The following is a 113,360-nucleotide window of genomic DNA, read 5'->3' on the forward strand; positions in this document are numbered from 1 at the left end:
TAAAGATCATATCGAAACCCTCAGCAGACTTGCCTGATTCACTAGCCATGAAATCTTGGTCTTATCCTTTGATCTTTCTTCAGATACTACTTCATGTAAGAATAAGGCAGAGTCCCTTGGCTTGCCTCCAGCAAGGAGAGACTGAGAGCGTTTCTCTGCTTCTCTAGGCTAATTAGCCACTTGCGGGACCCCAGAGAGGTATAATCCAGTTTTCCTTCACTACATCCATTCCTGTAAAAACCTGGATCCTGGTCTTTACTTCAACACTGTGATTTGTGGGGCTGTCAGAGATTTCTAATCTCCAAGTTAAAATAAACTTCTAGCAAGGCCCAGTTCTAGTAAATGCGCTGTACTATTGAGATAGGTAAGCAGTGTCTGAGGTTTGTAGATACTGAGGTATTAGATGCTATGGAGGTACAAAGGGTTAACTTCTTTCTGCCGCTCTTAACTGCACAGTCACTCCACAGGCTGCACATGGATGTCTCTGGAATGGAAGAGGGAAAGGCAGAGAAACTGTGGGAAAAGCTGCATTCCATACCCTGAATCTCCACAAAGCAAAGTTTTTCCTGCCACCTTCTAAGTTATTTTGCTTTCTTGCTGTATATCTAACTCCCAAGGAAAAGACCTTGCTGACTCAGCCTGTATCCTTTTCTGTTGAGTCACCTCCGTCAGCTTTCAAATTAAAAGGCCAATAATTGCCTGTATATGAGGATTTAGACAATTGCTGCCTTATAACCTCAGCATGAGCTGTATGTGAAATTTCTGCTGTTACATGTGAAAAGGCAAGCTTAAGTGAGATTGTAGTTAGAGATTGGATGAGCTGTTCTGCCCTCCCCAGTGGAACAAGGGCTCCAGACATCCAGGTCCCCTAGTGCAAGATAAACCCTGCTGGAATGCTGCATTCTGAACCAAAGACTGCTCAGGAAAGCTAAGATCTGACGCCAGATCCCAGCTGCAGTTAAGAGCAGGAATGTATCTAATACCAGGCAAAGGATAACCTGGCCCTTCTGCCATGAGCTCTTTGTGTCTCACATCTTCCACCCAGTGAGCGCTGAAGCCATTTGCGTTTCTCGGCTCCAAGTGCTAGAGCTACCCTAGTGCTATGTTGTAGCCCAACACAGATCTGCTCCCCATTAGCAGCATCTGCATCCTCTGCTTTCTCTACTGGGTACTCTAGCAGTGCTTCCCCTTACCAGGTCTCTGCCGTTCCTTCCCGTGTTCTTGAGCCCTCTGCTGTGATCCCTTCCTCCTGCTAAAACCTGATTCCCGTTACTTCTACTCTTATCAGACAAGATTTATTATTCTCAAGGGACACTGATGCGGAACATGAACCTCTTCATATAACCCCTTGAATATCTTTTGCTGCTAGTTTGCACTGGGGCAGGCAATACTGACATGTCCAATATGAAGTAGGAGGAAGGACATGCTTAAGAAGAGTTCCAGTTTGAGTTTGTTCCTTAATTTTTTACTGCCTCTGTTCCCTGGTCATATCAAAATACCTGTGGCATTTCTCTTCCTGCCCTTGGTGCTATGGAAATAAGTAAGGGAGGCAGAGTGGTCTATTAGGATAATGTCAGGGTGCAGCAAGAACCAGCTGCTCCCAAAGAGATGGGGAACTGGAGGTGATAATGTGGCTGCCAAGTTAGGGTCCTCACCAGCCAGAGGCCGTCAAGTGAGGCAAGCAGGGCAGGTCTGGGAGTGGTAGCCAGCTTCAACCAAGAGTCCAGATCATCAGGCAATTTTGTGGTGATGAGGCAGGTCTGACCTCAAGCCAAGAAGTCAATCCACAGGTCAGGATCAGGTCTAGTGAGGCTAACCAGGGTCAGACACAGCCCAGTGATCACCAGACAGGTCCATAGTGATGAGGTAGGTCTGAGGTCAAACTAGGAAATCAGTCAATGGGTCAGGATCAACAAGGTTCATGGTCAGTTACAGGCATGGCTGTGCATGAGCCGGAGAGAGGCACTCCTGACAGCTATGATCATACGGTGACTGAAGACCTGGAGTTGAGTCCTGGGCCCATGGGCAGAGGATGGAGGCTTCAGGTGGGACTGGTTAGGGCCATTAAGACTTATTAGTTCTCTGAGGGCCCTTATAGACAGATGTTATTTCTGGCTCTGCCACCAAATTCCAGCTGGTCTTGAAAAAATCCCCTCTCCTGTGTTTCTCCATCTTACCTGAGTTTCAATTGGAAGGAAGACCAGTACCATCTTCTTTGAAGCTTCGAATTAGTAGAAAGGAGCAGCGAAAGTAGCATTACTTTTCAGCATGCTTGTAATTGCAAGATGTGCACCTATTATGAGGATGGGACTCACAGTAGCTCCTCCACACAGGAATCTCTTATTGTTCACATGAGCAGATTGTCATATTTTCCTCTAAGAAGCTTCTGAGTATTTCTGGCAGAATTCTTGTGAGATTAAACATCATATAAAATGCATTTGTCTCACACAAGATCTGACTTGCTTTTAAACCATCAGCAATCATCCCAGCAATTGCTGGGATACAACTATATTTTTATATTGTTATTACTATTTTTCCGCTTTCTGTCCTGTATCTTGTAAGATACCAGTCCTATCACTAATTATGCTAACAAGGTCCTGAGGTTGATTTAGAGGCTCTGTTATAACGCCAGCCTCTCAGTTTACGTCTCAAGTATCGGCATGTTTATTGTAGATGTCTGCTAAAAGAAGCTACTTTTTCCATGCTTGTATGGAGGGTGAGAGCAGGAGCCAGAGCTGGAGGGGAGCAGTACAAAATAACACACAGAAATGAGAAAAAGCAAATATCTTTGCTGTATCTGCATCTTTCCAACAAAAGGACTGACATTTCCATGGGACACAGAGGTTTGCCTGTAGCTTCTTATGGACACATAACGTTTGATTCCATACAGTCTTTCCCCAAATACGAAACAGAATCATGAAAGACTAGTTCATTCCTGAGGGCCAGCACCCTGTTCAGTGTGTTGATAACTTTCCAGAGCTGATGTGTGTATTAGTCACCCTTGCTGGTTCATTGCTGATCTGAAAGACAGAGGTTAAATAATTGCAAAAGCAGGGCTGATGTCATCATGGCGCCTGACTGAAGCTGGTACTTGGGAACTGTTGAGAGAGATGTATTTGCTTTGCTTTTGCCCAGGAAAGGGGTCACACTGAGCAGTGGTTCTCAACCTTTTTTCTCAGACGTGCTGCCCAACGCACAATGTCTGTGTGGCTGAGTCACTCCCACCTTACTGACCCGCTCACCGAGGAGCATCGTGAAGAGATGGACTGTAGACAACATGTCCTCCCTCTGCAGTCTTCTTTTTTGCTGCTTCTCCCTGTTCTTCCCAGTCTGAAGGGATCATGGAGACTTTTAAAAATCAGATGCATGCATGTACCATTTACAAGGGCCTCCTTTATATGCTGTACCATGTGTGTTCGCCCCAGCACACAAGTCAGGATCTGTTTTGTTGTGTGTATAAGTAGAGAGGTTTCTTGTACAGGCCTGTTTTACTGACCATATCATGTGTATATCATACATAAGCTAGGCATATATCATATAACCTTGTATATCTGTATGGGCCTTTTCCACTTACTGTTTAACATTGAGAATTTGACTTGGCTCTGCATGAGGCATAAAAAATAAAGACAGACTCTGCCCTAAAGAGTTTGTACTCTAAATGTCAGACAGAGAAAAGACAGGATGCGCTGTGGTGAGGAAGATTTCTGATGTGTTTGTAATTTAAATAGGAAAAAACCTAAACTTGCTTCACAGGAAAAGAGTGTGTGCCTGTTTGCTTCTAAGAGGACTTTAGAAAAGAAAAAGTAACAGTTTTATGACAGTTTGCTGGGGGAAAGGTTTCTCTTAACACCTGCACGGAGGCTCGGGAGAAGGAAATGGGCGGACATGCCTGTGTGGTCTACAGTGTCTATGCCTATTGTTCCGCTGTTCTCTGAGTGAAATGCAGTTCTGGCTTCTGAGGGCGCAACTCGTAGCTGACACCGGGACCAGCTTTATTGGCACATGTGCTAACCCTTTTACTCCTTGAGTTCTTCCCTATGGCTCTGTTGCGTTTGCCTGCCTATGTCTAATCCCTATCTTGCATTGTGTTTTATGCTTTTAATGAGAAAGGATAGACAGCAAAGCAAAACTTCCATGCTGTGATCATAGAAGAGGAGCTATTTATTTCTGTGTTTCGTGTGATGCCATGAAAACAGTCAGCAGTCTTACAGTAGAGCTCTGCAGTATTCACAACACCTTTGCTGATGCCAGCTGACGTTATGTAGCACATGCCCCTTGCAGTGTTGTTCTGCATCACCACAGTGATGGCCAGGCTGCAGAATCAGAAATTAGTGCAAGGGGCACATTTTATCCTTTTTTTTGGGTGCACAGGTTTTCAAGTCTAAAGCTTCTTAAACTCTGACTAGGACTTGTCAACGTTTTTATTATACATGTGCGTGTTTGTATTTTAAGAAAATGAAGTGCTGGGTGTGGGTATGTGCTAATACTGATAAGGAAATGTAACCGTATGAAGCTTCCTAAAGCCTTATATTAAAATATTGGAAGCATTTGACTCCAAAGCATTGGGTTGAAGAGGTATGTGGCAAAGCTTTGGTCCACCTCACTGCTAAAGACAGAAACTTCTCACAGGTTTATTTCAAAGTGGTCAAGCCCACAGATGTAAGCAGGAAAGTTCTATGGGTCATGGCATCTAAATGAGAGACTGTCACAGCTGGAGAGCCCCTTGTGACATTGTGGGGGTATAATGCCACTCAGGGAACAGTTTCAAGGTACTGGAGCCTGTTAGATGTTTGAATTCCTTTAGCGATGTCTATCTTGTCAGCTCGAAACTTCAGGAGGCAGTTAAGGCTCAGATCCCAGCTTGTCCAAACTGTCTTCACACTGGCATTTTCTCTGGTTTTACTGCAGAGAGAGACTCCGTTTCCCTGGCTTAAATTTATATGACATCTCTAGAGGAAGTGTGAACACAACTAGGTCAGTTTCCGTGGCTCTGTGAACTCAGAATTCAGCACAGCGTCCAGAAGTGATGTGTGTATATAAGGTCTCCAGGCCAATCATAGTGCAAATTTAATAGTAATTACAGCAACAACATCCTTAGCACTTGAATGGAAGTAAAAAACAATTCAATGATAAGGCCAGAACACAAGGCAGGTCTCCTGACCCTTTGGTACTGGCCATTTCCAGCTGCCTGTAGCCAGCGTGCTGATTTGGTCTAGTTATGGCAGAGAACAGAGCAGCTGGTGGGAACAGTCTGAATTGCCTGAGGGAAGCTTATGGTTACAGTCCCTCTTCCAGCTGAGCTGTGATCTGCCCAGGACAGAGCAGAGGTTACGAAGGTGGAACTAAACTGTCCTTGTCTCCAGTTGTAACCTGGCAGTCGTACCTACTTTTTCACTCTCTGCTCATTCCTGAGAATAACCAAAGTAGGCTTTGCAGCTACAATTAGCTAGAAAACAATGCTGGTCTTACTGCTGCCTCTCTTCTGCATCCAAAGCAGGATGATCACCCGTCTTGGAAATAATCACATGATTAAGGGGAGAATGCCCTTTTTGAAGGGGCAGTTTAAAGAAATGTCATTTCCCTTAGCAAACCCTGTATTTTTTCTCCTTATGCTCACATCTACTACCCTTGAATATACAATCCAGTCCTGTAAATTTCAATTTGTTACTGAAAATAGTACTTAGGACCAGTTTTGATACTTTTTCAATACATTTTTAAAGCAATTCATAAGACTCTTTACATGAATAACTGAAATTAACCTTCATTTGTGCCTTAATTTGAAGTTCAAACTTAACATAATCAATATTTTGTGGTCTTCTGCAATCTGTTCAAGTCTGTTTATCCAAGGAAATTATTTGTTCCCCTTCTGTATTTGAGGTAGAAATGGACATAATTAATTCCACAAACTGTAAGAAATTGAAAGAACCGGGACTCTGAAGATAGAGAAATATACCATGTCCAAATTCAACACTTGTGAAGTACATGCACGCTCTGCTTAATCTTTTAGTGTATAATATATGCACTGTTTCTCAGCAAACTATCCCTATTCAGCTTTTTGTAAAATCTTAGCTCTTCAACAATGACTGTAAAGCCTGCTTTTCCCCCCCACTCACTGAAAGTGATTGTATAAGGTCAAAATAGTCATATTTGCTGAAATCAGATATGAGAGCAGACATATACTACTGAATAAAATGCATTGTTTTTGTCGTGATGTGCTTTTGGATGAGCTACATTTATAACCAAGTAATTTGCTATCAATGTTTCATTGTAATTTACTGTCTAAAGAATTCATCATGTCATAAACTTCAGTAGGTACAAGCTCAGTTCATTCTAATTTTAAGATTGTATCATAAGAAACATTTAGCACATTGTGAAATAAATTCAAGAAGCATTTAATCACTGGAAGTCTGTCATGCTCATCTTTGTCATCCTTAACAAACTTAAAAACTGCAACCGGGCAATTCTCAGCTAATGTAAAAAGTAACATCTAATGCTTTCAACTGCAAGTCAGACAGATAATCATCTTGTGGGGACATGCCTCAACATTTCCGTGCATTGAAGGTTGACAAAATGATACAGCTTCTGTAATTCTGAAACTCTTGGCAGCTAAAGAGAAGTGATTGAAAACTTTGGTTACACAACCCTCAAGATCAAATGATTATTTGATCAAACACTTATTTACAAAATAATTTTCTGTGTTTTACAGAAGATGAGGATGCTTATTTTGCTTCCAGCTAATTGCCCAGCTCATTTTCCTGTAATTTATGGACAGTGGTGCCTCCAAAAGCTAGCGTTAGTCTCATTAGCCGAATGTGAATAACAAAGCTCAGACTGTTTGGCTTTTTTAATACTTTTAACATTTTCAGATCTTCTCTTACGGTTTCACTGATGCCTTGCAATAACAATAAACCAGATTTGTTCGTTACTGTATGTCTGAGGGGAAAATGACTGTCAAGAACACTTCCTTATTTCCATGGTTTGAAAGTTTGTAAGTGCAGAGTAATGCTAGTGCAAATCATCTAGAATTATTCAAACTTATTTTTACATGTTTAGTTGCTATTTTCTGTTTAAAATTTGTAATTAAATTTTTGAGAAAACAGTTGTTCTTGCTTATGAGTGAGTGGATGGAATTTGATCTTGTAGAAAGTGGGCAGAAGATATAAAACAGTCTGCTTCAAATCTAGTTCCAGTTAAGTCAGTCAGCAGCATCCCTGTGGGAGTGAATACCTACATTAAGTCTCCAGGCTGTTCTCGGTTCTCTGCCTCGCTGTGGCAGAATCTCCAAGCAGTAAGCTCAGTGTGGGAGTTTACTCCATTCTCCTTCAGTTCTGCTGTGAAATTATAATTAGGTTTTTGTGCTAAACTCAAATGCAACCATTTCCCTTTTGGTTTCCACCATATACTTCTGATTCCACCTTCTATCATGCTTTTAGAAGCTCAGCGCACACCAGAAATGCAATATAGAAATTCTGTTTATTGAGTAACAGAGCAGCTGCTCTGCTCTAGAGCAAACTGTATACTGATAAGCTTGGATAAAAATGTCTAAAAAGCTCTGGGAAGACCTTTACCTAGAAACTTCCCCACATGTGCTCACTTTGTTTCAAGGCCTTGTGCTCTATGTAGCACTGTAACTTAGCTTTGCTTTGAGCAGGAGTTTGAAGAAGGGTCTCTGAGGTCCCTTCTAACCCAAGTGCTATGATTCTTTTCACTGATCTTCTGCAATAGAAGTCATTAGTACCTGTACATGGCTTAACAAAATGTCTATCTCTGTAGTGGCTTAACAGGGCTCTAGTTCAACGGAAAGTTGAGTCCTCTGCTTAGATTCCTCATTTACTTCCCAAGGGCTGAAGGTAAAATTGAAGCTGCGTATGCAAGACCTACCACAGCTGTGAGTCGGCCCAACAGCATCCCCTCTGGTTATCTGTGGAGAAGCTGGAAATAGGATCCAGAGGGACCTTCATTTGTTCTTTGCCTACTGGTTTCGGTTGCTGGACTGGCTTGATTTTGCTCAGACTTCTGATTTTTTGAGAAGAGTGAATCTGGGTAAACTCTGATGTACACTTAGGTGTAGCATTATGTGTCATGCACATTTAATCAGTTGCATTGTTTTGTGTATTTTTTTCTCTTGCAGCTGGTAAAAATCAAAGGATAGTAAAAAGAAACTGCAGGCAGGCAGCTGTGTGAACTCAAAGTGTTCGAAATGGGGCAAACTGGATGTGGGGAGAGATGTAAAATGGGGGCAAATGTGATCATTTCAAGAGCTGTGCAAGAGAGGCAGAGAAACCCCTTGGGGGCAGGGGTAAAGACATCATTGCATTGAGTAGTCTGTTGTGATTGTTCTCTGATGTGAAATAGAGTGAAAAATGATGGGGTTTTCTTCCTTTAATTTATTGGAAATGTGAATGATTCGGTCTTGCTTTAACTTATTTTGTATCTGCCTTATTTGGAGCGTGCTCTGAATAAACAGGGCTTTCTGTTTTCATACTCCTGTAGATTTTGCTTCTTGCCTCACTTTTTTTTTTTTTTTCCTTTTTTCTTTTTCTGAAAATAGAGGTTTGGGTGAAAATTAGCCGTAACATTTCTGGTATCAGAAACTTACTCAATTCATTCCTTTTAAGCCAGGGATAATGAAACTCTAAAACTCTTCCGAGTCACTCTAAAGGTTCTGCTGATGAGAATTGTACCCAAGCTTTTCTTCCCAGCCCCCTCCTGGATGTTCCCCAAAGGGCAAGACTTGAACCCAAGAACTCTTCCAGCAGCAAACCCACCGTTCCCTCTTGCTAGCCTTCTGTCCTCTTCCCCATCAAAGGACATAGCTGTTTGCAAACTAACATCTGAAACGGCTTGATTTGTGAATAAGCAGCACATTGTGGTCAGCTGTGAGCCAGACTACAGCATTCATGAAAGATGAGGAAGGTGGGTGACTCACGTGGTTCAAACAGATGGAAGGCGACCTCTGGGCCAGCCCTTGCTGACCAGTTAAATGTAATCTCAGAGCTGAACAAGCTGAACAACTCCAGCAAGTCTGTGTCCAGTTCTGATTTTTTGGGTAGAAATCAGATGACATGCAGCTTAAGGCTGAGTTTGTGTTTAATTAGGGGATTATCCCAAATCTGAAATGGAGCCGCTTTGAAGCGTGTGAACCAAAGCTAGATAGACTCCCACAAACCCCTGCAAACTGGGAATTTATAGGTTTCACCCTGTATTTATTTGCTGTGGCTCAGTTTGAGGTGAAAGGTACAGCTCAGCTGCCACAGCTGGACTGTTTTTCTGGTCCACGCTTCTTTCTGTAGGCTGCTCTAATTTGTTTGTCGAGCAGATCATCTGAAATCAGATTGGCTGGAGCTGGAATCGCTCTGCTCCGCTCCCTTAGCAAATACACGAGGTCTGAGAGGTGTCTGGCTGCGTGTAATGAAATGAGCTGACTGGCACTTTAGCATTCCCCTGTGTAGGAGCGTCTTAGGAGTAAGACACTTAATTATTATTAACATTCTAATTGGCCTGTGCGAGTGCGGATGTGTGTGCGTGGCTGCGCTGCCTGGCGCACTGTTGGTAGAGAAGCCACACCACATACTTCCCAAACTGGCTCCCTCCGAATCAAGCAGAGCCTGTACTTCTAAAATTCATATCTCAACCTTCAGCCGTTTCCAGTAGCAGAACCCTTAACAGACTAAGTGGGGGTGGGGAGGAAAAAAAAGTAACTATATTAAGGAAACATTAACAGGAAAAGAACATCTTGGTAAGGTCTGCAGATAAGAATGGTAAGAATTGTTCTCTCCAAGCAATGTCTGCAGTACAACCTGTCCTGTATGCTTTAGCCGCTGCTCTATGCCAGCATATAGGGAGGACATTAGCTCTTAATGGGGAACATTAGGTGCTTAAATCAAGAACATTTTTCCACAACGTGAAATTCTGTCAGGTGACTGCTGAAAGCCTTGGTTGAGGCTCTGCTCCCCGAAGTTACTTCTTGTTAGAGGCTTGCCACCTAGTGCTTTAATTCGGTACTGCTCTGCTCCTTCTGCCCGGCCTTGGTGCTGGAAAAGCCGTTTTTAAAAAAAATATTTATTTAAAGTAAGTAGCAGTTACCAAATGCATTGACTGTTTGGCTCTTAGCTTTTGCAAAGAACAATGTTTGCTCTGAGATGGCAGCAATACTTGCTGTTCCACTGAAACGTGCTGCTTACGCTGACGAACTACATCAGAACGGAGAGTTTATTGTAATAATGTCCTTTCACCCTGCTTTGGCAGAGTGAAGCAGCCTAAAAACGAATGACAATAGTTTATAGCAGGGTGCTTGCCTTAGTGTGTAACTGCAAATGGTGATCAGTATTGCAGGGTACAAAGATTTTTTTGATGCATCCATGATTGTCTGGCAGAGAACAAACACTATTCTTATAAACTCATACTTTGGAAAAACATAAAAGAAACTGGCAATTTTAAATAACTTCCTTTGTGTTCCGACTGTCTCTTTGAAAGACAAAATCTGACCATTCAACTGTATTTACAGCTCTCCCCTTCTGCTGAGTTATAATAAAACCAGAAGCAAGATCTTTAGCTTCCTGTATCTGCACTTAATTTAGCACTAACACTAAAATCATCTTACCCTTTCATACTACAGGAATGATTTCTACTACCTTTACCCTTGTTAAGAACAGCATCTCACACTGAGTTATTTTTACAGAAATCGGTGAGACTTAACTACCCTTGTAATCAAGTTTAGGTAGCCAGAGTCTGAGCTAAGGTTATCTTGCTAATGGAGTTATCTCTGCTTTGGCAGTGCCAGTTTTCTCCCTTCGTATTGCAGAGAATACTTGAACTCAGACTCTGAAAGGTGCTGAACAGCTGCAGTTCCCACCAAAGCCGGTGACTGTTGAATATGCTCTGCATCGGTCCAGGCTCTGCTCATCATGTTTATTTGACAGGCAATAACCTTTTTATTGAACCCAGCACATTACACTGATGATCCACCCTTCAGCAAATATGATTGTAATAATCACTTGGTATTTATTTAACAGCCAATTGATGTCTTTTGGGAAAGAGTCAATTTACATAGTTCCAAATTAAAATTAATACATTTTGTAATGGTTATTTAATAAAGGCCAACGTAGAGGAGCTGCCTACTGGTGAGAGGTGAGGATGGGAGATCAGGCATCTGTGTGTAATGTTTGATTCTGCCACTGACTTGCTTAATGGCCTTGGGCAAATCACTTAGCCGCCACATCCTTTTATTTATTCCCTTGTAAAACTGGTATAATAGTACCCTGGTGTCACGAAGCTTAATTACTGTTTGTAAATGATTTTGACCTTTCCAGCAAGGAACTGCCTGAATTATACTATAGCTAGCCTGTTGACCCTGCGTGAAGGAAATGTATGCAGTTGTTTATCTAGAGGAACGTCTAGTTAGAAATGTATTTTAGGCCAGTGAGGTATATTTCATTTAAGATAAAAGAACACATTCTTCCTCCTACGCTCTCCACCAAACGTCAGAGCTTCCTATTGCTTTTAAGTACAAAGTCTAATTTTCTCTGAATATATGTATTCAGAAGCCTGGCCAACTCCCCTTGATATCGATTTCATTGGCCAACTGATGAGGCGTATAAGAATTTTTTTCTCATGCCTAGCTTGGGCTTTCCTCATGTTATAGACTCTGACTCCTTGTCCTGTTTCCTTCCTCTCCCTCTCCCACTCCTCCTTAGGAATATCAAGCACTTCAGAAATGGAACTAGGCTTGTAATAAGTTACTTTAATTGGATTTTTTTTTTTTTGTATTGGTATGCACAGGTTATCTTTAAATGATTTACTGATGTACTGCCAAGCACTGCTCATTTAACCTCCTTCCTTCTCTCTTTGTGTATGGATTCCTCTAGTGATACTGGCAAACAGTCTTTTAGAGAGTGTGCAAGGCATTTCTGCAATGAAAATCCCAAATGGAAAGCTAGAAGACATTGCCATTTCAGAGATGTCATGTCCCAGTCTTGTAGGTTTTGGCACTCAGTCTCCAATGGCCTTCACGGGCACCCAGCGCCTTGCAGGGTGAGTTGCTTACCCACCCCCAGTCCCAGGAAGGTAAAGGGGAGCTTTTTTTCATTCTGCCTTTTTTCCCCTTCTTTTTCTTTTCTTTTATTTTCTTTTTTCTTTTTTTTTTCCTCCCTGTGATCGTTGAGCCACTCCGACGTGAATTTATGTGTGTAATCATCTGTGTTGTAATTGGCAGCCTGGCATATGAGTCACTAACCAAATTAACTGAAGTTTCCTTTGGGGAAAAATGTAATCAGTTACTACACTCAGATACATTGCAACAAATTAACTCTTACTGTTTGTATGGGTTTAGGCTGAGCTGGCTGATGGTTTCCTTCCCCAAAACAAATGGAGGAGTGGGCAATAACAGAAGGGTTAAAAGCCCTAGGGATGGAGGGAACCAGAAGCATCTTTCTCAATAGCTCCTGGAAAGTAATTTGCAATATTCTGTACCCTAAAAGTTCAAAAATCACAACTAATATCCATCCCATATTATGAGACTGACTTTAAAATTGGTAAGATGGAAAGCCTTTAATGCTCCACCATACGAGCTTTTGTTTGCGACACAAATTATTAGACCTCTACTTTCTGTGGGAAAGAAAGCTGAGATTTTTGTATAATCACATGATTCAAGAATCTAGGGCTTTAAGAAAAAAATCCACTATTGCAGAACTAAGAATTAATTGGTTGGAGTTAGCAATACAGCACTTGATTGTTTTTCTTCTGTACTGAAATCTATTCAGAGCCCAAATCTAAGCAGCACTGTGGAAATAATTGAAAATAATTTTTTTGTTTTCTGGCTGAATTGAAAAATTAGTAAAAACTTTGTTTTAAGTAAAATTAAATATTTTATTTGAGCTGAAATGAAACTTTAATTTTCAAATCTTTTCCACTTAAAAAAAAATTCAGATGCATTATTTTAAAATGTCTTCATCTCTGTAAGTGCTTCTTCCCCAAGTCTGGTAAATAGTTCCAGTTGAGCTTGATCTGCAATTGTCAGAAAATAAAACATTCTACTAAAGAGCTCACAATGACCTGAGAGGTCCTAGTCCGGTGGGTGGCTAAGCCATTGGAAGACTCATGCCTTTGAAGTAGTAATTGCTGGTAAATAGTCTCAGGGGCCCAGATATACAAACGTGGGGATGTCAGTCTTTTTAATTTTAATCTCTGAAGCTTTGGTATTTGGTATTTTTTGTCTTTTTTTCTACCTGAGCAGCATAGGACTTCTCCTTGCCAAAATGTTAGCTCTGTTAACCAGTATGAAGTGATACGCAGTAATGCAACAAGAAAGGAGATAAATGGTGACTGAGGGACCAAGACAGCTTTCAGGAGGGCCTTGCAGCTTGTGTCCTGGCAAGTCCAACCACAGCCTCCTGGACAATTAAGATTTTATAGTGTCTTCTGTGTAGGACTGAACTCAGTCAATTAAAGAAAAATGATGTATGGTCCCTAGTGGAAGAGAGAAGAGGAAGGCTGTTTGAAGAAGATAACCTTGATGGGCAAAGTCTGTAATTCAGGCATATAAAACCCCCATACTGACAGAGAATGCACTCAAACTGCTGGAGGTATAACCAGAAGATTAAAAACTTTTGGCCCATTCTTGCTCCCACTGAAGTCAATCAGCTGGTGCATTGCAGGTTAAGTTATGATATCTGCTTTTATTTATACCTTAAACTGCCCCCAAAAGGTCTCTCTCTGAAAAGGTGTGGAGTTTTTTTCCTTTTTTTTTTGTTTGTTTTGTTGGTTGGTTTTTTCCTTCTTCCTTGGTGCCCAGGCAAAGATATAGCAAAGCGTCTTAGTACCACTGTGATTCTTTGGCATGATTTTTTGACTTCTGACTACATTATTATTTCCTTTTTCTTTGATCTTTTCAATTTTTTTCTTCATATATTTATTTTAATAACTAGAACAATCTATTTTTGCAGTTGGAAGAATGCAAAATTCAATTTATCTCACAGAACACCTAAAATTAATTCATGCAGAAAGGGGGTGGTGGAAGATTTAGGTCCTGACTGTACACTTTTGACTGGAGTCATTTGTCATTTTGCTTCACGGATTGGAGCAATGAAGGTTTTATAGTGCGAGCCCTTAGAGTGACAGAGCTGCGTGTGATTTCACACTGCTGTGTCAGGGTTTCCTTTTCCAGGCCTTCATAAGTGGCCTATACAAATTCAGATCTGCTTGAGGCTGGTGTAGAGGGGAGCTGGATTGGACACGGTCCTACTGTCGTCTTTTATACTCTGTGTGAAATTAGCGCCTCTGTGCTGAGGATGAGCACAAGGCATGTGAATCACTTATGGTCTGCCAGTGGTTGTATGTGGATACAGACATCGTGCGCGTAGGATGTCCATGGGAACTTCTCAGTGGTCTAACTTGGTGCTACAAGATGGTCACTGAAATATTAGTGCTGCAGAAATCAGAGGAAATAGCTACCTGGAGGTGCGCTTGATGTGGGATTTTGATGAAGCCAAACTGGGGTTACATTCTGAACTTTGAAGGTACTGTCTGGGATCACATGGCTGAATAATCCTTTGAAGGAATTAGGTTACTCACTGCCTCCTGCTGCTCAGTTGCATTTTCAACTGGTGGGATCAGTTTGCTGTGGCAAAGTGGTACTGGGGCAAGAAACAACGGTAATGGAGTCTGTGGAGTCTGGCTTTAGTGATGAGGTGGAATCACAGGGCTGGGCATATCATAGTAGGTGCTACCAGAAATCCTCTTGGGCAGAAGCCTTGGAAGGACCACGTACCAAGGGGTAGTTGCCTATTTCAGCTGAAGCACAACTTCCCTGAAGTGGCTTTTCAGTGGAAAATGAAACACAGAGCACAGTGAAGGCTGTGATGTTTTGTGGCTGCTGAAAGAGTGGGGGGAGCTGGGTGTGCAGGTTCCTGATCCTTCCAGTCAGTTTCCACAAGTCCCTGCTTGTCAACACCCCCTTTCTCAAAGTTCTATATCTTCCTGTCTGTTGCTGAGAGCTCTTGGATCCAAATGAACTGAATTAGTTCACACCTGCCATATAAACCAGTAATACTGTAATAAGTGAGTGGGCTTCACTACCGAGAGCTGCGTGTTTCAGGTGGGATGCGAATCTGTGCTCTTCTCTGTCAGTGAAGGAGAAAGCAGGGTAGCAGGGCTGGGTCAGGCCTCCCTCCTGCCATGCTTTGTAGGTGGTGGGAGCTCCTGAGTGACTTCAGTGACACTCTTCTTCCTTGTCCCTTCACAAAAAGTGAGCGGTGACAGCAGGGGAGGCAGAACGGTCAGGTTTGCCTCCTAACATCCCACTAATGCACCTTCTTCCTCTAACAGTGACTGGTGGCCTGGCCCCCATCACGCCACTGTAAAACCAAGTAGCACCCAAACCTTCTCACTGCAAGTCAGTGCAGTGAAGGGAATGGAGGAAGAGCTTGGAAGCAACAAGAAGATGCTTGGGAAATGCTCCTTTACGAAGATAGCCTCTGTCGTGTTGCAACTTCCTGCCTGCTCTGGGTGTTTGATTATCAGGGTGTGTGTGATGCCTTGAAGTGTCGAGGGGAGAGGAATATGCCATTTGATCTTGCCCGAAGTGGCTGCCAGTAGCCCTGATTCCTCAGCCTTTCATTGTTGCTGCATTATTAGTATTATGCCAGAACTGCAGAAGGATCTTTGAAATGTGCATTATAATCAATGCAAGGCAAAATTTGCACTTGGAGTGGTATAAATAGTGCATAAATATCCTTCTTGCTGTCTGCACTGAGGTGAGTCTTGTCTCCAGAGCTTCCACTGTTTTTAGTGCTTTTTTTTTTCCCTTCACAGTACCGAATCGACTGACTTTATCTTGGCACTTTCTGTGTCTTGCCAAAAAAACAAACTCAAAATAGCTTTCTGGGGTGCATTTTGGATGGTTTTTCTGTGCCACTGAAAGAAGAGATGGTTCTTTTAAAGAATGCAATTTATTTTACCCACTTTCATCCTGAATTTGTACATGGGCCATTAGCTGCCAGCTGAGTGGTAAACACATAAATGGTGGTGGTACTGCCTACATCTCAGATCCACTTTCTCCCCTCCAGAAGCTTTTCCCTTCTCCCTAGCTGTGGTTATGAGCTAGCAAAACTCACTTAACCCTTTTTCACCAGCGGAATTAACTTCCATTAATGTTTTGAGCGCTTCAGGCAAAAGAGCATTAGCCTGTTACACCTCCTCTGAGATGCCTCCTCTACAGCGTTGAATGACAAAGCAGTCATTTAAAAACCTGTTTGAAGATCATTTACCAAGAAAGGGGAGTTTTGTAGCTAGCTTGTTTGGGAAGTGGAAAGTCTCCATTCAGCTCCCAGCTCTTTAGAAGTCTCTTGGCATGAACCTGGAATATGCAATCCCTGGTTTTCCTGACCATCCTTTTGTAGCAACTTTTTTCTCTGGGAAAGGCTGTTGGTGAGCTATGCTGGGGCCACGGCAATGGAAAATGTAGTCCTTTATCTCCTTGAGCTCTAACCCTTTGTGTATGAAGTGGGAGATGACACCGTTTCCTTGTTGTGCATTTTCTGCCCTTTATTTAGAGTGAGAGACCTGGTCTCAAACAGGAGCATGAAGTATAATACAAATATAAAATGTAAATGAACTTCAGTGTTTTATAATCCCTTGTCCATGTAATTTCAAGTTAACTAGTATTGGTGAAGTGACTATAATCACATACTCCGCCTTTGCAGGTCGTGTTTATATGCAGGTCTCACTGAACTTCTGCATAGTTATGAGATCTTGAGGAATAGCCAGAGCCCATTTTACTTAGTAATGGAGTAGGTTGTGAATAAGTCTGTTGTTGAAGCATTTATTGTTTTTCAACTTAAGTTATGGTTTCATATAAATAATATATGTAGCTAGCCAATGCTTGGGAAATGCATTCTTTTCCTTGTGAAATATTTATGGACGTCAGTGCCTACTAAGTACCCAGTCAATTTTGAGAATAGAGCTCTAGTAAGAAGGCTTGGTTGCCTTTAAAGTCTTGGCCAGATTGGCAGGGTGGGACAGACCTGTTAGCTGAAACATACTGGAAATCTGCCATTTTATCTATTGATTTCCCCACCACCCTTTCCCCCTCTGTGTGTGGTCCGTCTCTCCGCCCCGAGTTTTTGAAAATGTATTTTATGTTGGCAAAAGTTTCTGTACTGACAGCAAAGACAATGAAATCCTCTGCATCACTAGGGGACAGGTGCAGTGTGAACTGGTACAAAAGATAATTCATACTGCAATTGAAATCTGTTGGGATTTTCACTTGTCAATCACATAATCAAAATTATCTGAATGTTTTCTGTAACAAATTATAACCTCCAAAATGCTGTCACTATTCATATGCGGTGCAATTTTGCCCAGCGTGGAATTCCCATATGTGGCTTCTGCATTTCTCAAGTCTTCAGGGTGGAAATGAGAATTAATCTAGATAGGGGTTTACTGGTAGGATAATCCAATGTGACATGCATACTGGGGGTCATCTGAGACCTTCTTTGACTTTTCTAGCCTGGTAAGAGGTGTTTCTTTGTAAGGTCTGCTGTGATTGAAGACAAAGAAATGATATGCTCAGTCTTTCCCTCAGAATATATTTCAGTCTTCAGATTCACTGTTGGAGATCACATCCTTTTTGTCACAGGGCTCTGTCCTGCACCTTGTCTGGATGACAGGTCTTTGTAATGAATGAGACTTCAAAGAAGTGGACACCTGCAATTTTTTTTCAAGAAATCAGCATGCCAGTTCCTGAACTTGAAACAGGCACTTGGGGCATAGAGGTAGGTGAGCACTTTGAAGTATCAAGGTTTCATATAGGCAACCAGAAAGGAGCAGAGATGGCTGAAAATCTCCTGTGATGAAGTGCAGTCCTGAAAAACCCACCCTGAATTCAAGAATTTGCAAATCTGTTTGAACTGACTCAAGTCATCTTAATCATTTAAATAATAATTATTTTTTTCAACCCATTCTGACTCCTACAGGCTGCAAAGAGACAGCGCTTGCACAGACCAATGAAAAGCTGCCTTTGTAATGCTTACTGCAGTCTCCTGCTCTGCGGGCCCGTCAATGGAGGATTTTCTTATTTTTTTCTTAATAAACAGCCCTCATGTATCTGTCTGAAACTCACACCATTAAAGCCTTAAGTCAGCAATCTAAAATGGTGTATTTTTTCCCCTTACCTACATGTCAAATCATAAACATCAGCTTTAGTAATAAATATTTCTATTTTATATGTATATTTTTATGCCTTTGTCCCAGTTGTATTTTCAAGGCTAAGGGCTTCAGTGTGAGATTCTTGCTGCATGTTTAACAAACAAATAGTGAAAAATAAGATATGCTGATGTGGAGATTATTATACATAAATCATTGAAAAATGTTCTTTTTTAGAGAAGGGAATCACAAAAGGAGTCATTGACCTGAATAAAAGAAGCTCAGCTGTACTCCAGAGAATTTGCCATTTTCGATACATGTTAGTGCTTGCTAACAATTGTAATTTATTAATCCTGTTCTCTCTTCTTTTCCTATCTACTTGCACATTTGCTTTTTATTGTAAGCCAGAACCGTATTTATTTTCTAAGAGTGTAAATTGATCTTATGGTCACTGATAACCACTAAAAGCTACTTGATAGTCAAAATAATCTCTCAAAAGACCCATAAGCAAAGTAGGTAGAAAAGGCCTCCTCGCTAGATCATTCAATTTTAATATTTCTAAGAGAAAAAGCAGTATTTGCATCCTGAAACAGAGCCAAGGATATTCTGGCCTGATTTGCAGGTCATAACTCTCCTCATGGTCTGTTTGGAAACAGAAGCTCCCTGCCTAGTGCAAATTGATGTAGCTCTGCTGCTCCAAAGGAAATACAGTTAGCTATGCTGATAGGCTCCAGGATACAGAGCGGCGATAGGATTTTTCATAATCTCTGGAAAACCAGGATGTCTATTTGGCTATTGAAATGGGAGCTCTGAACTCTTAGAAATTGTGCTTCTCATGCAGAGAAGCTAGAAACAGAATTTAGAGAGCACAGGTAGATCACTATATGTTATCTTATTTTTATTTACATCTCAAGTATATCTTGTATAGAGCCTTTACTTGTTAAAGAGCTGTCAGACCCCTGCTTCCATCCTTGGCATCCCAAAGCTTCCATCTACATTCAGTATTTGCCAAACATATTCATATCCATGTACAGATACAGGTACATGCCCATCTGCACTAACAGATGCGATTTTCTTTTTCCTCATGTCTCTGTTTTCCAAACGAAGATGCAATAGTTCGGTATTTTATACCCCCAGCAACCAAAACTAAATTCTGCAAAGGAAGAGGCAAGAGATTAAAAATAGTCCAGGGTTAGGTAATCTTATCTCAGTAAATACCCAGTTCTGATTTGTAATCACCAGATGTCTGTCTGAAGTGTGAGTTTTCTCTCTCACAATATTTCTTCCAGTTACCTGCAAAATTGCCTGGCTTCACTTTGAATTGAGCTGTAGTCTCAGCACCATGTTTTGTTTTATTTAGCAAATGCTGACTTTTTTTGTAAGATCTGTTTTCTTCTTTTGTCAATGTATTCCGAATTTGTCTAAGGAGTCTTTTGTGCGTCTTCCCAGTGGTATGTTGTAAACTTACTGACAGAAGCAATTGAGTACTTAACTAATTATTAGTGCTTGAATTTTCCCTTCAGCTGCGGCCATTCTATTTCTGAGGGTAGACTGTGATGTGCCTGCTGTTTGTATTCAGGTTTCAAATCTTACTCAGATTCAGTAGGTGCTGTGCGTAGCTTAGCTCTCCTCGTGTCTGGAAATTATTATTTTGCCCCCAGTTGTGTTGGTGCTTGCCTGCTAGGACACTTGTTTCCCCCCCCCCCCCCCCGCCTCTTCAGTGTCTTTAAAAAATATTATTGGGGGAAAAAAAGATATGAAGTAAGCCAGCACGCAAAGAGAAATAACCAAGAAATATGTGGTATATTTGGGTCATACATTTTAGTAAATTCTTAATGTGGGCACAAGAGTATCTGAGTTTGTAGATAAATTTCCGTGTTCTTAGCATTTATTGAATCAGCAATGTACCCATCCATTATGTAATACGAGCAGCTGGTCGGCCTTTCATGTGATGTACAGTTTCCTTTTCTTCTTGTAGTAGTGATAGAATAATACTATTATTCTTCAGCACCTTTCAGCTAATGTTCCTGTAGATTGTCATCCAGCTACCAATTACCTTTATGTAAATACAGATCCTAATTTAGAAGAAGAATTAGCTTTGGGCAAAGCATTAGTTTATGCTGATAGGGTTAGAAAAGAACTTCTTTCCAAATGGAAACTGTTGGACAGGTTAAAACAACAATTGTCCGTATCACTCCTCCTATGTGCCTGAGTGGTTTCGGAAAGAGGGTTCTAATTATTGGCCTCAGCCAACGAGAGTATTTCACAATCCTTCTCCTACATCATAGGTACCTCTCTGAGAAAGCCTGTCACTGCCTCCCTCAATACTAGGAGGTCACAGAATTCTGTAGCACTTTGCAGCTTATGCCTTCCTCCTTTATCTCCCTTCTTTCACTTCTTCCTGAATTTATTTACTATCTGTGTTGGGGAAAATGAAACAAAACCAAAAATGGGGTGTTGGTGATTTGAAACCTTTCTTGATGACAGCTGCCTTATTTTCACTCACCTGATACATCCCACATTATTTTGCAATAACGAAGACCATAGTGAGGTCAGAAGCCGAAGGGAGTGGAAACGAGTTCTCCAGTAGCTACAGAGCTGCAGCAAAGAGATCATCTGATCTTAGCTATGCAAGGAGCTTGCGCAATTCCTGCCAGTTTCTCTCTGAGACTAGGAACAGAAAAATAAGACATTAAGAAACAGTAATGTACACAAGGCAAAACAGCAGACCACTGACCTTTCCAATGTGGTCTCCTGCCATGCTTCTCTAAATGATGGTTTATTGTAAAGAGCACATCTTTTATTTTCTGCTAAACAAACAAGCAAACAAATAAACAAAACCAACAATGCATTTTGGGGAATTGTCAAAGAATTCGGGGTCTGATGCACAGCCCACTAAGGTAATAGAAAATGCTTCTTATTATGTGTATATTGGTCACTTTTTAGAAATGGCTGCATTGGAAAACCTTAAGTTGGGCAGATGTTAAATGTCTGGTATCAGACCAAGGGCTCCCTTCTACAAAATGCTGAGTAAAGCTGACTAGAAAGCAAAACATCTGTTCTAGGGAAAAATTAGGATGTTTTATTATTTTTGTGTCATCAAAATAAAAATAAGACCTCTCGTTGAAGAGAGAGCAAGTGAACAGAAGAAGAGGTTCAGCTCACAGTATAGCCAAAGCATGGTTCTGATGGTATTCCTGCAAGATGTAGGAGACGAGGGCTCATGTTTATGATCGACAACACCTAGGATCAATCTGTTATACACAATTGGTCCTGCTGGATTGGTTCTCACTTCACAAAAATCCCATTCCTTGGGGCAGAGGAGAGACGATGACCCAGAGGTTGGGGTATTTACAGTGACTGTGGGAAGACTAGGTCAAATCCTTGCTCTGCTTTATTTGGAGCCAACTCAATTTTTCCTCTATCACATGGTATAAATCCACATCAGCAGGGAATGTGCTAACCACTGGGCTGCTGGCTATGCTGGGATCCTTTCCCAATCAAGTTTTCTCCATCAGTCTCAAGTTGGGCTGGAAGATTCTTCGCAGCAAGCATTTTGTTGAAGCTGGTGTGTTTCCCACAAAACATTTCAGTTCTGAGAGATCAGCATTTTCTGTCCCCCCCCCAAAAAAAAAATCTTGTTGGAAAATTCCTGACTAACACCAGCACTGAGCACTGATGAGGTCAATTGACCGCTTCCATCCTTCCAACGTTTATGTCTTTTTATTTCAAAACAGTTAGAGAGCGGCTCTTCTGGCAGGAAATTGCAAAAAAGCCAAGGCTGCATTTAAATAGTGCATTCAACTGTAACTTGCACTGAGTGCAATTTTGAAATAATCTTTATATAGAAGATGTTGTCTCAAATACCTGGTGAACACATTGAACCTCCCACGTGCCTAATCTTCCTGCTTTGCACAAAACATAAAATGTATCCCTTAAATACCAGAGACAATAGCATAAGAAAGAGGCCTGGGAAAAGAAACTTTAGTAATATAACCCATAAGTCCATCCCAAAGGGAATTTCACTGTCAGATGAAGAATAACTGGGAATGTGTATGTTGAGAAGGCAGGGGAAGAAGAAAAGGGGATCGGAGAGGTCTAAACAATTCTTGCATGAGTTTGTCCTTAGCTGAAAGACAAAGAATGCTAAACAAACATTTTATCGGCATTAGAAATGTGACAACTATAGGCAGCATGTACATGGGGCAGCTTTCCTAGTCAGCAGATTACTGTTTGTATTCCTACCTCTGCTGTTGGTCTACTGAAGCGTTCTCAGACAAATAATTTTCCCCTTTCTGCTCCTGTTTCCCTAGCTGTAAAGTGGTGTCAATGACATTTGTTGCCTTTGTAAAGCACTTTGAGATCCGTGGGCAAAAGGGACATGTTAGGGTTGTTATTAGTTCAGAAAGGGAAAAGGCTGTAATACTGAAGTTTGAAGCCATCCTTATCTTCCTATTTCTCTTTCTTTTAGGGATTTTTTTTTTTTCTGTTGGGAAGAAACAGAACTGCAAACCAGTGAACTTAGTGATTGCAAACTAGTGAACTTAGAAGTGGCCAACAGTCTTGACCTCTGAGCCAAGAATCAAACCTTCCTGTAGCTTAGTTGTAGCATGCAGATTATGTGCGCTGAAGGTCCATGCAAGTATTTGGAAAGTAATTTACAGGTGGCAGATGGTGACAATTCTCTGGGTGTCCCATTGCAAAATGTGTTGAGCTAGATGGAAAGCTGGGTCAGAGGCAAGCCAGTGATGCTGACCTGAGTGAGCGTCTTTGCCCTTCTGGAATTCAGATCAGCCAGCAGCCCTGCGCCAGAATTGCCCTATTGCTGGTCACGCAATTTATCCTGGCGTGAGGGCTGTCTTGAGCTACGTCTTAACTCCATGTATTTCAAAGCCCCAGGCTGGCCAACCATGGGCACGTACTTACATTACTCCCTCCTTCAGGTTATTGTTGCTTGTGCTTTTTTGCATGGCCATAACAATTAACTGTCCCAGTATGCAGTGACTGTCCTCAGAAGCTTCTAGTATGCATAGGCAGGGCAGGCACAAACAAGTAGCGTGTTTTGCTCATGAATAAAACAAGACTGAAGCAAAGATAATGTGCATTAAATAGAAATCATATAATATTAAAAAAAACATTGCCACGTTGCTATTTTCTATACGTGAATTGCCTGCGTTTTGGTCACAACAAAAAAATGTTTTAATGCCTTTGAACCCTTATCACCTATGGCCATGGGCCTGACAAGCAGTCAGTAATACAGCCAAAGCAGCTGTATTTAGAGGCTTTGTTCTGCCATTTGATTCCTGAGCAGATTTTTCATGACCAAGGTAGAGAATGGAATAACTGACTATTCAAGAAAACTTGTTATGGAATGAGATACCGTACTCCAGTCCCACAGCTTATTGCCCACATGGAAACCCAGCTGAGAAATCCAGCGTTGCTTTATCAGCAGAGTTACAAATATTTACTGAGGAACAGAAGTCAAACGGGACGACTGTCTAATCCAAACTGTGTATGCTTATAACTGCCCTGAGCATGAAAACAACTGGTTTTTCTCAATTTTTCTTGCTATATGGGTGGTCTCCACTGTTATCCATAAATAATTTTTTTTTCTTTTTTACTTTGTACAGGATGAAGAGGATAATAACCGTACCAGCCTCACCAGCCCATGGAGAAAACAGCTGAAGAGAGCATGTGAAATTGCTGTGATGAATAGCAGAAGAGGGGGAGGCTTCTTGCAGTGAGAGAGATCTAAGCAGCACTTCAGACCAGGAGGCAAACTGAGAAAAAACTTTTTTGGATGTGGCCAGGTAGGTTGCTAGGATCGTGTTAGGATTGGTGTGTGGTATTATAGACAGAAAGCCAACAGGTTCTCCATGCAAAAGAAAACCAAAGAAAAATGAATGCAGTAAAATATGTGATTCAAACCTTATCTAAATTAAGCAAGGCAAACTGAAGTGCTATTCCAAAGAAAGGGCTTGAACTCAAAGAAAAGAGATTCTAGAAAAGTAATCTGCAGCTTAACATGGGGAAAGCAATGAGGAGTTTACCTTGAAAAATCAATTGCAATTGCTGGAATAGCTTCCTTCTAGGTATATCACAGTATCTAAGATTCCAACCAGTATTACAGCCTGCTGTGCTAGGCACTGTCCGGTACGCCAGCATTACCTGCTGCCACCATTGCTATATTCAGTCTACTCAAAGACTTATGAAAAAGACAGCTCAAAAGACGTCAGTCTTCTGACCAACATGCACCAGACAAGTGCTGCACAACTAAAACACAGCCTTCTTTCTTAAGTTCCTAGTGGCTCTGAATCTTTTCTCCTAGACACAGTATGAGGTTAGCTTCAATAGGGGCACAGGAGCTAGGCTATTGTGAAACTGTCTCAAGGGAGAAGAGAACCTTCCTCCTTTTTAGAGACACTGAAAGAGAATATAGCGTGTATCATTCTATTAAAAATGTGTCTTGCCAAGGAGGAACAAGGCTTGAAACGAGTACATTTCAAAGATGTTAACCCCGCTGTGCTCATAGTTAACTGTTTCAGCTCAGTGTGCAGTCACGGGTAGCAATGGTGGTGGCAGAGTGCTTCTTGGGAGCTTGAAAAACAATGACCTAGAAGCCTCTGTTCCAGAGGCAAGATCAGGCTGTTCTGTCTGTCAAAGACATTGACCAAATTCATAACATATATGTAGGATAGATGCAAACCGCATCTATAGCATTCCAGCCTCCCACTGCCTTTAGTAGCTGGTAAAGAATCCAGATAGCTCAAACCAGAGAGATATAAGTTGGTTGACCCCTTTAGCTCCAGATGCCTTTGGATATTGGTATGAGGACTTGCTTAGCTTTAATCTGACCCTGGCCAGTCAAAACACTTACCTTGTGAAGGCCTCAGGTTGATTTGACTGTTTGCTACCAGCAGCAATCCAAATGTAAAAGATCAGCACATTAGATAAATATTAACAGAATTTCAGGCCAACAGTTCAGCAGTAAAATGCTGCCATGTGTTGAGATTTTTTTCCTGATCTATAGCTGTCACTGTTGTGAGTTTATGCTAGTGGTCCTCTTCTCCATTTCACTAATGACAGCTGTAAGCCTCCTTTATTAACAAGCTGGCTTAAGCTGTGACATGATTGGCTTTGCCTGTCTCTCTGCACATTTAGCAATCTCTTCCTTCTTCCCAAAGTGTTTTGGAAGCTCACATACATCATGGTAGGACACCAAATCTACTGCTGGTTTAATGATGAACAGATGTCAGGAAAAAAATGATAACAGGAGAAGGTTTGAAAAAAAGTATTCTTCTGTAAGGGCCTTCCACCTAGCAGAGGCATTACTAAAGTGCAGGGGAGTCTTTTTTCAGGTTGTTCAAAGGCAATTATTCTGATGTTGTTTACGTCATTCTTGAACTGGGTTTTCCTCAGGCAATAAATGTGGGAAGTTACTTTTCTGCTGGAGTGTTGGTGGCGCTTGTGTAGATGAGAGTGTGACCAACCTTGGACTAGCATTTAGGTACACTGAATCCACAGTGTTGCCTCCCTCTCTGAGGCAGGCCTAAAACTTCTGGGTAAGTATGTTACCAGAAGAGATAGCTGTATGCAATTCAAAAAAATAATTATGCATTTCAGAAGACACTTGATTTTTTAAAAAAAATACTTTTGAAAGTATTATCCTCTGTTTGTGAGTTATGTTCCTCTTCAAGCACTTAAGTGATTTTTAAAGGCGCTGATCACCCATAGATTGCTCTGAAGTTACTGACAGTTGTGAGCAGTCAGCACCTCTGGAGAAGCTGAGAAGTTTGGTGCCTCAGTTCATTTGCCTGTATTTTAAAACTGTGGCCTCTGCTTTTATTGACTTTTGAGACAGGTGAAGTTGATAAAGTGAATGAGTATAAAAAACTTAAGTGCAGCAGAACATTAAAAAGCAGGGAAGATGATGAGAAGAGAGATTGTGGCCAAGATTAAAAGGCAGGATTTCATTGGGATGTTTTCCTTATGTCAAGATCTCCTTTTTATTGCCTTTTTTTCTTTATATGGAGTTGCACTGAAAAAGCTGCATCCTGACTCTCCCACATCCCTGTATTTTATCATGGTCAATGATGCACATCCTTGTAAAAAGCAGGTTAAATATTTTTGTGGTTAAATGTCACCTGGCTTGGTGGAAGCAGAAGGCTCACATATAGGCCTGTGAGGAACGAGTCATTTTATAAGTTACCGTCTCTTTTGCTCCTCCTTGTCTGGATCTGTTCTCATCCTAAACCTAGCAAGGTCCTGTCACTGAAGTCACTTAAAACCTGTTATGGAGAATTCATGCTACAGCATACTGCCCTTGTATCCTTCAAGCAGCAGTTTTGAGCTGGGACTGTGTTCCCTGGCTGCAGTTCCTTATTCTCAGACTCCTCTGAGGCTTTGTGGTATGTTTCATACTTAATTTTGGAGGTCTGGACAATTCTGCTGCTTGGATCTCCTAAGTTAAACAGGGTCAAACCTGGTAGGTTCTTGGATAGGGTGACCTCCAAGGAAAACACAGGTGTTGGCCTGCAGGAAGTGTGATGGTGATTCAGTAGGTGGCTCGGTTCCCTTAGAGTCAAGATTCAACTGTTAAGTCTCCCATGGCCAGAGAGTGCAGTACTGGCAGAGATGACATCTTCCAATGGTCAGGGCAGGATGGAAAACTGGTGTCTATTTATTTTGTTTGCAAAGGCATGAGGAAAAGTTCCTGCCCTCGAAATGAGGCACCTCTGATATGATTAAAGAAGTCAACAAAACTCTGCTTCTTTAAAACTGGGAAATGACCTCTTGAAAAGATCATACCTGTGGTATTCTAGGAGGCCCCAAACCACCATTCCTTAGTGTACAAAAGCCAGTTCTCTTACAGCCCTGCTGTTAGTGGAGAGTCAGCCCTGCTGTCTGTGTGAAGAATGTTCCTCCTTTACATGCCAAAGACATCAGCTTGATCATCGTGGTGGGTCAGTACAGATTACACACAGAACAGGTTTACAGGTGTAACCCATCCAAAACGGTTAAAGTGTGCTGGCTACTAACAGCACCTCCATTTGTGTTCCTTCCTCCTTCAAGGGAAACAGCTTGAGCTAAACCAGTCCTTGGAATATTATGGGTCACAGGTAGCCTGAGACTTCCATGAATGAGCCTGTTGTTTTTGTTGGCACAGCATGAAAGCCTCGTCAGGGCAGAGCAAAGAAATGCTGTTTCTCTGGAGAAAACTTGCCTCAAGTCTTCTGATTTCTCTCCTCCACTATGGCCATGTAGTAACATCCTCTGCCCAGATGATCATGGTGTACAGTGCTAAAACCAGGAAAATGCAAGAGGCTTCAAATGGATGGGACAACTTCTACCTGCCTTCCTCGCTCTACTTATCTAGATATTGTTCTCTGCTGCATGCAAGGAAGAGAACAACTACTACAGCAACTGGATATTTCATCCCAACCAGGATTAAAGCGATTACTCCATGTGCATGGACAATGGTGTCCAAGTGTCTCTTACAAGAGGTCAAATTAAGTAGAAAAGTCCTTTGTAGACTTGATACAGTCCGTGGCTTGTCTCAGATTTTCACATAGTAAGTTATGTTAGAATGAAGTTCTCATTCTTATTTTATTAAGATGAGTTTGTACTTTAATCATTTTGGGTCAAACTTCCTTTTTGCTTAGCACTTTTCCTAAGTTTCTGAGTAGTAGTGAACAAGAATTCTTCTTGTGACATAAATCTTTCTACCTCTCTGCTCTGGACCCAGTCATGTGTATTACAGCTGGTTCAAAACTTGAGCTCTCTAAATGAGAAACGATGCTGTGGTTCAGCCCACTAAAACTGGACAGTGATCTTACTGACATCAGATTTACTCATGTGAAATACTTTTCTCAAATTAGTGTAAATGACTATGCCTTGTTACAATAAAGTGCCTTAAAATGAAATCTACCTTTAGGATAGATTTTTGCCTCATGAAGAGGGAACTTTTTCAGGACAATTATTGTTATTCCTCACTTGTATTGTTAGTCTATTGATCATGAATTTATTGCATCTTTATTTGGGACAGTGCCGAATGCATGCTTTGTTATAAGGTATTGAGTCACTATTCATTACTGATTTATTGAAGCCTGTAGTGGGAACAGAGTGAAACAGCGCTAAACTTTTTTGAAAGTGAAGTCAAATGAATGTAAATCATATGCTTAAATGTGCCTGGTTAAATGTTGTCCCAAAAGAAGGATGGATTTCTCATCCTTAAGCATTTTGCATTAAATCATAGGGGTTGAAATTTAGGATTTTTTTAATTGAAACAGTCCACAGTATAAATGAGCTATTTTCCGATCAGGCACTGGTGGTGCTTTCTGTGCAGACATGCTCTTGGATGCTCTATCATCTCATCTGCTGCTTGTTTTGGTTAGTCCTGGAGTTCTTTGTGTACATTTTTGCCAATTGCAGCTGGAATTGCCGCTTACTGTTAGAGAGGAGAAGGGGGGAGCAAGTACAATTTCTAGATTTTTGTGGGTTTAGGCATCTTCATGACAGCTTTACTGAGCTTGCTCATATTATGCTCTTCCTGGCATTTCCTCCTTTTGAAGTCATTAAAACCAATTTCATATTTATAAATAAAATGTCCTAATGCATCTAATATTTGATGAGGTCTGGCTGCTGCCTGCTTTTCTTTTTAATGTTTACACCAGGTGCCTCTTGCTATCAAGGAACCAAGAAATGAATAAATTTAACAGATATTTCTTTTAATTAGCCCCCAAAGAGCTAGCAATGAAAAACAGTATCAGAAACATTTTACTGCTTTAGAAAATATAAGACTTCTTCACAAAGCCACTACACAGAATTACAGAACAGCAATAAAATCATCACTTGCATGCAGAAATAGATTGTTTACACAGGGATCTTGTATGAACTGTGCATTTATTAGTACTAACTTCTAATCATGCAAACACTTCCACACATGCATCTGAGTAGAGCTATTGAATTCAGGGGGATGAATATGCTGCCTAACATTGAGTACATACATTACAGTTTGTAGGATTAGGGCTCCATTTGTGTATATCCCTAAGCGCTTGGCCTTCTCTCAGAAGGGGGGAGGAAAATTTATATTCCAGATTGGTGTAATTACTGTAGCACATACAGTATTGGCAAACTAGATTCTCTGGATGTCTGCAGTGTTTCAAAGCAGTTTAAGATACAGGCTAAAGGCTGACAGTTTCTTATTCTGACTTACATTCTGCCCCCTGTGCTTTTGATTCTGCATTCAGAGCTGCCACATGAATGTCAGCACTGCAATAAATATGCATTTATGTAGCACCTTTTTTTGAAGTTTTCTAAACACTTTACAGACAGCCCTTTATATTCACAGATCTCAAAGTATTTTAGAAATCTCTGTTAGTATTGTTATCCCTCTTTTATTGAGGGATAAATGAGTGTGTTTCAAGGGAAGTGACTGATCCAGGAACCATTGCTTTCAAATTAGATAAATCCAAATTCTCCTATGGAAAATTTTCTCCAGAAGATCTCGAGTGACTATGAGGGAAAACATAAAGTTTTTATTTCCATGTTGCAGTTAGCTGATATAGGCTACACAAGGCTAATAACCCTCATGTGTGATGATAGTCAGCCTAGAAAACTCCTATCAACCAGACACACAGTAATTATCTCCACTCTATGGCTAGGATATTGTGAAGAAAATCCAAGAATCCTGACTCCAGAGTTGTTTGTTGTAGGCAGTAGATCATGAGGGTGTGGGGGTGTGGTAATTCTGTACTGCGTCCCTTCCACAGGTCAGTTTTCCATGGGGCTTTAAGGGAGACTGAAATTACATCCTGGAGTCTATTTTTTGTGTATGGTTTATCTGGCTTGCAATTGAATTGTCCCCAGGATGTACAGATAATACGGCTGACTATGTGCCCATGCAGCCCTGCACTTGAAATAATATACCCAAAACCTGGAGCAATGGGCAGTGGAAAGCAAGCACGTCCACACAGACCTGAGAAAGCAGCCCGATCCGACGCAGGCAGAGTTAGCATATCCTTTGAGTGGCTGATGCATGGCTATCGAGTGTGTCTGTGCCACAGTCTCTCGCACATCCCATAGGATCTGTAATGTTTCATTGAGGAGTCATGATCCCTAGATAATGGAGTGTACAGGGTCATCCCATTGTATTGATCCAATCCCCAAAACAGCTAGTTGAGGAAAAAAAATACTCTCTTCTTTCTCCCAGCTATATAGAAGTTCCTTAATTAGAGAGCACTACAGAGCTACAGAAACATTCTCTGCCAGCAGAATATTTCCCATAATGTTGTTATGGGAAATGCCTTAAAAGTGGCAATCAATTCTTCTTTGAAGTCATTAACAAGCAAAAATGAATGCAGGAATTGGTGTGAGAGGGCTGGAAATATGAGAAGATTTAAAGTGTATCTCTTACATGTGCTCCAGCAGAGATCCAATGGCTTTTTTACCCTTGGAATTTCTCTGTTGGTTTTAATAGTGTGATGCCCTAATGACAAACTCCACATACACTCTGGGGTATGTTCTCAACTTAATCCGGGGGGATACATGTCTGTAATACTCATTAATGTCAAGGAGTGTTAGGACGAACATAAATCTTTGCTCACTAAGATGTGAATCTAGACTCTGATGTACACCATACAACATCAGCCGCTGACTGAAGAAAAAGAGGAATTCCAGCACCTAGAAAGTCTACTTGAGAGTTCCTAGACTAAACAATCGATCCAGCCAAAAAAATCAGGGATGAAGTTTCTACTCCACACTTCGCTTCAAAAACACCAGCTGCGATAGGGAAAGATGCATGCCCAATGGGCAGTCTCTGGCTCGCACAGGAAGTCCATAAAATCCCTACGAATCCCCAGTCGGCTAGACAAACTCTCTAGTTCCACCAGAAACCTTGAAAGATAGATAAGCAATGCCTTTCTCAGTCAATCTTCAGTGCCATGCAGCTAGGGAAAACATCACACTATGCGTATACATAAAGAGAAATTTTGATGCCAAGAAGTTGGAACTACTCTGTAACAGACTTCTGATTTGTGATTTCTTTGGCACTGAGCCTAACAAAAAATCACTGTGATTTCCAACTACAAATATTTTTGGAACCACCAGACTTGCTCCCATGTGTATGTTAAATGAAATGAATGTTCAAAACCCATAATAAAACCCCAGAGGGAAGACTCCAATCAGAATATTAACATTAATCTTAGGAAGTCAGTAGGAACCATTCAAGCTATAATAATAAATTGCAATAAAGAAGGAATATAAGGGCTTTTTTCTGTCTGTCCAGTAAGCAGGTGTTACTGTGAACACTCTAATCTACACAGCACAGAAGTGAAGTGGTTGCCCTTAAATTTTCCAGTTGCGTAAAATAAATAAATGACATTACCATAATATATACAACAATCCCTCTTATACTAGCTTAAGTGTAGTTTAGGGAATAGTGCAGATACTGAGATAACGTAATGCAGCTATCCGAGGCAAAGCTGGAAAGTTTTCAAAAGCAATTCTTCTATCAACAGCTTCAGAGTCAAAAGCAGGAGTCTGAGTTCACTCCAGATTTATGGTAAGAGCCATTGCCAGGCCACTTGCTTGCGACTGGGTCCCTGGTCATTCGGCCCAGGAAGTCACAGATGTCAGGACGCCATGCTATCACGCTGCTCCCGTACCAGAGCAAGTGCCTGGGCTGCGCTGTTCTGACCTGCCACCTATACTGAACTTTGCCTTTGATTTTATTTGGATCCAGACTGAAGTGCCTAAATTTAGGTAACTAAAATGGTAGCAAAGTACTGTATCAACAATGGCTCGATTTTCAAAACTAATGATCATTTTCAAAAACAACTTCCTTTGACTAGCAGCAGTTAATCAGGACTGCCCAGCGCTGTCATCTAGGTAACATGGATATATACGTTCAGTCTTAAACCATTGAGTTTAAATGCTTTGACCACAGTCTCTAACACTGAAATGAAATTGTGGTTCTCTGTGTATAATATTTGCCTGTAGAATTTAGCAAGAGGAATGATCAGGAGGTGCATCAAATGAAACCAAGCTTGCCCTTTTACTTTGGTTGGATTTTTTTGAAGTTTGGTGTTCTGAAATTTGAGTGGTGACAGAAAAAGTTTCTCGTTATCATTAGAAAGATAGACTCTACCACAACTAGCACAGGATTCTACTGGCAATGTCATAGTTTTTTCACAAATAGGTGGGGAATAAGGCGTACAGGAATTTCTTAATTCAGTAAAAGGTTGCTTTACAGTTCAGGCTCCCAATGGTGAACATATTTCTGTTGTCATGGAGAAGTCATTTTTCACACCTGGCTATTTTGTGGTGTTCACTGTATTTCTGGTGCAACTCAGATTCCAGGAAGTCTGGGAACTCCCACGGCAAAGCCTGCTCTGCAGAGATCTGTAGCTCAGTGGCAACAATAAGGAGCTGGAAGCTAATCCATGTTGAACTGTATCACTGAATCTTTTGGGATTCGCTCAGAGCTTGTTAGGAAACAGAGAGGTTATCTCTCAAATCCTGAAATGCAAAGCTTCAAGATGTACGATGCAAGTCACAAAGAAGTGCCTAAACATGAAGTGGCTTTAGTGTGTTTAGTGTGTCCCTGTTATGAGTTTTCTGTGTGCAGCCTCACAGAATAGCAGAATTATCCTTCCAGGTATGAACAGTGCTCTATTAATAGTCTATTAAGTACCGGGAGCGAATGAAAGACACTTCAGATGACTCTTGAAAAATGAATCAGTATCTACTCTGAAATTGGACCCCAAGTATGGAAACATAAAATAGGATGTGGCTGTGAGAGATTATTTTGGGGCCATATGGTTTCTTACTCTGCTCCACCCTCCTTTTCAGGAAGCAAACATGTCCCAGCACCCTGTATTCATTTGAGATTAATACGGGCATGTTTTGTGAGAACACTTTGTTGGGCTACTAGGAATTTTGTTCTCTCGTTACAGCAAACTGCTCTGGTAATGCCTCCTGACCTGTCTTTGTGGAAAGCACTTATGCAGGGCGGAGCTCTTCTGCACCGATTCTTGTCTTCATCCTACAAATAAGTTGCTGGTTTTTCTCTTCACCACTCTGCTTTTATCTCTCATCTCTCCTATTTGACACATCTCTCCTGCTGACTGCTGGTGGGGCAAGCCTGTGATTTGTTCCAAGCAAACCCATGTGTGCAGTTTCCACCATTGTGTGGTCTCATGTTATGAACTTACCTGTGGGTGTTTACTTTGGTGGCATGACCTGGTATTTTGTAGTGCTGTATCTTTTTTTCTCCTTCCTTGATATTTTTTTCCCCTCAGCCACGATAACTCTTCGTCAGAAGCTGCTGCATTTCTGCTTTGATCATATAGAACGTACCGTATAGCCTCGGGTAACGCAGTGCTGCCTAATACAGATGAAATAGCTACAAACCCTCTTAGAAGTAGGGTTTAAAAAGGGATACCAGTGAAATCAGATCCCTCTAGCTGGACAGCAGTCTGATAGGAGAACAAGGGCTGTTGTGGTATTTGGCAGCCAGACAGTCTTTATTGTTATTAGATGAAACAAAGCTTGTGATCTTTAGTCCTTGACCTTAACTGCAGCAGCACACTCTTAATCAGACCTTAATTTAACACCTAACATGGTCACAAAAAGGATCGGACATGGGCTGCTGGTTTAATTACATATAGCTGATATCATCCGAACCAATTTAACCTCATTGCTGTGTGTTGGGCCCTGGGTGGGAATCGCCCTTTAGACAGAACAAAACCGTTTCCAACAGAAAAAAACAGCAACATACTGTTCAAAGTTTTGTGCATTCACTTAAAAAAAAAAAGAAATAACTACTCTTTTGGATATTTTGCAGATGATGTTGCAACCTTTCAGAGAGAGTTGGAATCAGCGTGATTTGCTAAATCTGTTTGCCCTTTATGCTTTCACTCTGGCATTTTAAGTATTTCTAATATTTAAAGATCAAGCACCTTTCTGATGGGATTCTCCCATCCACATTCATTGAATCTGTTGCTCTGTGGTAGCATCTGGTGACTGAACTGTGTAACTGGGTAAAAAGTAGTATTTATGTGTTTCATGATAAGAATTTCACATTTTCTACTGCTTACTTGGTGCTCAGTTCTTCACAAACTGACACAATATTTATTTTTGACATATAAATATGAACAGTCGTATTTTTCCATGTTTTGACACATAATTTGGTCTCTTTCTGAGTTAGTCTGGAAATACGAAAACACCCAAAGTCTTCCTTCAGAAACAGGATTGTTTTTGTTAATCAGATTTCACTCAAACAATTTTTTTTTCACCAAAAACACCATCAGCAAACCAAATCCACAACAAGCATTGTAAATATTCTGCAGTTTTTTAGTGAAATCACAATTTTTTTCATGAAATCCCAGTTAAATACAAAAAGATTGTTGTGAACATCACAGGTTTACTTGAAAGAGACAGCCAGAGCCCTTACATCAAAATACTAACGACTAAAAGTAACGTAAGATATGAGCAGGCAGCCAGAGCTTGGTCTCTGGGACTCAGAAGACAAAGATTCCACTGTCAGCGTGTGTCACTGCCTTTTGCTGGGACCTTGGGCGGGTCATGTTGCTTCTACAGCTGAACTCTGATTGCTCCAACTGAAGTGGTGTGAGCCATTACCGTTCTGCGCCGTCTGTCCTACCTGTCTGCAAGAGGTTATATGCAGGGATGGCAGAACAGGACACGTGCCAGCACATTAGCCATTCCTGCTCACAGTATGGCATATTAGCCTGCGTTGCTGATGAAGGTGGATTTACGCTGGGACGCTGGGCAGTAACATGCAGGCACTGGGATATCCACCTTGTAGAATCATGGGGCTCATGTAAAGGTGAATGCAGATTACCCGCCACTCTCAGCGGGAAGCTTCTTACTTCCACTCCGCACAGACATAAATGACTTCACAAGCTGTAAGAATCAAGCCCAAAGATTCTAGGTTGAAACAAATTTGAAAGCAAAATGGATCCAAAACCTCCATGTGAAGCTCTGAATAAAATCTATATTTTTCAGACGAGAGACAAACCTTGTCCATGTAAATGCTTTTGCACTTTAAAAGCCAGATCACCAAAAATCTTATCTGGTGCTTTCAGTGCAGAGGCCACTTGAATGTCAAGTTAAACTGAACTGGTTAATAGGCATTGCTTCCCAAAGTGCAAGCTTTGGAAGTGGAGTAGGCTATTGTATGTTTAGTTCTCATTTTGAGCTTCTACATGATGACTGCTGTGTATTTATGCTGGTTTACTTTGCACAAACTCCATTGTAGACCCCTTACGCGGACTGAGCTTTGGCTGAGACAGAAGAAAGAAGTGTAGTGGTCGAGCTACAGTGGTGCAAGGTTTAATCTCTAGCTGACGCTGTACTTATGCAAAATCAATATGAACAGCAGGTTGTCACTGGAACTGGAAGGAGAATCTCTATGACAGGCTGATGCGTTTTTTTAGTATTTCAGTTTATCTTGTAGAGTTCTTTTGTATTGGTAATTCTTTCTGTTGGGGGTCTGCTGAAATTTTCCCAGGCCTGGCTAGAGGATCAGTGTTGCTTTAAAACCTGAATAAACAGTTATACGCCTTGGTAGCTTCAGATCCAGTAGCCAGAACAAATGACATTTTGCATTAATTCTTCCAAACGAATTGCTCTGTAACCACTGTAGACTTCTGAGTTTTTGAATCATGATAGTAGAATACTGTTAAGGCTTTTCGTGAAGAGCTCTGAAATACCCTTCTTTCACTACCCCTGATGGTTTCCAAAGTTCCTGCAGTTAGCTCAAAGCCCAGTATGATTTCACATGCTCCTGTGAATTATGTTTTGACTCGGGGTTTGGACTTTTTTGTGATTGAATGTTTTTACATGGCTCTTTGTGACCTCACGCTAGGGCAATCACTGTGTTGATTTGAAGGAATGTAGATGGGTCTGCAGAAATGTCAGGGTCTCCCATTAAGATGTTTCTTTCACCTCAGCAGGAGTACTCAGCATTACTGTGAGTGTTGTTACTGAGATGCCCTGTAGTAACACAGCACTAGAGCACAATTGCTCTGATGTATTCCAGTAACATGGTGTTAATGTGCCATTGCTTCTCTGTGTTTCAGCACCAAGGCATCACTTCTCTGGATTACAATAACGCGGGCCAGTGGACTTCTGCTTTAAGAAAACAGAGTAAGTCAGTCTATGCAGTAGTGTTATGCAGTGGGTTGGTGGGATGCAATCAGCACTTTTCACATTGTGCCTGAGTGCAAGACTTGCTCTCAAAAGGCTTCTGAGTCCTGCAAAGCCTTTTCCATATGCTTATCTTTACACTCCGTGGACTTGATCCAAGGTTCCGTGGAAGTCAGTGGCACACTGTTTCCTTGCTTCTGGGTAGCTTTGGATCAAGCTGGGTCAATACTCCATTTCAAAGATGCTTCTCTTTCACAATGTCTAAATGTAAGTATTTGCAGTACCAGAGTACAGTATACATGGTAACTCATATAATATGTTTTGACTAAAGTTTTCTATTTATTATGCTGGCATTTGTCTGTACCGTCTAAGGAGTATTTGCTCTACAAAGGCACTCAGCACCTAAAAGTGCAAGTATGTTTTTCAGAAAGCTCTTGTCTTAGAAGTTCACTTTATGAGTAGGTATTTGTTATGCTGAGGATTGAACTCTTGCAAAGAAAGCAAAGTTTGAGCTTTCTTGATAAAGAAAAACAACACACCTTATTCATAGTTCTCCTGACTTCTTTCTTTTTTTGTGATTCTTATCGTGCTTAGTGTTCTTCTTAAGTCTAGAGTCCCTGAAGCTAGATGATTAGAGAATCTTAGTCTGTGTGAAACTCAAAATAGGAATTTTTGGGCTTTCGGTATTGTAGAGAAGTCTGGAAATAAATGCACATGGAAAGCAAATACCAAAATGCTAAAAAAAGGAACCCAAAGTCATAAGCTAAATTGTTGCAATATTGTGGCATAGAGAATACTTTATTCTCATGCTCTCACTGAAAACTGCTGCTTATTAAGCAAAATAAAAATATTATTAATTTTATTGCCTTAAGGATGTTTAATTGGACACCAAAATGTTTTTGTTTATAAGATTGATTTCGATGTCACAAATATCACATCCTATGTGAAAATATAATAGAGTAAATTTACATCAAGAGTGAATTTGATAGAACATTAAACATTCGCTTTATTCAGAGCTACCTGTGTATCCATGTGGGTATATGGGTGTGAGTTTGTGTTTATGTCTTCTTATTTTAAGTTAATATTGGTATTTTCATGCCTGCGTCATGATTTTTGAATGCCCGAGCTTGGCAGCACTGAACATCTGCCTTAGTTGTGGGTACTAAGCTTCTTTGAAATTCCAACCCAAATTTAAAATTTCTGCCATTAAAAAAATTAATCCTCGACCAGACAAGCCACTTGCCAAATGCTGGGCTATAAATTACAGCCATTTCTTTTTATTACACTGTTATACACTAAAAAAATAAACCCCAAACACCTAAACCCACAAATCTAATTACACCAAATGTGCTCTTCATCCAAAGCCGAGCTGCTGAGCTTAGCCTCAGCTCCAAGTAGACTGTATGGTTTAGCTGCAAACTAAACTTTTGGAAAAACAGGAGCTGAAATAGTGACACGACAGTAACTCTGTATTAGCCCTTTAGGGAAATATCTAAATAAGCAATAAAATTAATGAAATACTATTTATAGCCATTGTGTCACACATGTATTATTTATAAATAAAAGCAAAGCAGGTTAGCTGTGGTAAACTGCCACAGCTCTGCTCACAGCTCGGCAAGGCCCTGCACCTGGGTCGGGGCAACCCCCGGTATCAATACAGGCTGGGGGATGAAGGGGTTGAGAGCAGCCCTGACGAGAACCACCGGGGGTCCTGGTGGGTGAAAAGCTGGACCTGAGCCAACAGTGTGCACTCACAGCCCAGAAGGCCGCCCGCATCCTGGGCTGCATCCCCAGCAGCGTGGCCAGCGGGGCGAGGGAGGGGATTCTGCCCCTCTGCTCCGCTCTGGGGAGTCCCCACCTGGAGTACTGCGTCCAGCTCTGGAGCCCTCAGCGGGAGGGAAAGACATGGACCTGTTGGAGAGGGTCCAGAGGAGGCCACAAAAATGATCAGAGGAATAGAACACCTCTCCTATGAGGACAGGCTGAGGGAGTTGGGGTTGTTCAGCCTGGAGAAGAGAAGGCTCTGGGGAGACCTTATAGCGGCCTTTCAGTATTTAAAGGGGGCTTACGAGAAAGATGGGGACAAACTTTTTAGCAGCGCCTGTTGCAATAGGACCAGGGGTAATGGCTTTAAACTAAAAGAGGGTAGATTCAGACAGGAATAAGGAAGAAACTTCTTACACTGAGGGTGGTGAAACACTAGCCTGGGCTGCCCAGAGAGGTGGGAGATGCCTCATCCCTGGAAACATTCCAGGCCAGGTTGGACGGGGCTCTGAGCAACCTGATCTAGTTGAAGATGTCCCTGCACATTGCAGGTGGGTTGGACTAGTTGACCTTTAAAGATCCCTTATAACCCAAACTATTCTATGATTCTACTGATTGTAAAAGTGACTTACACTAACAGTGGATCTGGCCCAGCCTTTTCCAGTATGGCTGTCACTGTTGTGTTGGAGGTGAATATGAGCAAAAGACATGCCTGTAAATTATTGCACTGGTTCTCTGACTTTCAGCCTGGAACATCCTCTCACCTCTGAGGCTTCAGGCTTGGTCAGCAATACCTGAGCGTTACAACCAAAGCAGAATCAGACTAGCTAACATTTAGCAAAACCCTTCAAATTCCACACCTTCTCTGGACAGTCTTCTGCTTGTCTATCCTTCCAGACAGGAATTGTTCCTGGTACCTAATTTAAAATCTCCCAGGCTGCAGTTTGAGCCTATTACTTCTTATCTGTCACCAATAATCCCCATGGAATAAGAGATAACCATCTGTTCTCTATGTCACAGCCTTGTTACTGAGTTTTCTCCTGATTTCTTTTGATTTTTTTTTCTTGCTGGTTATGCTTCTAGACTTGCTCACTTCAGGGGCATTACCCATTCCCAGTAGAACTGCGGATTGACTTGATAGCTCCCATTTATACCCTCTGAAACAGGGTGCACTACTTGGGTATCATTAGGTGCAAATAAGTATTATTGGCCAGCACCATTGGACATAGATTTATGAACATAGAAAGGAAACATTCCTGTTCACATCAGGAGCACCCACAAACCTCAGAGCAGAGTTGTTCTTTCAGATCCATGTCAGATTTTGAATAAAGCTGAACAGGACCTACTGACTATTTCTCCAGGACACCTCCTGATATCAAAACACCTTTTGATGTTGTTGCTAATACAGAATTCTGAGAAGGCAGCTCGTGACATCAAGTGGTAGGTAGTCTCCAGGACCTTTAGAGATGATCTCTTATATAAGCTTAGCTCGGTTAAAGAGGAAAAACATTGTCAGAGCAGTGTTCTGGAGCAGGTTTTCTAAAATGTTGAGTAGAGGGTCTGTGTAAATATTTGAGGCCTTCTAGGCAATGTTGGACATTTCTGTTCAGGACTGCACCTGAAGATATGCTTTCACCAGAACAGCTGGCCCTGAGTGACACACCGAGGGGCTTTGCAAAAAACCAAGGGCCAGCCACGAGAGCTGTGCCTCATGCTTTTATCACCCCTCGAGGACAGGGAGAAGGGAATTTGACTTTTCTAGCACAGGAAGATGAAGCTGTGCAGATTTGCATGTGCTTTTTCATTTTCCTGTTAAATGCCCCTACATTTTGAAAAGTTTAGCCCAGAAAGTTACATAAAAAAATCAATTGCTATTGAATTTATACTTAGTGGGTGAATCCTATTACAGAAGGCTTTTTAGAGATGGTCATTTCAACGCATTTGCTTGCTTTGGTTCATAGCATTAGGCAGGAATTGTGTCTTGTCTACTGACTGTTGACCTGGCATAGCCACAGGGTTAGTTTTTTAGGCAGAGAAAAAAAAGGTGGAGGCATTAATTGTTCATTACAAAGAGCAAAAAATTGTAACTAATCACGGCACAGTGCTGCTGCTAATGCATTTGAAACCTCCCTCTACCTCACCAAACCATATGGGGGTTTAAAATGTAAATACGATTTGTAATTGAGAGCAGCATTTTATTACTTGCTTTTAAGAGGCACAGGACGCCTGTAACCCTCAATATGAAATTTCCGTTGGCTAGAAATAAATTCAGCTCCATGTTTTGTTTTTATTCCCGCTGCAGCACCCGCACGAGAAAGGTAACGGCCAGTCTGCAAGCTCTCACTCTCTCACTCAACACTGAGGGGAGAAGTGGCTGGGAGCTGTGGTTTTCAGTCACACTGCTGGCTTCCTTACATTGCACACTGGAGGCAAAAGCAAACATGCTGCAGAATAAATCCTCAGAGATGCTGAGAGCTGCTGAGCTACCACAGCCTGGGCTGGAGTCAATGAGAACTGCAGGCACTCAGCCCTTCCCTGAATTCTGCTCTCATTTTCAGCAGTATGCTGCCTAAAAGCAGCTTTTACTGATGATTGCAGTTATTTATTTATCAACCTTGCAACAGCACCTAGAAATTGTGGTCATGGGCTCAGATTCCATTGTACTAGGTGCTGTACAACTACAGAACAGTTCCTGCCACACTGAGCTGCAAAGGTACGTGTAAGACAAGTGACAAGAAAAATATACAGAAAAAAGAGTGTGGGACGTTTTTGCTTCTTCTGTGATATGGGAGATGTCACAAGTATGTATGATTTATAGTTAGATCCTTTAGGGAACGAAGTAGACTGTATTTGACTTAAAGAGTAACTCCTGAAAGTAACTGTAACAGGATTCAACTTCAAACTTTCAGGATTTTAGCTGATTTAGGGATGCAAAGTTCCTATATGGAGCTGGCAGCCTTAGAGTGCCACCACCAAAGAGGTTACTTGTGGGTACCTCTGTCAGCATGAAAATAATCCCCCTCACCCTTTCTGTCTTCCTTCTCTTCCTTTTCTGTCAGCTCTAGAGATGGGAAGCAGCGTGAAAAGAGATCCTCATAAACAGCAGAATAATCCTGCCCCGCAGTCCTTGCAGGATGTCAGTAAGGAAAGAAGAAAACGAAGTTATTCATATTTTGGCTGGAAAGACTAGTGACCCCCACCTGCGCAGAAGTCAGGAATGTCTAGAAAACTAAAGAACGGTGAAGATGCAGGGATTTAAAGAAAGACAGAGAAAGACCTCCAGATTTTAAGGTAAACCATTACAGCAGTCCTTGTGCTGGTCGCTCACCAGCAAAATGGACAGTTCAGGGCAAAGTGGACGGTTCCAGGAGAACTGTAGGGGAAGGTTTAAGAAACTGTCCAGCCATGGGTGTTCCTGGGCTGAAGAGTTCACAGCTCTGCTAGAATTATTGGAGCTTATTTTTCAAGAAGTTAAATCCTGTCCCACAATTCTAGTAAAAATAAAGAAAATAATCAAAATAAAACTGAAAGTTAAATAAGTTCTGCTTTGAGTGGACCAGACTGAAATATTTGCCTCCAGTGCAAGTTTTGAGACCTTGCTAGGTACCCAGTGCCCCACAGGGTTTAACTCATCATATAATTCTTCAGTGAGGAATCAGGAAAGTATTAACTGTAAGACTTGAAATGAAGGCAACCGTGCCAGTGCCTGCCACTTTAGTGAATAGAAGCTCATTCTGCTACTTCAAGACTCCTCGGCTGAATTAATGTGTAGGACATAATAATAACCATGCTGAGAGTGAAATTTTCCCTCTCTCATTAGAAACCACTTCTGTTCTCGTTGAGCTGTATCCTCCTACCTTCATCTGCTCTGGGTTCTATCCAACATTATTTACAATAATTGTATCCACCTTCGCTGTTGGATTTCTCAAAGGAATTGTGGCTAAGAGGGATAAAAGACATCTACACACTCAGTGGCTTTTTCCTCAAACAAATCAGGAAGTCAAGCATGGTTTACAATGAGAAAGAGCTACTTGAAGAGCTCTGGGGTGTTTTTTTTTAGCCTCTTAACATTGCAGGACACCTAGACATCCTGTCTTATACATGAGAAACTTAAATTGTGCATTCTGTCAAGTAGATAAGTGAGTTGATTAAAAAGCCCTGAATATCCAAGAGCTCCTACTGAAATCTCAGGATACATAACACATCCTTGACCTAAAGGCTGGAGTAGGGTAACATCATAGGAATAATCTATCCATAGTTTGTCTTCAGGGAGTCCTTATCTTCCAAGGTCTGTCAGCTTACTGGTAAGAAGCAGGCAAACTGTCCAGGACTAAGCCTGAAGTCAGGGGTGATGACGGGAATCGCTGAAGTTACTCTATTAGCCTTGAATATTTGTGTGCCTCCTTATACAAAAAAATTCCAAATACTAAAGGCAAAACACAGAATGACGTGGAGCTGATGCCTCCTTGCACATTACCTGTTCACATGTCACACTGACAAATAGCAAAATGCAAATGACCTTCACTAACCCGCATTTATCTACGTGAGTTTTTGCACAGTGCACAGCTACAATGGCTAAATGAGCGAAGAGGACTTGATCAAACATAAACACAGTAAACAGATGAAAATAGGGTTTAAACAGACTATACATTTACCTGCCTCACTGAAGTATGCACTCAGCAGACAAAAGAGTGTCTGGCTTAATGAGGTTAATGAAAATTGGATTTCCTTCTGCCTGGCATATTTGAGAGAAACCTTAGGCTGGGAGTTCGCAGCAGAATCTTCCCTGAGGGACTTTTTTTTCTCCTGCGCTCTCTCTGACTGATACACACTTGTGATCTATGAGTTCTGAATGGCATCCTTGTGTCTGAACACGAACACTGAGAATTTCCTGGGTTATTTTGCAATTTTGCTTCTAATACAGCATGAATTCAATGTCTGTCATTGGTGAGGGAGCATTACTTGCTCCCCATAAGAAAATTAAAAGTAGAAAATAAGTGGCTATGCCTTGCTTCTTCTGAAGAGCTTGTTAAGTTTTTGGCTTGCTGTAGAGTGTCATGGTAACCCTACCTCTGCAGTCACTACTACTACCTATTTGTGATTTGTTCTTGGAGGTTAGGCTGAAGGTTGGCTGGGAGCCACAGTTATCAACAATAAGTGTCCTCCAGTTTAGATTCTCCATGTTTTTTCCTTCTTCACTGCATTTTTCTGTACTTTTTCGATGAGGTGGTGTGTGATGAACACCCACAATTATGCTGAACAGTATCATGGAAGTGTCTCACCCAAGTTAATTTTGAGGATAGATTTCATGCTTAGTTTCACCCCTTTGTAGGAACCTGGCCTGAGCTGACAGTGCAGCTGCCGGAGTTTCAGTGGAAGGGATAAGCCAACAGCAATTCTCTCCTCCATTTGTTTTCTTCACCAGGGAGCAGCTTTCATGCCTGCAGAGGGTACAACAGACAGTCTGTAGAGCAGTATCACGACATGCCTACTCTGACCTGCAACTAACATGAACAGTTTGCTGTTCTTCCTTTCAGGAGAGATTTTGGCTTCTAGAAGCCTTTATCTTGACTTCTACTGAAAGGCGTACTGTGGGTCAAATTTGTTTCTTACAGAAGTTCAACTCTGTGCATCCAGAGCATTTCATTTTTGTCTGTTGTCATGGTTTGACATCTGACTTTGTGCTTTTGTGAGTCTCTCTGTATGGTCAAGATGTTGGGTTCATGGCCCAGATTTCTTGGTTTAATATATTATTAAACCAAAAAGCTCAAGTTAAAGATATTTCCTTCACAGACAAGGGAGGAAGACTAGTACCTCAAGGGGTGATTCAGCCCACCTGAGATGCAATTCTTACAATTTATTATTATCTTTCAAATATGTGTCCTCTAAAACATGGCTTTTGGGACATTGGCTCATAATTTTGTAGTAGTTGTATGGAGTATATTGGAATATGACAATATTCCTGAATGTGGCATCTGCGTTTCCTCCTGTTTGAGTAACTGTAGTGTGTATTTTCAAACTACCATGGGATTTTGTGTTGCATTTCTGAGTACGTTGGGGTTGGCTCGCATGCATACATAACTAATGTCTGTGTTTTGAAGTGCCAGGAATGTAAAATGGGTTAGCTAGCTAACTGAGTCGAACGGCAGGTCGAGACATGTGACAACAGTATAATTCAGCCAACAGAATGAGGATAGCTTGGGGGGTCTTAAGTTAAAAGACCTCGATTAGTTTCAGCTCAGAGTAAAGATTACCACAGACTGGCAAAGACAGGAGCAAAGACATTCAGACGTGTCTTAGGCTCTGGTTCTGTAAGGTTGTATCCACAGTCACCAAAATGTTTAGGAACTAAGTTTCAAGTGAGTCAATCTGAGGATTCAAGTTGCTTAACCATCATTGTGAATGTGTCACTTTGCTTGTTTTCAGAAGGTTGGTAGATGAGGTGCTCAGCTTGTCTCAGGTGTTCACTGGCCAGGCTGGCTCCCTCCCTGACTTCTTTGCGGGCAGGATGCGCTGTCACTCACTGTCAGTACAATCCACCCTCCTGCACGTTTCACTTGCAGCTCCTGGGCTACACTGGAACCACAGTTTCCACCATTCTGGACAAGATGATCTTCAAAGGACGTTTCCGACCCAAACCATTCTATGATTCTATGAATGCTACAAAGGAAAATTATATTGGGTCAGATTCTCTACTCAGCCACATGATGGTCAATCCCAGATAATCCCACTCATCCTAAGAGGTGCTGATGGATTTATGCTATTGTATGTGAGGTCAGAATACGACATCTTGCTTATGTGCTGTCCTCCCTTTCATGATTTTAAGCCATGTTTATGAGCGTGGGTTGTTTCTTTAGCACAGGCAGGAGAGTTTGTTGCTATGCCATGTGATGATTCTCCCATTTTTTAGAAAAGTGCCAAAGGATTGAATTAGGAATTTGTGACATTTACGAAGAGTTGTTAAATCCCATGTGTGTGTTTGTGTTGTTGTAACCTGCAACGGAACATAAGTGACTCCAAATCTCAGTATTGATGTGATCCAACATATTCTGGGATTCACCTGCAATTACACCACAAATACCTGGCATGAATTTAGCCACTGGGTCAATATTTAGATATTATTTTCTGTAAACAAAATTGGCTTTTGATATGCTGGATTTTTGACAGAGGAGGTAGAACTTTATATTTTAGCACATCCTGATGTAGTTAGATTTTAGGTGAAGAGTTCCAACTGTTTATCCTGAAATTTTAGGAAGCTCCATGCCATACATATTCCAAATATTTTCAGAAATTATGCATGTATGTGTGTTCAAACAGAAATTACAAATACATCAGATTGATTTAGAAAAGTAGATTTTAGCCTAGCAGAAAAAGGCATGTAGACCCCATGAAAAGCTAAATAAAAGATAGAAACATTCAGGCAAAATTTCTGACAGGGAGAACCATTTGTCAAGTGGTGGGCTGTTCCTCCATGCTTTGAAAATGTTAAGTGAATATAGCCTGTCCTTCTGCGAAGATACTTGGCCAAAATATTAGCAGATGTCTAAACCTCACCTGCTTTCCCAGAGCTCTTTAGCTTTTCTCCAGCCTCTCTCAATTCCTGACTTCTGGTTTGTTAATCCCTAACTTCTCAGCAGGGTATCTTGCTGCCAGAAAGAAGGGGCATTGTCAGCAGAAACTAATTACTTTCTCATCAAATCCTATCTTGCAGCAAAAATGTGATCTGTCCCACTGCTTCCAGTGCCTCCCAAATCATTCATGTACAGATGACACCTCTTGCGTGGCCAGCAGTCTAAGGTAGGTGTGGAGGGCAAGCTAAACTGCAGACGTGACAAAGCATGGAACAGGGAGGACAAGTCCACTGACCAGAGTGGCTCGAAGTCAATGGGGTCTGAATTCTGTTACTGAGGATGCCATGGCTTGAGTTGGCTTGGCCAGCTACTATCAGCATAAGATGATGATGATGACAATAATAATAATAGCAACAACAACAATGCTTAAAAATATATTCTAGAGACACGGGCCTGATACATAAACTGATATATAAAATGCTAAGGCCTGTGTTAGACAGGAGAAGAGGCTAGAGATGGTTCTTTGATTGTTTCATGTGTAAATCTCTAGTGAAGATTATGGTAGATTTCATTATAAACCATCAGCTCAATAATTCTGGTTACTGTTGGGCCTTCTGTTTTGGTTCTGCTGGATGGAGAACAAGGCAGAGCAGTTCCATAGGGATTCATACCATCACCAGAGCATTCCATATTCATTTATGATTATTGTTCGAGGTTTTCACAAGTAAGGCTCATGTCGGCTTTTTTCCACTGGGGAACTGGGCAGTATAAAGTAGCCAGGGAATGAAAAATAAAAGAATTAATGCAAAAGGCTGTGATTTTGCTGCCTTGCATTTTAGCCGTGCCTATGACGGACTTCCCTTTAGTAGGGCCTTTAGTAGGTTACAGTTTTGTGCTTCTGCTCTCCGCCTATGGAACAAGGAAAGAGTAACAGTGTGTTTCAACCTTGCGGGTGTGTTAAGAAGACACGTTCAGCCTTGGTTTTGAAATACACATATACTGCGGTAATTAGAACAATAGAAAAGCAAATAAAAACAGGAAGAAGAAAAGTACCTAACCCACAAAAGGATTTGGTTGATGTGCAGCAAATGAGATATGGGACCACAGACTGCGTGATGAAGTTAAGAGAAATATTGAACAGCTGCTTTGCTACACACTTTTACAAAATGAAATGACATCCTGCAGGAAAAATAGTACGGGCTCATTTACTACCCAAGAGGGCAGAGCTAAGGTTACAGGGACTAGAAGAGTGTTGTAATTTCCTTACTCCCAGGAGCTGCGTTTTCCAACTTGATGGCTTTCCTAATGTAATTGCATTTTATGTGATGATTTTTTAGAGCCTGATTCTTGCTAGAGTAAATCAGGAGGAATCCTGGCAAAGCCAACAAAGTGATCTCGGCGAAAAAATGATGGGAGCCACAGCAGAATCGGGCATGCTCAGTCTGTAACCTTCTCCAAATCCTCCAACAAATGCCCCATGCTGGCATAGCAAGTAAGTATCGGATGAAAACACAAAACAATTACAACAGTGCATCTTGCAGTAACCACATCATTTTATGTCATTGATGTCAGGTTGAGTTATATTACTCTGCTTTTCATTATGTTGTGTTAAGCCTTTTGACATAAAGCACTACACTGTAAGTAACATAAAGTGACCTCCAAGTATAAAAGAGAACACAGTTTTTGTCAGATTAGATAGTGGCTATGAATTCTCAGAGAGGGAGAGGTAAGTCAGAGAAGGAGATTTGGATTCAGTGTCCTGAACAACAAATGCACAGAACTTAATTAACAGTTACAGCAGCCCTGGCAGTTTCCAAATAGGTGTATGTGTCTCCGCTCAACAGAGAGAGAAGATTCGCAGTGGGATTTGCACTGTTTAATTTACTTAAAATTATGCAGAGGTATCTGTATTTTTCTGCACCTGAACTGTAGGAACTCAATAAACAGTGAACATAAGACTAACTTTCCTGAGACTCGCCTTGTTGCCAGGTTCCAAAATACAGTAGTCAGACCAAGCTTAGCAAATGGGCTTTCTAAGTAACCTGTCCTCTGGATCGAGAATTTAATCAGCTGCTAAGAAGACTACTGTAGGGAGAAAGGAAAAGAGAATCATGATGGCTCTGAAAAGAAGGGGAGCCCCTCATTAATTTAAGGTGATTCAGGAAAAGTGTGTGGTTAAGGGAAGTTGCTAATTTTCTCTGGAGTGCTTGAAATCTACCTCTACTTGGTAGTTCTTGCTGGTGGCTATGCTGGAATAAGCTGGTGTTCTCACTTTAGTGCCTGCCTGAGAGGCACTTGGTCTACGCTCCTGGTTCACAGTTTGCACACTTGCCAGGACTTGCAAGACAGTGCTTCAGTTTGCTGCTTTGCTTTTAATTCCTATTTACATTTGGATAACACTGGGTATATCTGTTCCTTACCTGTAGAATCAATGAACATCTGTGACTTAGAGCACATAGCAAGGAGGAAACAGATGATGTGGCCAGAGAACAGTAGGTGTGGGCAATTCCACAAGGTACATTTTGCCAGAGTGCGGAGTGCCAGGATGGGCCTCACATGAGTCCTAGTTTTAGACAAGGACTGGCCTTGTCTTTACGCTCAGCACCAAATTAGATATCAGACATAGAGATCGAGCCTGGTCAGTGCATAGAAAGTGGAGTCCTTTAGTATGAAGGCTGGGATACATCTCTTCTAAAGGTTTGGGGATTCTCCCTACACATTGGAAGGATATGGAAGGTTTCAGTTCCCAAATATGATTAACTGTCACATGTCTTCTTTTGAAGGCATGCCACTCAAAGACATGAAGGAAAACTACCTGTGTACAGAAGTGTAATGTCGTGGTATGAAGTTGGTCTCAAAACTCAGTCCATAATAGCCGGAATACTTACAAAGGTACTTACACATTTCCTAGGTAACATTTTCAGCATTAGTGGCTTTTTTTCTGTCCCCACTGAATTAGGAGAAGAGGCCGCGTTCCATTTGGCATCCCATCTCACTACAGTAGTTGTCACTAAAAGTCCTGTGCTCTGCATCTTTTCGGATAGTGAATGTTGTATGGATCAGAAACATGTTCACAATCAGTCTCAAAGATGGAAGTTGCAAAGGCACCTGAATACATTTGATTGATCTTCCTGAGCTTAAAAAGGTGTTTTAAGTTTAAAATTTAGTATTGCTAACAGGAATAGAGTATAGCATTTTATGTGAAAATGGTGCACGGATGAACAGTTAGAACAGTAAATGACGCCAGAATCCAATGTGTCTCACATGCATTTTCTTTAGTATTTCTCCATCTATAAATGTAGTTTAAATTAGTACCTACTTCATTTCCAGGCATGCAGTATTCCTTTAAGATGTGTATGAGACACTGTCCTTGTTTATAAGGCTATGAAATATTAGAGAATTAGCAGTTACTTCTCCTGAACAGTGTGCAATGGACCAGCTCTGCTCTCCGTCCTGCAGAGAGAGCTGTGCAATCAGACCCCTGGGACAGTGACACCCACAGTGCTCTGCAGGAGTGCAGAGACCTACCTTTAAGTATCTTTTGTAGCATCAGAGAGTCCAGAATTAAACATGAAACATTCCGGTAACTAGTGTTAAGTTCATAAAGCAAGTTGTTACCCTGTACTTGATAAGCTCATTAAGAGAGCTGTTACTCTTGGTAGGACATCAAACCTTGCTTATGGCCAGAGAGACACAGAGACTCAACACTGCAAAAGCTCACTGAGGTTTGCAGACAGGCTGGATCTCAGGAGACTTCCTATTATTATTTTCTTTACTAATAAATCATTATGTTGTCTCCTTCACAGCACAGAGAGTTCAAATAAACCTGTCCCTGTGACAATCTGATTCTCTGAAGGAGTGTCCTGTTCTGTTGAGTCATGTGAGAGGAAAATACAAAGAAGCAGAAAGACAGATCAAAAAGGGGTAGCAGAAAGGGCCCTGGAGGCAGACTTAAGTTTGGTATTTAATATTTCAGGTAAAATATTCACTTAGCATCAATTATCTTGTTGGATTCTTTTTTTTTTTTTCCCCCCAAATGAAATTGCCTTCTGAATCAGCCAGCTCTCTAATTACCAGATTGAATGATTGAAATTTTTAGGGCAATTAAATTCAAGCCTTTCTTTTTCAGTCCTTATGTTATTCCCCCCTTCTCTCCCTCCCCTCTCCAGTCTGGAGCCTTTCTATAATTTGGAGGCAGTTGCAGAAGCAAGCAGACCTTTAAAGCAAAGATGTATGTCTCCCTGAATTCCTCTGTGGATTCGTTTTATAGACTAAGCAGAGAGGGTTCTGGTCTCTCAGGACATGTGCATTACAAACACACAGTATTGTGTGGGTTTTATCCTAACATGTCATGTCGTTTAAAAACAACTTGGAAGAATTCATTTAATATAGAAATTCTGTGAAAAGACAAAGATCAATGTAGAAAATACATGTAGTATTGGAAAATGCCTGCAGATCAAGCTAGAAAAGTAAGGAGCAAATTGATGATAATAATGATGATTGGTGATATACAAGGTAAGAGAAAACAAAACTCCTGAAGAAACAGTACAAGGCATCTGTTAAGAGAGCTGTTAGGACAAACTCGTGAAATGGCTGGATGAAAAGATAAGTATTCTTCCAAAAATGGACACAGAATTCACAGGATGGAATCCTGGGCCCGGTGACCTCAATGACAAAGCTGCTGCTCATTTGGCTGTCTTGTTAGGATTAGAGCACTCGCCCTGCAAAACAAGTAGCCATATTCTTAAATGTAAGTATGTGAGCTATTACACTGATTTCAATGGAAATATTCCTTCCTTAACGTTAAGTGGTTGCTCAACAGCTTTGCTGAATCAGGACCTAACCCAGTGAATGCGGTAAGTCTTTACCATAATGAACCTTTGAAATTATGTAGGATTTTCCCCAAAACCCTTGTTTTGAGTTTTTCATGTTACTAAACTCAGTCTAGTGTACAAACCTGGGTCTGCTGTCTGGCAGGCGGCTGCAGACGAATGGACCGAGGGATTTATTTTTATGCTGCGTTACACTAGGTATTGCTATAATGTCACTGAATTCAGAACGATGAACACTGGGCTAACTTCCAACTTGTAGCCACAACAATTTCGCTAAAGCCAGATGAATTGTATTGTGCTTATTTATTACTTAATTATCCCTGTAGGTGTTCGAGGTACTTCAGAACAGCTAAAACAGTCCTTGCCCTGAAGAGCATGCAGTCAAATCTAAGATTAGAGATGACAGCACTGCAAGGGGCCGGACCTGGAGAAAGAACAAGGTCCTTGTTCAACTAGATACTTAAACGTATGCCCGTCTCAAAGTTCGGCTGATTGATTAAGCACTTTTGTGACTCAAGGTTAGTGTGAGTGATGTAAAAAAGTATTTCAGATGCTAGTGTAAGTTCCTGAAAAACCTATTGTTTTTGCTATTTTTAATGCACTGATTGTCCTGTATAGATACTCTCACAGATACAGATTAGACCTTTAGGAAATAACGATTTCATGTCCGTGGAACGATGCCATTTTGTACTGGTTAATGTTTTGGCCCATTGTGATAATGCCAAACATGATTTATGAATCAAATGGAATGTGTATGCATTAATGTCCATGAGCATTCCCCAGGAGACGCAGCCCTTGTGGTTCCCATGCTGCCTTCTGTTTGCTCCTGTTCTTAACACCATATTCATTACTAACATCTCTTTTTTCATGTTTTGAAGTCCGTGAGTCTCCATCGATTTGCAGTAGCTTAAGGTCTGGCCCTTGGACTTCAGGCGTGTGTGATAGATTCAGGGAAAGCAGATCTGATCTGAGTCACTTTATTGCCACCTGCAGAGCAGTGCTTTTCCAGGATGCCTCCCAGTCACAGATGCACCGATGCAGAACCTCAGTCCTTTTTCTGGAGCTCTGAATGCACCAGGCTCTGGAGCTACCGGACATCTCAGTGGCCTGGATTTATGGCTAGTTTCCGCTGCATTGTCTCAAGGAGCGTGTTTCTCTTTCTGCTTTTTCAGGATGCCATGTCCGTTTAAAATCTTTTTAGTGCGTGCCCTGTGTTCATTATTTAGAAGTACATGGGAAAGCCCCTTCAGCTCTGGCTTATTGTGAGTGCTGTACAATTGTATCCCAACTGCCTACTCTACTTATCTACTGCATAATTTCTGTGAAAGCAAAAGCCGTGCGTGGAACAGATGCTTGGAATGGTATTGGGATCCAATTACTGCACTTTTCCAACCTTACATCTATTGTCTAAACTTGGAGCAGGCATATTTTTATTCCTTGGTGACACTATATAAAGAGACAATTGGCATTGTGTTTGCTGTCTGAGTAGTTGGCAGACAAGGGGTAGAAGGAGCAGCAGCAGTATGGTAGGTTTTATTCTTTCCCATGTCTGTCTGTTTATCTCTGTCTGTATTTCTTTCTGACCCTAACAATTCAAATGGAGCTGTAATGATCACACTGGACCCCATGAAATCTTATACTTGGTATCGCATCCAGAATGAAAATATATCCCATAGAGCGAGCTGTGAACTTCCAGTGACTTTTCTGCATGTGTTCGACAAATGAGTAAGGTAGGAAATGTAGATGCACTTGCTGAAGGGAAGAGCTTGTGCATCTCTTTCCAAGGCTAATACACTAGGGCAGCAATGACAGCACGGCTGGTGTTAATTAGTGCTAAGGTCCGCTATGGTGTGATGGGAAGTGAGGGAAATGGGTATCTCTATAATTGTAATTGTGTTGCTCTTGAGACTGTGGGGAGAAGTAGGAAGTATTGCAGAAATTTCTGTGTCTTGGCTTTGCCCTGTTCACTGGTGGCTTTTCACTTGAAGGGATTCCAAGGAGCAAAGAAGAACTCCTGCCTAAGGAGCAGTGGGCAGATGGGGCTTTTTCTTTGTTTTTTTCAAATTCAGAGGAATGACTACAACAATATTAAAAAAGAAAAGCTCGTGATCTTCTCTTTCCTTATTTTTCTCCTTTTTGCAGGTCCTTTTCAGGCTATCTTAAAGTAATGCTGCCCAGTGGCTCCGTAGGGCTATGGAATATTTGATTCTGGAGAGCATTGGAGAGGGAGTTGTATATGAAAAGCTTTCTCAAAGCTTAGTTCAAACCCGATCCCATTTAAGCAGGTGATGAATGTGCTCCAAGTGCTGTTCTGAGCAGGATAAAACCACATTCAAAGTAATTTCTAAAGTCCACGCACAAAACTAGTTTCCAGTTTCAGTCAGTGCAAGCCCAGTGTCAGTGGTTTCACACTGAGCACGCAACCCATTAATCATGTTCTTCACCACTCTTACAAGTGAGCAGTGCCTTGTGCTGATTGTGCCTCTTCAGCTGTGGATTTACAGGTTTCCCTTTCATCAGCTTCACTAAAGTCTAAGCCAACCCTTTTGTGGGGTGGGGGGCAAGTGCTGGGGCTTAGGTTTTCTTTTTCCCCTCTTTTTAAAAATTGTATTATTTACCAGTGTTCTTCCCTTATATTTAGATCAATGACACACCACACTGCTCGATGTCTGAAGATATTTCAGGACATTATGTGGTGAAATTGCTTAAGTTAGGAGATGTGGAAATATAGTGGGAGACTATTCTGTCTCCTCACTCCCAGCTCAACTGGCGATTCTCTGTGGTGGTTCTTTTCATTGTGCCTTTTGTTTTGGGAAAATATCTTCTGAGGTACCTTACTATACAGGGACACATGAAACAGATTTAAAATGGAAAGAAAAAAAATAGCCTTAATGAAAGAAAGCTGAAGAATATCTTTACATAAGGAAGTGATCATTTTTTATTAATCAGAGGGAAATGTATATGTAATTATGCTAGATGAACTCTGTGGGGAGGTTTTTTTCTCTCTTTATGATGTCTTAAGGGATTTATAAATATTACAGAGGTTTTATAGCATCATAATATTTCAGATGTGCAGTAAAGCTACTTTCAAAGGATTAGTGCAGACAAAGCAGCATAGTAAAAAATAATTACAAGTCAGCCAGTGCTACTAGGCTCTGACATACAGGGCTGATGAGAGTGAGAGAGGCAGGGTTCAGGGAGATAATTTTTCTAACAAGAGCAGACCACACAAGTGCTGTGGAATGGAGTTCTGAGAACTGTCTCCAGCCCTCCGTTAATTCCAGGGAATTTCAGTGAAGCTGGGGCTGTGATGTCTCCCCGCATGCTCTGTGCTGATGGAGAGAAGGGAAGAAGAAAGGTGGAAGGAAGGAGAGGGAAGCCTTTTTCTAATTCCCAAAACATTCCTGGTGTTTATTCAGTTCGAGTGACACCCTGTAGCAAATTCTGTATGCCGAAGGGAACTGCACTCCCCAAAATAGATTGCGTTCTGATCAAGTGTGTTTTGCAGCCTGCTTAACTGTCTGGAATGCACCACCTGTACTGAAACGAGTACTGACCTCAGCGGAGCAATGCTGATTTCACGAGCGGAAAACGCAGCCCGTTGTTTAACCAAGTTGACGTGTTTGTGTATGGCTCTGCGCATGCGTGCATACATACGTGCGTGTCTGTGAGCATGGAGGACTGTGCGTGTCGAGAGGGACTGTTCGTCTGTTTACTTGAAGGAGGAGGACGCATATATGCCAGAGAACAAAATTTGTTGGGTGGGGAAAGCAGCTGGCGAATTTTGGGTCATAGAGGTTGAGCAGTCTGCGGTTGGAGAGGTTATCTGCTGTTGCAAGATAAGTTTTGGGAGATGATACATTCTCTCTGTATATCTGTGCAAGAGAGAAAAGGAGACTGATTGGGGAGGGATTTTATGTGAGGCAAAGTAGAAGGCTTTAGTGTATGGGAGTGGGAAGCAGGGAGGATGCAGTCCAACAGATTTTTGTATCTAGCAGGGATCAAAGGTGTGTGTCTGTGTGGGCGTGTGGGAGGCTGGGACTACATGTAAAATGGAGTGAGGATGGGAAGGGAGGGATCTGTTTGTGAGTGAAGAGCAGGTAATAAAAGGATCTTCTGTTTCTCAGTTCTGATAAAGTGGGGTTTTATTTGAATGATCTGAGGCTGTTGCCTGTTTGAAATGCAAATCGTGCCCTTAGAGCAGTTTATGTTGCTTGCTCCTCTAGACTGTTCCCTCAAAGGCTTGCACTTGGCTTGGCCTTATGCAGCTCACCTGCCATGAAAAGGACCTAAGCCACACTAAAAAAGGGTGGCTTGTCCATAGCTGGGGCCTGGGGTGAAGGTGCAGAGTAAATTATCTCAGCAGAACTAACTTGTGAGACAATAATTAAGAAAAATCCTGTCCAGTGCTGCAACAATCCCTTGGATGGGCCTGAGATGTAACTTTTGATTCAGAAGCTGGATTCAATGATAACAAAAATTCAAAGATAGGAAATGTCAGCACTGAGATCCCAGAGTGGATGAAAAACAGGGTGAGAGTGTGATGGATGAAAAAGTAATAGTAACTCAGATTTAACTTCATACCGTGGATCACAGTAGGGGACAGAATCTGAGCGAGATGATGGATGATTCTGTCTTTTCTGTAGTCACAAACGTAGTTGCAGAGGAAGGAAGTACATAAAATGTGAAATAGTGCAATGCAAAGCTGTAGTATCTTATGTCTAGTTTGCCCGGGGCTAAATGAACACATAAGGGTACAAGACAACAGAATCAGGCTCTTAATAGTGTACACCCCTGTTTTTCTCTGAAGGACTCCCTCCCAGGAGACCTGCTTGTCCATTGATGTCTCCTCTAGTAAAAGAATTAAAGGAAGACACAGTAAGTTGCTGATTAGGGAAGCGTTTCTGCTTGTGTTTTAACTTTGGCTGTCAGGAATACCAAACTATATCATCTTTAGTTACTGAGAGTATTTTCTGAGTGTTTTAAGGCATGGTGGACCAAACAGGCAACTGACCTCCCCAGAGCAAACCAAAAATGTGGCTTCTGGTAGTGCCGCCCACTTTTCCTGACTGCCTTTGGAGACTTTCTTGCTCTGCAGAAAATGCTAAGTAGAGGTTGGTTACTTCATACTTACTAAAGGGTAGAAGTGTGCGCCTGAGCAATCAGTGCAGGCGCCCGTTCTGGAGCTGTACCTCTGTTTATCTTGCAGCAACTTGTCAGTTTTACTGTCCTTTTCTGGGTTGTCTGCAAAATTCATCGAGGGCCTGAGATGATAAAGTTCTGCAATAATCCAGTGCCCTCTTCCTTTGTATCTCTGGTGTCGTGAACCTGCTCTAGCACCAGCCTTTTGTGAATTTATCAGGGTAAATAATGCCTCATGTTCTGAAATAAGAACCAAGTATTTTCAGCTCCTTCCTCCTTTGCGTGTAGAAATATAAACTGATTTCCTGTCTCCTTTTCTTTTAGATCGCCCTGAAATCAGACATTTCTTCACTCTGATTCACTTGAACATACACTCCCCCTCCGCAACATATGAAAAATGAATCCCATTCTTATATCCAGAGAGGCAAAGGCAGCGCACACTCATTGTTTCTGCCTGCCTGTGTCACTGCACTGTCCTTGTTCTCTCCGGCTCCCTGACACTGCCAGAGAGGAGAAATAGAAAGAACCTCAATGAGGAAAACTCAGATCAAAGCAATTGCCTGGTTCAACAGAGTTTTCAGTTTTCCTGGGACCAGATTTTGGTATGGTTCCATTTTTTCATTTAAAGCTTCTAAATCAAACCAAAACCAACACCAAAAAACCCCCAACAAACCCAACAGAAAAAAGACCCTTTAAAATCCAGGCTAATTGAGAGAGTGCTAACACTAGTAAGACAAATGAGTGATACGCGACAAGCCTGTGGTTTCTCTTCTAAAGTGAAGTGTTGTTTTCTTCACAATGGGATGATTAATACACTCAGGCAGGAATATTAATAGGCTTGTTCAGTTGTTGCAACATTCTTCCCACTGCTGTGCTATTGAGGCCTCGGAATCCAAGCCCAGGGGACCCTCAGCTCTTCAGTTTCTCATCTGGCACGTTTTGTATGTCAGTCTCAAAGCACATGTTGCAAAGATAGAGCAGCTATCTTTGCAAAGTGCAGCTCGGCACACTGCATTTTACAAATGGGGAAATTGAGGCAGACAAAAGTGATGTGTCAGTCACCCACTTGCTCCTCTGTAGGTCACCTACTGAATCCTTGGCAGTTTAGAAACCATACGTCTGCTCAGTTCTGTGTTGTTCTTTTACTATGCCATTCTTTCAGAGAGATACTCCAGAGTCAGAATCCTGATTCAATTCATTAAAAAATTCTGGAGTGTTTGGAGTTGTCAGACAGCAGCATAGACCTATTTCTGTTCTTCTAGAGCTGCCTTTTAGTTTGATTTACCCACCAGGAAGACATTGACAATGTACTATATTCTCTTCCTGCTCCACCTACTTATCTCTCAGCCTTCCTCTTCATAGTGCCTGCCTACCCACCAGTCATGCAAAACCAAGGTGCAGTTTCTTTCTGTGGTTATGAATTTCCTAGCTTTTCAGAGCAGATAAATGACGTTCACAACACTGTGTACACAAAAACCAAGAGACTGATAATCCAAGATGCTCTATCCATTTGATGCCAAAAGACTTAGCTTGAAACTCATGATGGAAAGCCATTCCCATCCAACAGCTGTTCATAGGCCCCTGTGAAATGTATTGGTGGCCTTAGTCCCATTCCCCAAGCGAGCAGATCGTAAATAGGATCCACGCCCAGAGCTTCCACAGAAAAACTAAAGATAGATTGAGCGACACGGGCATTGATGTCCTTTATCATCCCTGGAGATGACTAACCAGAGAGTAACACTGAACAAATACGCTAGGATGAATTTCTCCTAGTACAGTGGTTGGTCTCTGGATAACTAGTCTTCAGTCGTTTTTGCCTTGAATAGGACTTCACTAACGTAAAGAAACTTTTGGGTGTTTTTTGTGTTGCTGGTCTGTTTCTAATAGATACTGAGCCACAGCTTTTGGGTTTATCTGATCCTTTCTTATAGCTACAATCCTTGCTTAAAGCCTTACAGCACAGAGAACTAATTAAACTGAGGAATAATAGAGGTATTGCCAGTGTTTGGCATTTAAAGTTAATAAAACCTGGAGCTGAAGCCCACTGTTCTTCATTGTGGTGCTAGCTTAAAAAGATGTAGGTTGTTTGCTAGCGTGGTGAATATTTATCATGCTGAATATGGATGCTGTATTTGGTCACAGCAGAGCAGAGCATGAGAATGGTTTTGTCTTCATAAAGACCAGCTACACAAGCACAGGAGAACCAGTTCTACAACCCATCCGAAAACGCCGAGGCCAGCCTTGTGCCCTGTGGTCAGTTCCCCCAGATGGCTTGCAATACATTCTGCTGGGTAACATCTGCTTTCTTTTTACCTCGGGGAACAAATACGTATAAATATGTAGGATTGTTCTTAATATTTCCATTCGATCTGGAAGTGTTGAAAATCTCCACCAGACACCTCACGTTATATGGAATATTGCCCATTACTGCTCAAAATAACACTTATTTCATGTGTAGGAGGAGGAGGGAATCTGTTTATTCCAAAATCAATATTTCTACATTCATTAAACATTCCAGTTATTCACTTTTTTTTCCATGCCCGTGGTAGCATTCTATCCTTATTTTTATCCTCACTACAAATACATTTCCATTCCTATTTCCAGATTTTAGTGCTTTGCATTAGCTGATTGGAGCTTGACAGGTCTGGAGTGTGGTTGTGTGGATGGCTGTCTACCATAGCCCTAATTTTCACCCTGGGATCTAAACCAGGGTGGTTGAGTGCAGAAATCTGCCCGGCAAATTAAATTGATCAGACAATGTATACTTCAAACAGAGTCGAGTGGGAATATTTCCTTGAGCTGCTCTGCTCCTCAGGATATTTGAAATCAGTATTGAATTTGAACTTTCGCAGGCTTTTTTATTTTGATGAAAGGAGACAGTAGAAGTTGCCTTCCGTTTCATGCAGAATAGCCCAAACTAAGTAAGACTAATTTTCCATGACATGAGAACCAGGTGGGACTGTGGTGATGAAGTTTAAAAGTAAAAATGATAAAGAAAAAAATAATCTGTCTGGAAGGGAACTCAAAAGGAGATGTAGCTCATTATCCTGCCCCAAATAAGGATAATGCTGTGGTTAAAACATTTCTATAATCCTTAGGAATCACAGATTTTATTCTCTACTGCAGAACAAGAACTGTATTGTCTTAGGCAAGCTGGTTGGGCCCTTATTCAAAGATATATAATGAAGTCTAGTTCTGACTGATTTTTAGTGAGCATTAGATTCTTAGATATCATTGTAGTTCTTTCCCCGGTTTTTCTCTGCCTCAGTCTTTCAGACTACAGAATAGCGATGAAAGCAGGCCCACCCTTTTATTTAAGATGACTATCTTGAATATTAAAAATATATGGGCTAGTCAGGCAATGTAGCGTCGTGTCATAAGTTGGTGCAAGAATATGGATTGTCCTCCCTACATGGGAAGAATCTGTTCAGTCAGTTTTGGTTCAGACAGAGCAGACTTCTAACCATTTCTCTGTGAGCAGGAAATGGTGTAACTGTCCTTCGTAGCTCCTCAACTGAGTCTTCATGCAGGGCCTCGTTTCGCGTCTGGCTGCCTGTCCCTGCGCGGGAACTGGGAAGGGGCCCCTGTACCCACTCACCTGAATTGCTTGTATTTCTTAATAGCAGGTTGGGAATTTTAGCTTTCGTCTCTGAGCAAGACTCCTCCTGTAATACAAAGCTCTGCAAAGCCAGTGCAGAACTCTCCTGCGTCAAATGGCCTGGCGTAGGTGACTCTACCCTAGGAACAGGCAGTTCCACGGGGAAACAAGCAGTGGACCAGCTGTGATGTTCAGAGTTACACTTTGGATCCCTCACCTTCTTTTAAGGCAGCACAGTGACAAGCTGTTCTTGTTTATCTGAGCTGTCAGGTTCCAGGCCAGAGCAAGGGAAGGGCAAAAAGCCTCAGTGAGAGATTCATCTGCTACTAAAGCAGCATTTTTTATCCCATTTATATATTTTTATATATATATATATGTATATATATGACTGAATTAAAAACTTTGTCATAACAATCCTCTTGTATTAGTTGACTGTATATATTTTACCTTCTGTTAAAGATGGAATTTGTGTTCATGATGCTTAACAGACAAAGTAACACATATTTGATCTTCTTATTTGTATTACAGGCTCCAAAAAAGGCAAAGAAGAAGATAGAAGGTGGTTCCAATGTATTCTCTATGTTTGAACAAACCCAGATCCAGGAGTTCAAAGAGGTTGGTCACTGTTCTGCTGTTCTCTGTAGTCTCCTGTCTTTGCTAATGAATAACATAGGTTTTGTTTGTAATCCTCATTCAATTCTCCATCTGCTTTAATAGAACACACAGTTGTTTTCTGAATCATCTCTGTGGTTTTGGCTGATATATCATTTTCCTTGTGTGTTTGTTTGTTCTTTCCTTCATTCTTTCTTTCATTCTTTCTTTCCTTCATTCTGTCCCTCCCTCACTCTCCTGTTTCAAGTTCTAGACTTATTTGAAAAGCCCTCAAGCCCCCACCCCAAAATAAAGGAAAATTATCATCCCATCCACTTTAGCCCTGATTCAGGAAAACACTTGAGCACATGTTTAAAGTTAAGTTTAAGTGGTATTTTAAATAAGAATAGTCTTACATGCTTGAGTTTCTGAATAGAGATGCCTTATTGAACCAGGGCTTTAATTAGTGGACTGTTCTACAATAGCAATAGAAAATATTCTTCTGTGCCCTTCTAATACTGCCCACAAACTAGAAATAAAAATACCGAGAAGCCCTCAGCCAACTTTCTCCATAAATGCAAATAAACCAAAACAACATGTTGAGATTAACAAAGTAAGCATCTTCTAGCTCCCAAAGGATTTGGTATTACCAGGCATTGTAGATTCTTTGACCAGTTACCTGTGAGGAGGCAAATCTATCCGTCTGGCGTAAAAGCTGAAGCATATTAAAGGCAGATAATTTGTTTGATGAGTTTATGCTCTTTTTCTGAGTGGACATTCTAGAATGTCTGTGAGGTCATCACATTTTGCACTGGTTTGTCATTTTAAGTTATTCATTTTTTCCCCATTTTTTGCTAACTCCCATCTTCGAGCAATTTCAAATGTGATAAATAGCTACAGTTTCATGTTGTGCGTTGGCTTTCAACTTTACTTTTCATGAGGATTCCTAGCAGTAAAGCTCAGTGGTGAATGCGACTGAAAACCCGTGCAAAGGATTGTGAATATGGCCCAGGTAAACCAATTGAAACCAGTAACTTTTTCCCCACAGTTAACGGGAACACGTTTAATACTCTTTTCCCAACTCTTCTCCATATTATGTGAACCTCTAGTTTTATTTTCTCTGCAGACTACTGTTTGAAGACATACCATCAAAAAGAAGAAATGCTGTATTTGACCTGCTCTAAATAAGATAATACTAGCAGCTTTTCTGGGATGATGGTGGCAGAATAATGGCAAAAGCATGAGGCAGTGGAGAGGTCCAGTGAAAACCAAGACCATGCTGTATTTAAAGACTGCATACTTGGGACAAGTATTGCTGAAAAGCTGGTTTTGATCAGAGTATTTTTATCTAGATATTTCAACAGCTCACCAGAAAATGTTTCAGCATTGCTGTTATTACATTATTTTAAGTTCACCCATTACAACACATACCTAACGCTCTTCCTGTCTTCTGTGAGCTTGCTGGGCTCTGCTTTACTCTTCATATTTTCTTCTGTTTTGCTTCCAGATTGTGGGGATCAGTGTTTAAAGCAAGCCCCTCCAAAAGGAGGGAAGGCAGCTCTAGAAAGCTGGGCTTAATTTTTTATTAGGTGATGGTTTGGCAGGTAAATGAAGGGTTATGAACATGCATGCTGCAAGCAATCACATGGGCAAAAGGGAATGTGAGCAGTGGGGCTTTGTGGGAAACTGGAGGTAAAACTACGTGAAGATATGTTGATATAATACCGTCATGGAAAGATGTGCACCCTGTAGAGCAGTAGACTTTAAAACTTTGCAAGTTACTGTATCTGCAAGGGAGTAGCTGTGTTCTCAGGAGAATGCTATCTTTCATAATAATACTGAAGTAAGAATAATTCCTGGTCATTGTAAAGATACACTCTCATATGGATGTGCATGCCGGACAGATAACCAGCTTCAGAGACATGCCCGGTTCTACTAATATTCCTCATAGTATGACCAGGGGAATTTCAGGTCATTAAAATCTTTCAAAATCAATAAAACATTAAAAGTGTGATGGCAGCAAATAGACAGACATGCAAATAGGTAAATAAATAGATAGGCCATTAGCTGGCTTGGTAAGTAATGGCTAGAGTACATAAATTCTGCGTTGGCTGAAAACAGAAAAAGAACTGGTTTTTTTTCTATCAAAAGTTAAATTTTGCCTGACAAGAAGTATTTAAGGTCAGCACATCAAGGTCAGTCAGAGCCCAGTGTACAGTCTGAAGGGTACAGTTTACTGGAAAGGGAAACAAGCTTTGAATAAATAATGCTATGAAACCTCCATTTCTCTGTACTTTTGAAAATTCAGCTGTCTCTGTGTGAAGGATCATTTTGAGGCCCAGAAGAAAATGACTTTAGCTTGATCTACAGTATTTAAATGTTTGACAGGATATGATAGCTGCACAAAGGCATGAGGTATGGGAAAGGTACAGAACACACAGAGTAACCACTGACTAAATCCCCCCTAACTAAAGCCTCCCTATTTCAAACTTTTATGGGTTAAGGCCTGAATGGCTGGAGCTGCCAGTGTTGGCTTCAGCCCAGCTACATGCTGCACTGAGCATTAATTTAGTAAGAAGAAGTTTGGGTGGGTTTAATTAAGCCCCTTGCCAAGATACAGTAATGTGTTGAAAGTGAGGGAAGTGCAATGATGTGGATGAATCAAAGGAAGTTAAATATTCCTCTTTACAGCGTGAATACAACAGCCCCCTGGACCGGCAGGAGTGATTGTAGCACTGTCCTGTGCAACGTGGCAATGGCAATAAATTTTCCTTTTTCTTCCAACAGGCTTTTACCATCATGGATCAGAACAGGGATGGCTTTATTGACAAAGCCGACTTGCGAGACACATTTGCTGCACTAGGTAAACTGGTAGTAATGGTTAAATACTTAAAAGAAATACAGTTTAAATTTCAAGCACATAAGAAAAGTTTGTACTAGAATTACAGTGGGATACACAGGCAGCAAAAGGAAGCCTGTTCAGCTTGATCTTCTTTATGGTAGTTGCTATCTTTCTACATAGCTCCAGCTGGGAAGTCTCCCGAGCAGCCTCTTTCAGGAGCGCAATGAAGGTCTCTCTGGGACTCACTGGCGGGTGCAACAGAGCTGCGCAGCTGGCAGCTCTCCAACGGCACTGATCCCTCCCCTGCAACTGTTCCATAAAAAGCCCACCCAAGCAGGGGTCCATGCCAGGCATTTCTGATTTGCCTCTGAATCCAGGCTTCACAGGCTGCACCTTTTTCATCTAGGAGCCATGCAATATCTACCAATTAATGTTGTTATCATGGACTCGCTGCCCCTCTGCCCACACAAAAGGAGGAGGACTTCATGTGAGGTTCTGTGCTGTTGTGCATTTATGTGGGGTGGAATGTACATGTCATGAGATTAGGTATTGTCCATTCCATGCACATCACAATCCTGATAATATCAAGCAGATTAAAGTAAGTCTTCCCAAGGAAAGGAAAAATTAAAATGCTCATGATCCCAAACCTGGAGTTGTATCCTTGTTGCAACATTTGAGGCTTGAACAGTGATGTAGGCATTTGGGCTTTTGCCATCTGGATCTTATTAAAAAGAGTTTGATAAGAATCTTTAGTGCTCCCTGGGGTGGAATCAGACGCCAGCAGAGTCAGTGCAAAGAGCAGAAGCTCCTGAACTCTTTGTTGTGACAATGAGGTTTGCAAACTTTGGCCTGTAGCTACTGTTACCCTGAAATATTTATTTCTTAAGGCCAAGTTCTGGTATCTTTCCTCTCCAGTGAAGCCCTTCAATGCCTATAAAGCACAGTCACAGCAAATTACTACTCAATGTGAGTAGGGTTGCCAGGGTCTAAATTCTCATCAATAGGACTGCACAAGGATGGCGAAGGGGTATGACTACTCAACTCATCCATCTGCTCTCTACTCAGAAAGGCATCTCAATATAGAGGAGGACAAAGACTGAGACCTTGGATTCTCTTCAGTCACTTTGAACTCTGCTATATTAATATCAGTGGGCCTGTATTTCACCTGAGGTAAAAGAAACAAAAATGAAAAAGAAAAACAGTTTATTTGGAAGTGCCCCTTCTTTCGTCCACTGCTGGCCACGTCTGTATTATTTATCCTTCGTACTCCTTCAGTCACCCTTTGATCTTAGAGCCAGCTCTGCCAATTTGTTTTACGCTGGGGTATTCTGGAGTTGCGTTCTACCATGTTATTAGCAAAGTTGCACAGAGCCCTGAGCTCCCCAGTGGGAGGAGATGAATGGGGATCGTTTTTTGAAACACAATTTGTGATTTATTATGAAAAATGATCTCTGCTGCAGGTCGTTTGAATGTCAAGAATGAAGAGCTTGAAGATATGGTGAAGGAGGCGCCAGGTCCTATTAACTTCACTGTCTTCCTGACTATGTTTGGGGAAAAGCTGAAAGGTAAGTACCTTTGGGGGGTTGGAGAGGTATCTGTCAAAGATCCTCAGCATTGAAATATCTCAGCACCTTGCAAATTATAATAATGTATCCACAGAACAATGCTTAAAGGCAAGGAGTGATCTCCATTTTTGCAGACAGAGCTGAAGTATGAAAAGGCTAAGGGACGGTCCAGAGGACAATTCAAAGGTGTGATTTCAGCTTACATAAGCTAACATGAAAGTGGTAAGTTGAGGTCCAGAAAGTAATGAAATCACAGCAGCCTGGAGCACAGTGCAGACGAGTTACTCACTGTCAGTAGGTTCCTAGGCTGAAGTTTGTTGCTCATGCTATAGTGGTATCACACCCAGTGTTAGCTGGTCTTAAAGTATTTTCAGTATTTCTACAAAAAAGCTTTCTGCACTCCTTGGCTCATTATGCAAACATTACCTCTGCATCATCCTTGCAGTTATAGGGCATGAGGGAGCAACGTGGCCTTCCCTCTTTTTCTGTATTAGTTGTAACCCACTGGCCCAGCCTTGGTTTCACTTGAGGTCAATAGTGATTTTGCCACTGGATGAAGATTTCACCGAATAACTCTTATTGGAGTGGATAAATTTAAATAATTCGATCTACAATGATAAGGGAGGGGGATTTTGCCCATTGCTACAGAATATATAAGGATCGCTGTAGGGAGTTCATAAAATGTGGGTACTAAATTTGTTGTGGGAGCTAGTAGTTTAATCATATGTCTTATACTGTTAGTGGCTAGAAAATAGCAAGAGAGGGAGCGTGAGGCCAAGAGAGACCTCTAGTCATTTTCCTATATGCATTAGAGATACGTGAAAGCTTTGACCTTCAAAGCAAGGTTGGTCTTAGCCAAGCACATTCCAGAAGTTTGCTATAATAACAAATGAACAAAAAAATCTGATCCCATCTTCTTAAAAACATTTATCATATTGCTGCTGGACTCTGGCTTTATATTGCTGAGCACAATTTCAGTGAAGGGCTTGGAACAGAAAATAAAGGTCTGAAAGAAAGAATCAATGTAGCTAGTCCTCAAAGAAATACACTATTGCTAAGGAGTACAGCATGTCTGGGAAGCGTAAGAGGTGATGGAGAAGGCTGTAGACTGACACTGAGGAGGGGATTTTATTACCCAGACATTGATCTGTCTTGATCACAGTGGTACCTCCACTTTTACATTCCAGACGTCATCTCGCAGAGTAGGTAATGCCCTTCTCTGTAATCTTCCTTCTGGGATACGCGACTATTTCTTGTGGGGTGCCCTGCAACCCATTCCCGTCCATTTGTGATGCTTATGATCACACAGAGCATGGAAATGAGCTCTTCTTCCTTTCCCCTCTTCCCTCTTCTCTCTTACGATTGCTGAAGCTGGCAAAGAGTCCGGCCCTACCAATTGTGTGGCCTAAAACCAGAGCCAGCACAGGAAGGTGAATGGTAAAGCGCACCCCTCTTGTCCGCAGGTTTCCTGTTGGCTACTAGCAGAGGAGGAGGGTTTTTTTAATTTCCATTTGGTGAAGGGAAAATCACAGCTGTGCTTGTCATGCCCTTCTGGTTGGGTTTGTCATGCAAAGGAAGCAGAGCCAAAAGACTGCACATTCCCAATCAAAACTAATTGGGATGAAGAGCCTTTGTAGTGCAATTAGAAAGGGAGAAAGGGCTAGAGGAAGTGGATATGGCAATTTTGCAACACTCTTTATTAGCTAAGTACCACTCAGAGAATTTGGTGAAAGGTGCTTTCTAAGTAAAATTTGTTGTGCTATAATTGATTTCTGTCATAAAAGGGAAGCTGGGATTTTTGGGACGAGCTTTAGCTTTGTATATTGAGATTATGATGCCAGATGAACAGCTAACAAAACTCGGTTTATGTTAATGCCAACCACATGGAGCTGTTTCTACAGGGAGTCAGAATAATACAATTTGTACAGAAAACAGAGATGCCGCACATCAAAGAAACCACTTTATTTACCAGCTAATCAATAAAGAATGCCTGCTGCATTGCTTCTCTTCAAAGCCAAAGTCCAAGGATATGACAGAGTAGAAAACGTAAAACACAGTAAGGAAAAAAAAATCCCCCACACAGTGGTGACTACTTAAAATGCAGACCTTTCCTCGGAGCTGGAAGATGGTTCTCTTCATGAGACAATCAAAACACTCATTAAATACCAATGCTCTTTGTATTGATCATATATTAATTGCAGTTTGAATACATTGCCTTCGGCTTGGCAAAAAAATACACATGGCCGGTGTGTGACAAGAAGGAGGCCGTATAGCCTTAGGTTTATTCACTGTTACATCCACTAAGATCCTACTAGTGATCCTTGTGAAACCTTTTAAACAAACAAAACTAAGCAGGCATCAGGAGCGTGTGTAGTCATTAGAGCAGGGAACCTCGACTAGGTTCTATTCTGGTTCTATCTCTGCCAAACTTTGAAACGAACTCTGAAATTGCAATTGTTTGTGTTATTACCTTTTTTAATCACGCTTTCAACATTTCAACATCCCAAGTAGCTTCATTTGTCCATGGGTCAATCTACCTGCTTGTAAATTTGGTTTCCTACAGTTATAAATAATGATTTGTATGACATAGACTATGGTAATATTTTGAAATACTGGGGAATAGTCAGAAACAGAGTATGTAGCCTATCGTTTTTGGAAACTGACTGTAAGTGAGTATACTCAGAATCTGTGGTATTACAGAATAGTCAGAAACCCCAGCCAAGATTAAGGCACTGTGAAAGCTAGTCCCTGACCCACATTTTTTCCAGCGTAAATAGATGGGACAGATAAAGGATGGAAGAAAAGGAAGACTATTACTATCATTTTACTGCTGGGAACAGAGGAGCAAGGAAATTAAAGTCATACCAAAAGTCTGTGGCCCAGCTAAGAGCAGAAGTAAAATCTCAGAGCCATAGCCTAGCGCTTTAAACCATCCAGTTTCTATAAGTAACACTTAATGAAGAGATACTTAAGTGGAAGTGCACTACAGAATGTAAGTGCAAATCACCATTTTACATTGATCATCCTGTTTCCATTGCCTCCCAGTGACATTCTGATTTTATGATGAGCTCCATTTCCTTTAGTGAGGGAAATAACCTCTTCTCTATATAGCGAGGAACAAGTAACATCAAAAAGTGTTTTTACAAGGAACGTACAGTACAAGATTAAAGGAAGCCAGTGATGGAAACAGTTTGTTATATTTTCATTTCTGAAAGCCACTAATCCTCTGGGTACTGATATTGGAGACCAGTTCCTGGAAGTTTTCTCTCCTGCAGACATAGAATAGATATGAGTTATTATTTTTAAGCTTCTGAGCATTGAACTATTCACCTCTATTGTTTATCTGACATGACAAATGCTGCCGACTTAAGGAACCTTTGTCTTCAAACCTACAACAGCAGAATTCTCCATTCTGCACTGTTTTCAAGTGAATGCAATTACTTAGCAAGTATTCGGCAGCTATAGAAATACATCCAGGCTTCTAAATTATATTTCATTAATTTTAGGCACGGACCCAGAAGAAACCATTCTGAATGCTTTTAAGATTTTCGACCCAGAAGGAAAAGGCCACATAAAGGCAGACTAGTAAGTTTATTTCAAATCCTTTTAAAAGAATAATAATCATAACAATAATAATAATAATAATAATTGCACAGGTTTAAAGAACTGCTTAAAAGCCATATTTTTCACAGGGTTTTAAGAGACAGAGGAACTGTCATGCGGAGAAACATTTAGCTTTGTAAGCCAGAGTTAAAAGTCTGGACTATTGTATGAATGTGTTTGTATACCAAAAAGAGATGTTATTGTCTTCAGACATTGCAAGAGGCAATGGAAATATAATCACATGTAGGCCATTAGATAGCCTTTTTTGAAGGTCTGGATATAAATCAACACATGACTCTTCGTAGATTAACTCCATATGTAAAATTAAAATGAATGTCTGGTGCCTAACTCTCAGAGTGCTTGACTAAAATGGGAAAGCTAGTCCCCTTTTTAAAAAAGTGATCAATTTAATTAACTCTGGGGCATGGATTTAGTGAGGACCTTTTCCTTGTTATGAGTTTACTGTTTGAGCCTTCTGCTTCTAGACAATAATTTGCTATAAATTTTCACTAGATGTGTTGGGAGCCAAATCAAAAAATACTATTAATAATATGGCAATTATTGCCAATATGGCTATTTTTTAAATAAGGAGGCAGGACTTAATTTGTACTTACAACCTGTTACACCAACGAAGCAGTGTAAAAGGACTTTAAGTGCTAATTGCACAAATGTAAACCCTCATTGCGCTGCCAGAATGGTGTAAGGAGGCCTTCAGGTAAATAAGATAAATGATATCAAATCAGGGCAGCAGATGAGGAGGGCTGACCTATGGCTCCAGTGAAATGCTTTATGTGCCTAGATTTATGCATATGCTTAAGTTCCTTGGTGAATTTGGGGTCTATACTTTTACTGCAACAGCCATTTCAGGTAGATTTTATAAAGCATAGTATGTATAGGAAGGTCATTAGGGAACCATGAGTTACAAAATTGTATTTGCATCAAGGAATTCTGCTAATGTTGTGATATGGTAAATGAAAACTAAACCTATTGCTAGAACCCCTGAGGTGAAGTTTTCTGTGACACTATCTGCAATTATTGATGTTGTGTGAAAGTTAGTTGAAAATACAAAATTCATGTACAGTGTTTCCTTCCGTTACCAATATGCTTTTCTGTGACAGTGGCACTTAATTCCCAGTGGGTATGAGAGTCCTATTATGGTAAGCAATATGCAAAATAAAAACAGAGAGGCAGTCTTTTCACTAAGAACTTCTAAATTAATTAAAACACAAGTGGATGTAGCAAACAATCAGAAAGAACAGAGGGTTAGCAGTCATACTGATTTTTTGGGGGTTAACATTATCCAAACAGCTTGGGAAGAACAGTCAGAGAAATACATCAGAAGAGATTCAAACAATCAGAATAAAATGTAGCCTGTTGCCAAATAGGCCAGATCACACAGTAGTGAAATCACAACCATGAAATACAGCTTTCTGATAATACAAAACCCATGAAATGTTATATTTCCCACCACTATCTGTAACAATATACTGCATACAAAATCTGCAGCTTGCCACCCTGTGTCCAGTTCTACATTCCTTGGATGCTGGAAGCCAGTTGGAGTTTGGGGCAAATTAGGAATGCAGTATCACACTCCAAAATTAAGATGAGAGAGAAATACTTTTATTTTTCCTTGATGGAAAAGGTCAACCTTGTCCCCACCCCCACTGCACTGCTAACATTAGACAATTGTTTTAGTTCATCACCACAACAGAGCATAATGTTTACTTATTAGACCCGAGGGTAATGTTGATCATTACAGAACAAACCATTAAATCAATTCCGTGAATGTCTTTGAGGTTTAACTTCTATTCATATGCTTCCAAAATTTAGACATTTGAAGGTTTTGAAATAATTTTTATGTTGGCTCATACAGCCATTTCAATATGACAGTTAATGTTAATAAATAATATTTCTCCATATTAAAAAATCCTGGAATGTTTCTCTCCAAAACCATCCATGTTGACCTTTTAATCAGAACTTCTTTTTATGTTCATGGAGTTAACATCCTTCTGGGGATTTTTATGTCTCTTCCCTCTGCGTGTTTTCACCTCTAGTCTGGAAATGACTCACTTAGTCCATCTGATGGTAGCTGGGATGGCGTCTTCTAACCTTTCCAGAAGCTCCAGGAGTTTAAAACTTACTTCCAAATTCAATGACAGACTTTGTTTGCCTGCATCATTACACCACATAAAATCCTTCCTATAGCATGATGTCAAAAAGGGAAAATGCTTTAGGTCGGATTCTCAGCTGGTGTAAACTGGCATAGCTTTTGGAAAGGTTACATGATTCAGCCCTAAGTGCCATTCATTGGACAACGTGAGTCAGGCCAACATCAACTGTGTCTAATGCTGATGCCAACAAAACTTTTCATATTTGTACCAGATGAAAACGGATCCAGGGAGTTTACATGCATTCGGGACCTTTGGAGGTTAGTTTGGCTGAGCGAGGGATGTTTCTCATCGTAGTTGTAGAGCGCTGCTCATTTCAACTCACCTGGCTTTCTCCAAGAGAGCACTGTAGAAAGGGCAAACCCAGTGGGAAACAAAAATGTCCCAGAGATTTCACAGATAATTTAAAAAAAAGGTTTTGAAAACACAGGAATGCAACAAAGTATTTGTAACTGTAGAAGGAACTGATGGCAGCCAGGACAAGAGATAACATTTAGACTCCTACGTCGAGGCAAATAGATACTCTCTTTTGCTGAGAAGACTTTGATTTTCTCTTTTTTGAGACGCAAATAGTCTTTAAAAAAGAAAACAACATACACAAAGAAAAAAGTGCATAATCTCTAGCTTTGGAAATTGTGAGTGTTAGTTTCCCTATAAAATAAATAATGGAAAATGTGCATAAATCCTTAACTCAGTCCTCCTTCCTTATAAGTGTGCCAGAGCCTACTGGGCTGTGCATCAGAAGATTATAATTAGATATTTGATCTTTTCCCCTAAATACTTTAAGCATGTGAATAGAAGACACATAGTGCCCAGATCTCTTCTTAATTCAGATCTGTTTGTGATGAAGTTTATTTGTGCCATCTGACAAAATCCCTGCAAGTGCTTCCTTCTATTCACCAAGCTCCTTCCTGTATCGCGCTTCCTATTTACATCTGCTAATGCCGTTTGCCCCAGTGCACGTATATCCAATAATCAATTTATGCTGATGAGAATGATCTCTCTACTCTTGCACCCACTGAGCATTTGAGAACTCCGCTTCAAAAAATACAGTCACAAAACAAATGGCCAGGATAAGAAAACAGAAACAGCAATATGAGAGGAAGAGACAAAGAAAGGCTTTGCTAAATAAACAGAACGGTAAAGTAATGCAGGAAAAATATATACAATAGCTTCAGCTCTGTTTGTGACTTCAGAGTATTTCCCAAAACCTGCATGGATACCTTCACTGTTGTCCTTGTGGGTAAGATCCTTATTCATTACCCAGAAACTTCTTTTTTCAGTTTTCCCTTTCTGTCCTTCCAAACGAGCACTTGACATCAACAAGAAGAGTGTACATGCCTCTTAGGCAAATTGGGATGTGTCTTTGTTGTAGCCTTTTACTGGAAAAAAAATATGTGTGTCAGAGATATGAGAAAGTACAGTTGTAGCTTTGCCACCAAAACTACACTTCTATCTGCATTCTTCACTGGAGATGCATGGTGTGTGGGAGCAGAAAGGGAAGCTTTATTATTTTGCCTGAATACCTGCATCCACAGTAGGTGAATTTTGCTCATATAGAAGTGCTCCTGTGGAACACATTGCTATTATTTTCAATTGCTATCCTGTGGCACAATTGCTATTATAAATAGTTTTAAATATTCGCTTTAAAAAGAAGAAATAAATATTCACTTTAAAAAGGAGAAAGGGCTGTTTCTATAAGAGCTATTGCTCTCCCCACAACAAAGTCTTCAAAAAAGCAGTCTTTTTTAAAATCTACAAAATAAAACAGATTTCTATACTTGTTTCAGCTTTTGTTTTTGTACAACAGACTGCTCAGCTGTTATCACAGGTTCATAGTCTGTTTTACCAATCTAGAAAAAATCCTAATAATGTATAAATATATTTGGTAGTAACTAAAGGAGACAACTCTGCCTCTTCAGCGTGAATGGAAACTCTCTGAGATTACTATAGGAATTCTCCTACAGGAAGGGGACATCAGTAATGCAAGTGAAAGGGATGTTTATGTGATATAACGAGATCATACTGGTGGATGTTCTAGCACATTGTGCGTGTACTGCCCTCAGCACATGAGTAAGTGGGTGAAGCATAAAGACATTTTATCGAAAGGGGTTAGACGAGAAACAGTAATCATTCTTCCTGGCAGCTCTATTCACCTAGAATCTTAGGTAAAAAAATTACACGCTCAACTGACTTCCCACAATGGGTTTGAAAACAGAGGGTAAATCAGCTGAGAGTCTGTCCCCAAAATATTCTCTTTGATGTAATTGCATAGGATGCAGATTGTGTGTGGGATAAGCTCCTTGTTACAGTGCTGTAACTCCAGATCAAGACATTGTACCGTGAAATACAACAGGTCTCATGCAGTTTCACAGCCTCCTCTGGGAATGACTGCATGCAAATAAAGGGATTCTCAGATGATGATTCGGGATAGCTGTTGGAGTTCTCTTTCAAGTCCCCTTTCGCATTTCATGCTCTGTTCCTTTCATCCTCAGATTTTACAGAAAATATTCTCTCTTTTGGTTTTGTTAAGTGATCCAAACTTTAAACAGCAAGTGAGAAACCCTACCATTTTAGGTTAAGATAAGCATACAAAATTGCTGTATTTCCATTAGAGTAATAACCTTAAACAATTTTAAACCTCTATAAAATGTCACAAAAGCAAAATATGTTGGCAGAGCGAGGCATCGACACTGATGGGTGCCCACAGAAAATCTCTTACAATATCATGTAAGGATTAACAGCTCTAATTTATGCGGTCACACAGATTTTCTTTCATGCAGCTTCAGGAGGGATCTTGCCATCTGAATTGTCATGTGCCATTATCACCCTCTAATCAGGTTATTTCGTTTTATTTGAACAGCATCAAAGAAATGCTTATGACACAGGCAGACCGGTTCAGTCAAGAAGAGGTAAGGACCTTCTCCTTTACTCAAAATAGGAATCTATCTCCAGCTACTATTCAGCAATAAGTATTTGCCCCTCATTAAATGCATGAATTCAGCTGAAATCCAGACTGAGAGAAAGTCAATGCCAGCTCTCGCAATTAGCAACAATTCAAAGCATCTCTTCTGAATAGCTCCATGGCTAAATCAAAGTCAAACAGATTCTTTGGACTTCCATCCAAGTGTAAGCATGGCCTATCTCTTGCTGTTCTTTCCTATGGTGAGCTGGGCAACGGATTTACTAGAGTTCGAGTGGCTTTGGGTGGGGACTGTGATCTGGTTTCCATTTCTGTGGGAGTTATTTTGTTTGAAATCTGAAATGAGTTTTGAAATGAGGTACTGACTTTGTGGTTTGTGTGAGACTGAACATGGATTCTGCTGGCTGGGAGGAATTTAGAGGGACTTTATATTCAGAAGAGGAGAGTGAGTGGAAATGGTTCATAGCAAGAACAGAATGGAGTACAGACTGTAGTAGATTATTTGGCCAGGGCTTACCTGGATTTCAGGGAGAGCTCTTTTTGACAGGGAACTTGTTGGGATCCTAGCAGGACTGTATTAACTAGTTGTGTCCTAATTCCTGTCTCAGTTTTACTGAAGCTAAGGAAATATTTTCCATAGTGGTTAACGGATCAAGGCAGAAGGGAGATGAACTGGGTTGAAAATGAAAAGCAGTACATGTTGCTGTCCCACAGTCCTCTGTTTGTAACACTTATCTCCTGTTTGCCTGGCAGATCAACCAGATGTTTGCTGCTTTCCCTCCAGACGTCTCTGGTAATCTTGACTATAAGAACCTCTGTTACGTTATCACCCATGGTGAGGAGAAAGACTAAGAGGAAAGAGATGAGCTTCTCCTGTCATGATGCACCAAGTTATTTCATAATGGTTTTGTGTGCAAGACAAAGGGCTAAACATTCAGTATGTGAAGCCATGTGGTCATCAGAAGAGAACCAATAAAACAATTGAAATTAGATTAAAGTTATTTAATGCTCCTGTTTTTATAAAAGATGAAAATACCAATTTTGTGAGTTTTTTCCCATCCTTTTTTTTTTTTTTCTTTCTGTCAGTGGTTTGAAATGGAATTTTCTTGATGAACTGGTGCTTTCGTGATTTATTGACAATCCTAATGTTCACCAGATGGTCCATTGGGCACTGCAGCATTGCTTAACCTCTTGTCTTTTATACATAAGCTCCATGTGTTAATTGAGAAATCCTCTAACTTATTGCACCAGGAAGAGTATTTGGTAAATAGAATTCTGTTCCATTTCACAGCCCCCAGCAATGAAAGTGTAAATAAAACAATCTTAAGCTCTTGTGAATATGCAATATGCCCTCTCCGTCTCAGTGATGTGGCCAGTTTCACAAGCCACTTGACTCCTTTGCTTTGGTGCAAAAGCACAGAAATAGTGGAATAGTGGCTATTTTTCTCATAGTAAAATTTACCTAGGCACACTTAGAAATCATCAATAATGAATTTCCCCCTTCAGAAGTACCTTTATTATGTGTAGGAGGTTGTCCATGAAATAACGACACCTAGTATTTCACCCGGTGGCCATTAGCCTTGTTTTACAGGTGAGGAACGCACTGGAAGGATGTGTTTTGTCAAAGATCGTCGAAAGCCTAGGGACAAAGACAAGAAAAGAACTCAGGAACTGTAGCCCAGGGTTACACATGAAAGCAGACTGCCTCTCACTTTTATAATCCAAGAGCAGCATAGTTTCTAAAATGGGCTACAGTTTCTTGTATTTGGACTTCTAGGAATTGGACATATTCTCCCAATGTGGAATATTGCGTGAATACTTCCTGCGTGGGAGTCAGAAGGATGTTGCAGCCAAATTAAAACAAGCTTCTGCTGTTTTAACAACTAATGAAAATGGTTTCCTTTTGCATCAGTGTTGCTGGCACCACAGTCCCACAGACATTGAGAGGAAGTAACAAGCCACTTCTTTTCTGTTTCCATCTTAGTCTTTGTAGAAAGAGACCTTGAAAGCAAGGTGTCAAATCCTGCCCTCCTCAGGAGGGGCAGAAATTACACTAAAAAGCTTTAGCATCTGCATGATGCGGGGATGTGACATTCCTCCCCACCTGCGTTTTTTGTTGTTCCAGCAAAACTTCACTCATATAGAACAACTGGGATGAGAAGGCTCTTAGTAGACACAAAGTTGACATAAGGAATCTCACCTATGTCCAGGCACGCTGAGCATATTCCTTAACAGCAATGTTTTTCTAGTAAAAGTAGGAATTCCCAATTGTATCTACCAGTAATTAGCTCTCTTAAAAATATTAGTAGACACAGCTAGAAGCAAAATTCGGCCCTTTCTTGCATGAATCTTGCTGAAGATGTGGAGAGGGCTTTAACACTTCTTGCCATATGCTCCTGTAACATTTGGAACAATTGCATGGTCACCCAGACCCGTCCCTCCCAACAAGGCGTGCAGCTTGACTGGGCTTCAGGGACTAGCAAAACCTCATGCAATGCAAGAGACTACATGATCTCATTTTCCACCTCATGGCTTGTACACCAGAAGCTGAGCTTTCCTGTACAAGCACAGTTCTTACCTCTTTCACATGATGGCTCTTTTTTCCCCAGAAAGTGTTTTTCTTCATAGGTGTATGATGACTGCTTATGGGATGGGGTTGTAGATAGGCGACGGGAGGTCATCAAGGTAGAGGATTTTTGGTGGCACAGTAGAAAAGATGATTTATGAGCTTCTGCTTTAGGCTCTTACACAGACCCAAACAAGTGACAGCACTTCCCAGCAAAAACCAGAGCTGCTTATGGGAGAGGGCAGCAAAATGGATGTTTCATTTACAGACTTCATTTGGAAATTGCTTGAGTGGTGGGTCTGGAAAATGCTCTTGTAGGTTACAAACACATATGCAAAGTCTAATACTACCTTGTATGAGCTCCACAAAATCACATGCCCAGCCAAATGAGTCACTCGGGCATCAGATGTCAGAGGTTGCTTATGGTTTTTGCACCATTTAAAGATTTCAGAATGAGACTGAAGACTAGATAAAATGGCATATACAGACTTACCTTTAACCTTCAATCTAGAGAGGTTTATTTTTCCTCATGCAAGCTGTTAGGCAAAAACTTGGGAAAGGTGAAAAACTTGAAAGGTGAGGTCACATTTTTCCAAAGCATGCACATTTTTTGATGGGTCCTTTTTCATCTGTAACTGCCTGGTTACATGACTTCTTCAAGGGCAGCTCTGTGGCTTCTTCGGCTGATGGAAGTCTAGTCTGAAAAGTTCCACATTCTCCCCTTCCCCTGGCTGCACCCCATCCCTTCTTCCCTCAGGTCAGCACTAGAGCTCATACACACACACACCAGGTACTGACTGAGAAGAAACCTCCCTGCTCTTCAGTCACATCAGGTCCCTAAATTGTCTTTCCTGTCTGCAACTGTGAGGGACCTGAGTGCACTAATAGGCCTTAATGGCCTTGACAAGTCTCACCAAGATCCTTTACCCACACCTGCTGCCTGTGGGCCCAAAAGCCCCATTTAAGCTCAGCCCAGGGTCTTCAAACCTTTCTTGAGCTACACTCCTGGACCTACACTACTCCTTGGGCCTTCCTTGTCAGTGTGGACCTGCCTGGCAATCACCGAACTGTGTATGACTCTGGGAACTGTCACTGGATGTAACCCTGACCTGCAGCTTGCGTTTCATCTTGATTTTGGACCTGCCTCATTATCACAGACTTGCCTGGTGATCTGGACTCTTGAACCTGACTGCCGTCTTTGGCCTTGCCTTGCTTGGATATTGGTGAAGTCACTTTCCTGCTGGCCATGTTACCATGCCCTGCTGCAGGCTCCCTGTTCCTTAGGGAGCAGCCGCACTCTAATAGGTGCAGATGGGGCAGGAGCATGGAGCTGTGGGGAGGATGGAAAATAGGACCACCTTAGTGCAGATTAGGTTGAGCTAGGCTTTGTCTAGATGAGCGATTTTTTTTTTGGAGCAGTGCAGTTTAGAATCAAATCACTTGATTGCCCCTTACTTACCTTGAACAACCTGGGTAGCTTTTTTGGAGGAAGCTGAACCAGTAGCTCTGCTTGAAATTTGGTCCAAATTCCCTCTAATTCCTGATGGGGATCAAACCAGGATGTGGGCTGTGAGGTCCTCTAGCAGCTACCAACCATTCATGCACCACCAGAGTGCCCTCAACCACCCGGAGCTCTCATGACACTCTGAAGTGGTTTGTGTATGTAAAGCCCCAAGTTCCATGCGACCCTACCTATTTGCCTTCAGGTTTTTTGCAGTTCTGCTGCTCCTTCCTCATTGGTGCACTTTTCTCTTTGCTTAAGATCCATTTCTCCCTTTTTTTCCTGTCTGTTGCCCTAGAATTACTGCACTTCAAGGACATTGCAGCAGACATGTGCCTATTCAGACTGCTTGAAGAAATCTTTGGGTTGGGCTACACCACCAAGCTTGTTGGTCATTTGGGCTTCTGTATCTTGGGCTCTTGGACCATCATGCAAGAGAATATGGAGCTGTAACACTCCCCTTCTATAAGGGGGAAGGACAAATGTTCAGATAAATATAATGAAAATATTACAGGCTTGTTCTAAGAATCTTCATCAATCCCAGTTTTGTTTCAGTCTCCATTTTCATTTGGGGACGGAGAGCTGTGCTTATGGGCTTGGGATGCAGATTCAAATAACTAAAGGCAACAAAGAGCTAAGGTTAATTCACAAAAACAGATTCTCACCAAGCATCATTAAAATGATCAGATGGGAATTGAACTTGCATGAACCCTGGCAGTTGCTCTTTAGTGTCAGCCCTTTCACAAACAATTACTATTTGGATGGGAAAAAACAAAGAAACAGTGTAGAATTGATAATGTGTGTTATTAACTCTTAAATGTTTAATCCTGTAAACCTTTCTGAAACCTTGAGAATGGGTAGAGCAGCCTTTGAAATACACTGTCATAAAAGGCAGGGAAAGGTTCTCATGAGTTTCCCCCAGCTTGTTGTTCCGCTTGGAGGCAGGATCGTCGTTAGAAATGTTTTTCTGACCTGTCTAAACTTTCTAGGTAGCCTCAAGTCCAAAGCTAGCCTTATATTTATGCATTTTTTCCCCCTACCATCTAACCTAAATCTTTCTGTCTGCAAATTAAGCCAATTTCATCCTTTGCATCCTCTTTGTAATGAAGGTTAGCACACTGGAGGACTGTTTAGTTTTCCTTTTTTCAACATTCTTTTTCCAACTTTTCCTCTCAGCAACCTTTTCTGCAGTTCTAATTCTTCTTCCTCTCTTTAGGATTACCTTAAATTTGTGCATGTTTTTCTTAAAACATGGTATGCCAACTTGGACACAAAATTCCAGCACCAGCCAGAATGGAATAATTATTTCAGGGGTTGGTTATCTGTAAAAAAACAAACAAAGCAAAAAAACCCCGTGATTCAGCAGCAGTGAAGGTTATGTATGTTTCTAGGCAATGTGGGTAAAAGTTTATTCCAGACATCTCTCTCTCAGTAACTGCTTGCTTCTGGTCCCCCTGTAGACTGTTCTGTCTATCCCAGAGCCTTCCTTAGATCTGATTCCCCTCTGCCTCTGTTGCCTCTGTTGGTAATGTGCCGGCATGAGTTACCTAAGGTCATATATTGAATTTTCACAAATGGTAAAAAGGTGCTGATTGTCTGAAATACGAGTTTTCTGTGTGAACATACAATGCCAATACTGTTTAACATTTTGATTAATGACCTGGATGATGGGACTGAGTACAACAAATCCATACTCTTCCCAGTGGTGTCCATTGACAGGATGAAAGGCAATGGGCACAAACTGAAATGCAGGAAATTACATTGAAACATTTTCCACTATGATGGTGGTCAGATATTGGAATGGGTTGCCCAGACAGGTCGTGGAGTCTCCATCACTGGAGATATCCCAAACCCAACTGGATATGGCCCTGGGAAACTTGCTGTAGCTGATGCTGCTCTGAGTGGGAGATTTGGTCTAGACTATCTCCAGAGGTGCCCTCCAGCTTCAATAAGTCTGTGATGCTGTGATGTTACATACGGCAGCGTTGTTAATACAGCCCCAACAACATGTGCCTTTTACTGGGTTGACATATGATCAATCTGTGCTGCACTTTGAACCTCAGATCTTTTCCTGAGGAACTACAGCCTAACCAATTACTCTCTGAATTTTACTCGTGCCTTTCTTCTAACATGTAACGATCTCCACTGATCTTTAATTCGTTCTTGTTGATTTTCTATCTCCCCTTCAGTTCAAGGCTGGTATGAATTCTATCCCTGTCCTCCAAACTCCAAGTAAGTTGCCTTAGCTTGCTGTCCATCATCCACAAATTTTGTATGTGGTCTCTGTTTTGCCCTCCAAATTGTTAATATTGAACGGTATCTGACCCTAAGACAGTCTTTTCCTCTCCTCTTTCTTCTCCCTTGTCATCCTTGAAATGCTTTCTGATTTTTAGCAGTGATAATCCACGCTGGATGTGTTTTTTAACTGTACTCTAGGTCGCTAGTCTTTAACCTGCCTGTAGGTAACTATACAGAAAAAGTTTCTCACCTGAGGGCCTTGGTTCATTTCCTCATCAGTGTTTAAGTTCAGGTGGTCATCAGCAAGATGTTATCTATGAACCACAGACAGCCATATCTCTCTAAGTCATCCTATGATAATGCTTATACTCAATAATGGATTTCCTACTATGAATGGGGGGAAACCAACTTCAGCAAAGTTGATTTATACACAAGAGCAAACCCACTTGGATTCCTAAAGGCAAGCCCATGGCTTGCACCAGAAAAGACTCCAACTCCCACAGCCCTGGTTACATGGCTGGCGCTGACGACTTGCGAAGGAACACTTCTGGGCATGCTGATGCCGTGCAGAACCCTGTGTACAGCTACAGAGTCTGATGTCCCTTGTCTTTCAACATGCTCTTATGCCCTTTTCCAAACTCAAGACTTCAAGACTTCAGAAGGCATAAGAGGGGTTTCACATTCAAGGAGCCAGACTTGGGATCCTTGAAGCACATGTGGGCGCTATTTGAAAGTATAGTTTTCTGACATGCAAACCTGGAAATTTTTGTTAGAGTTAGATAACTTGGGTGATTCTCATGCGTATTGACTTAACTTTGGCCGCTTAAATGTAGTGTATATTCAAGGAGGCTTATCTCTGCAGGACTTCTCTTCAGTGATTGAAGGGAGAGAGGTCCTTGAATAGGCATTTCAGGGCACTTAAGTTCATCTCTCCTCTCATGCAGCCTCTGCAAGCATCTGTCTGACTCGGCTAATTATAAAGCAGGGGCCTAGGAATGCTAACTCAGGTATTTAAGGTCAAGCATGGCAATACCTCCTTGAGCCCTTATCTGGGGAAATGTTGCCATTTGTTACTGTCCCTTTTGGTTTAAATAATTGCTTAACATTTCTTTTGACCTGAGGAACATCAATTTTTGTAAAATATACTAGTAAGCTCAGTGTTTGGTCAGTTGCTTCAGCAGGAATACAGAGCTCAGATGCTAGGACAGGCAGGAAATTTTTGTTACAATGATTAGAAGACAGTAGCTGCCCTTTGATAGGGTGAGACCTTACGTGAAGGGAGATCCAAACAGCCAGAGGACTGAAAGAAATAAGTAAGGTAAGAACCATCTTGGCTGAGGTCACATAGCAAGTAGGTAGAGTCAGGATCAGCCATGTCTTCTGTTGACCAGTAGCCATCGGCTACATCCCTGTTCCAGATGCTGATCCTGCAAGCTGACTCCCAACAAATCTCCTGATGGGCTTGACCAGGTATTTGCTAGAGGTGTTACAGCTTCTCTTTTTTATTGCCACAGGGAGCATAAAAAAAAGCCATGTCTGGAGACAAAGCGTGGTTATTTGGATAGCTGTGAATGCTGCTCACCAAGCTCAAGCAGCAGCCAATTTGCACATACCTGTACAGCACAGGGCTGAAGCTGCTTCTCCTTCAGCTGACTTGCAGCGTGTTGCTGACAGCCGTTTGATCCCTGCTTTGTATGGGCTTTGGCTCCTGCACGAACCTCCCCGCACTGCACTGAAAACTGGTGTTGCTCAGTGTGTCACAGGCTCACGTGGTTCGAAGAGAAGTTGCTTTACAGAAAGAAGACTGGAGAGGATGGGAGGTAAATTCACTTCTCCTATCTTGTCCCTTTAACTTTTGGAAGCTGCAGGTACCATCACACCGGTGACGAGTAGAAAGTTCATTACCAGAGGGAATGGGGTGGGGGCTTCCAACAGGCCAGAAAAAGATAAATCTCCACAAATTTACTGGTAAGCTACTGCCTTTAAGCTATCACATGTAAAAAGGATGCAGTTTAAATAGCAGCCAGAAAGTTATTTGTAGAACAGGAATTAGCCCGTTTCAGCAAGGATCCCTGCCCTCCCAACTGGGCTGAGGGTGTAAAGGCTGTGACAGAATTTAGTGCTTGGAAAAATAATATTGGTGTGAATCAAGTGCTGAAGCAATACAAGTATCCGTATTTTGTCTGGAATTGCGAAAAGCCTTAAGGAAATATTAGTGATTTCTTTTTAAATTGGTGTTACAGTTCACCCAAGTTTGTACAAACAGCAGCACGCAGGTAATGCTGAAACACTGCGTGCTGCCCTGCTTTTCCTGGAAAAGATGGAGAAGCTTAGTTTTGTTCCTGGGTTAAACATGCAAGTGTGGTAGCTGGAGAGGGAAAATGCCCGAGTCTCTCGTGGCATGGACGTGGCTGGTCTGGGCACGGTGAGCCGAGCTTCCCCTCAGCCACGGCCATGCTGGTGGTAGGGGTGGCCCTGCTCCGCAAATGGCGGCGGGTTTTGCCTTCCCCCTGAGGGGAGGCCTGCTGTTCAGGGCACTTCCCCCAGCATGGCTGACACCTGGAACCTTCCCGCACCTGTGTGGGGCCGGGAGGGCGGCTCTGAGAGCTCCAGCCCCACAGGTGTGGGGGATTAACACTAACGGGCTCCGCTCTGCCCCCAGGAGCCACCTCCAGAGGAAGGGCGGGAGGAGAAGCTGCTGGGCGCAGTCGCGGGGGCTGCTCTGCATCTGCACACAGCCCGGCTCCCCCACAACCGGCACGGAGGAGAGGCCTCGGCATGCCAAGGTAAGCCGCTGGTTTCTTCCAAGCAGCATATTAATTAAGAGTGTGTTTGAGGCCTTGTATCAACCCAGGGTTTGTGCCTGGGGAACTGGTTCTTTGGGAGAGGTGGGATGGGGAGGTTGTGGGCCTTTTCTTGTTTTGTTTTGTCTTACCTTGGCTGTGAATGACTTTCAGTGCCCTGTTTAGTCAGCTGTGTCTGATTATATAAAGTAACCCCCTGGCTTTTCCTATAACATATAAAGCTTATCACCTTTTTCCAGCCCCTACAACACAGCGTGCTCATTAAAGCACCCCTCAGTCACTGAAAAAACAATCACCTGCTTTTAGTATTAAAGATCTCCTGTGTTTTGTGCCTGCTGGTGTCGGTTAAGCCCTGGGGACCGAGGCGCTGGGCAGCGTGCTCCCACCGGCAGGGTCTGGCCGGCTTGTCTGTCCACATACCTGCCTGACAGAGCAAACTTTTAATCCTGTTTTTTCTATATGGCTCCCTCTAGTTATGTTTTAATAGCAAGGTAAAAACAGTGGAGAAAAACAGAGCAGAGTGCCTCGAAGCCCCTCTGTCAGTGATCCGCCATGTTAGAACTGGGAGGAAAACACGAGGCCTTGGTCAGCTTAAATGCTGTGGGTGTTTGTGGCATCTTGTTGAAGTGCTGAAATGAGGAGTAGGGGTTTTGGTGCTTTCTTTTCAGCCAGTCTAGTGAGGGATGGCCCAAAGGATACTTCAGACCTCTGAAGTGAGGAACGAGGTCTGAACCGGCTCCTGAAGAAGACACCCCTCCTCTCGTGACCTCTATGTTAGCTGGTAGCTAAATTCACCAGCAGATTTGGGTGACTTGAATGAATCCAGCCATTCAAAACTCTTCTGATCTAACTCATTGCTCCTTCATGTACCAAGGCACATTTCTTCTGCTTTGGGTTAAAAAGAAAACCCCAGTGCTGTGGGGCAGCACGGGGGTCTCTGTGGGGGAGTGCCGGTCAGCCCTCCCTGTGCCCCCAGTGCAGGGTGGCCCACAACAGCCCTGTAGGCTCCTCTTGGGCTGGAAAGGTGCAGATAGGGGGAAGACTTTGGGATTTGGGAGCAGCTAGTGGAGAAGTAGTTGAGGGTTGAAGCAGAGCTTCAGCTGCCTTTTGCAAAGGCAAGAGCAGATGTTCCCAATAAAACTTCAACTCCTTAGATGTGGGTGCTTGGCCGATAACAAACAGCATGAGCAGGCCCTGTGCTATTTGACAAGTAATGAAGGCTGGTGTGGATTCTCTTATGTCTAATAAGCACTTCGGTGGGGCTCTTGAGTGCATCTTCATCCTTTACCCAGCTGCCTCTACTGTGTGAAACCCACAGGAACTTCATATCTTTGAAACCTCTCCCACTCTGTCAGGCTTGGCTGAAGTTTGCATGTGGTTATTAGAGCAGAGGACAGGCAAGCGCATGTTTTATTATTCTATATCCCCCCCAGTGTGCTTTTTAATGTGTGTGCGTATATACTGCTGCTCCTGAATCAATTTCATGTTGAATCCTCAGTTTAGTTTAATTTAACTGGCAGAGATGGGAACTTGAAGGCTTTCTTTTCTTTTTCTTCTGAGTTGTTTCCATCTACTGTTTTATGAATATTCCATTGCTCAATAATGGGAGGTGGAAAATGAAATCACAAGATCGTCTTTTAAAGGATGTTAATGACCATGAATGTAACCAATATAGTTAATAACAGTGCCGGCAGAGATGGAAGACCGTTCTCTTCTTTTGAATAAGGGCCAACATAGCTTTCTGATTATCCCTTCTAGAGAGGGATCTGGATATTAAGGGATAAGTCATGCTAAGTATTTCCTCCTTAGACTCCTTATTCATTTATGCCTACTGTTTTTTGTCATCTTTAAAGGTGTTGTTTAGCCTGGTTTGAATTACTTTAAAACAAATGAGTCTTTTAAAAAACAGTTCTTGAATCCATGGAGATGTTTACTAAATCCTTTTGATTAAAGGGATGAGCTTTTTCCTTTGTAAGAAACATTCTGTAACAAAAGTAAGAATTATTCTTAATTTGAAGTGTGAAAGGGAGGAATAAGGACCCTCTAGACTTCAGAAAACTCTGCTTGGTGGTAGAAGTAGGGTGTGTTTGGTTTTCTTGGAGTTTTCTGAGTTAAACTTTGAAATTTGGAGGCTCAACAATGAAGCACTCAGCAATGAAGTCACAGATCCCAGCATGGAATTCCTAGGAAAAAAAAGTTTTGTTTCCATAAACCAAAAAGTAGCAGGGAAAAAAAAACTCAAACCAACCAACCACCCCAAACATTTTAACCCTGGAGTAATGAGAAGATAAGGAAGTATTGGGCAGAGAGAGAAACAAATCCCTTTAGGCTAATGAGCCTGTTGACTCTAGGTTTATCTCGGCTCCACCTCTCTCTTCTGTCACTGTATTTTTCAGTCTCCTCCTCCAGTCTAGCTGCCTCTTAACCTCATTAATACTTTGCTTTGATGGTCTTAAGTTCTTAACAATTTATTCCAGATGTTTGCTACTTTGAGTGAAATAGATTTCCCAAATTTCCTGTTTACTCTTAATGTCTTTTGTCTCTTTCTTCTTCTTTGAAAGTGTGACAATTTTTTTAACCTCTTAGCAATCCAAACATGTTAGTTCATTGTTCCACCTCCTAATGTCTCCTAAAGTCTGATGTGTTTTCCTTAGAATGGCCACTCCTTTTTGTTGTTGTCTTGTGAGGTGATCCTGACCTTTTTCACCTTCCTTAATTCTGCGCACATGAAATTGAGCTCTACAGTTTTTTAGGGGTATCTGTTTTTGTTGTGTGTCCCTCCCCCCCCCACCCCCACCCCCCCCCCCGCGTGGGTGCACACACACAGGATAGGAAGAAAATTGCAGGGGAGAGGGGATAATCCTACTTTTTGACACACTCCAGACCAAAATGTTCTTCAAACATGGGTTTGCCCATGTTGCTTGTTCCATTGTGTGTTTTCTGTGGATGAATTACCTGGAGAGCTTTGAGTAGACATAGTGCGCTGGCATTGCCTTGTTGAGCTGCCCAGGGTGCAAAAGCTGGGGCTGCTCTTACTGGCCTTGACACAACTCCCCATGGTGCGAGTGCAGTCGGAGCAGCGTAGCTAACCTGGGCATGGCTGTGCTGTTGGAAGTTCCCATTATAGTAATAAAAACGTGTCCACTTTAAAGTGGTTGTATGGCTTTAATTATTCTGTTGTTTTCTTTAAAAATAAAACCAAAAACAAAACAAACCTTTAAGTGAACCAGTTCTTCAAGTACAAAAGCTGTGCCTAGACCAGGCCTTAGGCCTCAATCTTGCAAACACTTTCACAGGTGCTTAACTTTACCACTATGAGTAATCCTATTGATTTTAAATGGCACTATTCAGGCAATAAAGAGTGGATTTGTATGATCTAGGGCTTACCATGGGGTATATCAGAAGTCACTCTTCTGAAATTAATAATTACGTGGGTGTAAGAGGAGTGTCCAGCCCAGGATTAAGTTAAAATTAATAGTACTTTTGCTTGTAGGCTTCCTTTGAAGTATTTAGCTGTCTTATCTGCTCTTTTGAGTGCGGTATCTTGAAGGCCATTCATTTTTTGGACTGGTGACTTTTGTTACAATGTCCTTCAAAATAAATATTCAGGTAGTACTTAGTGTACTGGGGCTTTCTATCTCTTGGCTGATTGTAACCTTCCATTGAGGCTACTCCACGTGTCAGTGCCTTTACGATGTCACTTTCTGGTGCCCGACATTGGGTGAACTCATGGTGCAGCTTTCAAGCCTCTAGATTTCTCTTTTTCTATCCAGTTGCCTATTGTCATGAAATTTGTAGCAATGTGACAGCTCTGAAACTCCTGTCTCTCTATTGAATTGAGCTGAAAGCAGCAACTCATTCAAAAGTTATTAAAGATGCATGCTCATGCACACCATGATCATATATGCATTATTTTTGAAGGAAGTCAGGCAGAAAAAATAAAAAGTGATTTGATTACGGATAGATGCATTATAATGTTTCATGAGCTTGAAAAAATGATTTTACTGTATGTCTGGTCTTACAAATATGCTTTACCCTGACTCATCTCTCGCCCCCCTTGACAAAAACAGGTATAAGGCTACTTTTTATGCAAAATATAGATGGAAAAAACTTTTTGTAAGTCTCGGAAGGAAAATTCCCCTCTCAGTATTTCAACAACATAGGTAGGCTTGGCACTAGGGCTGAGAGATCTGTGCCAGTTGCAGTCATGGTGGATGAGTCATTTCTGCTCAGGTGTTTGCTGGAGAAGGAAACCTTTGAGTTCTGCTTAGTTAGAGAAATACTTAAGGGAAACAGCCCTGTTGTGTTAAAGCACCAGGAATATGACATCATATCCAACTTTGTCCCAGCTGGCTGTGCAGCAGATCATTAAAGGGAAAGGGTATTTTACTCATTGCAGTCTCTTTTCCCCTTTAAAAGGGCAAACCCTTGCATTTTAATTTTAAGAATTTCAAAATAAAAAAAAAAAAAAACACACCAAAAACCACAAAACAAACCCAGGTACTAGAGATCAAGAACAGAACATCCAACTTCAGCTGGAGCAAGTAGAGAGGGAATGTTCAACGTGAAGGCATTTATTCCAGACAGCTGGAGTACGTGCATGTTGCACAGCATTGTGTGTTACAACTCCGACTCTTGAAGAGTAAGGTGTTATAATGCAGCAGTTGTGCTATGACACTTGTGTAGGAAATGCAACAGCTTTGGCTGGCAAGAACCTAAATGACAAGTTTTGCAGAAATTGTGGCAGAATTTCCACTGAGCTCTGTGGGAGCTGGTCAGTGCAGACTCTCTCAGTCGAATTGTGCTGTCTGGCAGCATGCCGTGGGATGCACTGAGGAATCAAAGGTGGGGATGTAGGACACCAGGTGAAGATTGAGAAAGCCCAAGTCTGTCACTGGCTTAAGGAACTCTTGAACAAGTCAAGTTGCTTTGCGCTTGCCCATCTCATTCTCTTTGGATTAGTCCTGGCACTTTGTTAGGATTCTTGGCACCATAAGGTGGGTACTTTGCAGAAGGACTTGTCAAGACCCGCAGGAATTACAAGGTAGATGATGATAACTTGCATATCCATTGTTGTTTCTTTGGCTGTGTGGAATCACCTCGTTCAAACCCGGTTTGCAGGTTAAGTTCACAAGACAGATGTCAAAAATCCAAGCTTTGGGAATGGGTGTAGGAAAGCAACATCTTCGCTGATGGTGTTCCTTTCCTGCTGTGAAACAGCATGTACTGCCAGACTCATTCTCCTGCCTCTGCTTTTAGGAGATCTGTGGTGCTTTGGAAAGGGATCGAGGTTACAGCTGGTTTTCCTCCCTCCTCCAGATTGCAAGGCCAGACTTCTGTGTGCACCCAGAAGTCTTGCCCTTTCCCCAGTGAAAGGCATGGGGATCCTAGCTGTTGGACAGCCCGAGGGGCTGCTGCCACTGGCCTTACTCCTTCTAAGCATTGTTCTTGAGGCACTGCTACTGCCAAAACTTGAGGCTCCAGCTCAGCTCCTGCTGATACTATTTCTGGCTCCGATGCCTCTTTTGCAGCTTTCTGGTTAGACAGTTGCCAGCTGCAAACTTGGGGTGTGGATGGTTGGTTACTACTTGTCTTACTTTCTTTTCTGCTCTTTCTCCTCATTTGCTATTCACCATTTTGGACATGAGTATAAAGGGAGACACACTGGGTAGAAATAATGTTAACTTTGGGAATGATCCAAAAGGCATTCTGTCGATCACAGTCTTTGATTAGATTAGGACTGAGTTGTGTGTTCACATGAGGCCGAACCAGTGAATTTATGTTTGAAGGCACCAACATCCTGTGAAGAGAGCTAGTGAAACTGGAGCTTGGGATAGAAAAATGTCTTTGCAGGTTGTCACAGCTATGCAGCTGTTCTAGGTTTTTGCTGTTAGCCTACAAAATAGTCCATCCCTTTTCCATCTCCAGGATGCCCCTCAGGTTCTGCCTGCAAGGAATAGCATCAGCCAACATCTTCTACACAGGACCTTCCTCTATCCTGTGTTGTTTGGCAAAGCAACAGAGTAGAATCTTTAATGAAAAAATGTTAGTTACAAAATACCCATAATGGGCATTTAAACACATTAAATTTGCTAATATTTTTCTTTATAGCTCTTGTGTCTAGAAGCCCCAGCTGTGATCAGGGCCTTGTTGTGCGAGATGTTATGCAAATGCATATTTTGTACAAACAGGATGATGCAAGCACTTGGAAAACTTTATAATCAAAGCAGAAAGAGGGCAAGAGGGGAAAGAAAAACACATGAAGTGGAGTGGTGCCTTCAGGGTCATGTGGTAGGTCACTGGCAAAGGCAGGAATAGCAGCGGGTCTCCTGGGTCCCAGGCTGGTCCTTACCCGTCATGGCATTCTAAAACACCCATGTGCTTTCCCAGCGCTCCCCAGCCTCTCTTAAACCCTGTCACAGAGCTGGAACGCTAAGTGGGTTTAGCTAATTCAATTTAACCTTCATTTGTCGAGTTGCTTTCTTATCCAGAGCCGTGTGGCTGCTCTGTGTTGCTGGGAACTGAGCTGGATTTGTTAGCTTTCCAGAGAGCACAGCAGAACTGCCCTTAGAGCCGAGCAGAGCTGGGACGCAGTACTGAACTGTGGACAGGCCATCTCAAGAACCACTTGTGGTCACAAACCAGGCTACCCGGTTTTAAATCGTGTCCAACTCTTTGAGACAAGCAACTAAATATTTCTGAAGCTTATTAAATCAACCAGTTAGACCAAGGCAATATACAAGGTATACAGGCCAAAGAAAGCATTGTGGGTGTAACTTTCTGAAGGAGAATTATAGTTGCTGCTGATCGTGCTGTTACAGTAAATGTTGTGTCAGTGTTTCCATTATTGGTCTCCTTTTTTTTTTTTATTTTTTTCCCCCTCAATGAGTTGTTCTAGGACTGCATGAAAAGGTTTGCACGTCATTAAAAGGTTTTCATGTGCTGTAAAATGTAACGTGAAGACGCTGAATCTCTGTTACCCAAAGAATCTGCACTGTTTGTACACAAAGGAGCAACCTTCACAATTGCGATCTGAACCCGATACTGAGCACCCAAAATTTTGGGGGAGTTCAGCTTACACTTGATTTCTCCCTATTGTGAAAAGTATTACTTTGGTTCTTGTTTCGGACTGAACAGATGACAAATCTTTAAGTCGGGTACACTTCTGTGGTTCAACTCTGCTGATACAAACAGCTTTGCTGTATTTCTGATTTGTCTTGTTTTACAATTTGTGTTACGTTGCCGTGTAGGGACACTGTGATTGAGGGTAAGACGCTATACAAGATGCCAGCCTTCCCGCAAAGACCTTCTGTTACTGAGTAAACTCTGTGTCTCAGCCCACACAAACGTGCAAACATGCTGTACTTGATTAATCATCTTCATTATGGTTGAATTTTCAAGCAACCAAGAACAGGGCTCCCTTATGCTGGGCACTGTGCAGCTCCAGAGAACCAGCCTTTCTTTGTTTCCTGTGTAATGTGCCAACCTGTTTCTCCAGGCCAAACCTGCTTTCTAATTCAAGTGACAAAATTAGTGAAAAACTGGTTTGCGTCTTGTTCTTCCATCCGCCTGGGCATGTTTGGGAATCCCTTAGAATGACTGAATTCAGTGGTTTAAGCTTTTTTTTTTTTTTATTGCTCACCTCCCACAATAACTCTGAAGTAGCTTCATAATGGAAATGCTGACACAACACTATCATCTCAGCCCCAGGAGTGTGTTCCACCTTCTATTGTTTGCCTTGGCCTCTGTATATTGTATACTGCCTCAGTTTAATTGGTTAATTTAATAAACTTCTGAAGTGCTGTATCAGTTGCCTGGCTTAGCTTTTATCCACTAGTCTGATGAAGAAAGTATAAGTTTCAAAAGCTTTCCTGTATGAAGTTAATCAAATAAAAGGTATCTCCTACTGTACTTTGCGTGTATGTCTTGGAAAGACTACTTGAACTGACACATTTTTACAATTAAAGCATTTAAAAAAAAAAAAACCTCTAAAAATCTTTGTGTAGCTAATGTTCCAGGCCTGACCTGTCTAACTTCAGTTTAAAAAAAAAAAAAAAAAAAGGGAAATTTTAAACTTCAGGCTTTGCAATGCTTCAGTAGCCACATCTGAATTATATGTTATGCCAAACTGTACTTTAGATGGACCCTTGGGGTTGGAAAGGAGGGAGAGAACTGGGGAAAAACATAACAAAAATGATATGGAGGTATTATGGAAGGGGAAGTCTTGCAGTTCAGCCATGTGTGAGACTTGGGTGATCTGCACCAAATTTCTGGTTCTCGCTGAAGCCCTGCATAACCATGAGCATATCCTTTAACACCTCTCTGCTTCATTCCCCATTTGGAGGTCTTTTTCACATTTTGTGTGTCTCATTAATTCTGATTTTGAGATTTGGGGATTGTATGCTACAAGGGGGCTCTTTATTGCATGAGCTGTAATAATAATGAGTTGGAAAGATCGGTAGATCTTACAGCACGCTTCCACTGTGGGTGCAGTAAAGCCTCTTTCAGGCCAGTGAAGAGAGCACTGGAGAGGTCCATGTGCCACACATGAGGGAATATTTATCTGCATTCAGGAGAGCCAGAGAGTGCAACGTAGGTGTAATATGAGTCCATCTTTATCTATTTTAATCCGCACATTGAGCATCCCAAGATTTAGGGGTATTCATCTATCACGAGTGATTTAGATATACTTGATCATGCCTCAGGGCAGGGGAACAGCCTAGGTTACTTCTTGATATCCCTTCCAGCCCTGTTTTTTTTAATGAGTCTATTAGATCTGACAACAACAGAATCGTATACTTTGTTCCAAAGGATTCTTCCATTAATTAGTGCTTTGTGGTGCATAGCTCCTCTTCCCTTGAGGAGTTCTAAGAGGTTGACAAGTGCTAATTAAGTCCTACAAGAACTGGTGTGTTGGGTAATTATTATTTTACAGGTAGAGAAACTGAGGTGCAAATGTAACCCACAGGAAGTTTTGGGACAGAATCTCACTTCGATGCTTAGCATTTTAGCTACTTAAAATTCTCACTGAGCTGTGCCTCTGGGCTGTTGTCACCAATGGAGAATAATGCTGGCGTTTTCCTTCTCCTGCCCACATCTGAGCTAGTCAAGGCTGTAACGGGCTCATCAGCCACGTCTGGGCTTCATCAGCATTAGAGGGGGTCTGCTAGCAAAATGAATCTCGCCTGTGTGCCAACAATAAGCTTATTTTTTCTTCATTACCTTGCTTCCTGGACTTGCAGAATTATATTGACTTTAAAGGGGAGCTGCCCCAGAGTCCTGAATCAGGCCTTTTGTATTGGGAGGGAGGTAACCTCTTGCAGTCTACATCATTTGAGTGTAATTTTCAGTCAAACATTTGCCAGTGTAATTAGTCTGCTTCAAAGTTCCTCGGTGTAGAGTGACATGGCCAAGTGGCATTTGAGAACACTTTAAGAGGAAATGGGTTAATTAGTTAAGCTCTGGGTCAACAGCACATCAGGAGCCGTTGAGCCAGATTGGCCTCTACATAGATGCTGGTGTTTAAATGTCTCTGTTTAGTCAGCAGTACCTTGCTAAAGGAGGGTCTCAGTGTGAACGATGAGCCGTGGCCAGAATAGACGTTGTCCTGTAGTAGGGCTGTTATCCTCCTGTGTATTTCTGGGTATTGTATTGTATCCCTATGAGAGAGACCACACGCTGGTCTTCCCATGTTGCTTTTCCTGTGTCTTCTGTGTCCCGCAACACCTGTTTGTAAGGTTAGACTTTATGTAGAATTCCAGGAAAACTTGCTGGTTCCAGAAATAATGCTATTTGTCAGCCTCAATCAAATTCTGTCATGAATCTTCAGTGATTCCACTGATTTCCCTGAGTCCATGCAGACTGTGCACAGGGGTCTGGATTTGATCACCTGCAGATTCTGATGAAATGAATTTCTTTCCACCGCCCCAGTCCTCAAATCTCCCATTTGCAAATTATCCAGGTGAATTACCACCTTAGGCCTATGCGTGCAGGCCAAGATCAATTTTACAAGAGCTTTTGCTGGCTCCACCTGAGGCACTCATTAAATGCTGGCAACCCAGGAACACAGACCTGAGAGCGTGAATTCCGGGGTGGTAGTAGATTTGTCCTTGATGTGATGTAGAGGGGCTGGTTAGACAAGTTGAACTCCTGATTTGCAGCTTTCGTGTGACGGAAATTGTTGTCTTGTTGCCACTGTCCAGCTCTGTCACGCTGCTCACATCAATTCCAGGGTGTGGTCTCGATTAATGTTTGCACACTGTAATTTGTGATGTTGCTCAGTTTAACAGGACAAAATTTGCCAGTCCAAACCATGTGTTGGTGAGAGGGTGAGGTACTTATTAAGATCAGGAAGTTTTTTTTTTTTTTTCCATGTTCACGTGTGGTCTCTTGTAATCCCGCAAGCAAGGGTGTAATTCAGCCTTGCATGGCAGCAGTGGCTGTGAGATAATGGACTGGTTATAAGGAGGACTGGAGGAAGTGGTAAGAATGAGCCCCAGAGATACTTCTTGTATAAGAATTTCTGTCTGTCTTGCTTTTTCTCCCTGATGAAGCAGCTTTCTTGAGTAGGGCTATGCAGATGAGATTTGCAAGTCATCTTGTCCCAAACTGTGCCAGACATGCAAACGTTCCTCTGTGCTCCTGTTACTCTCCTGCCAGGCTGATTACACCATGGCTGGTCTGATCACATCTGCCATGCTGCGAAGTCCCTGTTGTAGGGTCTGTTTCTGGGGAATACTCCTGTAGGGTCACAAACCTTAAAGAAACCATTCATGCGGTTCTGAAATGGGGCTTGTTTTGTTTCAAAGACGGTCACTGCAGTATGCAGAAAGGGGACATGCATCTTCCAGCTCTTTCCAAGAAAGCAATCCCAATCTGTTCAGCTGGAGAGGCAGCAGCTAGGTGGAGAGGTACAGAGAAGCTGTACTGGGAGCAAATAATGTCCTGGTTTTTTTTCTCATGGGTTACAAGCTGAAAAGTCTTGTGAGTGGGCATTAGCAATCTGTCCTCTCCCTCCTTGACTCACTGTGGGCCAAACCTCCTCAAACACATGTCCCACTCTGTTGTGTATCCAAGTCTGGAGTCTGTGCCAACCAGGAGAGGCTGCATTTTATGGTGTGCAGGAGAATGGGGCTACTAAAGGAAGGCTCAATATTCAAGAGCTGCAGTTGTGAGGGGGCCCTGATTAAGCCAGAGAGCGCAGCTGACAGACTGACCAGTCCCTTGCTGCTAAGAGAGCAAATCGCTGAGCAGAAATGTCTCTGAGCATTGCATAAATGGCCAATGGATCCATGCCGCATCCTAGCTGAGAGCTGGCATCTTCAGCCTGAGCATTCATGTGAAATCAAAGGTGAAACACTGGCAGGGGACAGCAACTAATCAGTCTGGGATATTTGGGGAGGGTATGTTAAACACCCCCTCTCAATGCAATAAGCCCCTCTGGGTGCGCTAGCGTCCATCTGGCAGGTAATTAGCTAGATCTCTGGTTGAAGAATCAGTGAATGGATCCCTCTTCCCATATCTCCTTTTAAAGTGCCTGCTCTAATTTTTGTGACATCCAGCTGGAGGGTCCCTGTATCTGTCATTACAGACCATTAAACTCCTTCAGATCCATCTATATATTTTAAGTCGATTCTGACCCTTGGGTAACAGTGGCCAAGGGGAATCTGCCTTTTTTTTTTCTTTTTTTAAAGTTAAGGAACGTTTGCTTGGATGGAATGAGTCAAAATTTGGCCAAGGAGGGTGCGCGTGTGTTCACAGGCTCCTGTCCCAGCAGGCTGGGCACATGCAAAAACCGCCTTCCACAGCAGCGCTGTATTACCCAGACTTATAACCTGTTGGATTGTTCCTGATCTTACCAGCAAATGGGAAAGTTTTCTTGACAGCAAGAATCCCTTTGGTTTCTAAATAGCAGTAGTCTCGATACTGGTAGGCACAAATTGTCCTGGAAGAGGCAGGGAGGAGTTGAAATGCCACAGGGAACAAAACAAGTTGAACAGTCTCCTCCAAAAAGCTGCAAGGAAAAAGTTTCTTAAAAAAAAAAAACAAAAAGCCCCCCAGATTCAGGAGAGGATGATGATACTAGTGAAAGGGCCAAAAAAGGGAATTGGTTCAGCTTGAATGAAAATTTTGTTTGAGTCAATACATAATGCTTCCTTTCATTAAAGTGCCCATAATCTTTTCTTGTTAATTGAAATTAATTTATTAATTTCAGCTTGAAAATGTGTAAGCACTTTCAGGCTGATGACTTTTATTTTTTCAGCTGAAGTGACAAATCCAACATAAATTTGCAATGTTTTTATTGACCCAAATATGCCTGTTTTCTTTGGGCAGGGATAAAAGTTTCAGCTGACAAACTCTGCCTGCTTCTAATCTGGACAACACCTTCTGCCTGAGGATACTTTCATTCATAAATAAAAAGACAAATAACTGGATGGAAACAAAACCCAGGAAGCCAGTACCTGCACTGTAGGGGTTGAGGATTTCACACAGACCAACAAAAAGTGAAATTGAAAGAAACTGTAGAGTATAGTGTTGCTTAAAACCCTTTGGTGAGCCAAAGGTAGAGGGTTATTTTCATAGAAAGCATTAGTGTAGTGTGTGTTGAACAAAGCTAACTGTTTTGCTTAGCCTGTTGCTATGTAAGGTGTTATTATGACTTCTGTGGTGGCAATACATCTCCAAGGTGTCCGTAAGAGCGGGGAACTTCTGTAAGTTACCTCAGTGAGAAATTTGCATAAATAAAGTAGTGTGTATTTAGAAATGCATGGGGCAGCAGAGTATTTAGGAGACCTGACATCTCAAAGCCACTGTTTCCAGACCATCTTCAACCTTCATCTTCTAAGCAGCGGTGGGAATGGTGTCTCAGTTGCCCAGTAACCAGTCTTCAAACTCAGAACAGGAGAGTTTTGAGCCTCTTTTTTTTTCTTTTTTTTTTCCCCTAAAATAAAGGGTCCTTTACTGCCTGTGAATAACCAGGGGATGAAAAGGTGACGTTTTCCTTAGTTGTCAATAACAACAGTATTTTCTTGTTGCAAAAGGACAATAGGAAAAGTTTACAACACTAATTGTCAGTGGAAGCAATTTCTAAGAAGGGGATCTGGTCTCAGCTGTTTAAATGTTTACTCGCTGGTGCTTGATTAATAGCTAATTACAGAAATATGATTTTTATGTAGCTTCTAAATTGGTGAAATCTGGTGTTATTCAAGGACTGAGCCTGTAATTATTTACCATGTTGGGAAAAGTGCTATTGATTGTCCTCACTGATGTCCAGAGAAAGAGCTGCATGAGTGTAAACATGGGACTCACTGGAAAGGATAACTCACTGGGGGACTGTAGAATTTTTCTCTCATATATATAAAAAATATTATATGATACGTATTAATATATTATTTTACAATGACATTCAAATATACATATTGCATGTAATAATATATATTAATTCAATTTCATAAAGGAAACTAATGATCTGCAACTTGCATTTCTTTTGTTAGAAAGCTGGATGGTTGGGGTCTCTTCTGAGAGAAGCTGAACCTTGTTTTGGAAGGAGTTCAGAAGTCAATTTAGATAGCTAAATAAAAGTTGGGTTATCAAAAGTGTGCATCATGTTAAGTAGCATTTAATAATGTTGAGACTTTTCTGCAAGCTGCAGTTGTGAGGTATCTGACTGCAAACAGAACTTGTGAGCAATCAGCTCTGGTGCCATCATGAGTACGTGAAGGGAAGCACCTTTCCCAAGGGCTCTCACTGGAAGACGTATTTTTGAGCTTCTCTCCACTGAAACAAATTGTGTCGTAAAGCTTCAGTAATGAGTAAATGTGCATTTCTGTTACCCTTTAAGACACTTCATTGTGTTTGGAAATCTTCCATTAAGCCCCTAAAGGCACAGAAAAAAAAAAAAGGTAAAACTCAGTTCACACAGAGGAGGAAAGGGAAGGGCAGAGGAAATATTATTCTGTAGGAAATCAAAATACACCATCCTTCTACACATTCAGAGTAGATAAACTGTTTACTAGTGACTACCTAGTTTGGGAGAGTGATGGTATAATCACTGAAAACATTTTGAAATACATTTCTAAAGAAAAAGGCATTTTGTGCAGTTGCAGTAATTAATGGTTGCTCTCTTGCAATAGCCTGCAGAAAACTAACTCATGCGTTTGACAGCAAACATGAATATGCTTGTAAAACTGAAGGGAATCGTTAGGCTTGTGTGAGCTTGATCACTTAAAAACAAACGAAGAAGCTGAACATGGAAGCATGTTACGACTTAGGGGCTTGATTGAAGTCAAGGGGAGTATGTCAGTGTTAAGCCCCATGGAAAAGAGGGGAAGGCCCAGATCATTTGCAGCCTCGCCAGCTGGGGCATGGGGACTAATGTACACGTTAAACTGGCACACTAGAGGTCCCAAACTGCCCAAGTGAGAGGAGCATTTTGAAAGAGAAGGGCAATTATAACACCATTATATTCACGGTTGCTTTGGAAAACTGGACCTCGCTGTAGGCAGATGTGAGAAGATGGTGATGTTTTGAGATTGTTGTGTGTACTTCTGTTTCCTTTTTGCCTCTCACTTGCATGAGGGCAAATTCTGTCACATCCATATAGTTCCTGTAGGAGGAAACATGATGTATTTATGAGGGTAAAGAAGGAGAGGATTATGACAAATTGTGCAAATACTAAAAATCTCAAAAAAAAGCAAACAAAAAAGTGATTCAGTTTGCCTCTCGCTTTGCACATGCTTACCCTGATTATTCCATCTAGTGAATTTTCAGGAGTATTCATTGGAAGACCTTATAAGAAAATATGGCAAAGCTTGCATGAAGACCGAATTAAAAAAATCTGTTGTGGAGCTGCAACGGGTTCTCTTTTATATGTCTGAGCAAGGGACAGAGGCACCTCATGTGACCGCTCTTAGGCAATTTGAGTATTTTAGATTTGGTGTGTATATTAGGAAGTTACAAATGGCACGCATCAGTTTACAAATTTTTCTGAATGTGGAAAAATGAATAAAATGAAAAATGGGTAAAAAGTCCTACTGATTCACTGTAAGTCTGTTCACCCAAGTGTAAGGTGACATAGTGACTTGTTCAAGATGAGGTGCATAACATCTACAGAGAACGATAAATCATGCTATCGAAATTAAACGTCTAATCTTTACCTGTTCCTCATTTGCATTGTGGAGTGCAAAACACAGGATTCTTACAGCTCAAATGCATCCAAGTATCCAAAACTTACTAATTACTGGTAAATTTCAAATTTTCTACTTAAAGGGATGAGATTTTCCCTCCAGTTCTGGAGTTGTGGGCAAATTTTTCTCTTGCTTACAGAGATGTTAATCAGGAAGACCTCTGCTGTCTGTCTGATCGACCCATTTGGATAGAGAAGAGACTGCATGAGCTGCAAATGAACGCTTTTTTCCATAGCAGGGTTTAACAAAAGCTGTTTGGAACAGGAGTCGTCTTCATTGTGTTTATGCTCTCTTATGTTATTTCTAGTTGCCTCTTGGACCATGTAGGATTGCTTAGTCCCTGGCATTCCCTCAGTTATGAATTTGACAGTTTCCTGATAGATTATTTATCAAAGAAAATATTATGTCAATAATGTCTAAAAGCTGAGCAATATTGCTCCCAGCCCAGAGATGTAAATACTGCGTTATCTCATGGCACAGCCTTAAATGACGCCACACATCTTGAAATAACATGTCCTAATGTGTCAGAGGAAGAGATTGTTAAAGCATTTGCCTTATATTACCTGCCTGCTAGCAAATGGGTGGTGAGAGACCTAGAGTTTAATTTTTTCTCTCTTTTTTTTTTTTTTTTTTTTTTTTAATGTCTATTAGGCAGATCATGCAACTATCTAAACACAGTTCTGGAAAACCTGTTTGCTAGCTTACTCACAGCCCCAAATGGCTTTGAGTTGCAATAGTGTGGTGCCTAACCCTTCGGGGGGAAAAGAAAAACACAGCAAACCCAACCCAGTGCACCTTCTAGAACAACGTCTTCCGAATTTGTGAAGACTGGGGGGGAGAGGGAGGGGAAAAATGGCCTGTGTGTGAAACCACGAATTATATTATGTCTGCCAAACCCCTTTGAGAATTGGACCAACTGTCGGTTCAAATGATTTGTGCTTATCCAAACTTTACTCATCAAAGGGTTTTATGAGTTCACTTTGGCAATGGCTGTGTTTTTCCATGTGGTGAAATCATACACCTGGAAAACACGCAGCCAAAATGGTGTGGAGCTTGAATAACTTTCCTTGTTCTCCAAATGCTCTTGAGTTTTAAGCATCATGGTAGTTAAAGTGTTTGTGGTGCTATAAAATTTGTACAACTTTACTGTAAACCTGACTCTTGCATAACCCTCTTGGCCGGATGATTGGCAGCTTGGTTGTGATCTTATAGCACAAAAAGGAACAAATATTGGCCTTCAGTTTTTACTGTACAGAGGGAAGAAAGCTGAAAATCTTTGCCTTTGTACAAGCTGTGCATGGCAGCATGGAAAACATCCTGTAAAGCAGCAGCCTATGAATAATCCTATTTTATGGTTTGCTTCACAAACAGTGTACGGAGCCGTATCCAAAATGAGCCAGTTCTGGGATGGACAACAGCAATCAAGATGACTGTACTTCACAGAAGTGATGGGGAGAGGCTGACAGAAGATACTGGTAGAAAATTCAAGAGAAACGGTATGTCTACAGCAGTACTTGATGTTGACCTTGAAGTAACCTTAACCAGTCTGTGTTGTTTCTGGCAGCCTGCAGCAAAGCCAGTTATATTGCCCTCCTAATTTGCAAGTTGGGCCCTCCTAGGACTTGTTTTGAGGCCAGCTTGCCGTTCCCCGTGGGCAGTAGAGAGAAGCAGAGGTGGGGAGGAGTGGTGAGAAGTGGGAACGGTGGGATTGTTGTGGGTTGGCTTCTGTGCCTTGAGCTTGTACTGGCTCCAGACGTGGTTCAGGGCAGCACAGGGTTGGAGGACCAGTAGTGGTGGGAAATCTCAGATCTGTAATTGAGCAAAGGTCCCAGGATCATGGTGGGACCACCGGTAAATTGTGGCTCTGGCAGTCTCAAGGTTAATCCCATTGGCATTCTGGGTATTGGGTGGGTCTCTGAGCATGGCTGAAAAAGGTGCAATTTTTTCTATTTAACTGAAGAGCATCCTTCCCCTGCATGGTGTGTTGTTTTATTTTCTAACTGCAATTAAGCTGGAGTTGTCTGGGAAAAAGGGTACAGCACGATTCTCAAAACAATATGATGAAACGAAAGATACGTAAAACTAGCGTAACAGAACTGGTGAACTGGTAAAGAATTTAGGCCACGGTGAATATCAGTTTCTTGACTGCATTGCCTAGTCACTTGTCTTTCTGTTTACACAACAAAATAGCCTGAAGAGAGTTAATATGTTTAGAAAACGGCACTTGCATGTATTTCTAATGGGAGAGGAAACTCAACAAATTGATGTGACTCAACAAATTGAGTATACAGAACAGATCACAGTTCTGATTAGGCCATTTGCAGATTGGTTTGAAGAGCACTGGCCTCTGGCCAGTGAGCTACTTCCTACTTGCAAGGAGCATAGACAAACATTGAGGACACTGAGCTAACGCTGCACTATGCTTTGTCTGAAGCAATGATGACCTTGTACTTAGAGCATACACTCATGGCTGGCTGCTTAGCATAATGGGGCAGTCCTGCACCACACACGTCTGTGGCCACGCTACAGAGGCTTCACCACAACGTAACTGCAGACCTCTTCCACTAAGGCCTCGTAAATGGCATGGATTAAAAATAATATGGGTAACATAAAATGGAATTTAAAAGAATACGGATGGCTTAATATGAAAGTCATGAATAATGCTGCATAAAATGCCTTGGCTATTAGTTCACTTATAACCAGTGCACCTGTGCACAAATCTGTATGCCGGGTTTCCGTACTGTAATATAAATGGTCTTTGTTCTTGCTTTTCTATAATAACACCCCACCTAATATCTAGACACCCTTGTTATATTTTATGCATACATCTAATTTAGTTGTTAAATATTGCTCCAAAACCCATACATACACCAAAAGAACCATATATTGTCAAACTGGTTTGAAATCTATAAAGAAGCAATGCTTGGGAAGGAAGGGAAGGGTTGAAAGCTGAAGAATTAAAGAGCATTCCTTTTAATTTAGTGGCCTTGTAATATGCTACTGAGTAGGAGGAGAAAAGAATGAGGCTGGTAGCTGGATTGGGTCTGCGTTTCCTGTGTTGACATGGGATGGGTGGAGCAGGATGGTAATGGTGTCCCCAGCCCTGGAAGAAAGAAACAACCATTTACTCTTGATGTGGAGTGACTCTCAGGGTTGAACTCTGGGACAAAGTTGTTAGATTTGCTACCCAGGCTGGTTTTCTCCCTTTCAAATAAATGTTAGTGCTCCTTCCCCTTAAGTTTTAATCTTGTACTTCTCAGGAAACCACTTCTTGGAGGGTCTCACTGCTATGAAGGCGTGGGACCCCTCCTGGGTCTGTTATGTCCTGAAGCTGTGGTGAGGCAGTGAGTGCCTGGGATCCTGGGGGCAAGTCAGGGAGAGGGAAGAAGCAGCTGTGAATTACTGAGGAATCTCAACAAAGCCAAAACGCTTGGGTTGTCAGAAACCTGAGTGGTGAATTTCAGTTTTGGACTGATGTTTTTTTATCAATATCATTCTTTTTTTCTTGGTGTCTGCTATTGTACGAGGGCAAGAATCTGCAAAAAACCAAAGGCCCAACCCCAAGGAGCCTGTAAACAAAGCTAAACAGTTAACACATGAGCCTGCCGCAAATGAGAAGGGAAGGGGAAGATGTTTTTCATTCTGTGATGAGTTGCAAACTGGGAGTCAGTTTGCCATCTGCTTGTGGGAAAGCCCTAGGAGGAGGCTTTGACGTACAGCCCATGGAGTTCCCCCCCTCCAAACCATTCTTCGGCATGGAAAGCTGATCCCGCTGTGAAAGCGCTACATGCTGGAAGTCTGCCACACTCATACTGGGGAAGTCTGAGGCAAGATGCTTAGTCTGTGCACCCCGTGTCCCTCTCTGCATGGCAGGGCCAGCCAGTGCTTCCCTACCACAGGTGTTTTGCAGGGGCAATACTCATTATTTACTAGGTGTCTGGGATGCTGGAGCGGTGGGAGAACATGACCAAATCTCAAGTGATGGATAAAGTGGGTGTGGGGAAGCTCTTCCTTGGTGAGAGGAGGTTCTTCTGCATGCTGTGTCAATGTTCAAAATTATAAACTCAGCAGTTGTGTGTAGTTGTGACCACCCTTAGCTGGGTTTATCTACTGGCTGCAGTTGTGCCCTGTTACACTCCCCTGCATCCCCTCTCTGTCCAGCCAATTCCCCAAAGAGGTTTTCCCAGAGGCTGCAGAAAAGTTACTCTGCGGCTTCAGTTCTCAGGTGCCCATTACAGATATGTTAAATACATAAATTAGAAACATCCTCCTTCCTTGTGTCCTCCCCCACGTTGTCTGGAGCACCCATCACATGACCTCCTGCTTGGTAGAGCTGATGATGCAAGGATAGAGATTACTTCTGCTTGCAAGAATTGCATGGCAGTTCTAGCCATGTATTATAATTTTGTCCTGGTTGGCGCCAACTAAGTAATCTCTGCGATAGCCTTAGGAGCAGCTTTGCCATGCGATCTTAGAAATGATATGTTGTCTCCCTGTGAAAGTGCTGAATTAAACAAGTATTTGCAAATTTTCATGACAGTGAAATTCCGTTCCCTGAACAAACGTGGGTAATCTTCTTGAATCTGTGGAAATTAGATATATAGAGCAATTCTGTCGTTAAACAGTGACTCTGCCCTTTTAAAATACCCTGTACTCTGTTGTTCTTGTTTCTCTGGGAGTGAGCATTGTTCTAAAAATTCCAGCATTATGGTTCAATATGTTCTGTATCACTGAGGGGAAAGAATTTGTAAATCTTTTATTATCAACCCAGGAATTCTGCTCTGTAGCTTTCCAAAGGTGGTCACCTGCCCCTTGTTTTATTGAGTGAAGGAGGTGAAATTTATTAAGCCTGTCTTGTTGTTGACTTCATCACTTTGATATCCCCCAGATTATCAAATTCTCTTTGTATTAATGTATGATAATTTCTACCTGTATTGATAGACAATTATATATGCAACTCCCTATATCACATGATACTAAATAACTGAGTGATTCATCCTTTGTTCCTTGTGAATCTGAAAACTGGGTCTCCTGCCTTCCCAGGCTGTCTCTAATTTAGAGTCTACAAGCTTAAGGCATCAAAATCTGCTGTGCTATATCTGTGGTTTGTTAGGAGGAAATTGATTCTTCACCCAGTTATGCTAGTGAGTGGATGAGATCCTTTCTCAAGGACTGGGGAGGCGCAAAGGCTGGGCCCTCCTGTACCTTTGGCTCTTCTGAGGAATAGTGGATATGTTCTTCCATTTAATGTATATTTAGAGGAGTGCTGCTTTAAGATCAAAAGAATTACTCTGGATTTATACCAGGGTAGCTAAACATGGAATCATACATAATTCCCAAGCACATTTGTCTTGCAGGAGCCACACCTGATCTGCCTCCCAGCTCTTATTTACATAAGACATCCTCATTGTGTTGAGAACATCTGGGGTGGGGTTGCTTGCTGCCAGGGTGGGCAGCCGTCACTGCCGCGCAAGTCTGAATCCTACCTCCTCTGTAACTGTAGATCCTGACCGCTTGCAGCCCTTCCTCAGACAGCAGGAACATCTCTCTCTGCTGGGTTTGTGCATTTCTGTGGTCTTAACACTAACCTATTTTATCCCTGAACACAATAGGATGAAATCCTACAGAAGAAAGACATATCTCAAATGTTTCCAGGATGCGTACATCAGTGATGCATGTGTAGTTTCTAGCACAGAGAGGATTAGAATAAATGCATTCTTTGTAGATGCTGTTTTAATCTTTCAAGCTAAACTTAGATCTCGGACACCTGTCTCTGCAGCAGTCTGTCTCTTGAGCTCATGAATTTTGTGCACAGCTGTCAGTGCTGTATGTGGGGTTCTCTCTTTTCAGCTGGCTCTATTCCCAGTTGGCTGAAAAGTAGGAGCCTGTCTTAGAAAGAGAATTTCCACTCCTGCATACTTTGATGGAAACAAGGAGATATAAAACAAGATTTAATGACCCAGTTTTTTTTGAACCATTTATTAGCTGTTCTGTACATACTCAGTCTCTGGGGAACTAAGTTACATATTATGATAAGTATAGAGTGCCTGTTCCCTATGGACTTTGTTTCATGATTTATGTGGCTAAAATAAAGCATATAAACCAAATAAATTACCTTGGATAGCTTACTTTGAAATAGGACTCCGGGAAGTGCCATGAGGTGGCCAGATGAAATGCTGACCCGAATTGGTGGTGCTAAAATGAGGATAGCATCTCCTGCCCCTGCCAAGCCCTTTCTTTAACTTGGAGATTGAAGATTACAAAAGGAGGAAAAGGACTGTTAGGAAAAACAACCACCTATGTCATCTTCATTCCTTTGGGACTGATTAGATGAGGGGGATGTGCCAGAAACTGAATGGCTTCACCGTGAGCTTAACGACAAGCAGTGCCTGCAGAGTTCTGCAGCGTGGCCGACTGCCACCCTTTTTTGTCTGAGAAATGGCCGTCTGAGACTTTGGACCCCACGGTGCTCTACTCAGCCTCTTGGGATGGGAACAAAAGCAAAGCTGCTCAAAGTGAGGGGTTGCCTGCTGGGATCTGCGGTCTGTGTGGGCCCTGCTCCTGTATAACTTGGGTACCTTCAGCCTTCTAGTCTTGGTCGGTTCAGGTGTAGTTGTTCATCTCCAGACAAGCGGCCAATTCAGCCTTCTCGGGAAACAGTAGCAATTGTGTGTCCCTGCTGAGAGGGACATCTTGTCTCCAAATTGTCTGCAAAGAGTTTAAGCCGCCTGGTGTTATGGGAGAGAAGTGTAAAAGGGAGGTGATGTCCTTCGTGAGCGGTAACAGGGATTTATTTCCAGGAGAAAGCATGTCCTTTAGCCTAGGTCAGGGGGGAGGCTGCATGTGGAGCTCATGTTTGCAGAGGTGCAATAATTGAGATTTTTACCAACAGGTCATCCCATGAGTAGTAACAAGGAGGTGGAAAGGGAGCCTAAAAGTTCTAGTGCTGCTTTCTGCACACACGAGCTCAGCTTAGAGGAGATGGCAAAACTGGAGGGGTCAGCAGTTTTAGCTGTGCCTGGCTGTCTCTGGAAATGTAGATTGCTCTGCAATCTGTGCACTGAGAAAAGCTAACTTTTTTCTTTCTTGTTTTGCAAGTCTTTTATAACAACACTTTGGGCAAAGTAACTCTTCTGTAGTCGGAAAGCAAAACGCATAGCCTCCCTTGGGTGAACATGAGCCACTCTCTGTAAAATATGCTGCTGAAGCCATCAGTCGGGTACCGTGGGGGGAAGGAGCCTGCTGGAGCCTTGTATCCTCTCTAGAAAAGAGAAGAAGCAGCTGAAGGAATTTGGCTCATGTTAGATGATACACCTACGCTACCAGATAATGATTTGATCAATCGGCAAGCTTGTCAGATCGGACCCCAGATAGGATGGCGGCTTGCCAGGTGCTGGATCAGAGAGACTTTGTTTGATGTTATCAGAGTACAATTAGGTTACATGCGTTTCTTCATGGCGCAGGCCAAGTGCGGGCAACCGGGAGGTGCATTCGCCTGCCATCGGAGGCCCTGGGCATACCTGGCACCTCTGGACACCCGTTGCGGTGGCCGGAGGGGAGGTCTGGTGGGCAATGTGAGGGCACCCTGCAGTCCCTGCCTGGGTTTTGGTTCCCCTCAAACTCCTGTCAGCCAGCAGATGAGAGAACAAGTAGATTCAGTTTCGGGAGACCTCGGGGCTTAGTAAAAAAGAAAGCTCAAAGGAATTACTCTGTAGAAGAGTAAAATACCAGGTGTAACATGCAGCTAATTATGCCACTGGTTTACAGGAGGGATTTTAAATGTTTCTTTCTGAAAAGCCTGAAAGAAAAAAAAAATCAAAGGGGAAAGATTGAAAAACAAGTATGAGAAGATATAAAACAAGATTTATATCTAAATAATTTCCTCTAATTGCTGTTAGAAGACATTAATTTTCCTTTTGATGCTCCACTTTACCTTAGGCTTTGCTGTACCTGCCAGCATGGCAGGGAGTCAAAGAGGATTAGCTCAGCAGCTCTCTGCCTTAGTAGCCTCTGTAAAAGATTTAGCAATAGGAAGAATATACAGGTTTTAAAAAAAAAAATCCTAATTTAAACAGGCCAACTTCAACCTTCGTTTATCCTGTGCAATCGCGATGACTTCACCAGCATCCCATGGGTACAAATGAGGTAGAATCTGGGTTCAGAGTGCCAGGTGTGTGTGTGTTGCTTTTTAAAGATACAGAAGTACCTGGTGTATCTGTGGCTGCATAGGTGTCGGCGGTGGTTTCAAAACTGTTTCAAGTGGAAAATATTTTGTCCATACAGAGAGCCAGCCTAAAGCCCATGCACCAATTAAGGTTTGCCTAAATCTTGGTCTGGAAAGGACTTGCGTAGCTCGCCCCTGAGCATTGTTTCTTTGCTAAGGGGGGGACTCTGGCTGGGGAGAATCTAGACAGAAGCAATGTGATAATGTTTACTTTGCCTGGATTTTTATAAGCTTCCGTTCTGGCTTGCGTGTGCGTGTGACATCTCGCTGTGTCTGTGGTGGCATTTGGGCTGTGATTCCACTGTTGCCCGTTTTTCCGTCTACTCTTCTCCGTCTGAAGATTGTGCAATTTTCTTGACTGAGACTGGGAGCGCAGAGATTGCAACTCACTTGCGAGTTTGCTTGCTGAGACTGAGTCTGGCAGTGATGCCAGCTGGATAGGTCAAATGCTTTTTGTTTCACCTTTTTCTTTGTCAGAGTTTTTCAGTTTAAGGGTACTTCTTGATCTCTGATTGCACCTGAAATCCAGAATTGCTTTTGGTGGTTGTGGCAGCCACTTCCCAGCTTGACTCAGAGGTACAGATTCCCATTGAGTTCAACAGGAGTGGGAAAGTCCACATTCCTCAGGCTGCACTGAATATCTCAGCCTGGAAGTGTTGTTTATCAAAACTTCTTTTAGATGAACCTTGCGGTAATTCTCCATTAATTTATTTCCTCCAGTTATTACAATGAGTTCTGCTCAGGGGTATCCTAGAAAACCACTTGGAAGCATCAGTGGAGAAAAATGAAGTGCGGTTGGCTGGAAGGAGCACCCTACGCCACATCACAAGACTCGATCTCTTATTTTCCCACTGCTTTAATCTATTCTGTTCTCTGTGTAGGGCTTAAACAAAAGCCTACAAAAGTAACCTAAGAAGATACTGTCTCTTTGTTTTTGTCCTGCATATCATTTTGTACTAGGCGGTGATTCTTAAACAGAGTTCATAGCTCAATAATCGTGTAGACAGGCCTTTTGGGTGAACAATAAAACAGATGCAGAAATAATGAGAATCAAAAGCTCCTTTTAAATTGCAAGTTGAAGTTATGAATAAATCCCCTCCTTCAGATGGAAATATAGGAATGTATAGTGTGTATTAACTGTCCAGTTCACTAAGGTCATGGTTTTCATGAGAGTTGTTCTCATTTAAGCACTGTAATAAATACCCAGGCTGTCCAAAGAAGTTAATGTATTGAAGACATACACTGGTTGCTGAGCTCTTCTAAAAATCTGGTCCCACTAAATCAAGAGCAGACAGTCTCTCTTATTCATCTCCTTGTCTGGTGGTGGTTAAACAAATGCTTTTGAGTCTGAGGAACATTAAAATTCTGCAGCTTCCATAAATGACTTTGATTTTGAGATGAACAACGAGATGTTACAATCAAAACCAAAACCGCTGCAGAATGTAGCATTGAAGGAAGCTGTGCTAATTTCTTCAGAAACAAATGTAGAAGTTAGTAACATGAAACAGCTGACCACGAGCCAGATGCTTCAAAGCGATAACAAGTAGTTCAGGAAGCCCCCAATAGCTTTGGCTTTCCAGAGAACTTTAAGATCCATATGTATACCTTTAGGGGTAAAGCTACTTTCCTAAATGTAATAGTGCTCCAGATACAAAATATGAATAGGCGATGCTTGCAAACACCACTGCGTACTTCTTCAATGGTCAGGCTAGTAGATTTGTGCTTTTGAATATCAAGTCAGGAATTAAGTTATTTTGCACAAGAAGCAGCTACGGAGTAGAACTGATAATAACCAAAAGACTTTCATCTGCTTTAATATGTTTGGTGAGGTCCCATCATATTTATAAGCAGCTCAGAAAGCCATACCAACATTAGGAGTAGATTACAAAATAATGACTCAAGAAAACATGTATTTTTGATTCTTCATTCCTGCTGGAGAAAACTATTCAGTGGCCTCAAATGTGACTGCACCCTCTATTACATCTATTGCATCTTGCTTGTATTCCGATCTGCTACGCTTTCCTTAGTCACAATTTGACCAAATTTAGCACACTTACTCTGTTTTGTACTACATGCTGAGTAACGGTGCAGACTCTGAACCAAGTAACAGCGGTTTAAATCTTAAGCAATACCAGAGTTACTCTGACTTTCCAGTATCAGATATTCTTAAAAGGACGTCCTGTTCTGCTGTCAGGCTTTTAATTTTCAAAACAATAGATGAGTGTTTGGGAGTTGAGGGAAAGAAAACTAGTATCCTACAGCAGATAAGATCTGATATAGAGGCCTCGGAAAGAAAAATTCGGCTAAAGTTACGCTTGCTGGAGTGGCTGCTCTGTATCTTATATATCATTTTTTACATTCATCTGAATGTATATTTATTGCTTCTCAAACAACTTCATGTTGCTAAAAAAGTTCTTTCCAGTGAATTCAAGGAATAATTTAAAGAGTATAAGAAATGGACAAAATCTCATAGAGCCTCCTACCTGATGTTTCCTCTGCTAGGAGCAAATTTTTTAAGGGCAGCCAAACAAGTTAGTGATCTGTTATATTGAGGTTTATTTGTACTGAAGGGTGATGGGTACAAATCCTTCCCGAGAGGCCTCGTTCAGGAGCAGGGCCTTGCAGTGCTGGTTGCTGTACAAAACAAAGAAACTCATATCTACACACGCGTCAGCATTTTTTTCTGGTGTGTCTTATGGTCTTTTGTCATGCCTGGGATCACGTGCAAAGTCCTTGGAAAGGCAAAGGGCAGAAATATGCCACTTTCTAGTGCTGCTTCCGTGTTCTGTCCAGCAGGTTGGCGTATGAATGGCATTGAAGGGACCTACAGTCATTGCCTTTACTGACATCGTGTCTGTGATCCCTGAGCTGAGGGAGGGAGGGATGCTGCACTGGGAGCACCGGAAGGAAGACCTCACATTCCAGCAGAAAGGAATTTGCTAATATCATATGTTCCTTTTTATCTTTTCTTTTTCTTTTTTTTTGGGGGGAGGGGGGTGGAGGGAGGGGTGTACTACCACTCTTTCCGAAAGCAAAATTCCCTAGCTATCAGTCAGGAGACTGTAGGACTTTGTCTTGTTGTCTAGTTTTGAGCATTATAGCTCTCATTTATACTTGCAAAAAACACTAAGGCTGAAATTCCCAATCTCTGTTTCAGGATGCGGTGCTTTCCAGTCTTAATCATCCTGCAGTATGGGTGTTTTTTCATGGTTTTATACCACACCAAGTGCTGTGATATCTAAATGCCTTTGAGTCCTTCTCTTTCCTAAATTTACCCCAGCTCCCCTCAACTAGTGACTCTGACCAGAGCCGTGAACACTCCTGACCTCTGAAAGTTAGTTCTGGGCTCTCTGAGTGACAAAAGCAAATTAGGGAATTATTTTATTTTATTTAAGTGAGGGGTTTATTTACTTGCCTGGGAGCCTGAGGCATAGCCAAAGAGAGACCTGACAGTGTTCACAGCCCCGGTTCATGCCAGCTGTGCTAGACAGTGCTGCTGCCTTATATTAGAAAAACTTGATGATTAAAAAGAAACAGCTAGATACATCTAATTTAATAAGATACAACCCATGTGGATCATAAAAGGGAGATCATAGCCGATTAAAACTGCATGAATTGTTTTAAGTGCATTCCTCAATTTTTAGACTAGAACAAAGGAGATGACCTGATTTATCCTGGAATATGGAGATAGATAAGAGCAACTACCTCGACTAGACTTTTCCTCTGCCAACTCAGGATTGTATATTTAAAAACTAGTCTGGACAAACACTAGCTGTGTGCCAAGCAGCAATGTTTCCATCACTTCCCTTGGAAGATTATTCCATACGCTAATAGATCTTGCTGTCAGGAGGCAGCTTCTTACAGCCTAAATCATTCACCTCAAAACATTAAGGAACTGAGGCAAGAGTCTAATGGGTTGGTTTTTTCCCCTGTGCCTTGCTTCTCTCCAGTGTCTCTAGGCTGTAGCCACGGTACGTGGAGCTGCTGCTGAGCCAGGTTATCGAGCGTTTGGGAAGACTTTGCATGAAACAGACTGCTCTGAAAAGCCAGGGCAGAGACTGGTTAAAAATTGGCATTTGGACAGAAAATAGAGGATGTCACAGCCAGGAAACCGTTCAGGATGGGGAGGTGTGGCAAAGGTCAATTTTAGCTATGCTTTTATAGATAAAAATGGTCTTTGCCCATTCTGGGCTTGAAATAAATTGCTGTTCAGGCGGAAGGAGAATGAACAGAGAAGTGTTTTTCACTAATATTAGAATAGTGCTTAACTGTAGTGGTGCAATGGTGAAGTGAGCTGACCTGTCTGTGTGTCTGTCCTTATCCCCAGTCAGTCAGCCTGTACTTTGTGGGCTTTGTGGTGCAGGACCATCATCCTTACATGCTGTGGGTTATCTGTAAATAAATAAAAAACAAAGCAGGAGCAGTTTAAATAAGCTGCCTTAATGTATTGGTCTGATAAGTGATTTATGGGACTCTTTCCACTCGTGCGAATTGGCACAGCTCCACTGACCGAATTAGGGCTGTGCAGATTTACACCAGCTGAGGATGTGGCTCATTGCGTTTAATATACCAGGAACTCTCGGGCCAAAAATAGCCATAGCTACCTTGAAAGGAAATGCCATGTGAAACGCTGACCGAGAACACGACTGTTGGGAGGAGGAGGAGGGGAGTGTTGGTGGTGACTAACACACTACGGCCATCTGCACGAATTGGCAGCTGTAAAGTAAAAGCAACGAAGTTATTGCACTATATATATATTGAAGCATTAAGTGTAAAGCGTGTGGATATACTGTATGGAAGCATTCAGCACTAATCAGTGGGGAACGTGAAATAAAACACGTAGGCTATTGTGTGCAGTTTTAGTTACCTTATTATGGGAAGCATGCCGCACGTTTGAGAATGCAGAAGGGGCAGTGTAGGGCAACCAAAGTTATTCAGGGATTTGGGGAATGAATTATAAAGAAAGATTAGCTAGGCCTGGCCTCTATAACTTTGAAGCAAGAATTGTTGAGCCGAGCAGCTTGCTTAGGCAGGGTGATACAGAATTGGAAGCTCAGGAAAATAATACCTTAGCCGAGCTCTTTGACAGACTTGCTGGAAAAAGCACCATGAAAAATCTGGAGGGTGCAGCGCCGTCTCAGTGTGCTGAGGCTGACCCTGAATCCATGTGTGGGATTTGACATTACATGAGAGCACGGGGAGTTTAGACACCAGAATTTCATTCCACTTTGAAGTTGGAGGATGCTTTTTGGGTGAGGGAACAGAGAGAAGGTGAGACCATGACCCTGCTGAGGCATTGGTGGTGCTGGCATTCACCAAGGCATTCCACATTTCTGTTTTGTGTGCTGAAGGCTGTTATTGACTTCTCAGGATTTTAAAATGATGACCTGCAAGTCTGGGGTCAGGTGTGTTCTTATTTTCAGCACATCTTGGCCTTCATTGTGATATTTCTAGCCAGGTTTTCTGGGAAGATTTTTGGAGAACCCATCCTGTTTTAGCCTTTCTGTATTGAGGACCTTTTTTCAACCTACCCTTAGTATCACTGAGAATTAAATCCATGGCATCTCAGATCACCCATCTATACAACAAGAACAAAGATGAGTTTGCAATACTTTGGTGATCTGGGTATTTGTGACCATCTCCATGCGTGTGGAATTTGTGGCTTAATGAACGTCTGAAAAGAGATTTGAGGTCCTTGGGTTAAAGGCCCATATCCTGTAAAACACCACATTATGATTATTATATTCCTCCTCATTGATCAGCTGTCAGGGAGACAGACTCCAGTGCCACTTCACTGATGAAATGGCAGCAATACAAATACCAGCGCCACTCCACAGAGCAGCTTGCAGTAATACCGCCGAGTGCAGCTCCAGTAATTGCCTGGCAGCGATACAGGTGGTAGTGCTGCTCCATTGATCAGCCGCTCGTCACTGAGGCTCCAGTAATGCCCTGCCAATTGCTCGGCACCACTGTGGGCTCCAAAGCTGCTTTGCGGACCCAGCAGTGGGGGAGACTCCAGGAGATCTTCATCTACCTGGTGGAAGTCCTGCCCTGAGAGACGCGTTCAGGCTGTACAGATGGGGCCTTGATGATTTATTTGGTTTCCCAACTGATTTCCTTCTCAGCCATGGTGGAAAGTGCTACGCTAATGCAAAGTTGCTCCACTTGAAAGCCCAAGACTTGCAGCCTGTTATTCTGAGTAATTGCCACAGTCCCCAGCCCTCTTCTCCCCCATCCAGTCCACGTGCCTCCTAGCAAAGGTGTCTCCTGCCGAAGTGTGTGGGTGTCTTGGGGTGTGTGTGTACTTGCAGTAATTCCTGTACCGCTCTGCGGACAGGCAGGAATATGCATTTAATAATAATGAAAATACAACTGTGTCTGCAAGTGAATCATTCCTCAGCTTTTCAAAGGCTGGGGGTGAGAGGTGGAAAGGAAGTTGATCTGAAATGCAGCCAGAACATGCTGTTGGTATTTTAGCAGGGGACTCCCTAAAAAAATGTGCTCTGTTCACCTGGTGGATTGCTTCTGGGGAACGGGCAGCGTGCTGCCGAGGGAGGCAGGCAGGTGGAATAACTGAGCACATGAGATGAGATGGTGCAAGCTCATTTTCATGGTGTGCCACTGGAAAAGGAATGGATGAAGGTGCTGCTCTGCCGTACCCCACAGTGGCCAGTCCTGCCTGGCCCCTTTGGGTGTGTGTCTGTTGCTGTTTCGTACAGGAGGGGACGGCACCCCTTAAGCTTCTTAGCTTTGTTCTTTTTTTTTTTTTTTTTTTCTTCCCTTCTCTTTACCTGGGGTGACTATTTTTGACTTCAGCAAAGCTTTTACATAATAAGGGGAAGCCCAGACTTCTACCATGAGGGACATCCAGCAAAACCAGCCCTTTATCTTCTCCTGGGGTTAGCACCGATGAATGTACTTAATGGTTAACTTCAGGTGTCTGGTCTTTACCCGGTCTTGGGGTTTTTTTCTGTTTTGGTTTGGTTTTATGCTTTTTTTTTTTTTAACCCCAGGACAGTTCAAATGTGTTAATTACCCTGAGGTAAAGTAGACATCTTTTAATGTGAAGGCTACCCCTGCATATGTGAAATATTTAACACTTGGTATGCTAAGACTTGCTCTTCAAAGTATTTGTGTTAGCTTCAGGGGTAAATAATGTTTGGCAAGGATGATTTAGTAGGCACCAGAGAGAGGGTGCCTTTGCACGAGGAAATCACTAAAACACCCCTCCAGTTTGCAAACTAATTTCAATATACCCTGTGCATCTTGTTCTACCGCGCTGCTGAAGCACGGAGAGTGCAAAGTGGGGGCAGATGCTGTGCTCCATGGGAAGGATCTCATTTTATCTTGTAAATTTTATTAGCAACCTTTAATATGTAGCAAATATTCTATTGGCATTTTCAGAAAGAAAACCAGTTGATTAGATTGTAGATGCATGATTTGGGACATGCATGTGGTTAAATCCCTGATGTTTTCTTTATGAACTAATTCCTGGCCAATTTGGCTACGTGAGGCAAAGCCTTAGCTGATGGCTCCCCAGCACTGAAACTTTGTGGAAAACTTTAGTCTGCTTGATGAAAGTTTGTACCCACAACACTGAGGTCTTCTGAATCTCGGTATAACTGCAACGCTGAAGAGTTTGTTTCTTTAAAAGAAAAAAGCTAGAATTAGTGCCATAATAAAGCAGACAATTTTAATGAAAACTAAAAGGAAATTCATTTCAGGGGGATTTTTTTTTTTTGATCTACAGTTCCCAAGAAAAGTTCTTTCTTTATGGTTCAGAAATTCAAATACTAAAAAACTCAGGGGTTTGGCCAAAATACTTTTGTTTTTAGGCATTTAGTTTTTCAGGAAAAATAGGGCAAAAATTTTCCACACAAACCAACACTTTTCACAGCCTCTCATGTTTCCTTGGAAATTTTCCTTCTGAT

At 41.8% G+C, this 113,360-nt stretch overlaps 1 protein-coding gene and 1 long non-coding RNA gene across 4 annotated transcripts; both read left to right on the forward strand.

Moving 5' to 3' along the window:
- The first annotated feature begins 23,814 nt into the window (after positions 1-23,814).
- LOC134518533 (uncharacterized) lies at positions 23,815-41,214 on the forward strand. Its single transcript, XR_010071983.1, has 3 exons — positions 23,815-23,951; positions 36,246-36,312; positions 41,136-41,214. It is a non-coding gene; the product is annotated as an uncharacterized LOC134518533 (long non-coding RNA).
- A 134-nt stretch (positions 41,215-41,348) lies between these two features.
- On the forward strand, positions 41,349-74,180 carry MYL10 (myosin light chain 10). Of its 3 annotated transcripts, XM_063341423.1 has the most exons (9): positions 41,349-41,367; positions 45,788-45,873; positions 46,985-47,139; positions 59,748-59,834; positions 62,598-62,673; positions 64,113-64,217; positions 67,724-67,802; positions 72,852-72,900; positions 73,665-74,180. In XM_063341423.1, the coding sequence occupies exons 4-9, from the start codon at positions 59,799-59,801 to the stop codon at positions 73,761-73,763; spliced, it is 444 nt and encodes a 147-aa protein (XP_063197493.1). In that variant the 5' UTR covers positions 41,349-41,367; positions 45,788-45,873; positions 46,985-47,139; positions 59,748-59,798; the 3' UTR covers positions 73,764-74,180. The 3 variants fall into 3 exon arrangements, with proteins under 3 accessions (XP_063197493.1, XP_063197492.1, XP_063197491.1); XM_063341422.1 differs by lacking the exons at positions 41,349-41,367; positions 45,788-45,873; positions 46,985-47,139 and adding an exon at positions 51,967-52,005 and having other exon boundaries at positions 73,665-74,175; XM_063341421.1 differs by lacking the exons at positions 41,349-41,367; positions 45,788-45,873; positions 46,985-47,139 and adding an exon at positions 52,190-52,209.
- Positions 74,181-113,360: the final 39,180 nt, after the last annotated feature.

The sequence above is a fragment of the Chroicocephalus ridibundus genome, chromosome 7, assembly GCF_963924245.1.
Source record: "Chroicocephalus ridibundus chromosome 7, bChrRid1.1, whole genome shotgun sequence".
Lineage (NCBI taxonomy): Eukaryota > Metazoa > Chordata > Aves > Charadriiformes > Laridae > Chroicocephalus > Chroicocephalus ridibundus.

What these genes read in the sequence shown, in the direction of transcription:
- MYL10 (XM_063341421.1), top strand. An exon ending in AGACACATTTGCTGCACTAG is followed by an intron (nt 62,674 to 64,112) that starts GTAAACTGGTAG and finishes TCTCTGCTGCAG; the next exon opens with GTCGTTTGAATGTCAAGAAT. An exon ending in GGCCACATAAAGGCAGACTA is followed by an intron (nt 67,803 to 72,851) that starts GTAAGTTTATTT and finishes TTATTTGAACAG; the next exon opens with CATCAAAGAAATGCTTATGA.